General features: G+C 51.1%; 5 protein-coding genes and 1 pseudogene across 10 annotated transcripts; all 6 read right to left on the bottom strand.

The window, feature by feature from the left end:
* Window positions 1-66987: 66987 nt before the first annotated feature.
* stk40 (serine/threonine kinase 40) lies at window positions 66988-83155 on the bottom strand. The gene is made up of 11 exons (XM_079728947.1): window positions 82842-83155; window positions 79597-79726; window positions 78470-78555; window positions 75245-75388; window positions 73727-73951; window positions 73158-73210; window positions 72482-72597; window positions 70978-71122; window positions 70451-70570; window positions 69572-69656; window positions 66988-69434 (listed from the first exon to the last, which is right to left on the bottom strand). The coding sequence occupies exons 2-11, from the start codon at window positions 79715-79717 to the stop codon at window positions 69216-69218; spliced, it is 1314 nt and encodes a 437-aa protein (XP_079585073.1). The 5' UTR covers window positions 79718-79726; window positions 82842-83155; the 3' UTR covers window positions 66988-69215.
* A 904-nt stretch (window positions 83156-84059) lies between these two features.
* On the bottom strand, window positions 84060-93965 carry oscp1b (organic solute carrier partner 1b). Its single transcript, XM_079730844.1, has 11 exons — window positions 93744-93965; window positions 93318-93359; window positions 92776-92930; window positions 91040-91207; window positions 89962-90042; window positions 89708-89811; window positions 89469-89597; window positions 88125-88194; window positions 86975-87114; window positions 86815-86878; window positions 84060-84946 (listed from the first exon to the last, which is right to left on the bottom strand). Exons 1-11 carry the CDS (start codon window positions 93853-93855, stop codon window positions 84827-84829), a joined length of 1185 nt encoding a protein of 394 aa, XP_079586970.1. The 5' UTR covers window positions 93856-93965; the 3' UTR covers window positions 84060-84826.
* Window positions 93966-94177: 212 nt separating this feature from the next.
* Window positions 94178-96475, bottom strand: LOC307086423 (cornifelin-like). Of its 2 annotated transcripts, none has more exons than XM_079751630.1 (4): window positions 96194-96475; window positions 95269-95389; window positions 95035-95171; window positions 94178-94562 (listed from the first exon to the last, which is right to left on the bottom strand). In XM_079751630.1, the coding sequence occupies exons 2-4, from the start codon at window positions 95378-95380 to the stop codon at window positions 94464-94466; spliced, it is 348 nt and encodes a 115-aa protein (XP_079607756.1). In that variant the 5' UTR covers window positions 95381-95389; window positions 96194-96475; the 3' UTR covers window positions 94178-94463. The 2 variants fall into 2 exon arrangements, with proteins under 2 accessions (XP_079607756.1, XP_079607757.1); XM_079751631.1 differs by having other exon boundaries at window positions 95269-95386; window positions 96194-96474.
* Window positions 96476-96547: 72 nt separating this feature from the next.
* On the bottom strand, window positions 96548-106756 carry mrps15 (mitochondrial ribosomal protein S15). Its single transcript, XM_079751616.1, has 8 exons — window positions 106525-106756; window positions 102197-102259; window positions 100995-101070; window positions 99744-99792; window positions 99567-99651; window positions 99428-99486; window positions 97821-98012; window positions 96548-96841 (listed from the first exon to the last, which is right to left on the bottom strand). Exons 1-8 carry the CDS (start codon window positions 106643-106645, stop codon window positions 96755-96757), a joined length of 732 nt encoding a protein of 243 aa, XP_079607742.1. The 5' UTR covers window positions 106646-106756; the 3' UTR covers window positions 96548-96754.
* Window positions 106757-106990: 234 nt separating this feature from the next.
* Window positions 106991-136048, bottom strand: csf3r (colony stimulating factor 3 receptor). Of its 4 annotated transcripts, none has more exons than XM_079748043.1 (18): window positions 135980-136048; window positions 134425-134808; window positions 133971-134137; window positions 133517-133600; window positions 132846-133181; window positions 128271-128403; window positions 127332-127498; window positions 126911-127086; window positions 125766-125892; window positions 124724-124809; window positions 121528-121723; window positions 120911-121108; window positions 117110-117211; window positions 115160-115306; window positions 114106-114246; window positions 113819-113915; window positions 113485-113563; window positions 106991-107578 (listed from the first exon to the last, which is right to left on the bottom strand). In XM_079748043.1, the coding sequence occupies exons 3-18, from the start codon at window positions 133975-133977 to the stop codon at window positions 107135-107137; spliced, it is 2520 nt and encodes an 839-aa protein (XP_079604169.1). In that variant the 5' UTR covers window positions 133978-134137; window positions 134425-134808; window positions 135980-136048; the 3' UTR covers window positions 106991-107134. The 4 variants fall into 4 exon arrangements, with proteins under 4 accessions (XP_079604169.1, XP_079604168.1, XP_079604167.1 ...); XM_079748042.1 differs by having other exon boundaries at window positions 134425-134805; window positions 135980-136046; XM_079748041.1 differs by lacking the exon at window positions 135980-136048 and adding an exon at window positions 135404-135759 and having other exon boundaries at window positions 134425-135121.
* Window positions 131611-131937, bottom strand: LOC307084577 (annotated as a pseudogene). The gene is made up of 2 exons: window positions 131886-131937; window positions 131611-131707 (listed from the first exon to the last, which is right to left on the bottom strand). The product of its transcript is annotated as an uncharacterized misc_RNA (transcript).
* Window positions 136049-144179: the final 8131 nt, after the last annotated feature.

The following is a 144179-nucleotide window of genomic DNA, read 5'->3' as shown; positions in this document are numbered from 1 at the left end:
ACAAGAACCTGCAGGACATCCTGGTTAGGGCCAAGCTCCGCCCACTGTCCCGCCCCAGATCCAATAGACGCGGGGATTTCTATAAATACCAGCCCTGGGTGCGTAACCGACACAACGGTGACGTGTTCCCCACGCAGAGACAGTGTGACTCTCTCACTAAAAACTGTGTCTATCTCATCCGGTGTAAGACCTGCGACGCCCAATATGTGGGGGAAACACAAAACAATCTCCTGACCAGGTTTACACAACACCGTTTTAACATTTGTAGGCTGAAGAACACGCACCTCCCCCTGGTAAAACACTTTATCGAGCACGGTTGGTCTGCCTTGACGGCCACGGTGTTGGAGTCCAACCCCAGGTGGTCCGTCTCGATGAGACGCAGGGCGGAGCGCCTTTGGATGCGCCGTTTGGACACCATACAGCCCATGGGTTTGAACGTGGGGGTGGGCTTGGGGGCCCGGGGTAGTTAGCAGTTGACGGACTGTGCACTTGACGTCGCCGCCTTCGGCGGCGGCGTCTGCCTTTTTTTTCAATTCCTAACCCTAACCCTAACCCTAACCCTAACCCTAACCCTAACCCTAACCCTAACCCCTAACCCTAACCCTAACCCTAACCCTAACCCTAACCCTAACCCTAACCCTAACCCTACCCTAACCCTAACCCTAACCCTAACCCTAACCCTAACCCTAACCCCTAACCCTAACCCTAACCCCTAACCCTAACCCTAACCCTAACCCTAACCCTAACCCTAACCCTAACCCTAACCCTAACCTGCCAGAAAATGAAGGATTGGTCCCTTACAGCGCGGCACAAGTGGGTCATTATGGGTGATTCTACTCTTACCAGAATGCCACCTTTTACGGAGGCGGACCTACAAGTGGATGCCTTCCCGGGTGCTACTTTTCGGCACGCAGAGGCTATTATGGCCAAAACAACTGTGTCGGCTGGGGTACAAAAGGTAATTCTGGCCTTTGGCATTAACAACAGGGCACAGAAGGTCGAAGAGACCACTATCAAACAGCTACAGAAGGCCATTAAAATGGCTAAACTAGCCTTTCCGATGGCCCATGTCTATGTACCTCTGATTAACTTTTCGAAGGCTTTGCCCCATCTGGAACAGACCAATCTCTGCCGCCTTAACAAATATATCACCAATAACTGCAACTCTATTCCAGAGCTACCGAGTAGGGACTTCACCACGGACAGCGACCACATTCACTGGTCTTACAGCACAGCGAAGCACATGCTGCATCATTGGGTGCAGAGGTTAAAGTGTGTAGCCCCGTGAACACTATTTTGAAAACGGGTTCTAAGAATGTTATAATCCTTTGTAAACATTTTGAATCCTTAACCCTAACCCCTAATCCTAACCCTAACCTTAACCCCTAATCCTAACCCCGACCCCAACCCCTATCCTAACCCTAACCCCAACCCTGACCCTAGCCCTTACCCCAACCCCTACCTTAACCCCTTAACCTAACCCCGACCCCAACCCCTATCCTAACCCTAACCCCAACCCTGACCCTAGCCCTAACCCTAACCCCAACCCCGCCCCCAATCTTATTCCTAACCTTAAGAGTTTAACACTCCAATCGAACCCCAGCTGTTCTATGGTTTAAAAAGGGAAAAGAGCTGAGTGTCTATAGATGTGTTAATTTGATGCCTTATGGCCCTCTGGTTTGGTTTTGGGGTGGAGGTGACCTTGTTGCCTTTCATATCTAGGCCCGTGCATTTAGTGCCACCGCCTTCGGCGTTGGCACTCAGCTTCTCATACCTAACCCGCCAGTGCCACTTATGTTGGGCTCTTGGTCGCCTTCGCCTCCCTACAACCTAAAATAACCCAATAATGTGGATTCAGGTATATCGTTTGCAGGGCCACCACTGTACATCCATTTTTGATTGGCGTGCTTTTTGCTTGGACTCTCTTGTTGTAATTATGTTCATTATGTTCAATATGGTTCTCGTGTTACAGTCCTTCTGATATGGTCTTACTGACATAATTATGAGGATACATGTTTTGTTACACATTTGTATATACACAGATGTTTACTTGAGCGTGATGTTATATGTGCCTTGGCGACTTTCAGGTGGTGGAATTAACAGCTGGACATCTGTCCCTTGTAATATCGGATTTGACCTTGTATCTTTATGTTTATATATGTATATATATATATATATATATTATTTTATATAATTGCTTTAATATATTTTAGTCTCTTATTTTTGATTTATTATTTTTTATTTATTATATTAGAAAATTTTATTTATTTATAATTTTTTTTACCTTTTTTCCGTTTCATTGGTTCACCCGGAACCGGAAGTAGCGTCAGGGGTCATGTCCGGTCGGGATAGTACCATGTTGAAGCGTTTGTTGTCTCTTCCGCTCTCTTCCACCTGTCGTAAGCCACACGTTGCTCGGTCGTTTTAAGGTTACTTGTTATTAGCAGCTGAGGAAGGTCTTTTAAGACCGAAACGTACTGCTTTAATTTGAATAAATCTCTTATAGATAGAACATCACGACTCCGATTCTTTTACACGTTTTTTACGGGTTCTTAGTTCATTCCGTTTTTTTATTCTGGATGGACCACCACGAGTGTCCCACAGCAACCAAAATGGCGACAGACTGTTATGAGTTGGACGACCAGTGGATTACGGTGACCCGTGGACGGAACCGAGGTAGGAATTACAATGAACCTGACCCCAGGGGCCTTAGACCTGTTCCTTCTTTTCACCAACAGGACCGCGTCCAGGGTCCCCGCGACTATCGACCCCCCAGGGCCCCTAGTCCATATCCTTCGGTTCACCGCCGTGACCGTGACCAGGGTCCTCGCGGCTATCAACCACAGTGGGTAAGCCGCAGCTATGCGGATGCGCTCCGCTCCGACCGTGGGCCTCCCGGACGGGGGCCTGCCCCAAACGAGTACCCCCGCCCGTACGGCCGTGAGGCTGCGAGATACGCTTCACCACGACACGACGGGTCCCGCAACAACGACGATCGCCGCTACCAACGCACAGCACGGAGACAGGGCGTCGCCGGGCGACGTCGCCTTGTCCGCGGACCCCCTCTCCCTACCCAGCGCACGACACCTGGTACTACTGCCTCTGCTCCGGACCCAGACTTTTCGGGTAAAGTGCGTGTTTTGTTGAGAATAATTAAAGTATCTCATCATTTAATTAATGTCACTGCAGAACAGGCCCCCGTCTCCATTTTGAAACTCACAGCCAATTTGGCTTCGGCTATTAAACCGGCGGCCCCGCATCCGGCCACGATGACGTTAATAGAGGGTAATGCGAGACATTGGGAGCACACAACAATGTTGATCCTTAGAGATCACTATAATGATACGTTGAACAATGACATCCAGATTTTGTTGCAACTCTCTGCGGGCGATTGGCAACAGCCCTTTGCGGTGGCTTCCTCCTGGGCTAGCCGCCATTTTGGTAGAAGACTCAACCCACAGACATTGCAGATTGTACATGCTATGCTCTCACAAGAACTTTGTTCCGAGGTGACTCCACGACGGGAGACGGCCCCTCCCTCCACGCCACCTAGCGTCACGGTTGAGGTCCAACTCCACCCACCGCCCAGACACCAGCTGCTCCCCACACCCACGGGGGTCTCGGACTCGAGCGGCCATCCCCACAGCTCTGCAGCCGGCCCGGACCAGTCTCCTGCCTTGAGGGCCCCAGCCTCTCCCCCTCTCCCTCCCCGCCCTTGTTCTCCTCCCCCCCTCCTCCTCCCTTTTCTCGCCTTTTCTCCTCTCCCCTCTCCCCCCTCCTCCTCCCCCCCTTCTTCGCATCTGCCCTCACTCCAGGTCCCGACCCCCCCGGAGGCACCCGCTGCTCGCCCAGCGACCTGTGACCCGCCGCCGCTGGCCCCTCGCACACAAAGGACCCCGAAGACACGGACGACCACCCAGCCACCTCTCATCTCTGCCGGCTCCTCCTGGACCCCGGCTCGGACGTCAACCCCTTCGGCCGACGCTGGTGTTGCTGTGACTCCCCCACCGTTGCTGCTGGACCTGTCCACTGAGGAGATCCACATGTCACCGGTCTTTGACCCCACCGCAGCGGCGACAGACGACCCACGAGGGGGTTCCCTGCAGCAGCTTCAGGTGCCCCTGGCCCCAGCACTCATGGGCCCGACTCGTACCACGGCGCAGAGTCAACTCATCTTCACGAAACCTGCGTTGGAGACCTCCACTTCCACTCCAACCCGCAGGCCCACCCGCCACGTCAACACCTGCCAGAAAATGAAGGATTGGTCCCTTACAGCGCGGCACAAGTGGGTCATTATGGGTGATTCTACTCTTACCAGAATGCCACCTTTTACGGAGGCGGACCTACAAGTGGATGCCTTCCCGGGTGCTACTTTTCGGCACGCAGAGGCTATTATGGCCAAAACAACTGTGTCGGCTGGGGTACAAAAGGTAATTCTGGCCTTTGGCATTAACAACAGGGCACAGAAGGTCGAAGAGACCACTATCAAACAGCTACAGAAGGCCATTAAAATGGCTACACTAGCCTTTCCGATGGCCCATGTCTATGTACCTCTGATTAACTTTTCGAAGGCTTTGCCCCATCTGGAACAGACCAATCTCTGCCGCCTTAACAAATATATCACCAATAACTGCAACTCTATTCCAGAGCTACCGAGTAGGGACTTCACCACGGACAGCGACCACATTCACTGGTCTTACAGCACAGCGAAGCACATGCTGCATCATTGGGTGCAGAGGTTAAAGTGTGTAGCCCCGTGAACACTATTTTGAAAACGGGTTCTAAGAATGTTATAATCCTTTGTAAACATTTTGAATCCTTAACCCTAACCCCTAATCCTAACCCTAACCTTAACCCCTAATCCTAACCCCGACCCCAACCCCTATCCTAACCCTAACCCCAACCCTGACCCTAGCCCTTACCCCAACCCCTACCTTAACCCCTTAACCTAACCCCGACCCCAACCCCTATCCTAACCCTAACCCCAACCCTGACCCTAGCCCTAACCCTAACCCCAACCCCGCCCCCAATCTTATTCCTAACCTTAAGAGTTTAACACTCCAATCGAACCCCAGCTGTTCTATGGTTTAAAAAGGGAAAAGAGCTGAGTGTCTATAGATGTGTTAATTTGATGCCTTATGGCCCTCTGGTTTGGTTTTGGGGTGGAGGTGACCTTGTTGCCTTTCATATCTAGGCCCGTGCATTTAGTGCCACCGCCTTCGGCGTTGGCACTCAGCTTCTCATACCTAACCCTAACCCTAACCCTAACCCTAACCCTAACCCTAACCCTAACCCTAACCCTAACCCTAACCCCTAACCCTAACCCTAACCCTAACCCTAACCCTAACCCTAACCCTAACCCTAACCCCCCCCCCCCTAACCCTAACCCTAACCCTAACCCTAACCCTAACCCTAACCCTAACCCTAACCCTTACCCTAACCCTAACCCTAACCCTAACCCTAACCCTAACCCTAACCCTAACCCTAACCACATACAAACCCATGTTAAATTGAGCCACAACCCTAACCCTAACCCTAACCCTAACCCTAACCCTAACCCTAACCCTAACCCTAACCCTTAACCCCTCCTCCCCCTGCCCTGACCTTAACCCCTCCTCCCCCTGCCCTGACCTTAACCCCTCCTCCCCCTGCCCTAACCTTAACCCCTCCTCCCCCTGCCCTGACCTTAACCCCTCCTCCCCCTGCCCTGACCTTAACCCCTCCTCCCCCTGCCCTAACCTTAACCCCTCCTCCCCCTGCCCTGACCTTAACCCCTCCTCCCCCTGCCCTGACCTTAACCCCTCCTCCCCCTGCCCTAACCTCTGGCCTACGACGCTTCCACTGAACCCCTTCTGGTCTGCCACTTATGGGAACAAAACATTGTTTTGGGTCGCATAACCCAAGGTGATCCCTTACGGCCCTTGGGTCTCTTGAGTGTGTCTTGTGCTTGGGGTCGGGGTGGCCTTGCTTCCCTTCAGACCTAGGCCCGTGCATTTAGTGCCGCCGCCTTCGGCGTCGGTACTGAACTTCTCAAACCTAACCCGCCAGTGCCACTTCTGTTGGGGCCTTGGTCGCCCTCGCCCCTCTATAACGTGCAATAGCTGATGAACACCCATTCGGGTTTACCGGCTTGAGGGCCTCCGCGGTATATTCACTGTGGACTGACGTACTGTTGGGTTGGACTCTATTGCAATATTTTGTTACACATGACACATGTATATATGTAGATATTATATATATTTTCATTGGAGCGTGATGTTTCATGTGCCTGGACGACCTTCGTGTGGTGGAGTTCACAGCGGGACAGGTGTCCCCTTGTAAGGATGGATTTCGTTTTGTACGGGTTTATTTTGTATACATATGTGCGTGGGTTTGTGTGTGTGTATAAAAAAAATATATATATATTTGTGTATGTGTGTGTGTATATGTATCTGTGTATATATGTATATGTATATATGGTTATATGTATACTTCCTTTATTATATTTTAATTTATTAATTTTCTATTTTTTGTTTTTCCGGTTTTTTTTCCGTTTTTCTACTCCGGGGGTTCACCCGGAACCGGAAGTAGTTTGTGGGGTCATGTCCGGGCGGGACTACTGTCTCCGGTCGGGTTTTCTCACTGTGTATATTGACCCCTCCTCCTATATGGGTATATATATGTATTTATGGGTATATGTATACTTCCTTTATCGTATTTTAATTGATTAATTTTCTATGTTTGGGTTTTTCGGTTTTTTTTCCGTGTTTCTACTCCGGGTGTTCACCCGGAACCGGAAGTAGTTTGTGTGGTCATGTCCGGGCGGGACTACTGTCTCCGGTCAGGTTTTCTCACGGTGTATATTGACCCCTCCTCCTATATGGGTATATATATGTATTTATGGGTATATGTGTATTTTCATTTATTAATTTTTTGCTTTTCCGTTTATATGTATACTTCCTTCATTGTTATTTAATTTATAAATTTTCTATTATTTTTTTTCCGTTCTTTCTACTCCGGGTGAACCGGAAGTGGTTTCTGGGGTCATGTCTCTTCCGTGTTTTGCCACTTCGAATAAGCCGCATGGTGCAAGGTCGTTCTCTAGTCACAGTCTTAGCAGCTGAGGAAGGTCTTTTTAGACCGAAACGTTCTGCTTTAATCGCAATAAACCTTTTACGGATTATCATCACGACTCCTCTTCCCTTATACGGTGTTTTTTGTGTATAGTTTTTTGGTCTTTTTGTTAATTCTCGCTTTCCGTATGGACCACAACGTGAACCCACGTTAATCAAAATGGCTGCACACTTCCACGGCATGGACGACCATTGGATCACGGTTACCCGGGGACGTCATCGAGGTACGAACAACAATAACCCGGACCCTAGGGGCCTGAGGCCGGGTCCCTCTTTCCACCACCGCGACCGCTTCCAGAGTCCCCGCGGCTATCGACCCCCCAGTGATCCGAGGTACCACGACCAGGGCTTTAACGCCTATCAGCAGAGGGAAGGCCGTAGCTATGCAGACGTGCTCCGCTCCGACCGCGAGCCTCGCTTACGTGCTCCGGCCTTTAACGAGTACCCGCGCCCGGACTACCGTGCGGCCTGGAGGCACGCTTCACCGCGCCGAGACGAGCCTCGCGGAGGTGACGATCGCCGTCACCGCCGCGTGACGCGGAGGCCTCACCACGCGGCGGGGTATGCCGGTCGGCGCCCCCTAGTTCGGGGACCCCCTCCCCACGCCCAGGACACAGCACCTCCTGCCTCTGCCTCTGCTCAGGACCCTGGTTTTCCGGGTAAGGTTCGCGTTTTTCTGAGGGTCATTAAAGTCTATCACCACCTGATGAACGTTACCGCAGAGCAGGCCCCGGCCTCCATTTTAAAACTCACGGCCAACCTGTCGGCGGCCATTAAACCGGCGGCCCCCCATCCTGCCACGCTGTCTCTTATAGAGGGCAATGCGAGACACTGGCAATACACCACCATGTTGATCCTTAAGGATCACTATAGGGACACATTGGCCAACGACGTCGAGATCCTATCACAGCTCCCGTTGGGTGACTGGCAACAGCCCTTTGATGTGGCCTCCTCCTGGGCCAGGCGCCATTTTGGCAGGAGACTTAACCCTAAGACATTGCAGGATGTACATGCTATGCTCTCACAAGAACTTTGTTCTGAGGTGACTCCACGACGGGAGACGGCCCCTCCCTCCACGGCAACCGGGGCCTCCGTGATAGCACAGCGACACGTGCCTGCGCCCACCACAGACCCCCGCCCAGATAACCCCAGCGCCACGGTTGAGGTCCAATTCCACCCACCGCCCAGACACCAGCTGCTCCCCACACCCACGGGTGTTTCGGACCTGGGCGGCCATCCCCACAGCTCTGCGGCCGGCCCGGACCGGTCTCCTGCCTTGAGGGCCCCAGCTGCTCCACCTCCCCCTCCCCCTCCCCGCCCTTGTTCTCCTCCCCCCCTCATTCTCCTTTCTCCCGCCTTTTCTCCTCTCTCCTCTCCCCCCTCCTCCTCCCCCCCGTCTCCATTATCACCAGTTGGGCCATCCACCGATGCTGGGCCAGGAGAGGGCGGGTCCGCTGAGTCACAGCAGGGCGCGGAAGCAGACCGGTCTCCTGTCCTCCCCCTTCTCCTTCCCACTTTTACCTCTCCTTCTCCTCCCAATTTGTTCCCCCCCTTCCTAGGCTCGGAGCCCTTCCTGGACCCACCTAAGATAAAGAGGTTGGGACGGACCCCCAGACCGACTGTTGACCGGCCCGCAGATCCTCCTCATCCTTCTCCTTCCACATCGGAGGTGGGTGGGGGGGGTCCGTTGGCGGTCTCCTCGACGTGTGCGACCTTCACGCCCACGAGCCTGGGTGGGAGGATCGTCACAACACTCACCGACCAACGGGGACCGGTCCAGAGTCTGCTGAGTTTTGCTCCGATTGCAGCTACCACACCAAGCCTACCTACTAGGGCATCCACCAGGAGCATTACTGCTCTTGACAGGAGAAAGAGGTGGGCGCTCTAGCGCGAGGAGGAATCGTCCACCGGACACTTCACCTAACCCTGACCCCAACCCCTATCCTAACCCTAACCCCAACCCTGACCCTAGCCCTGACCTTAACCCCTCCTCCCCCTGCCCTGACCTTAACCCCTCCTCCCCCTGCCCTGACCTTAACCCCTCCTCCCCCTGCCCTGACCTTAACCCCTCCTCCCCCTGCCCTAACCTTAACCCCTCCTCCCCCTGCCCTAACCTTAACCCCTCCTCCCCCTGCCCTGACCTTAACCCCTCCTCCCCCTGCCCTGACCTTAACCCCTCCTCCCCCTGCCCTAACCTTAACCCCTCCTCCCCCTGCCCTGACCTTAACCCCTCCTCCCCCTGCCCTGACCTTAACCCCTCCTCCCCCTGCCCTAACCTTAACCCCTCCTCCCCCTGCCCTGACCTTAACCCCTCCTCCCCCTGCCCTGACCTTAACCCCTCCTCCCCCTGCCCTAACCTCTGGCCTACGACGCTTCCACTGAACCCCTTCTGGTCTGCCACTTATGGGAACAAAACATTGTTTTGGGTCGCATAACCCAAGGTGATCCCTTACGGCCCTTGGGTCTCTTGAGTGTGTCTTGTGCTTGGGGTCGGGGTGGCCTTGCTTCCCTTCAGACCTAGGCCCGTGCATTTAGTGCCGCCGCCTTCGGCGTCGGTACTGAACTTCTCAAACCTAACCCTAACCCTAACCCTAACCCTAACCCTAACCCTAACCCTAACCCTAACCCACTAACCCTAACCCTAACCCTAACCCTAACCCTAACCCTAACCCTACCCTAACCCTAACCCTAACCCTAACCCTAACCCTAACCCTTTTTCGCGGGAGGGAGTCCGGACTCGTGTCCCCGACGCCCCGCTGTCCACCGACCCGGACTTCAGCCTGAAAAACAGGTTAGTGTTTGGCATTATCAAGGCCTCTCACCATCTCGACAATGTGACCGGACCTGAGCCCCCGGTCACCATCTCCAGAATAACCAGAACATTAATCATGACCATCAAGCCGGCGGCCCCCAACGCAGCTACACTGTCCCTCATTGCGGGGAACGCCAAGAACTGGGCCCACACCACGGCCCTCATCCTGAGGGACCACTACCGGGACACGGTTGCGGATAAAATCCAGGTCCTGACACGGTTGCTGGAGCCCGACTGGCGCCAGAACTTTGATATCGCGGCTGCCTGGGCTAGGCGACACTTTGGCCCCAGGTTACGCCAGACGACCCTGGATGACGCACGTGCCCTGCTGGGGCGCCGTTTGGACGGCTGTGGGTCAACGGAAGGCCCGACGACGCAGCCGCCCTCCTCTGCACCGCCGACCGGGCCTTCCATCAGCGCTCATCGTGTTGCTGAGGTCCTCGAGGATCCACGCTGGGACGCGGACGCTGGCCTCTCTCCTGTGCTTCCCCCTCCTGCCTCTCTTTTTTCTCCCTGTCCTCCTCCTCCTTCCTCCCCCCTCTCCAGCCCTCCCCCCCTCCCCCTCCCCTCCGGCTCCTCTCTCCTCTCCCCTGTCCTTCCTCTCCCTCCTCCAGGCTCGCGGCCCTCTCCGGACCCGCCCAGAAGGCAGCGGGGATCGTGCCCTTCCACGCGCACTACGGGCCTGAAGGCAGCCACTCCTCTTCCCCCCGCGCCCGCGCCCTTGGGTACGACGCCCTCAGCCGGAGAGCCCTCCACGTCCGCCGACCGGGGCGGCGCTCCTCTCTCCACACCCCTGGGCCCTGTCCAGCGCTGTCTGCGCCTTCGCTCTTCGGGGGTCGTCATTCCGGACACGCCCACCCGCCGCACCACCAGGCACGTCAGCACCACAAAGAAGCTGAGTGAGTGGGGCCTCCGTGCTAGGGAGGAGTGCCTCATCTTGGGGGACTCCAACCTGGCCAGGTTCCCTCCCTTCCAGCGGCCTGGCCTTCAGGTCGACAGTTTCCCGGGGGCCACGTTTCGACACGCCGGGGCCATCTTGGCCAAGACTGCCGTCTCCCCCGATGTCCGCAAGGTAATTCTCGCCTTCGGCCTCAACGACAGGGCTTGCGTGTCGGACCAGGGCACTATTAGGCAGCTCCGGAACGCCATTAGGATGGCTAAGCTCTGCTTTCCCCTAGCAAGGGTCATGGTCCCTGAAATTAACTTCTCCAGGTCCTTGCCCCATAGAGAGCAGGATAATCTGCGCCGTCTTAATGATTACATCACCGCCCATTGCCACTTTATCCCGGCGCTTTCTAGGAAATGTTTTAGCACCGATAGAGACGGTATCCACTGGTCCCATCCTACCGCCAAGCTCTTCCTAGAGCACTGGATACAGTCGTTAAATTAGTGACCCCCGCGCACGACGATACGCAAAAGGGGAGCAAATCCGTCATTAATCTCTGTAAAAATTTCACACTGTCTGCGGCGCAATTTTCCGTCCTCGAGAGGGGCCTTGCCTTTATTCCCACCAAGGGAGGCGGCGCTGATAACATGCGACATCAAATACGATCCGACATACAGCAATACCATCGCAGGGTCAAACTGGCGGTTTACTTCGAGGGCCAGCCGGACTCGTCGCGACCCCCCTTCACACCTAGATCGCAGTGGGTTCCCCCCAAGGGCAGTCTCCCTGCGGAGGTTTCCACTTTGGTCGACTCTGACGTTAGGTTTTTTCAGGATGAGTTCCGCATAGGCCGGGTCAGGGATAACCTCGATGCGGAGGAGTTTGCCGCGCTCTTATCGTTAAAAAACAATGACGCCGTCGTCATCAAACCCGCGGATAAGGGCAGCGCTGTAGTTCTTATGGACAGAGAACAATATCTGTGGGAGGGACATAGACAGTTGAATAATCCCACCTACTATTCGAAATTAACACGTCCCATCTACCCGGACACTGTCCCCCTCGTCGTTAATATCGTGTGGGCGCTGTGGGGTAAGAAATTTATCGACCATAAGCAACGCAACTATCTCGTGGGGGATGCTGCGCCCAGGCCCAGGCTCTTCTATATGCTGCCCAAAATCCATAAGGACCCCGCGTCTTGGAGCAGGCCTCACGAGATCCCTCCCGGTAGGCCGATCGTGTCGGACTGCAGCAGCGAAACCTACTACACGGCAGAGTTCATCGACTTTCACCTTAATCCGCTCTCGACCAGACACGCCAGTTATGTTAAGGACACCTACGATTTTGTTAATAAAATTAATCACATGCACGTTCCCGCCGACTCCCTCTTGTTCACCATGGACGTTGACAGCCTCTACACGAACATTGACATCTCCGAGGGCTTACGGGCGGTTAAAAATATTTTTTGCGCGTTCCCGGACGCCACTAGGCCCGATAAGGAACTTCTGCAGCTCTTAGAAATTAATCTTACCCGTAACGATTTTGAATTCGACGGGCAATTCTTCCTTCAAATCAAGGGCACGGCCATGGGTAAGAAATTCGCGCCGGCCTACGCAAACATTTTCATGGCAGAGTGGGAGGTCGCGGCCCTGGCCTCCTGTTCCAAAAAGCCCCTCTACTACCTTAGATATTTGGATGACATCTGGGGGGTGTGGCCCCACTCGGAGGGAGATTTTAATCAGTTCCTTATCACGTTGAACGCCCACAATCCGTCCATCACGCTCAAATCTTGTCTCGACGCTTCTTCGGTCGACTTCCTCGACACGACGACGTTCAAGGGCCCCACGTTCTCCTCCCAACATAAGTTGGACGTTAAAGTTTTCTTTAAGACCACCGACACCCACGCTCTACTACACCGATCCAGCTTCCATCCGAAGCACACGTACGCCGGCCTGTTGAAATCGCAATTGCTTAGATTCCACAGAATATGCACTAACCGAGAGGACTTTATTAAAGCCACCAAAGTGCTTTTCGCCGCGTTGTCCACCAGGGGGTACTCTAGGTCCTTCCTACGGAAGGCCTTCAGGACCTTTGGGGACACTAAACCGGTCGTCGTAGGCTCGCGACTTCCCTTCGTCACCACCTACTCTCCGTCGTCTGTACGCTTAGTCAGGGCCATTAAAGTTCATTTCTCCCGTCTGTTGGACGGCACTCGGCTCTTGCGGGACTATGGCATTATCGCGGCCTACCGCAAAAACAAGAACCTGCAGGACATCCTGGTTAGGGCCAAGCTCCGCCCACTGTCCCGCCACAGATCCAATAGACGCGGGGATTTCTATAAATACCAGCCCTGGGTGCGTAACCGACACAACGGTGACGTGTTCCCCACGCAGAGACAGTGTGACTCTCTCACTAAAAACTGTGTCTATCTCATCCGGTGTAAGACCTGCGACGCCCAATATGTGGGGGAAACACAAAACAATCTCCTGACCAGGTTTACACAACACCGTTTTAACATTTGTAGGCTGAAGAACACGCACCTCCCCCTGGTAAAACACTTTATCGAGCACGGTTGGTCTGCCTTGACGGCCACGGTGTTGGAGTCCAACCCCAGGTGGTCCGTCTCGATGAGACGCAGGGCGGAGCGCCTTTGGATGCGCCGTTTGGACACCATACAGCCCATGGGTTTGAACGTGGGGGTGGGCTTGGGGGCCCGGGGTAGTTAGCAGTTGACGGACTGTGCACTTGACGTCGCCGCCTTCGGCGGCGGCGTCTGCCTTTTTTTTCAATTCCTAACCCGCCCGTGCCTCGCTGTGGACGCTCCTGGTCTCCTTGCTCGCCTCCCTCGCTGGAGGCTTCCCCTCCTGGACTCCAACACGATGGTGCCTCGGGACGACGGACCTGCAACTTCCTGTGCTCCGGACCACTTCAGGTCAACATTTGATACGTTGTTGGTTCCGGTTTATATCCATGTGTATTTTCACTGTGTCTCTGTATACGCTGTTGCGTCTGTTTTTTGCACAGGTTGGTCCTGCAGGTCACTTTCGTTCCTTTGTACATTTGATGGTTATGTATATATACTGTTGGTAACATATTCATGGTCATGTGTGTCCCCGACCGAGCCGTAGGTAATTTTTCATGTGTTGTTTGCCTCCTGGATCCCCGCCCCCACCTCACCCTGGCCCCGCCCTTACCCCCGCCCTAGCCCTGGCCCTAGCCTTAACCACTCCCTGCCCTGGCCCTTACCTTAACCACACCTTACCCTGGCCCTAACCCTAACCTTAACCCTAACCTTAACCCCATTCACCCTAACCTTAACCCTAACCTTAACCCCTTCACCCTAACCCCCGCCCTGGCCCTGGCCCTTACCTTAACCACTCCCTACCCTGGCCCTAACCTTAATCACACCTTACCCTGGCCCTAACCCCAACCTTAACCCTAACCTTAACCTCCTCACCCTTACCCCCGCCCTGGCCCTGGCCCTTACCTTAACCACTCTCTGCCCTGGTCCCTAACCTTAACCACACCCTACCCTGGCCCTTACCCGAACCATAGCCCTAACCTTCCTTCCCTCTCCCAGCCCTGTTTTGTATCGTTATTTATATATATTTTTTATTTGTGGTTGGTTTTTCTTCGGGTTTTATTTATATAAACAATTTGTTTTCTTTTATTTTTTTATTTATTATTTATTATTTATTATTTTTAATTTTTTATTTATTTATTTTACTTTCTTTTGTTTTTCTTTTTTCTTTTTCTTTATCTATGTTGTTTCCCTCCTCCTTATTACTATTGTGTTATTATCCGTGTGTTTAGGGGTTTTGTACACCCTTTTGGGTTTTGATCGCGTTTCCATATATGGAACAACTCACATGGTCCCGCACTGTCGTGTGATTGGCTGATGCACTTCCGGGTGGCCATTTGGTTTCTTGTTTTGATCGCGTTTCCATATATGGAACAACCCACATGGACCCGTACTGTCGTGTGATTGGCTGCTGCACTTCCGGGTGGCCATTTTGTTTGTTGTTGACGGTTGTTCAAGGCGAGTTAACATGAGGCCTTCTTATTGGCCCGTTTTCAGGAAGGAGGTTGAGGTCACCGAGGGTTCATGTCCCCTTGGTTCGCGCTCTCTTCAACCAGCATGTTTTTCGGACATTAACACCACGGCTCGGTCGCATAACTCTAAGGGAATATTACACACTGTTTATTCGCCTGATGAAGGTATTTTTATTACCGAAACGTAGCGAATAGTTTCTTTAAAATAAAAGAAACTTTATTTTGACCATTTGTTACCGTTTTTTCTTAACCATCAACCGTGATTCCTTCCGACCTGTTGCCATGTCCGACCGCCACGGAGACGGCCATTGGACGGTTGTCCACCGCGTTAGGGGTCGCAGGAGATCCCGGGACCCGGTCGAGGCCCTTGCACCGGTGAGTCGACCTCTTTTACGGCCGCACCACATGAGACGCACCTATGCGTCGGTGACTAGAACAGACTGCCGCGCCTGGGCCTCGCGCGACCTATCGCCGCGTGTTGCCTGGCGCGGTCTACCCGACCACGTCCGGGTCCCGCGCAGCCCATTGCCTCGGGCACCCCGTCGTCGCCGCAATGATCCCTATCGGGCCACGGGTTCCGACCTGCCGTCGCGTGGGTTCGAGCGCCGCCGTGGCGGCCCTTGGGACCGGGACTTTGACCCGACCTTCCGCCCCGTTCCGGTGGAACGGTACCGCCCGCCGTGGCGCCCCGGACGTCACCGCCGTGACCGCGGGGCCCGCGACCTCGGCCGGGGGCCTATTCCCCGCTCCGGAACCGATGACGACGCGAGGGCCCAACTTGCAGTGCCGCCGCGGGAGGGAGTCCGGACTCGTGTCCCCGACGCCCCGCTGTCCACCGACCCGGACTTCAGCCTGAAAAACAGGTTAGTGTTTGGCATTATCAAGGCCTCTCACCATCTCGACAATGTGACCGGACCTGAGCCCCCGGTCACCATCTCCAGAATAACCAGAACATTAATCATGACCATCAAGCCGGCGGCCCCCAACGCAGCTACACTGTCCCTCATTGCGGGGAACGCCAAGAACTGGGCCCACACCACGGCCCTCATCCTGAGGGACCACTACCGGGACACGGTTGCGGATAAAATCCAGGTCCTGACACGGTTGCTGGAGCCCGACTGGCGCCAGAACTTTGATATCGCGGCTGCCTGGGCTAGGCGACACTTTGGCCCCAGGTTACGCCAGACGACCCTGGATGACGCACGTGCCCTGCTGGGGCGCCGTTTGGACGGCTGTGGGTCAACGGAAGGCCCGACGACGCAGCCGCCCTCCTCTGCACCGCCGACCGGGCCTTCCATCAGCGCTCATCGTGTTGCTGAGGTCCTCGAGGATCCACGCTGGGACGCGGACGCTGGCCTCTCTCCTGTGCTTCCCCCTCCTGCCTCTCTTTTTTCTCCCTGTCCTCCTCCTCCTTCCTCCCCCCTCTCCAGCCCTCCCCCCCTCCCCCTCCCCTCCGGCTCCTCTCTCCTCTCCCCTGTCCTTCCTCTCCCTCCTCCAGGCTCGCGGCCCTCTCCGGACCCGCCCAGAAGGCAGCGGGGATCGTGCCCTTCCACGCGCACTACGGGCCTGAAGGCAGCCACTCCTCTTCCCCCCGCGCCCGCGCCCTTGGGTACGACGCCCTCAGCCGGAGAGCCCTCCACGTCCGCCGACCGGGGCGGCGCTCCTCTCTCCACACCCCTGGGCCCTGTCCAGCGCTGTCTGCGCCTTCGCTCTTCGGGGGTCGTCATTCCGGACACGCCCACCCGCCGCACCACCAGGCACGTCAGCACCACAAAGAAGCTGAGTGAGTGGGGCCTCCGTGCTAGGGAGGAGTGCCTCATCTTGGGGGACTCCAACCTGGCCAGGTTCCCTCCCTTCCAGCGGCCTGGCCTTCAGGTCGACAGTTTCCCGGGGGCCACGTTTCGACACGCCGGGGCCATCTTGGCCAAGACTGCCGTCTCCCCCGATGTCCGCAAGGTAATTCTCGCCTTCGGCCTCAACGACAGGGCTTGCGTGTCGGACCAGGGCACTATTAGGCAGCTCCGGAACGCCATTAGGATGGCTAAGCTCTGCTTTCCCCTAGCAAGGGTCATGGTCCCTGAAATTAACTTCTCCAGGTCCTTGCCCCATAGAGAGCAGGATAATCTGCGCCGTCTTAATGATTACATCACCGCCCATTGCCACTTTATCCCGGCGCTTTCTAGGAAATGTTTTAGCACCGATAGAGACGGTATCCACTGGTCCCATCCTACCGCCAAGCTCTTCCTAGAGCACTGGATACAGTCGTTAAATTAGTGACCCCCGCGCACGACGATACGCAAAAAGGGGAGCAAATCCGTCATTAATCTCTGTAAAAATTTCACACTGTCTGCGGCGCAATTTTCCGTCCTCGAGAGGGGCCTTGCCTTTATTCCCACCAAGGGAGGCGGCGCTGATAACATGCGACATCAAATACGATCCGACATACAGCAATACCATCGCAGGGTCAAACTGGCGGTTTACTTCGAGGGCCAGCCGGACTCGTCGCGACCCCCCTTCACACCTAGATCGCAGTGGGTTCCCCCCAAGGGCAGTCTCCCTGCGGAGGTTTCCACTTTGGTCGACTCTGACGTTAGGTTTTTTCAGGATGAGTTCCGCATAGGCCGGGTCAGGGATAACCTCGATGCGGAGGAGTTTGCCGCGCTCTTATCGTTAAAAAACAATGACGCCGTCGTCATCAAACCCGCGGATAAGGGCAGCGCTGTAGTTCTTATGGACAGAGAACAATATCTGTGGGAGGGACATAGACAGTTGAATAATCCCACCTACTATTCGAAATTAACACGTCCCATCTACCCGGACACTGTCCCCCTCGTCGTTAATATCGTGTGGGCGCTGTGGGGTAAGAAATTTATCGACCATAAGCAACGCAACTATCTCGTGGGGGATGCTGCGCCCAGGCCCAGGCTCTTCTATATGCTGCCCAAAATCCATAAGGACCCCGCGTCTTGGAGCAGGCCTCACGAGATCCCTCCCGGTAGGCCGATCGTGTCGGACTGCAGCAGCGAAACCTACTACACGGCAGAGTTCATCGACTTTCACCTTAATCCGCTCTCGACCAGACACGCCAGTTATGTTAAGGACACCTACGATTTTGTTAATAAAATTAATCACATGCACGTTCCCGCCGACTCCCTCTTGTTCACCATGGACGTTGACAGCCTCTACACGAACATTGACATCTCCGAGGGCTTACGGGCGGTTAAAAATATTTTTTGCGCGTTCCCGGACGCCACTAGGCCCGATAAGGAACTTCTGCAGCTCTTAGAAATTAATCTTACCCGTAACGATTTTGAATTCGACGGGCAATTCTTCCTTCAAATCAAGGGCACGGCCATGGGTAAGAAATTCGCGCCGGCCTACGCAAACATTTTCATGGCAGAGTGGGAGGTCGCGGCCCTGGCCTCCTGTTCCAAAAAGCCCCTCTACTACCTTAGATATTTGGATGACATCTGGGGGGTGTGGCCCCACTCGGAGGGAGATTTTAATCAGTTCCTTATCACGTTGAACGCCCACAATCCGTCCATCACGCTCAAATCTTGTCTCGACGCTTCTTCGGTCGACTTCCTCGACACGACGACGTTCAAGGGCCCCACGTTCTCCTCCCAACATAAGTTGGACGTTAAAGTTTTCTTTAAGACCACCGACACCCACGCTCTACTACACCGATCCAGCTTCCATCCGAAGCACACGTACGCCGGCCTGTTGAAATCGCAATTGCTTAGATTCCACAGAATATGCACTAACCGAGAGGACTTTATTAAAGCCACCAAAGTGCTTTTCGCCGCGTTGTCCACCAGGGGGTACTCTAGGTCCTTCCTACGGAAGGCCTTCAGGACCTTTGGGGACACTAAACCGGTCGTCGTAGGCTCGCGACTTCCCTTCGTCACCACCTACTCTCCGTCGTCTGTACGCTTAGTCAGGGCCATTAAAGTTCATTTCTCCCGTCTGTTGGACGGCACTCGGCTCTTGCGGGACTATGGCATTATCGCGGCCTACCGCAAAAACAAGAACCTGCAGGACATCCTGGTTAGGGCCAAGCTCCGCCCACTGTCCCGCCCCAGATCCAATAGACGCGGGGATTTCTATAAATACCAGCCCTGGGTGCGTAACCGACACAACGGTGACGTGTTCCCCACGCAGAGACAGTGTGACTCTCTCACTAAAAACTGTGTCTATCTCATCCGGTGTAAGACCTGCGACGCCCAATATGTGGGGGAAACACAAAACAATCTCCTGACCAGGTTTACACAACACCGTTTTAACATTTGTAGGCTGAAGAACACGCACCTCCCCCTGGTAAAACACTTTATCGAGCACGGTTGGTCTGCCTTGACGGCCACGGTGTTGGAGTCCAACCCCAGGTGGTCCGTCTCGATGAGACGCAGGGCGGAGCGCCTTTGGATGCGCCGTTTGGACACCATACAGCCCATGGGTTTGAACGTGGGGGTGGGCTTGGGGGCCCGGGGTAGTTAGCAGTTGACGGACTGTGCACTTGACGTCGCCGCCTTCGGCGGCGGCGTCTGCCTTTTTTTTCAATTCCTAACCCGCCCGTGCCTCGCTGTGGACGCTCCTGGTCTCCTTGCTCGCCTCCCTCGCTGGAGGCTTCCCCTCCTGGACTCCAACACGATGGTGCCTCGGGACGACGGACCTGCAACTTCCTGTGCTCCGGACCACTTCAGGTCAACATTTGATACGTTGTTGGTTCCGGTTTATATCCATGTGTATTTTCACTGTGTCTCTGTATACGCTGTTGCGTCTGTTTTTTGCACAGGTTGGTCCTGCAGGTCACTTTCGTTCCTTTGTACATTTGATGGTTATGTATATATACTGTTGGTAACATATTCATGGTCATGTGTGTCCCCGACCGAGCCGTAGGTAATTTTTCATGTGTTGTTTGCCTCCTGGATCCCCGCCCCCACCTCACCCTGGCCCCGCCCTTACCCCCGCCCTAGCCCTGGCCCTAGCCTTAACCACTCCCTGCCCTGGCCCTTACCTTAACCACACCTTACCCTGGCCCTAACCCTAACCTTAACCCTAACCTTAACCCCATTCACCCTAACCTTAACCCTAACCTTAACCCCTTCACCCTAACCCCCGCCCTGGCCCTGGCCCTTACCTTAACCACTCCCTACCCTGGCCCTAACCTTAATCACACCTTACCCTGGCCCTAACCCCAACCTTAACCCTAACCTTAACCTCCTCACCCTTACCCCCGCCCTGGCCCTGGCCCTTACCTTAACCACTCTCTGCCCTGGTCCCTAACCTTAACCACACCCTACCCTGGCCCTTACCCGAACCATAGCCCTAACCTTCCTTCCCTCTCCCAGCCCTGTTTTGTATCGTTATTTATATATATTTTTTATTTGTGGTTGGTTTTTCTTCGGGTTTTATTTATATAAACAATTTGTTTTCTTTTATTTTTTTATTTATTATTTATTATTTATTATTTTTAATTTTTTATTTATTTATTTTACTTTCTTTTGTTTTTCTTTTTTCTTTTTCTTTATCTATGTTGTTTCCCTCCTCCTTATTACTATTGTGTTATTATCCGTGTGTTTAGGGGTTTTGTACACCCTTTTGGGTTTTGATCGCGTTTCCATATATGGAACAACTCACATGGTCCCGCACTGTCGTGTGATTGGCTGATGCACTTCCGGGTGGCCATTTGGTTTCTTGTTTTGATCGCGTTTCCATATATGGAACAACCCACATGGACCCGTACTGTCGTGTGATTGGCTGCTGCACTTCCGGGTGGCCATTTTGTTTGTTGTTGACGGTTGTTCAAGGCGAGTTAACATGAGGCCTTCTTATTGGCCCGTTTTCAGGAAGGAGGTTGAGGTCACCGAGGGTTCATGTCCCCTTGGTTCGCGCTCTCTTCAACCAGCATGTTTTTCGGACATTAACACCACGGCTCGGTCGCATAACTCTAAGGGAATATTACACACTGTTTATTCGCCTGATGAAGGTATTTTTATTACCGAAACGTAGCGAATAGTTTCTTTAAAATAAAAGAAACTTTATTTTGACCATTTGTTACCGTTTTTTCTTAACCATCAACCGTGATTCCTTCCGACCTGTTGCCATGTCCGACCGCCACGGAGACGGCCATTGGACGGTTGTCCACCGCGTTAGGGGTCGCAGGAGATCCCGGGACCCGGTCGAGGCCCTTGCACCGGTGAGTCGACCTCTTTTACGGCCGCACCACATGAGACGCACCTATGCGTCGGTGACTAGAACAGACTGCCGCGCCTGGGCCTCGCGCGACCTATCGCCGCGTGTTGCCTGGCGCGGTCTACCCGACCACGTCCGGGTCCCGCGCAGCCCATTGCCTCGGGCACCCCGTCGTCGCCGCAATGATCCCTATCGGGCCACGGGTTCCGACCTGCCGTCGCGTGGGTTCGAGCGCCGCCGTGGCGGCCCTTGGGACCGGGACTTTGACCCGACCTTCCGCCCCGTTCCGGTGGAACGGTACCGCCCGCCGTGGCGCCCCGGACGTCACCGCCGTGACCGCGGGGCCCGCGACCTCGGCCGGGGGCCTATTCCCCGCTCCGGAACCGATGACGACGCGAGGGCCCAACTTGCAGTGCCGCCGCGGGAGGGAGTCCGGACTCGTGTCCCCGACGCCCCGCTGTCCACCGACCCGGACTTCAGCCTGAAAAACAGGTTAGTGTTTGGCATTATCAAGGCCTCTCACCATCTCGACAATGTGACCGGACCTGAGCCCCCGGTCACCATCTCCAGAATAACCAGAACATTAATCATGACCATCAAGCCGGCGGCCCCCAACGCAGCTACACTGTCCCTCATTGCGGGGAACGCCAAGAACTGGGCCCACACCACGGCCCTCATCCTGAGGGACCACTACCGGGACACGGTTGCGGATAAAATCCAGGTCCTGACACGGTTGCTGGAGCCCGACTGGCGCCAGAACTTTGATATCGCGGCTGCCTGGGCTAGGCGACACTTTGGCCCCAGGTTACGCCAGACGACCCTGGATGACGCACGTGCCCTGCTGGGGCGCCGTTTGGACGGCTGTGGGTCAACGGAAGGCCCGACGACGCAGCCGCCCTCCTCTGCACCGCCGACCGGGCCTTCCATCAGCGCTCATCGTGTTGCTGAGGTCCTCGAGGATCCACGCTGGGACGCGGACGCTGGCCTCTCTCCTGTGCTTCCCCCTCCTGCCTCTCTTTTTTCTCCCTGTCCTCCTCCTCCTTCCTCCCCCCTCTCCAGCCCTCCCCCCCTCCCCCTCCCCTCCGGCTCCTCTCTCCTCTCCCCTGTCCTTCCTCTCCCTCCTCCAGGCTCGCGGCCCTCTCCGGACCCGCCCAGAAGGCAGCGGGGATCGTGCCCTTCCACGCGCACTACGGGCCTGAAGGCAGCCACTCCTCTTCCCCCCGCGCCCGCGCCCTTGGGTACGACGCCCTCAGCCGGAGAGCCCTCCACGTCCGCCGACCGGGGCGGCGCTCCTCTCTCCACACCCCTGGGCCCTGTCCAGCGCTGTCTGCGCCTTCGCTCTTCGGGGGTCGTCATTCCGGACACGCCCACCCGCCGCACCACCAGGCACGTCAGCACCACAAAGAAGCTGAGTGAGTGGGGCCTCCGTGCTAGGGAGGAGTGCCTCATCTTGGGGGACTCCAACCTGGCCAGGTTCCCTCCCTTCCAGCGGCCTGGCCTTCAGGTCGACAGTTTCCCGGGGGCCACGTTTCGACACGCCGGGGCCATCTTGGCCAAGACTGCCGTCTCCCCCGATGTCCGCAAGGTAATTCTCGCCTTCGGCCTCAACGACAGGGCTTGCGTGTCGGACCAGGGCACTATTAGGCAGCTCCGGAACGCCATTAGGATGGCTAAGCTCTGCTTTCCCCTAGCAAGGGTCATGGTCCCTGAAATTAACTTCTCCAGGTCCTTGCCCCATAGAGAGCAGGATAATCTGCGCCGTCTTAATGATTACATCACCGCCCATTGCCACTTTATCCCGGCGCTTTCTAGGAAATGTTTTAGCACCGATAGAGACGGTATCCACTGGTCCCATCCTACCGCCAAGCTCTTCCTAGAGCACTGGATACAGTCGTTAAATTAGTGACCCCCGCGCACGACGATACGCAAAAAGGGGAGCAAATCCGTCATTAATCTCTGTAAAAATTTCACACTGTCTGCGGCGCAATTTTCCGTCCTCGAGAGGGGCCTTGCCTTTATTCCCACCAAGGGAGGCGGCGCTGATAACATGCGACATCAAATACGATCCGACATACAGCAATACCATCGCAGGGTCAAACTGGCGGTTTACTTCGAGGGCCAGCCGGACTCGTCGCGACCCCCCTTCACACCTAGATCGCAGTGGGTTCCCCCCAAGGGCAGTCTCCCTGCGGAGGTTTCCACTTTGGTCGACTCTGACGTTAGGTTTTTTCAGGATGAGTTCCGCATAGGCCGGGTCAGGGATAACCTCGATGCGGAGGAGTTTGCCGCGCTCTTATCGTTAAAAAACAATGACGCCGTCGTCATCAAACCCGCGGATAAGGGCAGCGCTGTAGTTCTTATGGACAGAGAACAATATCTGTGGGAGGGACATAGACAGTTGAATAATCCCACCTACTATTCGAAATTAACACGTCCCATCTACCCGGACACTGTCCCCCTCGTCGTTAATATCGTGTGGGCGCTGTGGGGTAAGAAATTTATCGACCATAAGCAACGCAACTATCTCGTGGGGGATGCTGCGCCCAGGCCCAGGCTCTTCTATATGCTGCCCAAAATCCATAAGGACCCCGCGTCTTGGAGCAGGCCTCACGAGATCCCTCCCGGTAGGCCGATCGTGTCGGACTGCAGCAGCGAAACCTACTACACGGCAGAGTTCATCGACTTTCACCTTAATCCGCTCTCGACCAGACACGCCAGTTATGTTAAGGACACCTACGATTTTGTTAATAAAATTAATCACATGCACGTTCCCGCCGACTCCCTCTTGTTCACCATGGACGTTGACAGCCTCTACACGAACATTGACATCTCCGAGGGCTTACGGGCGGTTAAAAATATTTTTTGCGCGTTCCCGGACGCCACTAGGCCCGATAAGGAACTTCTGCAGCTCTTAGAAATTAATCTTACCCGTAACGATTTTGAATTCGACGGGCAATTCTTCCTTCAAATCAAGGGCACGGCCATGGGTAAGAAATTCGCGCCGGCCTACGCAAACATTTTCATGGCAGAGTGGGAGGTCGCGGCCCTGGCCTCCTGTTCCAAAAAGCCCCTCTACTACCTTAGATATTTGGATGACATCTGGGGGGTGTGGCCCCACTCGGAGGGAGATTTTAATCAGTTCCTTATCACGTTGAACGCCCACAATCCGTCCATCACGCTCAAATCTTGTCTCGACGCTTCTTCGGTCGACTTCCTCGACACGACGACGTTCAAGGGCCCCACGTTCTCCTCCCAACATAAGTTGGACGTTAAAGTTTTCTTTAAGACCACCGACACCCACGCTCTACTACACCGATCCAGCTTCCATCCGAAGCACACGTACGCCGGCCTGTTGAAATCGCAATTGCTTAGATTCCACAGAATATGCACTAACCGAGAGGACTTTATTAAAGCCACCAAAGTGCTTTTCGCCGCGTTGTCCACCAGGGGGTACTCTAGGTCCTTCCTACGGAAGGCCTTCAGGACCTTTGGGGACACTAAACCGGTCGTCGTAGGCTCGCGACTTCCCTTCGTCACCACCTACTCTCCGTCGTCTGTACGCTTAGTCAGGGCCATTAAAGTTCATTTCTCCCGTCTGTTGGACGGCACTCGGCTCTTGCGGGACTATGGCATTATCGCGGCCTACCGCAAAAACAAGAACCTGCAGGACATCCTGGTTAGGGCCAAGCTCCGCCCACTGTCCCGCCCCAGATCCAATAGACGCGGGGATTTCTATAAATACCAGCCCTGGGTGCGTAACCGACACAACGGTGACGTGTTCCCCACGCAGAGACAGTGTGACTCTCTCACTAAAAACTGTGTCTATCTCATCCGGTGTAAGACCTGCGACGCCCAATATGTGGGGGAAACACAAAACAATCTCCTGACCAGGTTTACACAACACCGTTTTAACATTTGTAGGCTGAAGAACACGCACCTCCCCCTGGTAAAACACTTTATCGAGCACGGTTGGTCTGCCTTGACGGCCACGGTGTTGGAGTCCAACCCCAGGTGGTCCGTCTCGATGAGACGCAGGGCGGAGCGCCTTTGGATGCGCCGTTTGGACACCATACAGCCCATGGGTTTGAACGTGGGGGTGGGCTTGGGGGCCCGGGGTAGTTAGCAGTTGACGGACTGTGCACTTGACGTCGCCGCCTTCGGCGGCGGCGTCTGCCTTTTTTTTCAATTCCTAACCCGCCCGTGCCTCGCTGTGGACGCTCCTGGTCTCCTTGCTCGCCTCCCTCGCTGGAGGCTTCCCCTCCTGGACTCCAACACGATGGTGCCTCGGGACGACGGACCTGCAACTTCCTGTGCTCCGGACCACTTCAGGTCAACATTTGATACGTTGTTGGTTCCGGTTTATATCCATGTGTATTTTCACTGTGTCTCTGTATACGCTGTTGCGTCTGTTTTTTGCACAGGTTGGTCCTGCAGGTCACTTTCGTTCCTTTGTACATTTGATGGTTATGTATATATACTGTTGGTAACATATTCATGGTCATGTGTGTCCCCGACCGAGCCGTAGGTAATTTTTCATGTGTTGTTTGCCTCCTGGATCCCCGCCCCCACCTCACCCTGGCCCCGCCCTTACCCCCGCCCTAGCCCTGGCCCTAGCCTTAACCACTCCCTGCCCTGGCCCTTACCTTAACCACACCTTACCCTGGCCCTAACCCTAACCTTAACCCTAACCTTAACCCCATTCACCCTAACCTTAACCCTAACCTTAACCCCTTCACCCTAACCCCCGCCCTGGCCCTGGCCCTTACCTTAACCACTCCCTACCCTGGCCCTAACCTTAATCACACCTTACCCTGGCCCTAACCCCAACCTTAACCCTAACCTTAACCTCCTCACCCTTACCCCCGCCCTGGCCCTGGCCCTTACCTTAACCACTCTCTGCCCTGGTCCCTAACCTTAACCACACCCTACCCTGGCCCTTACCCGAACCATAGCCCTAACCTTCCTTCCCTCTCCCAGCCCTGTTTTGTATCGTTATTTATATATATTTTTTATTTGTGGTTGGTTTTTCTTCGGGTTTTATTTATATAAACAATTTGTTTTCTTTTATTTTTTTATTTATTATTTATTATTTATTATTTTTAATTTTTTATTTATTTATTTTACTTTCTTTTGTTTTTCTTTTTTCTTTTTCTTTATCTATGTTGTTTCCCTCCTCCTTATTACTATTGTGTTATTATCCGTGTGTTTAGGGGTTTTGTACACCCTTTTGGGTTTTGATCGCGTTTCCATATATGGAACAACTCACATGGTCCCGCACTGTCGTGTGATTGGCTGATGCACTTCCGGGTGGCCATTTGGTTTCTTGTTTTGATCGCGTTTCCATATATGGAACAACCCACATGGACCCGTACTGTCGTGTGATTGGCTGCTGCACTTCCGGGTGGCCATTTTGTTTGTTGTTGACGGTTGTTCAAGGCGAGTTAACATGAGGCCTTCTTATTGGCCCGTTTTCAGGAAGGAGGTTGAGGTCACCGAGGGTTCATGTCCCCTTGGTTCGCGCTCTCTTCAACCAGCATGTTTTTCGGACATTAACACCACGGCTCGGTCGCATAACTCTAAGGGAATATTACACACTGTTTATTCGCCTGATGAAGGTATTTTTATTACCGAAACGTAGCGAATAGTTTCTTTAAAATAAAAGAAACTTTATTTTGACCATTTGTTACCGTTTTTTCTTAACCATCAACCGTGATTCCTTCCGACCTGTTGCCATGTCCGACCGCCACGGAGACGGCCATTGGACGGTTGTCCACCGCGTTAGGGGTCGCAGGAGATCCCGGGACCCGGTCGAGGCCCTTGCACCGGTGAGTCGACCTCTTTTACGGCCGCACCACATGAGACGCACCTATGCGTCGGTGACTAGAACAGACTGCCGCGCCTGGGCCTCGCGCGACCTATCGCCGCGTGTTGCCTGGCGCGGTCTACCCGACCACGTCCGGGTCCCGCGCAGCCCATTGCCTCGGGCACCCCGTCGTCGCCGCAATGATCCCTATCGGGCCACGGGTTCCGACCTGCCGTCGCGTGGGTTCGAGCGCCGCCGTGGCGGCCCTTGGGACCGGGACTTTGACCCGACCTTCCGCCCCGTTCCGGTGGAACGGTACCGCCCGCCGTGGCGCCCCGGACGTCACCGCCGTGACCGCGGGGCCCGCGACCTCGGCCGGGGGCCTATTCCCCGCTCCGGAACCGATGACGACGCGAGGGCCCAACTTGCAGTGCCGCCGCGGGAGGGAGTCCGGACTCGTGTCCCCGACGCCCCGCTGTCCACCGACCCGGACTTCAGCCTGAAAAACAGGTTAGTGTTTGGCATTATCAAGGCCTCTCACCATCTCGACAATGTGACCGGACCTGAGCCCCCGGTCACCATCTCCAGAATAACCAGAACATTAATCATGACCATCAAGCCGGCGGCCCCCAACGCAGCTACACTGTCCCTCATTGCGGGGAACGCCAAGAACTGGGCCCACACCACGGCCCTCATCCTGAGGGACCACTACCGGGACACGGTTGCGGATAAAATCCAGGTCCTGACACGGTTGCTGGAGCCCGACTGGCGCCAGAACTTTGATATCGCGGCTGCCTGGGCTAGGCGACACTTTGGCCCCAGGTTACGCCAGACGACCCTGGATGACGCACGTGCCCTGCTGGGGCGCCGTTTGGACGGCTGTGGGTCAACGGAAGGCCCGACGACGCAGCCGCCCTCCTCTGCACCGCCGACCGGGCCTTCCATCAGCGCTCATCGTGTTGCTGAGGTCCTCGAGGATCCACGCTGGGACGCGGACGCTGGCCTCTCTCCTGTGCTTCCCCCTCCTGCCTCTCTTTTTTCTCCCTGTCCTCCTCCTCCTTCCTCCCCCCTCTCCAGCCCTCCCCCCCTCCCCCTCCCCTCCGGCTCCTCTCTCCTCTCCCCTGTCCTTCCTCTCCCTCCTCCAGGCTCGCGGCCCTCTCCGGACCCGCCCAGAAGGCAGCGGGGATCGTGCCCTTCCACGCGCACTACGGGCCTGAAGGCAGCCACTCCTCTTCCCCCCGCGCCCGCGCCCTTGGGTACGACGCCCTCAGCCGGAGAGCCCTCCACGTCCGCCGACCGGGGCGGCGCTCCTCTCTCCACACCCCTGGGCCCTGTCCAGCGCTGTCTGCGCCTTCGCTCTTCGGGGGTCGTCATTCCGGACACGCCCACCCGCCGCACCACCAGGCACGTCAGCACCACAAAGAAGCTGAGTGAGTGGGGCCTCCGTGCTAGGGAGGAGTGCCTCATCTTGGGGGACTCCAACCTGGCCAGGTTCCCTCCCTTCCAGCGGCCTGGCCTTCAGGTCGACAGTTTCCCGGGGGCCACGTTTCGACACGCCGGGGCCATCTTGGCCAAGACTGCCGTCTCCCCCGATGTCCGCAAGGTAATTCTCGCCTTCGGCCTCAACGACAGGGCTTGCGTGTCGGACCAGGGCACTATTAGGCAGCTCCGGAACGCCATTAGGATGGCTAAGCTCTGCTTTCCCCTAGCAAGGGTCATGGTCCCTGAAATTAACTTCTCCAGGTCCTTGCCCCATAGAGAGCAGGATAATCTGCGCCGTCTTAATGATTACATCACCGCCCATTGCCACTTTATCCCGGCGCTTTCTAGGAAATGTTTTAGCACCGATAGAGACGGTATCCACTGGTCCCATCCTACCGCCAAGCTCTTCCTAGAGCACTGGATACAGTCGTTAAATTAGTGACCCCCGCGCACGACGATACGCAAAAAGGGGAGCAAATCCGTCATTAATCTCTGTAAAAATTTCACACTGTCTGCGGCGCAATTTTCCGTCCTCGAGAGGGGCCTTGCCTTTATTCCCACCAAGGGAGGCGGCGCTGATAACATGCGACATCAAATACGATCCGACATACAGCAATACCATCGCAGGGTCAAACTGGCGGTTTACTTCGAGGGCCAGCCGGACTCGTCGCGACCCCCCTTCACACCTAGATCGCAGTGGGTTCCCCCCAAGGGCAGTCTCCCTGCGGAGGTTTCCACTTTGGTCGACTCTGACGTTAGGTTTTTTCAGGATGAGTTCCGCATAGGCCGGGTCAGGGATAACCTCGATGCGGAGGAGTTTGCCGCGCTCTTATCGTTAAAAAACAATGACGCCGTCGTCATCAAACCCGCGGATAAGGGCAGCGCTGTAGTTCTTATGGACAGAGAACAATATCTGTGGGAGGGACATAGACAGTTGAATAATCCCACCTACTATTCGAAATTAACACGTCCCATCTACCCGGACACTGTCCCCCTCGTCGTTAATATCGTGTGGGCGCTGTGGGGTAAGAAATTTATCGACCATAAGCAACGCAACTATCTCGTGGGGGATGCTGCGCCCAGGCCCAGGCTCTTCTATATGCTGCCCAAAATCCATAAGGACCCCGCGTCTTGGAGCAGGCCTCACGAGATCCCTCCCGGTAGGCCGATCGTGTCGGACTGCAGCAGCGAAACCTACTACACGGCAGAGTTCATCGACTTTCACCTTAATCCGCTCTCGACCAGACACGCCAGTTATGTTAAGGACACCTACGATTTTGTTAATAAAATTAATCACATGCACGTTCCCGCCGACTCCCTCTTGTTCACCATGGACGTTGACAGCCTCTACACGAACATTGACATCTCCGAGGGCTTACGGGCGGTTAAAAATATTTTTTGCGCGTTCCCGGACGCCACTAGGCCCGATAAGGAACTTCTGCAGCTCTTAGAAATTAATCTTACCCGTAACGATTTTGAATTCGACGGGCAATTCTTCCTTCAAATCAAGGGCACGGCCATGGGTAAGAAATTCGCGCCGGCCTACGCAAACATTTTCATGGCAGAGTGGGAGGTCGCGGCCCTGGCCTCCTGTTCCAAAAAGCCCCTCTACTACCTTAGATATTTGGATGACATCTGGGGGGTGTGGCCCCACTCGGAGGGAGATTTTAATCAGTTCCTTATCACGTTGAACGCCCACAATCCGTCCATCACGCTCAAATCTTGTCTCGACGCTTCTTCGGTCGACTTCCTCGACACGACGACGTTCAAGGGCCCCACGTTCTCCTCCCAACATAAGTTGGACGTTAAAGTTTTCTTTAAGACCACCGACACCCACGCTCTACTACACCGATCCAGCTTCCATCCGAAGCACACGTACGCCGGCCTGTTGAAATCGCAATTGCTTAGATTCCACAGAATATGCACTAACCGAGAGGACTTTATTAAAGCCACCAAAGTGCTTTTCGCCGCGTTGTCCACCAGGGGGTACTCTAGGTCCTTCCTACGGAAGGCCTTCAGGACCTTTGGGGACACTAAACCGGTCGTCGTAGGCTCGCGACTTCCCTTCGTCACCACCTACTCTCCGTCGTCTGTACGCTTAGTCAGGGCCATTAAAGTTCATTTCTCCCGTCTGTTGGACGGCACTCGGCTCTTGCGGGACTATGGCATTATCGCGGCCTACCGCAAAAACAAGAACCTGCAGGACATCCTGGTTAGGGCCAAGCTCCGCCCACTGTCCCGCCCCAGATCCAATAGACGCGGGGATTTCTATAAATACCAGCCCTGGGTGCGTAACCGACACAACGGTGACGTGTTCCCCACGCAGAGACAGTGTGACTCTCTCACTAAAAACTGTGTCTATCTCATCCGGTGTAAGACCTGCGACGCCCAATATGTGGGGGAAACACAAAACAATCTCCTGACCAGGTTTACACAACACCGTTTTAACATTTGTAGGCTGAAGAACACGCACCTCCCCCTGGTAAAACACTTTATCGAGCACGGTTGGTCTGCCTTGACGGCCACGGTGTTGGAGTCCAACCCCAGGTGGTCCGTCTCGATGAGACGCAGGGCGGAGCGCCTTTGGATGCGCCGTTTGGACACCATACAGCCCATGGGTTTGAACGTGGGGGTGGGCTTGGGGGCCCGGGGTAGTTAGCAGTTGACGGACTGTGCACTTGACGTCGCCGCCTTCGGCGGCGGCGTCTGCCTTTTTTTTCAATTCCTAACCCGCCCGTGCCTCGCTGTGGACGCTCCTGGTCTCCTTGCTCGCCTCCCTCGCTGGAGGCTTCCCCTCCTGGACTCCAACACGATGGTGCCTCGGGACGACGGACCTGCAACTTCCTGTGCTCCGGACCACTTCAGGTCAACATTTGATACGTTGTTGGTTCCGGTTTATATCCATGTGTATTTTCACTGTGTCTCTGTATACGCTGTTGCGTCTGTTTTTTGCACAGGTTGGTCCTGCAGGTCACTTTCGTTCCTTTGTACATTTGATGGTTATGTATATATACTGTTGGTAACATATTCATGGTCATGTGTGTCCCCGACCGAGCCGTAGGTAATTTTTCATGTGTTGTTTGCCTCCTGGATCCCCGCCCCCACCTCACCCTGGCCCCGCCCTTACCCCCGCCCTAGCCCTGGCCCTAGCCTTAACCACTCCCTGCCCTGGCCCTTACCTTAACCACACCTTACCCTGGCCCTAACCCTAACCTTAACCCTAACCTTAACCCCATTCACCCTAACCTTAACCCTAACCTTAACCCCTTCACCCTAACCCCCGCCCTGGCCCTGGCCCTTACCTTAACCACTCCCTACCCTGGCCCTAACCTTAATCACACCTTACCCTGGCCCTAACCCCAACCTTAACCCTAACCTTAACCTCCTCACCCTTACCCCCGCCCTGGCCCTGGCCCTTACCTTAACCACTCTCTGCCCTGGTCCCTAACCTTAACCACACCCTACCCTGGCCCTTACCCGAACCATAGCCCTAACCTTCCTTCCCTCTCCCAGCCCTGTTTTGTATCGTTATTTATATATATTTTTTATTTGTGGTTGGTTTTTCTTCGGGTTTTATTTATATAAACAATTTGTTTTCTTTTATTTTTTTATTTATTATTTATTATTTATTATTTTTAATTTTTTATTTATTTATTTTACTTTCTTTTGTTTTTCTTTTTTCTTTTTCTTTATCTATGTTGTTTCCCTCCTCCTTATTACTATTGTGTTATTATCCGTGTGTTTAGGGGTTTTGTACACCCTTTTGGGTTTTGATCGCGTTTCCATATATGGAACAACTCACATGGTCCCGCACTGTCGTGTGATTGGCTGATGCACTTCCGGGTGGCCATTTGGTTTCTTGTTTTGATCGCGTTTCCATATATGGAACAACCCACATGGACCCGTACTGTCGTGTGATTGGCTGCTGCACTTCCGGGTGGCCATTTTGTTTGTTGTTGACGGTTGTTCAAGGCGAGTTAACATGAGGCCTTCTTATTGGCCCGTTTTCAGGAAGGAGGTTGAGGTCACCGAGGGTTCATGTCCCCTTGGTTCGCGCTCTCTTCAACCAGCATGTTTTTCGGACATTAACACCACGGCTCGGTCGCATAACTCTAAGGGAATATTACACACTGTTTATTCGCCTGATGAAGGTATTTTTATTACCGAAACGTAGCGAATAGTTTCTTTAAAATAAAAGAAACTTTATTTTGACCATTTGTTACCGTTTTTTCTTAACCATCAACCGTGATTCCTTCCGACCTGTTGCCATGTCCGACCGCCACGGAGACGGCCATTGGACGGTTGTCCACCGCGTTAGGGGTCGCAGGAGATCCCGGGACCCGGTCGAGGCCCTTGCACCGGTGAGTCGACCTCTTTTACGGCCGCACCACATGAGACGCACCTATGCGTCGGTGACTAGAACAGACTGCCGCGCCTGGGCCTCGCGCGACCTATCGCCGCGTGTTGCCTGGCGCGGTCTACCCGACCACGTCCGGGTCCCGCGCAGCCCATTGCCTCGGGCACCCCGTCGTCGCCGCAATGATCCCTATCGGGCCACGGGTTCCGACCTGCCGTCGCGTGGGTTCGAGCGCCGCCGTGGCGGCCCTTGGGACCGGGACTTTGACCCGACCTTCCGCCCCGTTCCGGTGGAACGGTACCGCCCGCCGTGGCGCCCCGGACGTCACCGCCGTGACCGCGGGGCCCGCGACCTCGGCCGGGGGCCTATTCCCCGCTCCGGAACCGATGACGACGCGAGGGCCCAACTTGCAGTGCCGCCGCGGGAGGGAGTCCGGACTCGTGTCCCCGACGCCCCGCTGTCCACCGACCCGGACTTCAGCCTGAAAAACAGGTTAGTGTTTGGCATTATCAAGGCCTCTCACCATCTCGACAATGTGACCGGACCTGAGCCCCCGGTCACCATCTCCAGAATAACCAGAACATTAATCATGACCATCAAGCCGGCGGCCCCCAACGCAGCTACACTGTCCCTCATTGCGGGGAACGCCAAGAACTGGGCCCACACCACGGCCCTCATCCTGAGGGACCACTACCGGGACACGGTTGCGGATAAAATCCAGGTCCTGACACGGTTGCTGGAGCCCGACTGGCGCCAGAACTTTGATATCGCGGCTGCCTGGGCTAGGCGACACTTTGGCCCCAGGTTACGCCAGACGACCCTGGATGACGCACGTGCCCTGCTGGGGCGCCGTTTGGACGGCTGTGGGTCAACGGAAGGCCCGACGACGCAGCCGCCCTCCTCTGCACCGCCGACCGGGCCTTCCATCAGCGCTCATCGTGTTGCTGAGGTCCTCGAGGATCCACGCTGGGACGCGGACGCTGGCCTCTCTCCTGTGCTTCCCCCTCCTGCCTCTCTTTTTTCTCCCTGTCCTCCTCCTCCTTCCTCCCCCCTCTCCAGCCCTCCCCCCCTCCCCCTCCCCTCCGGCTCCTCTCTCCTCTCCCCTGTCCTTCCTCTCCCTCCTCCAGGCTCGCGGCCCTCTCCGGACCCGCCCAGAAGGCAGCGGGGATCGTGCCCTTCCACGCGCACTACGGGCCTGAAGGCAGCCACTCCTCTTCCCCCCGCGCCCGCGCCCTTGGGTACGACGCCCTCAGCCGGAGAGCCCTCCACGTCCGCCGACCGGGGCGGCGCTCCTCTCTCCACACCCCTGGGCCCTGTCCAGCGCTGTCTGCGCCTTCGCTCTTCGGGGGTCGTCATTCCGGACACGCCCACCCGCCGCACCACCAGGCACGTCAGCACCACAAAGAAGCTGAGTGAGTGGGGCCTCCGTGCTAGGGAGGAGTGCCTCATCTTGGGGGACTCCAACCTGGCCAGGTTCCCTCCCTTCCAGCGGCCTGGCCTTCAGGTCGACAGTTTCCCGGGGGCCACGTTTCGACACGCCGGGGCCATCTTGGCCAAGACTGCCGTCTCCCCCGATGTCCGCAAGGTAATTCTCGCCTTCGGCCTCAACGACAGGGCTTGCGTGTCGGACCAGGGCACTATTAGGCAGCTCCGGAACGCCATTAGGATGGCTAAGCTCTGCTTTCCCCTAGCAAGGGTCATGGTCCCTGAAATTAACTTCTCCAGGTCCTTGCCCCATAGAGAGCAGGATAATCTGCGCCGTCTTAATGATTACATCACCGCCCATTGCCACTTTATCCCGGCGCTTTCTAGGAAATGTTTTAGCACCGATAGAGACGGTATCCACTGGTCCCATCCTACCGCCAAGCTCTTCCTAGAGCACTGGATACAGTCGTTAAATTAGTGACCCCCGCGCACGACGATACGCAAAAAGGGGAGCAAATCCGTCATTAATCTCTGTAAAAATTTCACACTGTCTGCGGCGCAATTTTCCGTCCTCGAGAGGGGCCTTGCCTTTATTCCCACCAAGGGAGGCGGCGCTGATAACATGCGACATCAAATACGATCCGACATACAGCAATACCATCGCAGGGTCAAACTGGCGGTTTACTTCGAGGGCCAGCCGGACTCGTCGCGACCCCCCTTCACACCTAGATCGCAGTGGGTTCCCCCCAAGGGCAGTCTCCCTGCGGAGGTTTCCACTTTGGTCGACTCTGACGTTAGGTTTTTTCAGGATGAGTTCCGCATAGGCCGGGTCAGGGATAACCTCGATGCGGAGGAGTTTGCCGCGCTCTTATCGTTAAAAAACAATGACGCCGTCGTCATCAAACCCGCGGATAAGGGCAGCGCTGTAGTTCTTATGGACAGAGAACAATATCTGTGGGAGGGACATAGACAGTTGAATAATCCCACCTACTATTCGAAATTAACACGTCCCATCTACCCGGACACTGTCCCCCTCGTCGTTAATATCGTGTGGGCGCTGTGGGGTAAGAAATTTATCGACCATAAGCAACGCAACTATCTCGTGGGGGATGCTGCGCCCAGGCCCAGGCTCTTCTATATGCTGCCCAAAATCCATAAGGACCCCGCGTCTTGGAGCAGGCCTCACGAGATCCCTCCCGGTAGGCCGATCGTGTCGGACTGCAGCAGCGAAACCTACTACACGGCAGAGTTCATCGACTTTCACCTTAATCCGCTCTCGACCAGACACGCCAGTTATGTTAAGGACACCTACGATTTTGTTAATAAAATTAATCACATGCACGTTCCCGCCGACTCCCTCTTGTTCACCATGGACGTTGACAGCCTCTACACGAACATTGACATCTCCGAGGGCTTACGGGCGGTTAAAAATATTTTTTGCGCGTTCCCGGACGCCACTAGGCCCGATAAGGAACTTCTGCAGCTCTTAGAAATTAATCTTACCCGTAACGATTTTGAATTCGACGGGCAATTCTTCCTTCAAATCAAGGGCACGGCCATGGGTAAGAAATTCGCGCCGGCCTACGCAAACATTTTCATGGCAGAGTGGGAGGTCGCGGCCCTGGCCTCCTGTTCCAAAAAGCCCCTCTACTACCTTAGATATTTGGATGACATCTGGGGGGTGTGGCCCCACTCGGAGGGAGATTTTAATCAGTTCCTTATCACGTTGAACGCCCACAATCCGTCCATCACGCTCAAATCTTGTCTCGACGCTTCTTCGGTCGACTTCCTCGACACGACGACGTTCAAGGGCCCCACGTTCTCCTCCCAACATAAGTTGGACGTTAAAGTTTTCTTTAAGACCACCGACACCCACGCTCTACTACACCGATCCAGCTTCCATCCGAAGCACACGTACGCCGGCCTGTTGAAATCGCAATTGCTTAGATTCCACAGAATATGCACTAACCGAGAGGACTTTATTAAAGCCACCAAAGTGCTTTTCGCCGCGTTGTCCACCAGGGGGTACTCTAGGTCCTTCCTACGGAAGGCCTTCAGGACCTTTGGGGACACTAAACCGGTCGTCGTAGGCTCGCGACTTCCCTTCGTCACCACCTACTCTCCGTCGTCTGTACGCTTAGTCAGGGCCATTAAAGTTCATTTCTCCCGTCTGTTGGACGGCACTCGGCTCTTGCGGGACTATGGCATTATCGCGGCCTACCGCAAAAACAAGAACCTGCAGGACATCCTGGTTAGGGCCAAGCTCCGCCCACTGTCCCGCCCCAGATCCAATAGACGCGGGGATTTCTATAAATACCAGCCCTGGGTGCGTAACCGACACAACGGTGACGTGTTCCCCACGCAGAGACAGTGTGACTCTCTCACTAAAAACTGTGTCTATCTCATCCGGTGTAAGACCTGCGACGCCCAATATGTGGGGGAAACACAAAACAATCTCCTGACCAGGTTTACACAACACCGTTTTAACATTTGTAGGCTGAAGAACACGCACCTCCCCCTGGTAAAACACTTTATCGAGCACGGTTGGTCTGCCTTGACGGCCACGGTGTTGGAGTCCAACCCCAGGTGGTCCGTCTCGATGAGACGCAGGGCGGAGCGCCTTTGGATGCGCCGTTTGGACACCATACAGCCCATGGGTTTGAACGTGGGGGTGGGCTTGGGGGCCCGGGGTAGTTAGCAGTTGACGGACTGTGCACTTGACGTCGCCGCCTTCGGCGGCGGCGTCTGCCTTTTTTTTCAATTCCTAACCCGCCCGTGCCTCGCTGTGGACGCTCCTGGTCTCCTTGCTCGCCTCCCTCGCTGGAGGCTTCCCCTCCTGGACTCCAACACGATGGTGCCTCGGGACGACGGACCTGCAACTTCCTGTGCTCCGGACCACTTCAGGTCAACATTTGATACGTTGTTGGTTCCGGTTTATATCCATGTGTATTTTCACTGTGTCTCTGTATACGCTGTTGCGTCTGTTTTTTGCACAGGTTGGTCCTGCAGGTCACTTTCGTTCCTTTGTACATTTGATGGTTATGTATATATACTGTTGGTAACATATTCATGGTCATGTGTGTCCCCGACCGAGCCGTAGGTAATTTTTCATGTGTTGTTTGCCTCCTGGATCCCCGCCCCCACCTCACCCTGGCCCCGCCCTTACCCCCGCCCTAGCCCTGGCCCTAGCCTTAACCACTCCCTGCCCTGGCCCTTACCTTAACCACACCTTACCCTGGCCCTAACCCTAACCTTAACCCTAACCTTAACCCCATTCACCCTAACCTTAACCCTAACCTTAACCCCTTCACCCTAACCCCCGCCCTGGCCCTGGCCCTTACCTTAACCACTCCCTACCCTGGCCCTAACCTTAATCACACCTTACCCTGGCCCTAACCCCAACCTTAACCCTAACCTTAACCTCCTCACCCTTACCCCCGCCCTGGCCCTGGCCCTTACCTTAACCACTCTCTGCCCTGGTCCCTAACCTTAACCACACCCTACCCTGGCCCTTACCCGAACCATAGCCCTAACCTTCCTTCCCTCTCCCAGCCCTGTTTTGTATCGTTATTTATATATATTTTTTATTTGTGGTTGGTTTTTCTTCGGGTTTTATTTATATAAACAATTTGTTTTCTTTTATTTTTTTATTTATTATTTATTATTTATTATTTTTAATTTTTTATTTATTTATTTTACTTTCTTTTGTTTTTCTTTTTTCTTTTTCTTTATCTATGTTGTTTCCCTCCTCCTTATTACTATTGTGTTATTATCCGTGTGTTTAGGGGTTTTGTACACCCTTTTGGGTTTTGATCGCGTTTCCATATATGGAACAACTCACATGGTCCCGCACTGTCGTGTGATTGGCTGATGCACTTCCGGGTGGCCATTTGGTTTCTTGTTTTGATCGCGTTTCCATATATGGAACAACCCACATGGACCCGTACTGTCGTGTGATTGGCTGCTGCACTTCCGGGTGGCCATTTTGTTTGTTGTTGACGGTTGTTCAAGGCGAGTTAACATGAGGCCTTCTTATTGGCCCGTTTTCAGGAAGGAGGTTGAGGTCACCGAGGGTTCATGTCCCCTTGGTTCGCGCTCTCTTCAACCAGCATGTTTTTCGGACATTAACACCACGGCTCGGTCGCATAACTCTAAGGGAATATTACACACTGTTTATTCGCCTGATGAAGGTATTTTTATTACCGAAACGTAGCGAATAGTTTCTTTAAAATAAAAGAAACTTTATTTTGACCATTTGTTACCGTTTTTTCTTAACCATCAACCGTGATTCCTTCCGACCTGTTGCCATGTCCGACCGCCACGGAGACGGCCATTGGACGGTTGTCCACCGCGTTAGGGGTCGCAGGAGATCCCGGGACCCGGTCGAGGCCCTTGCACCGGTGAGTCGACCTCTTTTACGGCCGCACCACATGAGACGCACCTATGCGTCGGTGACTAGAACAGACTGCCGCGCCTGGGCCTCGCGCGACCTATCGCCGCGTGTTGCCTGGCGCGGTCTACCCGACCACGTCCGGGTCCCGCGCAGCCCATTGCCTCGGGCACCCCGTCGTCGCCGCAATGATCCCTATCGGGCCACGGGTTCCGACCTGCCGTCGCGTGGGTTCGAGCGCCGCCGTGGCGGCCCTTGGGACCGGGACTTTGACCCGACCTTCCGCCCCGTTCCGGTGGAACGGTACCGCCCGCCGTGGCGCCCCGGACGTCACCGCCGTGACCGCGGGGCCCGCGACCTCGGCCGGGGGCCTATTCCCCGCTCCGGAACCGATGACGACGCGAGGGCCCAACTTGCAGTGCCGCCGCGGGAGGGAGTCCGGACTCGTGTCCCCGACGCCCCGCTGTCCACCGACCCGGACTTCAGCCTGAAAAACAGGTTAGTGTTTGGCATTATCAAGGCCTCTCACCATCTCGACAATGTGACCGGACCTGAGCCCCCGGTCACCATCTCCAGAATAACCAGAACATTAATCATGACCATCAAGCCGGCGGCCCCCAACGCAGCTACACTGTCCCTCATTGCGGGGAACGCCAAGAACTGGGCCCACACCACGGCCCTCATCCTGAGGGACCACTACCGGGACACGGTTGCGGATAAAATCCAGGTCCTGACACGGTTGCTGGAGCCCGACTGGCGCCAGAACTTTGATATCGCGGCTGCCTGGGCTAGGCGACACTTTGGCCCCAGGTTACGCCAGACGACCCTGGATGACGCACGTGCCCTGCTGGGGCGCCGTTTGGACGGCTGTGGGTCAACGGAAGGCCCGACGACGCAGCCGCCCTCCTCTGCACCGCCGACCGGGCCTTCCATCAGCGCTCATCGTGTTGCTGAGGTCCTCGAGGATCCACGCTGGGACGCGGACGCTGGCCTCTCTCCTGTGCTTCCCCCTCCTGCCTCTCTTTTTTCTCCCTGTCCTCCTCCTCCTTCCTCCCCCCTCTCCAGCCCTCCCCCCCTCCCCCTCCCCTCCGGCTCCTCTCTCCTCTCCCCTGTCCTTCCTCTCCCTCCTCCAGGCTCGCGGCCCTCTCCGGACCCGCCCAGAAGGCAGCGGGGATCGTGCCCTTCCACGCGCACTACGGGCCTGAAGGCAGCCACTCCTCTTCCCCCCGCGCCCGCGCCCTTGGGTACGACGCCCTCAGCCGGAGAGCCCTCCACGTCCGCCGACCGGGGCGGCGCTCCTCTCTCCACACCCCTGGGCCCTGTCCAGCGCTGTCTGCGCCTTCGCTCTTCGGGGGTCGTCATTCCGGACACGCCCACCCGCCGCACCACCAGGCACGTCAGCACCACAAAGAAGCTGAGTGAGTGGGGCCTCCGTGCTAGGGAGGAGTGCCTCATCTTGGGGGACTCCAACCTGGCCAGGTTCCCTCCCTTCCAGCGGCCTGGCCTTCAGGTCGACAGTTTCCCGGGGGCCACGTTTCGACACGCCGGGGCCATCTTGGCCAAGACTGCCGTCTCCCCCGATGTCCGCAAGGTAATTCTCGCCTTCGGCCTCAACGACAGGGCTTGCGTGTCGGACCAGGGCACTATTAGGCAGCTCCGGAACGCCATTAGGATGGCTAAGCTCTGCTTTCCCCTAGCAAGGGTCATGGTCCCTGAAATTAACTTCTCCAGGTCCTTGCCCCATAGAGAGCAGGATAATCTGCGCCGTCTTAATGATTACATCACCGCCCATTGCCACTTTATCCCGGCGCTTTCTAGGAAATGTTTTAGCACCGATAGAGACGGTATCCACTGGTCCCATCCTACCGCCAAGCTCTTCCTAGAGCACTGGATACAGTCGTTAAATTAGTGACCCCCGCGCACGACGATACGCAAAAAGGGGAGCAAATCCGTCATTAATCTCTGTAAAAATTTCACACTGTCTGCGGCGCAATTTTCCGTCCTCGAGAGGGGCCTTGCCTTTATTCCCACCAAGGGAGGCGGCGCTGATAACATGCGACATCAAATACGATCCGACATACAGCAATACCATCGCAGGGTCAAACTGGCGGTTTACTTCGAGGGCCAGCCGGACTCGTCGCGACCCCCCTTCACACCTAGATCGCAGTGGGTTCCCCCCAAGGGCAGTCTCCCTGCGGAGGTTTCCACTTTGGTCGACTCTGACGTTAGGTTTTTTCAGGATGAGTTCCGCATAGGCCGGGTCAGGGATAACCTCGATGCGGAGGAGTTTGCCGCGCTCTTATCGTTAAAAAACAATGACGCCGTCGTCATCAAACCCGCGGATAAGGGCAGCGCTGTAGTTCTTATGGACAGAGAACAATATCTGTGGGAGGGACATAGACAGTTGAATAATCCCACCTACTATTCGAAATTAACACGTCCCATCTACCCGGACACTGTCCCCCTCGTCGTTAATATCGTGTGGGCGCTGTGGGGTAAGAAATTTATCGACCATAAGCAACGCAACTATCTCGTGGGGGATGCTGCGCCCAGGCCCAGGCTCTTCTATATGCTGCCCAAAATCCATAAGGACCCCGCGTCTTGGAGCAGGCCTCACGAGATCCCTCCCGGTAGGCCGATCGTGTCGGACTGCAGCAGCGAAACCTACTACACGGCAGAGTTCATCGACTTTCACCTTAATCCGCTCTCGACCAGACACGCCAGTTATGTTAAGGACACCTACGATTTTGTTAATAAAATTAATCACATGCACGTTCCCGCCGACTCCCTCTTGTTCACCATGGACGTTGACAGCCTCTACACGAACATTGACATCTCCGAGGGCTTACGGGCGGTTAAAAATATTTTTTGCGCGTTCCCGGACGCCACTAGGCCCGATAAGGAACTTCTGCAGCTCTTAGAAATTAATCTTACCCGTAACGATTTTGAATTCGACGGGCAATTCTTCCTTCAAATCAAGGGCACGGCCATGGGTAAGAAATTCGCGCCGGCCTACGCAAACATTTTCATGGCAGAGTGGGAGGTCGCGGCCCTGGCCTCCTGTTCCAAAAAGCCCCTCTACTACCTTAGATATTTGGATGACATCTGGGGGGTGTGGCCCCACTCGGAGGGAGATTTTAATCAGTTCCTTATCACGTTGAACGCCCACAATCCGTCCATCACGCTCAAATCTTGTCTCGACGCTTCTTCGGTCGACTTCCTCGACACGACGACGTTCAAGGGCCCCACGTTCTCCTCCCAACATAAGTTGGACGTTAAAGTTTTCTTTAAGACCACCGACACCCACGCTCTACTACACCGATCCAGCTTCCATCCGAAGCACACGTACGCCGGCCTGTTGAAATCGCAATTGCTTAGATTCCACAGAATATGCACTAACCGAGAGGACTTTATTAAAGCCACCAAAGTGCTTTTCGCCGCGTTGTCCACCAGGGGGTACTCTAGGTCCTTCCTACGGAAGGCCTTCAGGACCTTTGGGGACACTAAACCGGTCGTCGTAGGCTCGCGACTTCCCTTCGTCACCACCTACTCTCCGTCGTCTGTACGCTTAGTCAGGGCCATTAAAGTTCATTTCTCCCGTCTGTTGGACGGCACTCGGCTCTTGCGGGACTATGGCATTATCGCGGCCTACCGCAAAAACAAGAACCTGCAGGACATCCTGGTTAGGGCCAAGCTCCGCCCACTGTCCCGCCCCAGATCCAATAGACGCGGGGATTTCTATAAATACCAGCCCTGGGTGCGTAACCGACACAACGGTGACGTGTTCCCCACGCAGAGACAGTGTGACTCTCTCACTAAAAACTGTGTCTATCTCATCCGGTGTAAGACCTGCGACGCCCAATATGTGGGGGAAACACAAAACAATCTCCTGACCAGGTTTACACAACACCGTTTTAACATTTGTAGGCTGAAGAACACGCACCTCCCCCTGGTAAAACACTTTATCGAGCACGGTTGGTCTGCCTTGACGGCCACGGTGTTGGAGTCCAACCCCAGGTGGTCCGTCTCGATGAGACGCAGGGCGGAGCGCCTTTGGATGCGCCGTTTGGACACCATACAGCCCATGGGTTTGAACGTGGGGGTGGGCTTGGGGGCCCGGGGTAGTTAGCAGTTGACGGACTGTGCACTTGACGTCGCCGCCTTCGGCGGCGGCGTCTGCCTTTTTTTTCAATTCCTAACCCGCCCGTGCCTCGCTGTGGACGCTCCTGGTCTCCTTGCTCGCCTCCCTCGCTGGAGGCTTCCCCTCCTGGACTCCAACACGATGGTGCCTCGGGACGACGGACCTGCAACTTCCTGTGCTCCGGACCACTTCAGGTCAACATTTGATACGTTGTTGGTTCCGGTTTATATCCATGTGTATTTTCACTGTGTCTCTGTATACGCTGTTGCGTCTGTTTTTTGCACAGGTTGGTCCTGCAGGTCACTTTCGTTCCTTTGTACATTTGATGGTTATGTATATATACTGTTGGTAACATATTCATGGTCATGTGTGTCCCCGACCGAGCCGTAGGTAATTTTTCATGTGTTGTTTGCCTCCTGGATCCCCGCCCCCACCTCACCCTGGCCCCGCCCTTACCCCCGCCCTAGCCCTGGCCCTAGCCTTAACCACTCCCTGCCCTGGCCCTTACCTTAACCACACCTTACCCTGGCCCTAACCCTAACCTTAACCCTAACCTTAACCCCATTCACCCTAACCTTAACCCTAACCTTAACCCCTTCACCCTAACCCCCGCCCTGGCCCTGGCCCTTACCTTAACCACTCCCTACCCTGGCCCTAACCTTAATCACACCTTACCCTGGCCCTAACCCCAACCTTAACCCTAACCTTAACCTCCTCACCCTTACCCCCGCCCTGGCCCTGGCCCTTACCTTAACCACTCTCTGCCCTGGTCCCTAACCTTAACCACACCCTACCCTGGCCCTTACCCGAACCATAGCCCTAACCTTCCTTCCCTCTCCCAGCCCTGTTTTGTATCGTTATTTATATATATTTTTTATTTGTGGTTGGTTTTTCTTCGGGTTTTATTTATATAAACAATTTGTTTTCTTTTATTTTTTTATTTATTATTTATTATTTATTATTTTTAATTTTTTATTTATTTATTTTACTTTCTTTTGTTTTTCTTTTTTCTTTTTCTTTATCTATGTTGTTTCCCTCCTCCTTATTACTATTGTGTTATTATCCGTGTGTTTAGGGGTTTTGTACACCCTTTTGGGTTTTGATCGCGTTTCCATATATGGAACAACTCACATGGTCCCGCACTGTCGTGTGATTGGCTGATGCACTTCCGGGTGGCCATTTGGTTTCTTGTTTTGATCGCGTTTCCATATATGGAACAACCCACATGGACCCGTACTGTCGTGTGATTGGCTGCTGCACTTCCGGGTGGCCATTTTGTTTGTTGTTGACGGTTGTTCAAGGCGAGTTAACATGAGGCCTTCTTATTGGCCCGTTTTCAGGAAGGAGGTTGAGGTCACCGAGGGTTCATGTCCCCTTGGTTCGCGCTCTCTTCAACCAGCATGTTTTTCGGACATTAACACCACGGCTCGGTCGCATAACTCTAAGGGAATATTACACACTGTTTATTCGCCTGATGAAGGTATTTTTATTACCGAAACGTAGCGAATAGTTTCTTTAAAATAAAAGAAACTTTATTTTGACCATTTGTTACCGTTTTTTCTTAACCATCAACCGTGATTCCTTCCGACCTGTTGCCATGTCCGACCGCCACGGAGACGGCCATTGGACGGTTGTCCACCGCGTTAGGGGTCGCAGGAGATCCCGGGACCCGGTCGAGGCCCTTGCACCGGTGAGTCGACCTCTTTTACGGCCGCACCACATGAGACGCACCTATGCGTCGGTGACTAGAACAGACTGCCGCGCCTGGGCCTCGCGCGACCTATCGCCGCGTGTTGCCTGGCGCGGTCTACCCGACCACGTCCGGGTCCCGCGCAGCCCATTGCCTCGGGCACCCCGTCGTCGCCGCAATGATCCCTATCGGGCCACGGGTTCCGACCTGCCGTCGCGTGGGTTCGAGCGCCGCCGTGGCGGCCCTTGGGACCGGGACTTTGACCCGACCTTCCGCCCCGTTCCGGTGGAACGGTACCGCCCGCCGTGGCGCCCCGGACGTCACCGCCGTGACCGCGGGGCCCGCGACCTCGGCCGGGGGCCTATTCCCCGCTCCGGAACCGATGACGACGCGAGGGCCCAACTTGCAGTGCCGCCGCGGGAGGGAGTCCGGACTCGTGTCCCCGACGCCCCGCTGTCCACCGACCCGGACTTCAGCCTGAAAAACAGGTTAGTGTTTGGCATTATCAAGGCCTCTCACCATCTCGACAATGTGACCGGACCTGAGCCCCCGGTCACCATCTCCAGAATAACCAGAACATTAATCATGACCATCAAGCCGGCGGCCCCCAACGCAGCTACACTGTCCCTCATTGCGGGGAACGCCAAGAACTGGGCCCACACCACGGCCCTCATCCTGAGGGACCACTACCGGGACACGGTTGCGGATAAAATCCAGGTCCTGACACGGTTGCTGGAGCCCGACTGGCGCCAGAACTTTGATATCGCGGCTGCCTGGGCTAGGCGACACTTTGGCCCCAGGTTACGCCAGACGACCCTGGATGACGCACGTGCCCTGCTGGGGCGCCGTTTGGACGGCTGTGGGTCAACGGAAGGCCCGACGACGCAGCCGCCCTCCTCTGCACCGCCGACCGGGCCTTCCATCAGCGCTCATCGTGTTGCTGAGGTCCTCGAGGATCCACGCTGGGACGCGGACGCTGGCCTCTCTCCTGTGCTTCCCCCTCCTGCCTCTCTTTTTTCTCCCTGTCCTCCTCCTCCTTCCTCCCCCCTCTCCAGCCCTCCCCCCCTCCCCCTCCCCTCCGGCTCCTCTCTCCTCTCCCCTGTCCTTCCTCTCCCTCCTCCAGGCTCGCGGCCCTCTCCGGACCCGCCCAGAAGGCAGCGGGGATCGTGCCCTTCCACGCGCACTACGGGCCTGAAGGCAGCCACTCCTCTTCCCCCCGCGCCCGCGCCCTTGGGTACGACGCCCTCAGCCGGAGAGCCCTCCACGTCCGCCGACCGGGGCGGCGCTCCTCTCTCCACACCCCTGGGCCCTGTCCAGCGCTGTCTGCGCCTTCGCTCTTCGGGGGTCGTCATTCCGGACACGCCCACCCGCCGCACCACCAGGCACGTCAGCACCACAAAGAAGCTGAGTGAGTGGGGCCTCCGTGCTAGGGAGGAGTGCCTCATCTTGGGGGACTCCAACCTGGCCAGGTTCCCTCCCTTCCAGCGGCCTGGCCTTCAGGTCGACAGTTTCCCGGGGGCCACGTTTCGACACGCCGGGGCCATCTTGGCCAAGACTGCCGTCTCCCCCGATGTCCGCAAGGTAATTCTCGCCTTCGGCCTCAACGACAGGGCTTGCGTGTCGGACCAGGGCACTATTAGGCAGCTCCGGAACGCCATTAGGATGGCTAAGCTCTGCTTTCCCCTAGCAAGGGTCATGGTCCCTGAAATTAACTTCTCCAGGTCCTTGCCCCATAGAGAGCAGGATAATCTGCGCCGTCTTAATGATTACATCACCGCCCATTGCCACTTTATCCCGGCGCTTTCTAGGAAATGTTTTAGCACCGATAGAGACGGTATCCACTGGTCCCATCCTACCGCCAAGCTCTTCCTAGAGCACTGGATACAGTCGTTAAATTAGTGACCCCCGCGCACGACGATACGCAAAAAGGGGAGCAAATCCGTCATTAATCTCTGTAAAAATTTCACACTGTCTGCGGCGCAATTTTCCGTCCTCGAGAGGGGCCTTGCCTTTATTCCCACCAAGGGAGGCGGCGCTGATAACATGCGACATCAAATACGATCCGACATACAGCAATACCATCGCAGGGTCAAACTGGCGGTTTACTTCGAGGGCCAGCCGGACTCGTCGCGACCCCCCTTCACACCTAGATCGCAGTGGGTTCCCCCCAAGGGCAGTCTCCCTGCGGAGGTTTCCACTTTGGTCGACTCTGACGTTAGGTTTTTTCAGGATGAGTTCCGCATAGGCCGGGTCAGGGATAACCTCGATGCGGAGGAGTTTGCCGCGCTCTTATCGTTAAAAAACAATGACGCCGTCGTCATCAAACCCGCGGATAAGGGCAGCGCTGTAGTTCTTATGGACAGAGAACAATATCTGTGGGAGGGACATAGACAGTTGAATAATCCCACCTACTATTCGAAATTAACACGTCCCATCTACCCGGACACTGTCCCCCTCGTCGTTAATATCGTGTGGGCGCTGTGGGGTAAGAAATTTATCGACCATAAGCAACGCAACTATCTCGTGGGGGATGCTGCGCCCAGGCCCAGGCTCTTCTATATGCTGCCCAAAATCCATAAGGACCCCGCGTCTTGGAGCAGGCCTCACGAGATCCCTCCCGGTAGGCCGATCGTGTCGGACTGCAGCAGCGAAACCTACTACACGGCAGAGTTCATCGACTTTCACCTTAATCCGCTCTCGACCAGACACGCCAGTTATGTTAAGGACACCTACGATTTTGTTAATAAAATTAATCACATGCACGTTCCCGCCGACTCCCTCTTGTTCACCATGGACGTTGACAGCCTCTACACGAACATTGACATCTCCGAGGGCTTACGGGCGGTTAAAAATATTTTTTGCGCGTTCCCGGACGCCACTAGGCCCGATAAGGAACTTCTGCAGCTCTTAGAAATTAATCTTACCCGTAACGATTTTGAATTCGACGGGCAATTCTTCCTTCAAATCAAGGGCACGGCCATGGGTAAGAAATTCGCGCCGGCCTACGCAAACATTTTCATGGCAGAGTGGGAGGTCGCGGCCCTGGCCTCCTGTTCCAAAAAGCCCCTCTACTACCTTAGATATTTGGATGACATCTGGGGGGTGTGGCCCCACTCGGAGGGAGATTTTAATCAGTTCCTTATCACGTTGAACGCCCACAATCCGTCCATCACGCTCAAATCTTGTCTCGACGCTTCTTCGGTCGACTTCCTCGACACGACGACGTTCAAGGGCCCCACGTTCTCCTCCCAACATAAGTTGGACGTTAAAGTTTTCTTTAAGACCACCGACACCCACGCTCTACTACACCGATCCAGCTTCCATCCGAAGCACACGTACGCCGGCCTGTTGAAATCGCAATTGCTTAGATTCCACAGAATATGCACTAACCGAGAGGACTTTATTAAAGCCACCAAAGTGCTTTTCGCCGCGTTGTCCACCAGGGGGTACTCTAGGTCCTTCCTACGGAAGGCCTTCAGGACCTTTGGGGACACTAAACCGGTCGTCGTAGGCTCGCGACTTCCCTTCGTCACCACCTACTCTCCGTCGTCTGTACGCTTAGTCAGGGCCATTAAAGTTCATTTCTCCCGTCTGTTGGACGGCACTCGGCTCTTGCGGGACTATGGCATTATCGCGGCCTACCGCAAAAACAAGAACCTGCAGGACATCCTGGTTAGGGCCAAGCTCCGCCCACTGTCCCGCCCCAGATCCAATAGACGCGGGGATTTCTATAAATACCAGCCCTGGGTGCGTAACCGACACAACGGTGACGTGTTCCCCACGCAGAGACAGTGTGACTCTCTCACTAAAAACTGTGTCTATCTCATCCGGTGTAAGACCTGCGACGCCCAATATGTGGGGGAAACACAAAACAATCTCCTGACCAGGTTTACACAACACCGTTTTAACATTTGTAGGCTGAAGAACACGCACCTCCCCCTGGTAAAACACTTTATCGAGCACGGTTGGTCTGCCTTGACGGCCACGGTGTTGGAGTCCAACCCCAGGTGGTCCGTCTCGATGAGACGCAGGGCGGAGCGCCTTTGGATGCGCCGTTTGGACACCATACAGCCCATGGGTTTGAACGTGGGGGTGGGCTTGGGGGCCCGGGGTAGTTAGCAGTTGACGGACTGTGCACTTGACGTCGCCGCCTTCGGCGGCGGCGTCTGCCTTTTTTTTCAATTCCTAACCCGCCCGTGCCTCGCTGTGGACGCTCCTGGTCTCCTTGCTCGCCTCCCTCGCTGGAGGCTTCCCCTCCTGGACTCCAACACGATGGTGCCTCGGGACGACGGACCTGCAACTTCCTGTGCTCCGGACCACTTCAGGTCAACATTTGATACGTTGTTGGTTCCGGTTTATATCCATGTGTATTTTCACTGTGTCTCTGTATACGCTGTTGCGTCTGTTTTTTGCACAGGTTGGTCCTGCAGGTCACTTTCGTTCCTTTGTACATTTGATGGTTATGTATATATACTGTTGGTAACATATTCATGGTCATGTGTGTCCCCGACCGAGCCGTAGGTAATTTTTCATGTGTTGTTTGCCTCCTGGATCCCCGCCCCCACCTCACCCTGGCCCCGCCCTTACCCCCGCCCTAGCCCTGGCCCTAGCCTTAACCACTCCCTGCCCTGGCCCTTACCTTAACCACACCTTACCCTGGCCCTAACCCTAACCTTAACCCTAACCTTAACCCCATTCACCCTAACCTTAACCCTAACCTTAACCCCTTCACCCTAACCCCCGCCCTGGCCCTGGCCCTTACCTTAACCACTCCCTACCCTGGCCCTAACCTTAATCACACCTTACCCTGGCCCTAACCCCAACCTTAACCCTAACCTTAACCTCCTCACCCTTACCCCCGCCCTGGCCCTGGCCCTTACCTTAACCACTCTCTGCCCTGGTCCCTAACCTTAACCACACCCTACCCTGGCCCTTACCCGAACCATAGCCCTAACCTTCCTTCCCTCTCCCAGCCCTGTTTTGTATCGTTATTTATATATATTTTTTATTTGTGGTTGGTTTTTCCTCGGGTTTTATTTATATAAACAATTTGTTTTCTTTTATTTTTTTATTTATTATTTATTATTTATTATTTTTAATTTTTTATTTATTTATTTTACTTTCTTTTGTTTTTCTTTTTTCTTTTTCTTTATCTATGTTGTTTCCCTCCTCCTTATTACTATTGTGTTATTATCCGTGTGTTTAGGGGTTTTGTACACCCTTTTGGGTTTTGATCGCGTTTCCATATATGGAACAACTCACATGGTCCCGCACTGTCGTGTGATTGGCTGATGCACTTCCGGGTGGCCATTTGGTTTCTTGTTTTGATCGCGTTTCCATATATGGAACAACCCACATGGACCCGTACTGTCGTGTGATTGGCTGCTGCACTTCCGGGTGGCCATTTTGTTTGTTGTTGACGGTTGTTCAAGGCGAGTTAACATGAGGCCTTCTTATTGGCCCGTTTTCAGGAAGGAGGTTGAGGTCACCGAGGGTTCATGTCCCCTTGGTTCGCGCTCTCTTCAACCAGCATGTTTTTCGGACATTAACACCACGGCTCGGTCGCATAACTCTAAGGGAATATTACACACTGTTTATTCGCCTGATGAAGGTATTTTTATTACCGAAACGTAGCGAATAGTTTCTTTAAAATAAAAGAAACTTTATTTTGACCATTTGTTACCGTTTTTTCTTAACCATCAACCGTGATTCCTTCCGACCTGTTGCCATGTCCGACCGCCACGGAGACGGCCATTGGACGGTTGTCCACCGCGTTAGGGGTCGCAGGAGATCCCGGGACCCGGTCGAGGCCCTTGCACCGGTGAGTCGACCTCTTTTACGGCCGCACCACATGAGACGCACCTATGCGTCGGTGACTAGAACAGACTGCCGCGCCTGGGCCTCGCGCGACCTATCGCCGCGTGTTGCCTGGCGCGGTCTACCCGACCACGTCCGGGTCCCGCGCAGCCCATTGCCTCGGGCACCCCGTCGTCGCCGCAATGATCCCTATCGGGCCACGGGTTCCGACCTGCCGTCGCGTGGGTTCGAGCGCCGCCGTGGCGGCCCTTGGGACCGGGACTTTGACCCGACCTTCCGCCCCGTTCCGGTGGAACGGTACCGCCCGCCGTGGCGCCCCGGACGTCACCGCCGTGACCGCGGGGCCCGCGACCTCGGCCGGGGGCCTATTCCCCGCTCCGGAACCGATGACGACGCGAGGGCCCAACTTGCAGTGCCGCCGCGGGAGGGAGTCCGGACTCGTGTCCCCGACGCCCCGCTGTCCACCGACCCGGACTTCAGCCTGAAAAACAGGTTAGTGTTTGGCATTATCAAGGCCTCTCACCATCTCGACAATGTGACCGGACCTGAGCCCCCGGTCACCATCTCCAGAATAACCAGAACATTAATCATGACCATCAAGCCGGCGGCCCCCAACGCAGCTACACTGTCCCTCATTGCGGGGAACGCCAAGAACTGGGCCCACACCACGGCCCTCATCCTGAGGGACCACTACCGGGACACGGTTGCGGATAAAATCCAGGTCCTGACACGGTTGCTGGAGCCCGACTGGCGCCAGAACTTTGATATCGCGGCTGCCTGGGCTAGGCGACACTTTGGCCCCAGGTTACGCCAGACGACCCTGGATGACGCACGTGCCCTGCTGGGGCGCCGTTTGGACGGCTGTGGGTCAACGGAAGGCCCGACGACGCAGCCGCCCTCCTCTGCACCGCCGACCGGGCCTTCCATCAGCGCTCATCGTGTTGCTGAGGTCCTCGAGGATCCACGCTGGGACGCGGACGCTGGCCTCTCTCCTGTGCTTCCCCCTCCTGCCTCTCTTTTTTCTCCCTGTCCTCCTCCTCCTTCCTCCCCCCTCTCCAGCCCTCCCCCCCTCCCCCTCCCCTCCGGCTCCTCTCTCCTCTCCCCTGTCCTTCCTCTCCCTCCTCCAGGCTCGCGGCCCTCTCCGGACCCGCCCAGAAGGCAGCGGGGATCGTGCCCTTCCACGCGCACTACGGGCCTGAAGGCAGCCACTCCTCTTCCCCCCGCGCCCGCGCCCTTGGGTACGACGCCCTCAGCCGGAGAGCCCTCCACGTCCGCCGACCGGGGCGGCGCTCCTCTCTCCACACCCCTGGGCCCTGTCCAGCGCTGTCTGCGCCTTCGCTCTTCGGGGGTCGTCATTCCGGACACGCCCACCCGCCGCACCACCAGGCACGTCAGCACCACAAAGAAGCTGAGTGAGTGGGGCCTCCGTGCTAGGGAGGAGTGCCTCATCTTGGGGGACTCCAACCTGGCCAGGTTCCCTCCCTTCCAGCGGCCTGGCCTTCAGGTCGACAGTTTCCCGGGGGCCACGTTTCGACACGCCGGGGCCATCTTGGCCAAGACTGCCGTCTCCCCCGATGTCCGCAAGGTAATTCTCGCCTTCGGCCTCAACGACAGGGCTTGCGTGTCGGACCAGGGCACTATTAGGCAGCTCCGGAACGCCATTAGGATGGCTAAGCTCTGCTTTCCCCTAGCAAGGGTCATGGTCCCTGAAATTAACTTCTCCAGGTCCTTGCCCCATAGAGAGCAGGATAATCTGCGCCGTCTTAATGATTACATCACCGCCCATTGCCACTTTATCCCGGCGCTTTCTAGGAAATGTTTTAGCACCGATAGAGACGGTATCCACTGGTCCCATCCTACCGCCAAGCTCTTCCTAGAGCACTGGATACAGTCGTTAAATTAGTGACCCCCGCGCACGACGATACGCAAAAAGGGGAGCAAATCCGTCATTAATCTCTGTAAAAATTTCACACTGTCTGCGGCGCAATTTTCCGTCCTCGAGAGGGGCCTTGCCTTTATTCCCACCAAGGGAGGCGGCGCTGATAACATGCGACATCAAATACGATCCGACATACAGCAATACCATCGCAGGGTCAAACTGGCGGTTTACTTCGAGGGCCAGCCGGACTCGTCGCGACCCCCCTTCACACCTAGATCGCAGTGGGTTCCCCCCAAGGGCAGTCTCCCTGCGGAGGTTTCCACTTTGGTCGACTCTGACGTTAGGTTTTTTCAGGATGAGTTCCGCATAGGCCGGGTCAGGGATAACCTCGATGCGGAGGAGTTTGCCGCGCTCTTATCGTTAAAAAACAATGACGCCGTCGTCATCAAACCCGCGGATAAGGGCAGCGCTGTAGTTCTTATGGACAGAGAACAATATCTGTGGGAGGGACATAGACAGTTGAATAATCCCACCTACTATTCGAAATTAACACGTCCCATCTACCCGGACACTGTCCCCCTCGTCGTTAATATCGTGTGGGCGCTGTGGGGTAAGAAATTTATCGACCATAAGCAACGCAACTATCTCGTGGGGGATGCTGCGCCCAGGCCCAGGCTCTTCTATATGCTGCCCAAAATCCATAAGGACCCCGCGTCTTGGAGCAGGCCTCACGAGATCCCTCCCGGTAGGCCGATCGTGTCGGACTGCAGCAGCGAAACCTACTACACGGCAGAGTTCATCGACTTTCACCTTAATCCGCTCTCGACCAGACACGCCAGTTATGTTAAGGACACCTACGATTTTGTTAATAAAATTAATCACATGCACGTTCCCGCCGACTCCCTCTTGTTCACCATGGACGTTGACAGCCTCTACACGAACATTGACATCTCCGAGGGCTTACGGGCGGTTAAAAATATTTTTTGCGCGTTCCCGGACGCCACTAGGCCCGATAAGGAACTTCTGCAGCTCTTAGAAATTAATCTTACCCGTAACGATTTTGAATTCGACGGGCAATTCTTCCTTCAAATCAAGGGCACGGCCATGGGTAAGAAATTCGCGCCGGCCTACGCAAACATTTTCATGGCAGAGTGGGAGGTCGCGGCCCTGGCCTCCTGTTCCAAAAAGCCCCTCTACTACCTTAGATATTTGGATGACATCTGGGGGGTGTGGCCCCACTCGGAGGGAGATTTTAATCAGTTCCTTATCACGTTGAACGCCCACAATCCGTCCATCACGCTCAAATCTTGTCTCGACGCTTCTTCGGTCGACTTCCTCGACACGACGACGTTCAAGGGCCCCACGTTCTCCTCCCAACATAAGTTGGACGTTAAAGTTTTCTTTAAGACCACCGACACCCACGCTCTACTACACCGATCCAGCTTCCATCCGAAGCACACGTACGCCGGCCTGTTGAAATCGCAATTGCTTAGATTCCACAGAATATGCACTAACCGAGAGGACTTTATTAAAGCCACCAAAGTGCTTTTCGCCGCGTTGTCCACCAGGGGGTACTCTAGGTCCTTCCTACGGAAGGCCTTCAGGACCTTTGGGGACACTAAACCGGTCGTCGTAGGCTCGCGACTTCCCTTCGTCACCACCTACTCTCCGTCGTCTGTACGCTTAGTCAGGGCCATTAAAGTTCATTTCTCCCGTCTGTTGGACGGCACTCGGCTCTTGCGGGACTATGGCATTATCGCGGCCTACCGCAAAAACAAGAACCTGCAGGACATCCTGGTTAGGGCCAAGCTCCGCCCACTGTCCCGCCCCAGATCCAATAGACGCGGGGATTTCTATAAATACCAGCCCTGGGTGCGTAACCGACACAACGGTGACGTGTTCCCCACGCAGAGACAGTGTGACTCTCTCACTAAAAACTGTGTCTATCTCATCCGGTGTAAGACCTGCGACGCCCAATATGTGGGGGAAACACAAAACAATCTCCTGACCAGGTTTACACAACACCGTTTTAACATTTGTAGGCTGAAGAACACGCACCTCCCCCTGGTAAAACACTTTATCGAGCACGGTTGGTCTGCCTTGACGGCCACGGTGTTGGAGTCCAACCCCAGGTGGTCCGTCTCGATGAGACGCAGGGCGGAGCGCCTTTGGATGCGCCGTTTGGACACCATACAGCCCATGGGTTTGAACGTGGGGGTGGGCTTGGGGGCCCGGGGTAGTTAGCAGTTGACGGACTGTGCACTTGACGTCGCCGCCTTCGGCGGCGGCGTCTGCCTTTTTTTTCAATTCCTAACCCGCCCGTGCCTCGCTGTGGACGCTCCTGGTCTCCTTGCTCGCCTCCCTCGCTGGAGGCTTCCCCTCCTGGACTCCAACACGATGGTGCCTCGGGACGACGGACCTGCAACTTCCTGTGCTCCGGACCACTTCAGGTCAACATTTGATACGTTGTTGGTTCCGGTTTATATCCATGTGTATTTTCACTGTGTCTCTGTATACGCTGTTGCGTCTGTTTTTTGCACAGGTTGGTCCTGCAGGTCACTTTCGTTCCTTTGTACATTTGATGGTTATGTATATATACTGTTGGTAACATATTCATGGTCATGTGTGTCCCCGACCGAGCCGTAGGTAATTTTTCATGTGTTGTTTGCCTCCTGGATCCCCGCCCCCACCTCACCCTGGCCCCGCCCTTACCCCCGCCCTAGCCCTGGCCCTAGCCTTAACCACTCCCTGCCCTGGCCCTTACCTTAACCACACCTTACCCTGGCCCTAACCCTAACCTTAACCCTAACCTTAACCCCATTCACCCTAACCTTAACCCTAACCTTAACCCCTTCACCCTAACCCCCGCCCTGGCCCTGGCCCTTACCTTAACCACTCCCTACCCTGGCCCTAACCTTAATCACACCTTACCCTGGCCCTAACCCCAACCTTAACCCTAACCTTAACCTCCTCACCCTTACCCCCGCCCTGGCCCTGGCCCTTACCTTAACCACTCTCTGCCCTGGTCCCTAACCTTAACCACACCCTACCCTGGCCCTTACCCGAACCATAGCCCTAACCTTCCTTCCCTCTCCCAGCCCTGTTTTGTATCGTTATTTATATATATTTTTTATTTGTGGTTGGTTTTTCCTCGGGTTTTATTTATATAAACAATTTGTTTTCTTTTATTTTTTTATTTATTATTTATTATTTATTATTTTTAATTTTTTATTTATTTATTTTACTTTCTTTTGTTTTTCTTTTTTCTTTTTCTTTATCTATGTTGTTTCCCTCCTCCTTATTACTATTGTGTTATTATCCGTGTGTTTAGGGGTTTTGTACACCCTTTTGGGTTTTGATCGCGTTTCCATATATGGAACAACTCACATGGTCCCGCACTGTCGTGTGATTGGCTGATGCACTTCCGGGTGGCCATTTGGTTTCTTGTTTTGATCGCGTTTCCATATATGGAACAACCCACATGGACCCGTACTGTCGTGTGATTGGCTGCTGCACTTCCGGGTGGCCATTTTGTTTGTTGTTGACGGTTGTTCAAGGCGAGTTAACATGAGGCCTTCTTATTGGCCCGTTTTCAGGAAGGAGGTTGAGGTCACCGAGGGTTCATGTCCCCTTGGTTCGCGCTCTCTTCAACCAGCATGTTTTTCGGACATTAACACCACGGCTCGGTCGCATAACTCTAAGGGAATATTACACACTGTTTATTCGCCTGATGAAGGTATTTTTATTACCGAAACGTAGCGAATAGTTTCTTTAAAATAAAAGAAACTTTATTTTGACCATTTGTTACCGTTTTTTCTTAACCATCAACCGTGATTCCTTCCGACCTGTTGCCATGTCCGACCGCCACGGAGACGGCCATTGGACGGTTGTCCACCGCGTTAGGGGTCGCAGGAGATCCCGGGACCCGGTCGAGGCCCTTGCACCGGTGAGTCGACCTCTTTTACGGCCGCACCACATGAGACGCACCTATGCGTCGGTGACTAGAACAGACTGCCGCGCCTGGGCCTCGCGCGACCTATCGCCGCGTGTTGCCTGGCGCGGTCTACCTGACCACGTCCGGGTCCCGCGCAGCCCATTGCCTCGGGCACCCCGTCGTCGCCGCAATGATCCCTATCGGGCCACGGGTTCCGACCTGCCGTCGCGTGGGTTCGAGCGCCGCCGTGGCGGCCCTTGGGACCGGGACTTTGACCCGACCTTCCGCCCCGTTCCGGTGGAACGGTACCGCCCGCCGTGGCGCCCCGGACGTCACCGCCGTGACCGCGGGGCCCGCGACCTCGGCCGGGGGCCTATTCCCCGCTCCGGAACCGATGACGACGCGAGGGCCCAACTTGCAGTGCCGCCGCGGGAGGGAGTCCGGACTCGTGTCCCCGACGCCCCGCTGTCCACCGACCCGGACTTCAGCCTGAAAAACAGGTTAGTGTTTGGCATTATCAAGGCCTCTCACCATCTCGACAATGTGACCGGACCTGAGCCCCCGGTCACCATCTCCAGAATAACCAGAACATTAATCATGACCATCAAGCCGGCGGCCCCCAACGCAGCTACACTGTCCCTCATTGCGGGGAACGCCAAGAACTGGGCCCACACCACGGCCCTCATCCTGAGGGACCACTACCGGGACACGGTTGCGGATAAAATCCAGGTCCTGACACGGTTGCTGGAGCCCGACTGGCGCCAGAACTTTGATATCGCGGCTGCCTGGGCTAGGCGACACTTTGGCCCCAGGTTACGCCAGACGACCCTGGATGACGCACGTGCCCTGCTGGGGCGCCGTTTGGACGGCTGTGGGTCAACGGAAGGCCCGACGACGCAGCCGCCCTCCTCTGCACCGCCGACCGGGCCTTCCATCAGCGCTCATCGTGTTGCTGAGGTCCTCGAGGATCCACGCTGGGACGCGGACGCTGGCCTCTCTCCTGTGCTTCCCCCTCCTGCCTCTCTTTTTTCTCCCTGTCCTCCTCCTCCTTCCTCCCCCCTCTCCAGCCCTCCCCCCCTCCCCCTCCCCTCCGGCTCCTCTCTCCTCTCCCCTGTCCTTCCTCTCCCTCCTCCAGGCTCGCGGCCCTCTCCGGACCCGCCCAGAAGGCAGCGGGGATCGTGCCCTTCCACGCGCACTACGGGCCTGAAGGCAGCCACTCCTCTTCCCCCCGCGCCCGCGCCCTTGGGTACGACGCCCTCAGCCGGAGAGCCCTCCACGTCCGCCGACCGGGGCGGCGCTCCTCTCTCCACACCCCTGGGCCCTGTCCAGCGCTGTCTGCGCCTTCGCTCTTCGGGGGTCGTCATTCCGGACACGCCCACCCGCCGCACCACCAGGCACGTCAGCACCACAAAGAAGCTGAGTGAGTGGGGCCTCCGTGCTAGGGAGGAGTGCCTCATCTTGGGGGACTCCAACCTGGCCAGGTTCCCTCCCTTCCAGCGGCCTGGCCTTCAGGTCGACAGTTTCCCGGGGGCCACGTTTCGACACGCCGGGGCCATCTTGGCCAAGACTGCCGTCTCCCCCGATGTCCGCAAGGTAATTCTCGCCTTCGGCCTCAACGACAGGGCTTGCGTGTCGGACCAGGGCACTATTAGGCAGCTCCGGAACGCCATTAGGATGGCTAAGCTCTGCTTTCCCCTAGCAAGGGTCATGGTCCCTGAAATTAACTTCTCCAGGTCCTTGCCCCATAGAGAGCAGGATAATCTGCGCCGTCTTAATGATTACATCACCGCCCATTGCCACTTTATCCCGGCGCTTTCTAGGAAATGTTTTAGCACCGATAGAGACGGTATCCACTGGTCCCATCCTACCGCCAAGCTCTTCCTAGAGCACTGGATACAGTCGTTAAATTAGTGACCCCCGCGCACGACGATACGCAAAAGGGGAGCAAATCCGTCATTAATCTCTGTAAAAATTTCACACTGTCTGCGGCGCAATTTTCCGTCCTCGAGAGGGGCCTTGCCTTTATTCCCACCAAGGGAGGCGGCGCTGATAACATACGACATCAAATACGATCCGACATACAGCAATACCATCGCAGGGTCAAACTGGCGGTTTACTTCGAGGGCCAGCCGGACTCGTCGCGACCCCCCTTCACACCTAGATCGCAGTGGGTTCCCCCCAAGGGCAGTCTCCCTGCGGAGGTTTCCACTTTGGTCGACTCTGACGTTAGGTTTTTTCAGGATGAGTTCCGCATAGGCCGGGTCAGGGATAACCTCGATGCGGAGGAGTTTGCCGCGCTCTTATCGTTAAAAAACAATGACGCCGTCGTCATCAAACCCGCGGATAAGGGCAGCGCTGTAGTTCTTATGGACAGAGAACAATATCTGTGGGAGGGACATAGACAGTTGAATAATCCCACCTACTATTCGAAATTAACACGTCCCATCTACCCGGACACTGTCCCCCTCGTCGTTAATATGCTGTGGGGTAAGAAATTTATCGACCATAAGCAACGCAACTATCTCGTGGGGGATGCTGCGCCCAGGCCCAGGCTCTTCTATATGCTGCCCAAAATCCATAAGGACCCCGCGTCTTGGAGCAGGCCTCACGAGATCCCTCCCGGTAGGCCGATCGTGTCGGACTGCAGCAGCGAAACCTACTACACGGCAGAGTTCATCGACTTTCACCTTAATCCGCTCTCGACCAGACACGCCAGTTATGTTAAGGACACCTACGATTTTGTTAATAAAATTAATCACATGCACGTTCCCGCCGACTCCCTCTTGTTCACCATGGACGTCGACAGCCTCTACACGAACATTGACATCTCCGAGGGCTTACGGGCGGTTAAAAATATTTTTTGCGCGTTCCCGGACGCCACTAGGCCCGATAAGGAACTTCTGCAGCTCTTAGAAATTAATCTTACCCGTAACGATTTTGAATTCGACGGGCAATTCTTCCTTCAAATCAAGGGCACGGCCATGGGTAAGAAATTCGCGCCGGCCTACGCAAACATTTTCATGGCAGAGTGGGAGGTCGCGGCCCTGGCCTCCTGTTCCAAAAAGCCCCTCTACTACCTTAGATATTTGGATGACATCTGGGGGGTGTGGCCCCACTCGGAGGGAGATTTTAATCAGTTCCTTATCACGTTGAACGCCCACAATCCGTCCATCACGCTCAAATCTTGTCTCGACGCTTCTTCGGTCGACTTCCTCGACACGACGACGTTCAAGGGCCCCACGTTCTCCTCCCAACATAAGTTGGACGTTAAAGTTTTCTTTAAGACCACCGACACCCACGCTCTACTACACCGATCCAGCTTCCATCCGAAGCACACGTACGCCGGCCTGTTGAAATCGCAATTGCTTAGATTCCACAGAATATGCACTAACCGAGAGGACTTTATTAAAGCCACCAAAGTGCTTTTCGCCGCGTTGTCCACCAGGGGGTACTCTAGGTCCTTCCTACGGAAGGCCTTCAGGACCTTTGGGGACACTAAACCGGTCGTCGTAGGCTCGCGACTTCCCTTCGTCACAACCTACTCTCCGTCGTCTGTACGCTTAGTCAGGGCCATTAAAGTTCATTTCTCCCGTCTGTTGGACGGCACTCGGCTCTTGCGGGACTATGGCATTATCGCGGCCTACCGCAAAAACAAGAACCTGCAGGACATCCTGGTTAGGGCCAAGCTCCGCCCACTGTCCCGCCCCAGATCCAATAGACGCGGGGATTTCTATAAATACCAGCCCTGGGTGCGTAACCGACACAACGGTGACGTGTTCCCCACGCAGAGACAGTGTGACTCTCTCACTAAAAACTGTGTCTATCTCATCCGGTGTAAGACCTGCGACGCCCAATATGTGGGGGAAACACAAAACAATCTCCTGACCAGGTTTACACAACACCGTTTTAACATTTGTAGGCTGAAGAACACGCACCTCCCCCTGGTAAAACACTTTATCGAGCACGGTTGGTCTGCCTTGACGGCCACGGTGTTGGAGTCCAACCCCAGGTGGTCCGTCTCGATGAGACGCAGGGCGGAGCGCCTTTGGATGCGCCGTTTGGACACCATACAGCCCATGGGTTTGAACGTGGGGGTGGGCTTGGGGGCCCGGGGTAGTTAGCAGTTGACGGACTGTGCACTTGACGTCGCCGCCTTCGGCGGCGGCGTCTGCCTTTTTTTTCAATTCCTAACCCTAACCCTAACCCTAACCCTAACCCTTAACCCTTAACCCTAACCCTAACCCCTCCCCTAACCTTAACCCCTCCCCCTCTCCTAACCCTAACCCTAACCTCCACCCCCTCCATACACCTCACCCTAACCCACAGATTCGCCCCACCACCATCCTACCTTTCGTCACCACCTTTTCCCATAGAACCCTCACCATACACCAAAACATAAAATCCCACTTCACTACCATACAACAACAACACACACCATTACAACAATACACCATCATCTCAGCCTACAGAAAAAACAAAACCTCAAAGATCTCCTGGTCACCTCTACCTTCTCCCGCAAACCCATTAAATCACCACCATCTATCACACACTATTTTAAACCACACAAATCCATCACCAACCCACACAGCCACACTTCTCTACCCATCCTTCATTCTCCAAGTATTGACTCTCCCAACTTAGTCTACATCATCTCATGCACCTACTGTCACAAACACTATATCGGAGAAACAAAACACACTATGATCACCCGCTTAAAACAACACCTCTGCAACATTAAACAACAACACTTACAAACCACCCTGGTCACTCACTTCACACAGCACCCCGTCACCCACCTCACCATTTCCGGCTTACAGTCAGACCCCAGTTGGTCCACCGCTCAACGCAGACACATTGAACACCTCTGGATCACCCGCCTACATACACTCACACCCACAGGCCTAAATGACAAATCCTAGCATACATTCACCACAGTAAGCATACACCCATTATGCATACACATCTACAACACCTATTCACCCATTTCCTACTCACGACACACAACACCTTCATCTTACACTCACTTACATCCATCACACATCACACCCTCACCTACACCTCTCACACACTCGGTACAATAGGCCAGAGCAACAGCGACCACACAGTCCCACCCCAACCACTAACCATCTCACCATCTAACCCTAACCCCTAAACCTAACCCTAACCCAGCAGATGGCGGCAGCAGATGGCGGCAGCAGTAGTCAGAAAAAGCAGTAACCCTAACTCGCCACCAGATGGCGGCAGCAGTAGTCAGAAAAAGCAGTAACCCTAACTCGCCAACAGATGGCGGCAGCATGAAAAAGAAATAAATAAATAATAATAATAACCTAACAATAATAACCGTTTTTCCCAACCCAGCCCAATTAATTGAAGACACTTGTGCCTTTCCTCTGCCGCCAGGGGAATATCTCACATACTATTATATTGTAAACGACTGTGTAATTAATTAGGGCAATTTTTTATTCACCATTCAATATTTTTCTGCCCATATAAACAAACTCAAAATATTGTGCTCTATCGATTTATAAAGAGTGTATATGAACTAGTTCTTATTTTATTTTGAATGTCAGGTTGTTTTTTTTAGATTACATTAGAAATCTAATTGATTTACTGTTTTTGTTTTTACACTAGATGGCGCCATTGGACTTTTATATCTGAGTAAACACATATTATACAACCACACAGAAATATCATAATGAGCAAGGTGTTTCAAAGTTGCCATTGAATACAAAAATATAAAAGGGCATTAAATACACGTGCATTAAATAAAAAATGTAATACTTTGCTCAGTTGCAAGGAGCATGAGGCTAATTGCTTTAATTGTTGTTCAAATATGAGGTCAAACATTTCAAGTAAAAACTTCAACCATGTTGTATGTACTCACACAATGCAGTTCTTCACGGAGATATAGTCCTTCCATACAAATGTCAAATCGAGGTAAATCAGGCAGGCTTTTCATAGTTGGGTAAAAACTTGTAGTCCGTTCAGTCCGTCTAAGTGACATCCTTACCCTGTTACAAGTAACATGTTACCATGTTACAACAAATCAAGCATGTGTCCAATATGGTAACATATTTATTAATCACAAAATGGAATGACACTTAAAACCAACTACTTTAAAACCAACTAAAGCAACACTAGCTTAGGGAACCCCAATGGGGAATTTGCTTTCAAATTCACAAGTCTGGCCCACAGTGGCCTAAATAATGATAAGCTTGCGATGTCAAAAATAAGTAGTATTATTACTGATGTAGTGCTAATGTACTAGGCCTACTGACTGAATTATAGTAGTAGTAGCAGTAGTAGTAGCCTACGGATTAAGGCGGTCAATGACCCCGAGGGTTAGGCTCATTGGCCCTTAAACTACCATTGATGTGAGGCCCCCTTACTGATCACACCAAATAACTTCCTTTAAACGTATTCTGCTACCCATCATAAAGTGGGACACCTGGCGCTGTAACATGCACAAGCGTAAAGTCTACACGTCCGTTAAGTACTTCACGTGCACAGACATGCACGTACACTGCTTTCACTACCAATTAACGTTGTATCGCCATCGCTCAGTCGGGATGCTTACATGGTTTGGTTACACCGGGCGATAGCCCATTGGTTCAAGCAAAGCGCCAAATTAGCCTCTGGGAGGCAGCATGGCTCTAACCTTCTGGCAGAGCTGCAGTCAACACCACGTCTGTCGAATCCAAGACGAGGGCTGGTCGACACCGAGTCCACATGAGAGACAAAAATAATCCTCTTCGGGACCGAGACAGTTACCTGTTTACACTTTCTGTGTCATACGAGCGACACAGTATGCTTTTTGCTCCAAGTATAGCCTTTTCACTTCAAAGTCACAAATCATTGCAACACAGCTTGCACACGTGTTGTTACATCCGATTGGCCACCAGGAGCCAATGGCAATCCCCGTTCTATTTACAATTTATTAAAACAATGCCCGTTTTCTCAACAACCTCACTTTATCACTTAGGCTACTTATCAATGCCGCATACAATGAAATACAAAAACAACTGCAAAAAATAATGACTTTTTTTTCATTATTATTCTTTCTATGCGACCTACGGGCTGCTAGAGGATCTGCTGTTTTGCTCTTCTCGTCAATCGCCGTCTTTATCAACATCTACAATCACACCTGTCATATACACACAATATGCCTGTTGTGTGTATGGTAAAGCGCACAACACATGGGATACTTCTCAATAAACCACAAGACGGAAATCTGCCTCCCTCCGTTGTCATCTATACAACATCTTTCACTATTCTTCTTAGTTGCTCCTCCGCTCTGCATAATAATATATCTGCTAATAACTGAGCAGTACAATTCACAAGTGGATAACGGCTGCATTTCTTGCTTTACTTCTCCAATTAATATAAAACAATTAAGAATTACACATTTATACAAACAGAATATTGATTATAGCATTATTGTATAACACATTTTATATTCTCGTTTGGCATTTGTTTGCCAATGCGGGCGACAACCCGCGCGCGTCGGGAGCGCACGGGGTTAGGTGTCTTGCTCAAGGACGCTCGACGATCAGCTAGGTTCTGAGCGGGGATCGAACTGGTCACCTTGCAATTACCAGTCGACCGCGCAACCACCAGAGCTAATTTCCGCCCCGAGGTGTCACAAAAAAATTGGTAGATTCATCATCGTACTCTAACGCCAAAACTGACAAAACATGGAAAAATCCCACTCAGTTATTATTATCTTACTATTCCCGTGCCAGTGCTTGTCCTGTACCGAATTGGACAGCGTTAACAAACGGTTCCACTGAGCTGACAACAATTTGTTAAGGGAGAAGACCACTTCACCATTACGAAAGGAGGAGTCGTGATTTGTGCCGGTCCGGACACCCGACACGTCCACTCACACCGCGACCGGTCAGTGTTCAATCACAAAGTCTGGTGTCTTCTTCTGCTTCAGCCTCCGCGTTCCAATCAGCCCCCCGCTGTACACGGAGCGTCGTCCTAGTTCACGCTTTCTCCCCTGACTGTCTCGCCGCCCTCGTTTATCAATCTCCCTCTCGCGTTCAACCAGGTGTGTCGCATTATTCACAAACATTCTCCACCTCATCGTAGACTCTGTTCATCACAACACTCGCCCACCCCATCTTTTTAAATGTATTTTTATTGTGTGTTAGAAGAGATCTACAATGTCAGACAGGTTGTAATATTTCACAATGGTTGCATTTATTTTGGCGACAATGTAACAAGAATAACAGCATTTTAACAACTTACATTTTTATATTTTTATAAACCCCATCCAACCCTAACAATCCCTGTACCGATAAAAAGAAATTGGGGTGGGTTTTCCGAAAATGAAAGTGTTTGTGCCTTACGTTGAAGCTTATATACTAATGAGAGGGGAGAGTTGCAAGTTTGTCAAAATAAACCAGTAAAGGGTCCCAGACTTTGTAGAATTTTTTGGTTGATCCTCTAAGAAAGTAATTAACTTTTTCAATTTTTAAAGCCACACTGACGCCTTCTGAGGTAATTGGAATTTCCATTCCAAAAGTATTCTCCTTCGAGCAATCAGAGTTGCAAAAGCAATTACATTTTTCTTGCCAGTGGCTATCGCGCTATCATTATCTCTTACCCCAAATATAGCCATTAAAGGGCTAGGCTGTAGATCTAGACCAAAAGCAACATTCAAAATTCCAAATACCGATTTCCAAAACTCTTCCTACCTTGGAGCATGCCCAGAACATATGAGCTAAGTGTGCGTTGGTGGCTCTACAGCGATCACACGTCTCATCTATTTCAGGTTATATTTTGGCGAGTCTGACCTTGCTATAGTGAGTACGGTGAAGAACTTTAAATTTAATCAGATTGAGAGGTACACAAGAAGAGGATCCATTCACACAGCTAAGAGCTCTAACCCATGTCTCATCTGAAATGACTGTCCCTAAATCTTGATGTTGTCTGTTGATACACTACTAAACGACATAATTGAGTTATATAAATTACAGATTTGGCCCTTTAAACTTAAGGGAGTCTTTAGTATGACATCCAAGTTCGAGCTCTCAGGTATTTGAGGATACGATGGGTTGTACGTTTGAATAAAGTGGCGGATCTGAAGATATCGGAAAAAACTGGATTTAGAAATAGTCTTTTGTGGCCAAATCTGTGAAAGTAGGAAAAATATTATCTATGAAAAAATATTTACATGTAGTAAGACCCCTAGTGTCCTATTGTATGAATGTGATATCGAGTTCAGCGGCAGGAAAAAGGTGGCTATTACATACGGGACTTAGCATAGAAAGGTCAGATAGTTTAAATGTTTGCCTAAACTGTATCCAAATTCTTAGTGTTGAACACACTACCGGGATGAGGAAAACTGTGATGGGGAGAGGGGGAGTTCTGTTGTTAACAGTGCAGGAAGTGATGACAGATTACAGAGCTTTGCCTCCTCACAACAACCTGTGTCTGGGCTTGGAACCAGGAAATAATTTTCTGCAGATTCGCTGCCCAATAATAAACCCTGAAGTTTGGGAGAGAAAGCCCACCCCCTTTTCTTGGCCTTTCAAGCAGTATTTTACCAAGTCTTGAAGATTTACCTCCCCATATGAAGCTTGAGAGTAGGGCCTCAATTGAACGGAAGAAGGATTTAATTTAATTTTTATTTTCTAGAAGGATTTCACTGCCGAAAAAGTTGAACATTTTTCAACTTTTTGACGGCGCAGACGGATCCACAATGCATTGCGCGTCCGTCCCCATTCAAAGTCAATGGGGATCCGTCAACGGACGAATGCAGTGGGCAAGAGGCGTAAGGCCTTGTTCACACTACCTCCGTCCGTTGAGGGATCTCATTGACTTTGCATGGGGCGCTCGCAAAATGCATTGTGGATCTGTCCGTCCATTCGACTCTGTGGCCTGCGTCAAAAAGTTGAGAAATGCAACTTTTCAGACAGCGCTGGATCCGGCAGCCAATTAGATCGCGGTTATGCAAATGAACTCCACACGTTTCCTGGATCCATTTTGCAATAACAAGCAGGAAGAGGCAGGAACAATCAGGCCGTTATAGATTTTTAAAGAAATGTGGAATAACAGGATTGTTTTTAGTCACCTGTTTGTGTGCCCTTTTGTATTAATATCCACACATCGGCTTTGTAGAGGGAGGCGATTGATTGGCTGCAGTATGCGTCTACAAAGACTAGTCCCCTATACGTCAGACACGCCCTCGGCCATCCGCCAACGGACGCATGTAGTGTGAACAAGGCGTAAGGACCATAATCACCCCTAGATATCTCTTCAACTGCGAAGTCGTTGGACGCCGTGGGGAGATCTATGGGATCCGAAATACACCTAACCCTAAATGTTAATTTAAACGGAAATAAAATAATCGATTTACAGAAAAAAGGAAAATAATCGAAATGGTTTGTGTGTATACAATTCTGCTGACCCCAAGCAAATCAATTAATTAGGAATCATAAATAAAAGTTAGTCATACCATAAAAAATATGAATCCATCTTTTTTTGAATAGGACACTGGTATCGGATCTGGTAATTCAGGGAACCAAAACGTCTTTCACAAAGTGTGATTCTTTGTGATTTTTAAAACAGTGACCTCACGACCTTCAGATCGTGGAACCGAGGAGCTTGTGTAACGCACGTTCGTGAAGCATTCTATCTTTTAATACTTTGGTCTATTGTCAGATCATTGATATTTATCCTTGCACTGCCCCGGTCTTTTCAACATAACTGTGTGGGCTTCCCAGTCAGGCCCAGGAACAAGACTTTAGACTAGGGGGCTCCATGACCCTCTTATCTTTTAATCTGCCATTTGGACCAGACTTTGAGCGGATAGGTTTGGCCTAACCGTTTTACCGTGATGTTTAAGTCAGAAGATATGTCTTTCCTGGGACCAAGAGGGACGCCAACCCTTTCTGAATGAGGATAGATATATAGGTTATGTCATCTAAAGGCTCTGAATGAGGATGGATAGAATAGGTAATGTCTTACATATCCATACACATCTTACACAGCCAATAAAAAATACATATTGTGAATATCAAAGTTTATTGCTGACATGCATGAGAGATTTGATGTAGTACAAAAATATGTCTTTTATACAAACATGTTTTCTTCCATCTGTACAATTACTCAGTTTATTTTGTTTCTCCGTGCCAGAGTTCGGGGGGGGGGGCGATGTGTGTTCAGACTTCACAATCACCACGCCTCCATGGCAGAAGACCTCGTTCCCAAGGTCACAAAAGGTTTGAATCCTTTCATAATTCACACCGTTTGCCGTAGCCTTTCCAGATTACATGCGACAGTCACTTAGTTGGTTTTACAAAGACCTTGAAACTCACACTAATGCCATGCCTCAGAACCACAGCAAGTTCCGGTCTACCAACAAATGTGTAGAAAAAGAAATAATAAATGTGGGGTTGTGAGACAATGTCAAACACTTACTGGGCAACAGTTGAATCCTTCCCAGCAGGGAACTCTTGAGTCTTCAGAGCTTCAGTAGTCGACCGGCCAAATGAAAAACGGTGACTGACATTCCACGATAACTCAGTTAGCATTCAGGAGCTACAATGCTCGAAAAACTTTTGTTTCTACGCAACTACAATACTGCTCTATACCCACAAAATTCACATTAACAGGACACAAAAAAGGCTTTCATAAGATGAGCATTGAGTGGATGTCCATGTGGGCCTGGCAGGCCTGCGTGGTCAAGACTTTAGGATCAGCAATACTGCTGACAGTGAGAGTTGACCTCATTGACATACTGGCCAGGAGAGATGACAGCCTCAGCACAACCATTCACCCCCACTAATAATAATAAGAGGATATTATTTGCTTGTTTTCTGTAAAAAATATAACTATTTAAAGTCAGTCTCATTATTAGTGTAGCTTAAAATTCAACCACAGTGTGGCAACATGGCAAGAATAAACATTTTGGTAGGGAAAAAATTAAATTAAAACAGCGCTGTAAGCACATACTGAAAAGACTGCAAAATAGAAAAAGATTTTATGTCTCTTTAAAGACTTACTCAAATCACCACTGGGCAAAAGCAGAGAGAAAAGGTGGTAGGATCCAAATCTACAGGAGAAAGGGATTCTACAAGAATTAATAAATAATTAAACTTCGAGGAAAGTAGAAATTACATTTTGGAAACTTTGCATTCCATGGGTTGAGATCATACAGGAGACCTACAACACGCAGGCGCACTGTGACCCACAACGGGCAGTGACACTTGGTACAAACCCTTCAGTAACGCAGAGAACACCATAAACCCCTGCCTGCCAACATCAGATGAAGCTTATCTGGTGACTGTAGATCGTTTTGCTGCCTCTTCACAGCGCCTCTCCCAGATCCTGTCCCTGATGACGGGAAGCAAGATGGCTTCAACAAAGAAGACAGGAAAAAATTATCTAGATGAAGGAGGACCTGTGTCTGTTTACAGTGGGAGGCCTGACGTAGCTGAAGGACTCATCACCTCAGCTGACGTAGCTATAGGAGTCATCACCTGAAGCCGTCCGTTCTGAATGGCGACTTCACACTAAAGCGCACAACCCCTTCCATGGCTCGTGTGTCGGGTTCTTTTAAGACATGATTTTTGGCGATATATATTTATATACTTAAAAAAAGAAGAAGTAAAACCGTCTGTGCGTCTTTCTCAGTGGCGTGGAGGCGGAGCTTTGGCTGGAGAACAGAACCGCTCTGCTCCACCCGCGGCTAGCTGCCTGGATGCTCAAACAGGTTTCCATGGTAACCGCTGGGGTGAGGTGATGAGGACCCGGGGAAGCTAATGTGTGGCGTAGCTAAGGTCTTCAAAAGGGCCGTTAAAATGCTACTTATTCATAACACGGATGGGGGTAGGGAGGAGCTTATTCTGGTTGCCAGGGCAACCCAGCCTCTGCAGAACAGTAAGGCTGGCGTTCATAGAGAGGTAGATTGATTCAAAGCCTTAGTTAACAGGGAGGGGTCAGGGAGGTCTGACAGAGTACTAGAGGTAAGGAGGGATGTCTGTGATCATGTAATCCGACTTGAGGCAATATGATTGGACAGCTGGGGTAGGGAGTAAAGGGTGAGGCCGCTCGCTGCTACATCACATCCTGGACCGACCCATCTTCGGGGTCGCCAGTCTTTCCACAGGGTCTTTAGCCACGCCCACAGGTGTGCACAGCCCACCGGTTGGCTCCAGTCCGAACCCGGCCGGTCCGTCAGCGCTTGGTTGTGGTACCGCCCGGTGGGTGGAGGTGTGGTCGGAGAGGTGGGGGCTACTTCCGTAGGAAGCGCTGGGCCAGCAGGGCGGCGTCCAGAGGGCTGACCGGCTGGGCGTCCAACCCCAGCCGCCTGACGGGAGGGGTGCTGCCGTAGTGCCTCTGGGACAGGAAGCTCTTGGCCTCGTGCAGAGAGTGCTTCTCCTCGGCCAGCAGCAGCTGCTGACGCATGTAGTTCTCAAACTCGTACTGTGACGCCTCCTCAGAGACCTTGGCCTGCAGGGGGCGATGTGGAGTCAGTGTGGACACTAGGACACATTAAACAGTGATGTGGACCGTGGCCTTAACTTAAGCTAAGGTTGTCCCTAGCGTAGCAGACTTAAGTTAAGTAGAGTTAGGTAGCGGTATCTTACCTCCTGTAGGTGTTCAGGGGGGCTGACCTGGTCATCGATGTCCGGGACCACCTGGAGAGGGGCGCCCAGGGACGACACGGACTGCCTGGAAACACATGAACAAACATCCCCTTCTGATAACACCATCATCATCTAGGGTTAGATGGTGGGAGGGTCATTGAGGAGCAGGCAGGAGATCTGGCTCAGGAAGGCCTCCAGGCTGACATTGGAGATCAGGCACTCAGTCATCCTCCCTACCTTCAGCCTTCTGGGAGACCAGAGGGGTTAGAGAGTACTGACCACAAGGCTATGATGGAGCTCAGGGTTACAGAGTACTGACCACGAGGCTATGATGGAGCTCAGGGTTACAGAGTACTGACCACGAGGCTATGATGGAGCTCAGGGTTATAGAGTACTGACCACGAGGCTATGATGGAGCTCAGGGTTAGAGAGTGCTGACCACGAGGCTATGATGGAGCTCAGGGTTAGAGAGTACTGACCACAAGGCTATGATGGAGCTCAGGGTTATAGAGTACTGAACACGAGGCTATGATGGAGCTCAGGGTTACAGAGTACTGACCACGAGGCTATGATGGAGCTGAGGGTTACAGAGTACTGACCACAAGGCTATGATGGAGCTGAGGGTTACAGAGTACTGACCACGAGGCTATGATGGAGCTCAGGGTTAGAGAGTACTGACCACGAGGCTATGATGGAGCTCAGGGTTAGAGAGTACTGACCACGAGGCTATGATGGAGCTCAGGGTTAGAGAGTACTGACCACGAGGCTATGATGGAGCTCAGGGTTAGAGAGTACTGACCACGAGGCTATGATGGAGCTGAGGGTTACAGAGTACTGACCACGAGGCTATGATGGAGCTCAGGGTTAGAGAATACTGACCACGAGGCTATGATGGAGCTGAGGGCCTCCAGAACCTCTGCAGCACTCAGCCTCTGCTGGGGGTCCAGAACCAGCAGCTTCCGGATCAGACCCACCGTGTTCTCAGAGACACGCCCGTCCCTGGGATAGACAGTGGGGAGAGGAGCACAGTCAGGGGATAGACAGTGTGTGGTGATGCTTGATGGATTAGTCCCAGCCCACTAGGCTGTGGCTCTGAGTCATGAGGCCTCCTCCCCTTTAACTATCTGCTACTCCATTGGTCATAAAAAGGGTTAAGTTCATACTTATACTACATGTAATACTGCAGCAGTATACATAGTATATAGTACTAGTACTCACTCAGGGATGGTGTACTCTGCAGCAGTAGGTATAGTACTAGTACTCACTCAGGGATGGTGTACTCTGCAGCAGTAGGTATAGTACTAGTACTCACTCAGGGATGGTGTACTCTGCAGCAGTAGGTATAGTACTAGTACTCACTCAGGGATGGTGTACTCTGCAGCAGTAGGTATAGTACTAGTACTCACTCAGGGATGGTGTACTCTGCAGCCTTGATCTTCCTGAAGAGCTCCTGGGGGATGGAGTCGTAGAAGGGGAACTGTCCGTACAGCATGGTGAAGAGAACCACCCCCAGGGCCCACATGTCACTGGGCTTACCCCGGTACGGACGCCCTAGGAGAGGAGAACCCACATCAGGGTAAGACACGAAACACCACCATGAGAGTCTACAGCCCCAGGGTCAGAGGCTCTACAGCCCCAGGGTCAGAGGCTCTACAGCCCCACGGTCAGAGGCTCTACAGCCCCAGGGTCAGAGGCTCTACAGCCCCAGGGTCAGAGGCTCTACAGCCCCAGGGTCAGAGGCTCTACAGCCCCACGGTCAGAGGCCCATACAGCCCCAGGGTCAGAGGCTCTACAGCCCCTGGGTCAGAGACTCTACAGCCCCAGGGTCAGAGGCTCTACAGCCCCAGGGTCAGAGGCTCTACAGCCCCAGGGTCAGAGGCTCTACAGCCCCAGGGTCAGAGGCTCTACAGCCCCAGGGTCAGAGGCTCTACAGCCCCAGGGTCAGAGGCTCTACAGCCCCAGGGTCAGAGGCTCTACAGCCCCAGGGTCAGAGGCTCTACAGCCCCAGGGTCAGAGACTCTACACCACCAGACCATGATAGTACAGCATCTCCCCACGTTGACTCCTCCATGGTAACAGCTGTTCCAGTCATCTACGTGCTGAAGCTGCTCTAAAAGGTAAGGCTTAAAGACTCAATGGCTCAGTGGATCATTACAGGAAGTGTTCAGTGGGTCTACGTCATCACACTATTGTCTGGCCACATACAACCGGGATTGCTGAAACAGCTAGCAGTGTAGCGTTAGCATGGCTAGCTGCTACGTGAGCTAGTCATCAGGCTGTGTTGGCACAGCATAGAGTTAGCATGGCTAGCTGCTACCTGAGCTAGTCATAAGGCTGTGGTGACGCAGCATAGTGTTAGCATGGCTAGCTGCTACCTGAGCTAGTCAAAAGGCTGTGGTGACGCAGCATAGAGTTAGCGTGGCTAGCCCTGAGATAGTCACAGGACTGTGGTTAGTTAACGTGTAGTTAGTGTAGCCATACAGGGGTAAGTGTTAGTGTGCTAGTTAGCCTAGTTGTTCCATACAGGGGTTAGTGTCAGTGTGTTAGTTAGCCTACTTGTTCCATACAGGGGTTAGTGTGTTAGTTAGCCTACTTGTTCCATACAGGGGTTAGTGTGTTAGTTAGCCTAGTTGTTCCATACAGGGGTTAGTGTGTTAGTTAGCCTAGTTGTTCCATACAGGGGTTAGTGTGTTAGTTAGCCTAGTTGTTCCATACAGGGGTTAGTGTTAGTGTGCTAGTTAGCCTAGTTGTTCCATACAGGGGTTAGTGTGTTAGTTAGCCTAGTTGTTCCATACAGGCACACCTGTTCATCCACAACACGGGGTCATCCCTGGTCGGTCCATAAAACAACAGTAACAGATGAGTCAGATAACAACATAGATCTGGTGTGTGAGTGACAGTGTGCCTCACCACTGAGGACGTCGGGGCTGATGTAGGCGGGACTTCCTCTCTGGTCCTTGAGCAGGTCGTCCTCGCTAACCAGGTGTTTCCCCAGACAGAAGTTAGTGATGGTGATCCGGTGGGTTCTGCAAACACACACACAATACGCTACTGGACCAATAGGATCACAGCTACTGTACCGGACCAATAGCATCACAGCTACCGGACCAATAGCATCACAGCTACTGGACCAATAGGATCACAGCTACTGTACCGGACAAATAGGATCACAGCTACTGTACCGGACCAATAGGATCACAGCTAATGTACCGGACCAAAAGGATCACAGCTACTGGTCCAATAGGATCACAGCTACTGGACCAATAGGATCACAGCTACTGGACCAATAGGATCACAGCTACTGGACCAATAGGATCACAGCTACTGGACCAATAGGATCACAGCTACTGTACCTGACCAATAGGATCAAAGCCATATTAGTCAGTTGGCTCTTCTTTAATATAGACCAGCTAGTTAGCCCAGGCAGTGCGCTAACCGCTTGCTAGAATAAAGGACTTCCTGTTGGATGATGTCTGTCTGTGGATGCAGGCCAGGCCCAGACCCAAGCCCTGAACTACAGCACCACGATGTGTGACTCAGGCCTACGGACGGACGGACGCAAACACACACGCACAACTAAACTCACCGTTTATTCAGCACCATGTTGCCCAGCTTCAGGTCTCTGTGGACAATGTTCTTCTAAAGACAGACAGACACAGGACAGACAGAGACACAGAGGAGAGAGGGACAGAGTAAGAGACAAACAGAGAGACATGGTTGGTCATACTAGGAGTGGTATCTTCATGCCTAGCATGATGCTAATGCCCTAGCACAGGGCCAACAGCCTAGCATGATGATAATGCCCTAGCACAGGGCCAACAGCTTAGCATGATGCTAATGCCCTAGCACAGGGCCAACAGCCTAGCATGATGCTAATGCCCTAGCACAGGGCCAACAGCCTAGCATGATGCTAATGCCCTAGCACAGGGCCAACAGCCTAGCATGATGCTAATGCCCTAGCACAGGGCCAACAGCCTAGCATGATGCTAATGCCCTAGCACAGGGCCAACAGCCTAGCATGATGCTAATGCCCTAGCATGCTATCAAACTACCATTTTGCCATTTCAACCAGTATGTGACCAAAAGGGATTCACCCAGTACACTGGTAGCTTGTGTAGCGGTGAGTGTCCGATAAGTTAGGATACGTTGTCGCACCTTATGCAGGGCCTCCACCACGCGCACCACGTCGTAGAAGATGACGATGGCTTCTCGCTCGCTCAGCCTCTTCTCCTTGATGACGTAATGCTGCAGGTTGATGAGGTCGGCCGTCTTGTCGCTGAAGTCGTGGGCACAGAGACAGTCGAGCACCAGACAGATCCTCTTCTTCAGCTTACGCCCCCTGGTGGCCTCAGACTGCTCCAGGCCCTCGTACGCCCGGTCCTGAACAGACAAGCAGTCGGCCTGAGCCTGGAGACTCTAAAGCCGTCTGGGAGCATGTGGGGATCCAGGAGGCCGGCAGCGTTCTTAAGAGAGGTTATCAGCAGCCTCACTGTCCGTCTAGCTCCCCTCGCGGCTCCTCATTCCTAACCTGGTTGCCAATAAGTTAGTAATCATTTCCCTGAGGATATGAATTTGAAAACTAAACCATCAACCACCAACTAACTCATTGATTTCACAATGCAAACGTGAGTTAAGAGGCCAGGCTCCTCCCACAGGACTGGACTCCAAAAGCTACTAAAGGTGGTGGGTTTAAATCCCTTCAACCAGCACTACATCATCTTCACAGGTTGGGTTTCATCTACCAGTGCCCAGAGGAGGGTTCTCCATCATCACTATCCACTAGCGTCCCAGACCATAATGACCTGATACCTCAGCTATAAACCAGTCCACCAGAGTACATGGGTCTACGCCAGTATTTTGGGAAGAAGAGGGTGAGAGGGTGAGTCCACTCTCCAGTCAGAGGGTGAGGGTGAGAGGGTGAGTCCACTCTCCAGTCAGAGGGTGAGAGTGAGAGGGTGAGTCCACTCTCCAGTCAGAGGGTGAGAGGGTGAGTCCACTCTCCAGTCAGAGGGTGAGTCCGATCTCCAGTCAGAGGGTGAGTGTGAGAGGGTGAGTCCACTCTCCATTCAGAGGGTGAGAGTGAGAGGGTGAGTCCACTCTCCAGTCAGAGGGTGAGGGTGAGAGTGAGAGGGTGAGTCCACTCTCCAGTCAGAGGATGTGTCCACTCTCCAGTCAGAGGGTGAGAGTGAGAGGGTGAGTCCACTCTCCAGTCAGAGGGTGAAAGGGTGAGTCCACTCTCCATTCAGAGGGTGAGAGTGAGAGGGTGAGTCCACTCTCCAGTCAGAGGGTGAGAGGGTGAGTCCACTCTCCAGTCAGGGGGTGAGAGGGTGAGTCCACTCTCCAGTCAGGGGGTGAGTCCACTCTCCAGTCAGAGGGTGAGAGGGTGAGTCCACTCTCCAGTCAGAGGGTGAGAGGGTGAGTCCACTCTCCAGTCAGAGGGTAAGTCCACTCTCCAGTCAGAGGGTGAGAGGGTGAGTCCACTCTCCAGCCAGATGGTGAGCGGGTGAGTCCACTCTCCAGTCAGGGGGTGAGAGGGTGAGTTCACTCTCCAGTCAGGGGGTGAGTCCACTCTCCAGTCAGAGGGTGAGAGGGTGAGAGGGTGAGTCCACTCTCCAGTCAGAGGGTGAGAGGGTGAGTCCACTCTCCAGCCAGAGGGTGAGAGGGTGAGGGTACCTGGAAGAGGCCGTGATGGTGAACCACCCCGTCCTGGCCGTGCAGCAGCGACAGCAGGGAGTACTCTGTGTGGAGCAGCATCTTCCCCTGCCTCTCCTCCTGGTTCTCCACGGCCGGGTCGCAGCGCTCCTCCAGGGTTAGGATCTATGGGGTCAGGGGGCAACAGGTCAGAGGTCACGACCAGACTCAACACCTAAAAAGGGTGTGAAGTAATGCTGATACCCATAAACTCCTATCACACTTGTGTCGACCTGGCATCTTAAAGTATCATTCCATGAGATAACTTGAATGTCATGAGATAATCCAGATTCTGTAGAATTATGGAGGGGTCTCATTCCGACTATTTAGAATAGCGGAATACTAACAAAATAGTTTTGCGAAAAAAAAAGTTAAGACAGAGCTAGAAAGAAAGAAAGACGCACACACACACACACACACACACACACACACACACACACACACACACACACACACACACACACACACACACACACACACACACACACACACACACACACACACACACACACACACACACACACAAAAAATATCTACCTTCCTTCCTCAAATGTGAAATCAAACAAATCAGTACAAAGTATTTTTTTTTATTCAAATCTGGTTCCGTGTATGGCTTTGGCTCCGGTCAACACCAGGGGTTGACACTTAGGTTTCAAAAGCACTTGCCCATCGGGCAAGTACAGGTCATGTACAACTTGCCCGAATGTAATGTTCACTTGCCCAAATTAAAATCAGAATCATGAACGGGCCTCTTTTTGCCAGGCACTCGGCCTAGTTTTAGGGGGATCAGAAAACTCATCCTAGCTCAGACTGAAGCTGAATGTTAGCTTCCACACATGTTGTGTTTACAAAATAACAAACCTCTTTGTTTACTTATTTATCGAACGATCACATTGTGCCATGAAGTGATTTCAGTCCACCGTTGCAACCTATTAAAGCTATCGCCCAGTTATATGTAGACCTGCATGATTTTATGCAAATGTCCATAACTAAATGTCAGAGGTAGCAAAGATATGGCTTTTTTAACTTTCACGTTTATTGTAGGTCTAACTGAATAATCACAATCGCGTTTCTAGTAGTGTTGTCAGTCACGATACTGGATTTTCTAACTTCGATACTATACCTGGAAAAATATCAATATTCTATAACATTTTTGATATCAGGGGAAAACAGTTTTTTTCATAAAAGAAGGTACCCAAAGTAGATAGAGTATATCTCCACAACTGCAAGGGCTATCACGTCATCTTGGTGCCAATAGAAAGATTGTTGTGCATTTGAAATATTAAATGTGGATAATACTTGGTTAAAGTGAATAAAGCCATGGAACACGGCATAAGTGAAAGATAACATTTCCACCTAAAATAATTATCAGTTGGTAGCGCTGTTTTACTATGAGACACAAATAAAGGTAGATATCTTACAATTTTAACACCTCTATTTAAAGTTCAGGGCAAATATAATCGAATGACACCAAGCCAAACACTCGCAAATACACATGGCCACTAGATTGCCCTGAAGAACATGTGTTCTACTTTAAGGCAATTTACCTTTTTCTTAAGAAACCTTCTCTTAGTCATTGATTGTAAACACCATGTTTAGTTGCAAAACTTGGCTCAGACACTGGATTATCTGTTTATGGTGGTTTTATGCAATCAGAATCAACTTTGTGGACAAAAATCCCAAAGGTAAAACTTCATTTTTGGTTGTTAAAAGAAAAAGAGACATTCCTTCTTAAGTTGTTATTTGCGAGTTTTAGTCACAGAATGATATGGTTTGGACTGTCGGAATAAGTGGAGGCTCAGCTTTCACATAGATAGTTTGTGCAGGTCCAATTTCGTGACAAAGATCGCTATTGCTGTGCATGTGCACAGTTATGAAACCCAAAACCGTGTTCTTGCATATGACTTTCCTTGGTAATTTGCCTCAATCCAAAGTACTTCCAAACAGCACTCCTTCATCACTGCTCCATTTACCTTCTCTACCTAAACCAGTCGCGGAAATACTAACGATTAAAAATAAATTAAATCATCTTAATTTCTCTCAGATGACAGGAGATTGTTAATTTTTATTGATATTGATACCATTTTCGACTCCTTAACGATCCAAGTCTTTATTGATACCACTATTGATACTTTTCTATTATTTTGTTAAAATAGAACTTGTATTATTGCTTTAATTGCTGATAAGATGATCATAGCTCAAGATAGGACGTTAAACTGGTCATAATTCCATCCTTACTATCCATTTTATATTGCTGGGAAAACAAGTTTTCGCCAAAATCTCAAATTTCTTTTCTTTTGTGTTGCATTTGAACACGTCTATCATATTACTGAACACATCACATTTGACACTGTTTGCTCCTTTTTTTTACGCTAACTAGCTCTATATCCTGCTGATTTTAACAGATTTAAAAACTGGATTTCTATTTTTATCTGACTGGACTTTCTACACCGTCCAGTTGTGTGGTTACTACCGCTGCTTAGAATGACTGTTGATGCACTCGGTGCCGACTCCAAGCCCGTCTGCACACCGTGTGCAGCAGTGTGGATGAGTTTTTGGTTGGAATAGACGGATACTGAGTTGAAGGAGTTTTTTCATCCCAAAGACAGTGAAGGTACAACACTTTTATATAGGCCTACAGCCCAGTGTTAAGATATGACCAAAATACAAGCTGTGGTCGCTTACACTAAAGCTCGCTGTGGGCGTGCAGGAACCATGAACCAACCTGTCGGCGGCTGGCTGTAAACAGTGCCATGCCTACGAGTGACGTATTAATCGCGCGACTCAACGGAACGATGACCAAATTTGTTGCCAACGCTTTTAGTAATCAATTTTTTATCGATTTGTTGTTGCAGCCCTAACCCTAACCCAACACTACATTAAAAACATGATCCTTCATATACAGAGAAACAGTTAGGGTTAGGGTTAACCCTACATTAAAAACATGATCCTTCATAATGAGAGAAAGTTAGGGTTAGGGTTAACCCTAACCCTAACTGTTTCTCTGATAAGGGTTAGGGTAAGGGTTAACCCTAACCCTTTATAATCGGAGAAACAGTCCCTGGTCTCCCGAGCCACAGAGCCTCTAGGAGACAGGATCCTGGTTCTGTTAGTTCCTGTTACTCCTGAGCTGTAGTAGTAGCTCAGGCCTCCCTGTATCTGCTGCCCTCTCCATAGCGGTGGAGGTGGAGCTCCTGGTGGCCTTACCTTCAGCTGGTAGAAGTCGTCCGTTCCGTCCTTGCGGGCGAGGCACTGCACGATGCTGGGCACCGGGGAGTTCCCCAAGCGAGGGCCTGAAGGAGACAGCAGGTCAACCAATGCACCTAGTGCCAGTCTGCCCTGCCCCCCTCTCTCAAGATAAAGACCTTATTGACTGGATGAGTGTGTCTCTAGATAAAGACCTTATTGACTGGATGAGTGTCTCTCTAGATAAAGACCTTATTGACTGGATGAGTGTGTCTCTAGATAAAGACCTTATTGACTGGATGAGTGTCTCTGTAGATAAAGACCTTATTGACTGGATGAGTGTGTCTCTAGATAAAGACCTTATTGACTGGATGAGTGTGTCTCTAGATAAAGACCTTATTGACTGGATGAGTGTCTCTCTAGATAAAGACCTTATTGACTGGATGAGTGTGTCTCTAGATAAAGACCTTATTGACTGGATGAGTGTCTCTCTAGATAAAGACCTTATTGACTGGATGAGTGTGTCTCTAGATAAAGACCTTATTGACTGGATGAGTGTCTCTCTAGATAAAGACCTTATGGACTGGATGAGTGTCTCTCTAGATAAAGACCTTATTGATTGGATGAGTGTCTCTCTAGATAAAGACCTGGTTGACTGGATGAGTGTCTCTCTAGATAAAGACCTTATTGACTGGATGAGTGCGTCTTTCTAGAGTGTGTCTCTCTCTAGATAAAGACCTTATTGACTGGATGAGTGTCTCTCTAGATAAAGACCTTATTGACTGGATGAGTGTGTCTCTAGATAAAGACCTTATTGACTGGATGAGTGTGTCTCTAGATAAAGACCTTATTGACTGGATGAGTGTCTCTCTAGATAAAGACCTTATTGACTGGATGAGTGTCTCTCTAGATAAAGACCTTATGGACTGGATGAGTGTCTCTCTAGATAAAGACCTTATTGATTGGATGAGTGTCTCTCTAGATAAAGACCTGGTTGACTGGATGAGTGTCTCTCTAGATAAAGACCTTATTGACTGGATGAGTGCGTCTTTCTAGAGTGTGTCTCTCTCTAGATAAAGACCTTAATGACTGGATGAGAGTGTCTCTCTCCAGATAAAGGGAGATGTTCTTTGTTGGGGAGTTCTTACCGAGCACGAAGGGCCCAGCCTTCTTGGCGTTGCCACCGGCGATCCCAGAACACAGGAGTTTTCCCGCCCTGGCTGACGTCTCGCCGCCCCCCCGCTCCGATGACGACCGCCGCTTCGACATCCTGGAGCTCTGCAGGGGACCAATCAAATTAGGCCAAACCAGGATGGACAGGAACTGCTGGCCAATCACAGGGCAGACAGGATGACGTGTACAGACCAGTCAGAAGACTTTCCAATGTCTGCCCTGACTAACCCAGTGAACCATCAGAGCGGTTCGCTGGGTTAGCTAACCCTAACCCAGTGAACCAGCAGAGCGGTTCGCTGGGTTAGCTAACCCTAAACCAGCGAACCGCTCTGCTGGTTCACTGGGTTAGTTAACCCTAACCCTAACCCTAGACTAACCCCTCGTCCAGGAGGCTTTCAGGAAGGCCCGCCCCTCATTGACCATGGTGGAGGTGCGACAGTGAGCCTATAAGGGCTCCATTCAAACCAGCGGCCTAGGGAGTCCCAACAGACACCTCCCATTCAACCGATGGCGATCATGCGTACACCGGCGCCTTAATCCATCACTCCTGAAGGACGTGTACTCCTGAAGGACCTGTCCTCGGCGGACGCCACACTCATGCGTTCGTGTGTTTGTGTCAGTCAGCTCTTCTTCGGTGAAACACTTCCTAGTTCCCGTAACAGGGAAGTCCTTCTTGGCGGTGAGAGACGAGTCATGGCCAGCAGGCCCAGAGTTCTCACAACTCTAGTTCCTCTCGGTGTGACGACAGCGGCGTAAAGGAAGGCTGTAGACCATCCTACGGCAACGACAGGGCCAGATGTTTACAGAATACAGAGACCGGTCCTACAGACCCTCACTGATGTACTTCAAGACTTCACCCTTTGATTGGAGAACAACCAAGTGGTTAGGGTTCTTAACTCCCATCCCAAACGTCCAGAGTATACCTGTAAGCATCCAGATGCCCCCTAACATGCTCCTGAACAAACTCACAGCAACTCGTCAAGGAAATGAAACTATAGTAAACTGATTGGCGGAAGTGGTTTTCTTCATGTTTGGTTGGTAGGTTAGTATCGTAGACCACTCCTGTCTCGCACTACGGTTCAGAGGCAACCTGTGTGGCCGGGGGGAACCATAGAGTTGGTTCCCCCCGGGGAGAACCATAGGGCGGGTTCCTCTGGGGAGAATGTTCAATGTCCATCAATCCCTGGTGCCGTGTGCCTCTCTACTAGACCAGTAGGGCTTCAGTATACTGCTAGAGGCCTCTAGACCAGTAGGGTTTCAGTATACTGCTAGAGGCCTCTAGACCAGTAGGGTTTCAGTATACTGCTAGAGGCCTCTAGACCAGTAGGGTTTCAGTATACTGCTAGAGGCCTCTAGACCAGTAGGGTTTCAGTATACTGCTAGAGGCCTCTAGACCAGTAGGGCTTCAGTATACTGCTAGAGCCTCCAACGAAAAAGGACATTGAATGTAGGCTATTGTTTAGATGGAAAGTGTCACCTTTAGTGCTGACGTGAATAAAACCACATCAGCGTCGTGCACTAACTGTATCTTGGTGTGTTGATATTGAAATCTTAGCTTACGACGGAGGCTAGGGGGTCAGTGACTGCCAGGAGAAGGGCACCGCATCAAACCCCAAGTGTCCAGAGGTGACATGGGGGTCCCTGACAATCACTGCGGTCCACGCTGAACACATCGCTACCAGACCAGGGACGGGTGGTGAACCACAACGTGTACTGGGAAACACACGGTGTACTGGGAAACACACGGTGTACTGGGAAACAGGCGATAGCTGGGTGGTGAGCCACACGGTGTACTGGGAACAACACAGTTTACTGGTAACCAGACGACAGCTGGCTGGTGAACCACACAGTGTACTGGGAACCAGAACACGGCTGGGTGGTGAACCACAGTGTACTGGGAACCAGAACACAGCTGGGTGGTGAACCACAGTGTACTGGGAACCAGAACACAGCTGGGTGGTGAACCACAGTGTACTGGGAACCAGAACACAGCTGGGTGGTGAACCACAGTGTACTGGGAACCAGAACACAGCTGGGTGGTGAACCACAGTGTACTGGGAACCAGAACACAGCTGGGTTGTGAACCACACAGTGTACTGGGAACCAGAACACAGCTGGCTGGTGAACCACACAGAGTACTGGGAACCAGACCAGGGCTGGGTGGTGAACCACAGTGTACTGGGAACCAGACCAGCGCTGGATGGTGAACCACGCGTTGTACTGGGAACCAGACCAGCGCTGGATGTTGAACCACGCGTTGTACAGGGACCCAAACCAGGGCTGGATGTTGAACCACACAGTGAACTGGGACCCAGACCAGGGCTGGATGGTGAAACACAGTGTACTGGGAACCAGGGCTGTATGGTGAACCACGCAGTGTACTGGAAACCAGACCAGGGCTGGGTGGTGAACCACACAGTGTACTGGGAACCAGACCAGGGCTGGATGGTGAACCACAGTGTACTGGGAACCAGACCAGGGCTGGATGGTGAACCACAGTGTACTGGGAACCAGACCAGGGCTGGATGGTGAACCACGCAGTGTACTGGGAACCAGACCAGGGCTGGGTGGTGAACCACACAGTGTACTGGGAACCAGACCAGGGCTGGGTGGTGAACCACAGTGTACTGGGAACCAGACCAGGGCTGGGTGGTGAACCACACAGTGTACTGGGAACCAGACCAGGGCTGGGTGGTGAACCAGTGTACTGGGAACCAGACCAGGGCTGAGTGGTGAACTAGTCTGTAATTCAGTCGTATGAGGTTCCCTGGGTACCAGCCCTTATTGAGGCCCCTTTGTGCGGACATGGGACTACCTACTGCGTATGTGTGTAGCAATGGTTCTGGTAGTGTGTGCTCATACTCTGGAGTGTGAATAAGTAACTTATTGTGTGTGCCCGGTCCCACAAAGTTATCATCCACACACAATAAACATGTAGCATTATAGACTACTCGATAAGGAATACACCGCACTAAGACTACCATCAACACACACGCATGTATGAAGCACCAAGGCCCAGAGACATGGAGGAATCAGAAACATGTATTAAAGCCCAGACACATGGTGGAGGAATCAGAAACATGTACGAAGGCCCAGAGACATGGCTGATGAAACAGAAACATGTATGAAGGCCCAGAGACACGGTGGAGGAATCAGGCACCGGGAGGCGTAGAAGCAGAATGCTAACGGCTAAGCTAGCAGCTAGCTCGTCGTTTCTTACCTCGAGAACGAACCTCCGCTGAAGTGTCCGTCGTTCAGAGCCTGGACATGTCTTGTGTTGGTATATGGTTCTGTTATGTTGGGGTTCCACCGGTGTTGTGTTAAACCCTTGTTATTATGTTTAACCCGTGTTATTGTGACCCTTATTAGCGGAGAGCAGATCGACCAGCCTGACACCGGAAGTGACGCACGGCGGATGATTGACAGCTGGGTTTGTTCGAGAGGTTGTTCGGTTTCAGCCAATGGGCTCTAGCTTATGCTGCGATCTATTAGTATGGTACGCCCACCCGTACGAATCGTAGGGTGTAAATCTCCCATCTTTTTGCGGTATTTCACGGAGGAACACCCCCTTTTGGTTTCGTCCCACTCGGGATTCTGAGAGTATACAGACTGTTCAGCGAGGCTGAACGTACGACTCTACAACAAAAATGGCGGCGCCCGTAAAGAGAATTATTAGGGGTCCTACGAAATCCTTAGGAACCCTATTCTAATCGTTATTATTATTAGGGGTCCTTACATTGCATCCAAAACACGTAGGCTCAGCTGTCGAATATGGCTATTAAGAGGAGATTCCATAGTATACCCATGCCAAATTGTAAGAATATATCTGGAAAAAAAACAAAAAAAACATTTGTTTGAAGTTCTCCCTTCTGCTCCATTGCCTCTACAATGCAGGCGGGGCCTTAAAGCAGTATACACGTAATTTCGCTAACATCTGTTTGACAGTGGATTTTGACACAGTATACTTTTGAAACATGGTTGGCGATTGTTTCGTTTTTAAGGCATACCTATGCCATATCACCATACCGACCAAGCTCACCATACATCCACGTACGGAAGACTTATATTTCTCAAAATACACTCTAATCTGCCCTTAGCAGTCTACGGTCATACGGTCCAAGTGTTGGTCATACTGTCATACAGTCGATTATACGGTCATACGGTCGTACTGTCGGTCACAAGGTAACACGGTCATACGGTCGTACTGTCGGTCATATGGTCATACTGTCGGTCAAACAGTCATTCTGTCGGTCAAACGATCATACTGTCGGTCAAACGATACTGTCGGTCATACTGACACTCATACGGTCATACTGCCAATCATGCGGTCATACTGACAATCATACGGTCATACTGTCGGTCATAGGGTCAACGTCAATAGCAATAAAGTAGCTCTACAAATGAATATGAACCATGACACAATGTAAGGATCTATTTATTGCAATAAGTTAATTCCTCGCCAGAATAATGACGGTTATTACTTAGCTTGAGTAGTTTGTATAATACAATTTGTCAACCTTCTTTTAAAAATATTAGCGTTGCCTTTATTAAGACCACATTCACTACTAGGAAGGGCGCCCCCTAGTGAAATCTATTTTATAACACTTCAACAATGAGCTTATGACCAATGAAGAAGCATCCATTATGTTAAAAAGTGGACAAATTAAGTTTTCTGTCTGTCATTTACAAACCATATTTTTTCAGCACCCGATGTTACTGTTAGATACCTGGGACCACAAGAGGCGTACGTAAAACATATCAGGTATGGGACAAGTGGTAGGTTACCCTGGAGTTGACCCCGTTTACTGAGGATAATGATCTTAATGTAGTTAATTCTTCTGCTGGAAGGATCAATCTTTTGCATTGCTATAGCAACCCCCCTTGGGTTTCACTGACCTGGATAACCTTCCAGTCCACACTCAAAGCTATTATGGGATGTATCGTTCACCTTTGAAATGGATATCAAATATTCGCCGTCCTCAAGACCCCAATGACAACAAGACTCGCTCTATAGACAGCCAGGAGTCGACCCTGGAGGCACTGGTGGCCTCAGTGAAGAGCCTCCCTCTGGGACCCCCTGGAGCCTCCCTCTGGGACCCCCTGGTGTCTTCCTCTGGGACCCCCTGGAGCCTTCATCCGGGACCCCCTACCCTACAGGACGCCCTACAGCAGCCCGGTCCCGACCCCGTCCTCAAGCGTCCTGGGTCACATCATGTCCATCATGGCCAGCAGGTCGTCCCCCTTGCTGCAGGCTTTGGGGGTGGGGTCTCCCTGCTCAGAAAACTCCCCCATGATCCTGGAGAGAGTTGCGTCGCTCTGCTGGTCCTGCAACAGGGAGGAAGGGGGCAGGGGTCAGACTATAGACTACCTGTAGGGTTAGGGGTCAGTCTATAGACTATAGTCTACCTGTAGGGTTAGGGGTCAGTCTATAGACTACCTGTAGGGTTAGGGGGTCAGTCTATAGACTATAGTCTACCTGTAGGGTTAGGGGTCAGTCTATAGTCTACCTGTAGGGTTAGGGGTCAGTCTATAGTCTACCTGTAGGGTTAGGGGTCAGACTATAGACTACCTGTAGGGTTAGGGGTCAGTCTATAGACTATAGTCTACCTGTACGGTTAGGGGTCAGTCTATAGACTACCTGTAGGGTTAGGGGGTCAGTCTATAGACTATAGTCTACCTGTAGGGTTAGGGGTCAGTCTATAGTCTACCTGTAGGGTTAGGGGTCAGTCTATAGTCTACCTGTAGGGTTAGGGGTCAGTCTATAGTCTACCTGTAGGGTTAGTGGGTCAGTCTATAGTCTACCTGTAGGGTCAGGGGGTTAGTCTATAGACTACCTGTAGGGTTAGGGGGTCAGTCTATAGACTATAGTCTACCTGTAGGGTTAGGGGTAAGTCTATAGTCTACCTGTAGGGTTAGGGGTCAGTCTATAGACTACCTCTAGGGTTAGGGGGTCAGTCTATAGACTATAGTCTACCTGTAGGGTTAGGGGTCAGTCTATAGTCTACCTGTAGGGTTAGGGGTCAGTCGATAGTCTACCTGTAGGGTTAGGGGTCAGTCTATAGACTATAGTCTACCTGTAGGGTTAGTAGGTCAGTCTATAGACTATAGACTACCTGTAGGGTTAGTAGGTCAGTCTATAGACTACAGTCTACCTGTAGGGTTAGGGGTCAGTCTATAGTCTACCTGTAGGGTTAGGGGTCAGTCTATAGACTATAGTCTACCTGTAGGGTTAGGGGTCAGTCTATAGTCTACCTGTAGGGTTAGGGGTCAGTCTATAGTCTACCTGTAGGGTTAGTAGGTCAGTCTATAGACTATAGTCTACCTGTAGGGTTAAGGGTCAGTCTATAGTCTACCTGTAGGGATAGGGGTCAGTCTATAGTCTACCTGTAGGGTTAGGGGTCAGTCTATAGTCTACCTGTAGGGTTAGTGGGTCAGTCTATAGTCTACCGGTAGGGTCAGGGGGTTAGTCTATAGACTACCTGTAGGGTTAGGGGGTCAGTCTATAGACTATAGTCTACCTATAGGGTTAGGGGTCAGTCTATAGTCTACCTGTAGGGTTAGGGGTCAGTCTATAGACTACCTGTAGGGCTAGGGGGTCAGTCTATAGACTATAGTCTACCTGTAGGGTTAGGGGTCAGTCTATAGTCTACCTGTAGGGTTAGGGGTCAGTCTATAGACTACCTGTAGGGTTAGGGGGTCAGTGTATAGACTATAGTCTACCTGTAGGGTTAGGGGTCAGTCTATAGTCTACCTGTAGGGTTAGGGGTCAGTCTATAGTCTACCTGTAGGGTCAGGGGGTTAGTCTGTAGACTATCTGTAGGGTTAGGGGGTCAGTCTATAGACCATAGTCTACCTGTAGGGTTAGGGGTCAGTCTATAGACTATAGTCTACCTGTAGGGTTAGGGGTCAGTCTATAGTCTACCTGTAGGGTTAGGGGTCAGTCTATAGACTATAGTCTACCTGTAGGGTTAGGGGTCAGTCTATAGTCTACCTGTAGGGTTAGGGGTCAGTCTATAGTCTACCTGTAAGGTTAGGGGTCAGTCTATAGACTATAGTCTACCTGTAGGGTTAGGGGTCAGTCTATAGTCTACCTGTAGGGTTAGGGGTCAGTCTATAGTCTACCTGTAGGGTTAGGGGTTAGGGTTAGTGGGTGTGGGGGTTAGGCGGTGTGGGGAGAGGGGGTTAGGCTGTACCTTGGTAGCTTGTATGTTAAGCACTCCGTATGAAAGCTCGTCTGGTCGGGACATCAGAGCCTCCCTGGGAAGACGTGCACGTTACTAAATCACATCAAACTTTATAAAAATTGATAAGAGCCAACCAGAGACCAAGAACAACAAAAGATCTCAGTCTTACTCCTCTTCCTCGTCTGTGGCGAAGAGGTTGACCCTGAAGCCGCTGTCAGTGCTTCCTGGTTTCTGGACCTCCAGGCCTCCCATGAGCCGAGCTAGCATGTTGAGCTCCTCTTTAGCTAGCGGGTTGGGGGTCGTGTTCACCTGGAACATAGCACAGCGCTAGGCTAGTCCTTCACCTGGAACATAGCACAGCGCTAGGCTAGTCCTTCACCTGGAACATAGCACAGGGCTAGGCTAGTCCTTCACCTGGAACATAGCACAGGGCTAGGCTAGTCCTTCACCTGGAACATAGCACAGCGCTAGGCTAGTCTGTTATCCTGGAACATAGCACAGGGCTAGGCTAGTCTGTTATCCTGGAACATAGCACAGCGCTAGGCTAGTCTGTTATCCTGGAACATAGCACAGCCCTAGGCTAGTCGTTCACCTGGAACATAGCACAGCGCTAGGCTAGTCTGTTATCCTGGAACATAGCACAGCGCTAGGCAAGTCTGTTATCCTGGAACATAGCACAGGGCTAGGCTAGTCCTTCACCTGGAACATAGCACAGCGCTAGGCTAGTCCTTCACCTGGAACATAGCACAGCGCTAGGCTCGTCCTTCACCTGGAACATAGCACAGCGCTAGGCTAGTCTGTTATCCTGGAACATAGCACAGCGGTAGGCTAGTCTGTTATCCTGGAACATAGCACAGCGCTAGGCTAGTCTGTTATCCTGGAACATAGCACAGCGCTAGGCTAGTCCTTCACCTGGAACATAGCACAGCGCTAGGCTCGTCCTTCACCTGGAACATAGCACAGCACTAGGCTAGTCTGTTATCCTGGAACATAGCACAGCGGTAGGCTAGTCTGTTATTCTGGAACATAGCACAGCGGTAGGCTAGTCTGTTATCCTTGAACATAGCACAGCGCTAGGCTAGTCTGTTATCCTGGAACATAGAACAGCGCTAGGCTAGTCCTTCACCTGGAACATAGCACAGCACTAGGCTAGTCCTTCACCTGGAACATAGCACAGCGCTAGGCTAGTCTGTTATCCTGGAACATAGCACAGGGCTAGGCTAGTCTGTTATCCTGGAACATAGCACAGCGCTAGGCTAGTCTGTTGATGATAGGGCTAAGCTCAGCTTAGTGCTATCACCTAGCTCAGCATCACTGACCTTGGTGTTCTGAGCAGAGTTCTTAGAGGTTCCGGACATGTGGGTCTCCACCGGGCGACTCACACTGTACCTAACACACACACACACACACACACACACTGTCTGACAGGATGTATCCCCAGGAGGAGCTCAGCTTCAGGGGGTGAGGGGGGGAGGGGGTCATGGTGTCATGGAGTCATGGTGTGAGGGGGTGAGGGTGTCATGGTGTCCTGGTGTGAAGGGGTGAGGGTGTCCTGGTGTGAAGGGGTGAGGGTGTCCTGGTGTGAGGGGGTGAGGGTGTCATGGTGTCCTGGTGTGAGGGGGTGAGGGTGTCATGGTGTGAGGGGGTGAGGGTGTCCTGGTGTGAAGGGGTGAGGGTGTCCTGGTGTGAAGGGGTGAGGGTGTCCTGGTGTGAGGGGGTGAGGGTGTCCTGGTGTGAAGGGGTGAGGGTGTCATGGTGTGAGGGGGTGAGGGTGTCATGGTGTGAGGGGGTGAGGGTGTCATGGTGTGAAGGGGTGAGGGTGTCCTGGTGTGAGGGTGTCATGGTGTCCTGGTGTGAAGGGGTGAGGGTGTCCTGGTGTGAAGGGGTGAGGGTGTCCTGGTGTGAAGGGGTGAGGGTGTCCTGGTGTGAAGGGGTGAGGGTGTCCTGGTGTGAAGGGGTGAGGGTGTCCTGGTGTGAAGGGGTGAGGGTGTCCTGGTGTGAAGGGGTGAGGGTGTCCTGGTGTGAAGGGGTGAGGGTGTCATGGTGTGAAGGGGTGAGGGTGTCATGGTGTGAGGGGGTGAGGGTGTCATGGTGTGAGGGGGTGAGGGTGTCATGGTGTGAAGGGGTGAGGGTGTCCTGGTGTCATGGTGTGAGGGTGTCATGGTGTCATGGTGTCATGGTGTCATGGTGTCATGCTGTGAGGGGGTGAGGGTGTCTTGGTGTCATGGTGTGAGGGTGTCATGGTGTCATGGTGTGAGGGTGTCATGGTGTCATGGTGTCATGGTGTCATGGTGTCATGGTGTCATGCTGTGAGGGGGTGAGGGTGTCATGGTGTCATGGTGTCATGGTGTCATGGTGTCATGCTGTGAGGGGGTGAGGGTGTCTTGGTGTCATGGTGTCATGGTGTGATGGTGTCATGGTGTCATGGTGTCATGGTGTGAGGGTGTCATGGTGTCATGGTGTCATGGTGTCATGGTGTGAGGGTGTCATGGTGTCATGGTGTCATGGTGTCATGGTGTCATGGTGTCATGGTGTCATGGTGTCATGGTGTCATGCTGTGAGGGGGTGAGGGTGTCTTGGTGTCATGGTGTCATGCTGTGAGCGGGTGAGGGTGTCTTGGTGAGCGTTTCATGGTGACCGTGTATGGGTGGAGGAGGTCCTACATGTTGGTGCCCAGCTTGATGACACGGTCCCCAAACATCTCCAGGGAGCCCTGCCGCAGAGCGCTGCTGTAGGTTCCTCCGCTCGGGAACTGGAACCGCCTCGACTCCTCCCCGTTACAGCGGAACATCCTGGACCAATCACAGAGCAGCTCAACGTCCTGGACCAATCACAAACCTGTGTGTGTGTGTGTGTGTGTGTGTGTGTGTGTGTGTGTGTGTGTGTGTGTGTGTGTGTGTACCTGATCAGACTGGGGACCTGCGTTCCATGCGGTACGGGTCCACTGGTCGGGAGGACGAAGCGTCCGTTGGAGTTCTGGACCTTGTCCTTGAGGAAGATGGACACCTAAAGGGAAGCATGAGACATAGAGATATAGAGATATACTATAGACACAAACACACACACAGACACATACACACACACACACTATGTGTTGTAAACATAAGTCAATTAATCAAGAAATAACATACTGTATCTATAAATTCTAGATATTACCCTGATGTGCATGTCTTGGAAGAAGATGAGCAGAGTTTGTCTGATAAGCTGGAACTCTCCGCTGGAGAGGGGAGTGTAGATCTGGACAGAATGAGACAGGGACGCTGGGTCAGTATGAGAGGGTAAAGATAAGGTTAGGTACCGCTATGAGCTGCTGGTAGGGTTAAGATAAGGTTAGGTACCGCTATGAGCAGCTGGTAGGGTTAAGATAAGGTTAGGTACGGCTATGAGCAGCTGGTAGGGTTAAGATAAGGTTAGGTACCGCTATGAGCAGCTGGTAGGGTAAAGATAAGGTTAGGTACCTCTATGAGCAGCTGGTAGGGTAAAGATAAGGTTAGGTACCTCTATGAGCTGCTGGTAGGGTTAAGATAAGGTTAGGTACCTCTATGAGCTGCTGGTAGGGTTAAGATAAGGGTAGGTACCTCTATGAGGTGCTGGTAGGGTTAAGTTAAGGTAAGGTTCAGTGCCTCTATGAGCTGGCGGTAGGTCGGTAGGGTTAAGGTAAGTTAAGGTTCAGTGCCTCTATGAGCTGGCGGAAGGTCGGTAGGGTTAAGGTAAGTTAAGGTTCAGTACCTCTATGAGCTGGCGGTAGGTCGGTAGGGTTAAGTTAAGGTAAGGTTCAGTGCCTCTATGAGCTGGCGGTAGGTTGGTAGGGTTAAGTTAAGTTAAGGTTCAGTGCCTCTATGAGCTGGCGGTAGGTCGGTACGGTTAAGTTAAGTTAAGGTTCAGTGCCTCTATGAGCTGGCGGTAGGTCGGTAGGGTTAAGGTAAGGTTCAGTACCTCTATGAGCTGGCGGTAGGTCGTTAGGGTTAAGGTAAGGTTCAGTACCTCTATGAGCTGGCGGTAGGTCGGTAGGGTTAAGTTAAGGTAAGGTTCAGTACCTCTATGAGCTGGCGGTAGGTCGGTACGGTTAAGTTAAGGTTCAGTACCTCTATGAGCTGGCGGTAGGTCGGTACGGTTAAGTTAAGGTTCAGTACCTCTATGAGCTGGCGGTAGGTCGGTAGGGTTAAGTTAAGGTAAGGTTCAGTACCTCTATGAGCTGGCGGTAGGTCGGTAGGGTTAAGTTAAGGTTCAGTACCTCTATGAGCTGGCGGTAGGTGTCGTCCACCTGGCTCAGGATGGGCGGGGCCTCCTTCACCAGGTCCTTGATGGCGTCCATGTGGTTGAAGGAGACCAGCAGCAAGTCTTTGGGCCGCGGGCACAGCAGCACCTGGTACTTAAAGGCCATGGTCATCAGGTCGTACAGCTGGGGGACGGGGGGAGAGGGGGGAGAGAGGGTGAGTTAGGGGTCATCAGGTCGTACAGCTGAGGGAGGGGGGAGAGGGTGAGTTAGGGGTCATCAGGTCATACAGTTGGGGGGGGGGCGAGAGGGTACGGTGTGTTGGGTCCCTTGGGGCCCAAGAGGTTGTGTAGAGTCCCAGGCAAGCTAGCTTGTCAATGCTACCTGTATGCTAGGTGATATTTAAAGCTAAGCTAGGTACCTTGTCCATGCTACCTGCATGCTAGGTGCTATGTTAAGAGCTAGGATAGGTACCCTCTTCATGCTACCTGTATGCTAGGTGCTATGTTTAGAGCAAGGATAGGTACCCTGTCCATGCTACCTGTGTGCTACGTGCTATGTTTAGAGCTAGACTAGGAACCTTGTCCATGCTACCTGTGTGCTAGGTGCTATGTTTAGAGCTGGGCTAGGTACCTTGTCCATGCTACCTGTGTGCTAGGTGCTATTTTTAGAGCTAGGCTAGGAACATTGTCCATGCTACCTGTGTGCAAGGTGCTATGTTAAGAGCTAGGCTAGGTACCTTGTCCATGCTACCTGTGTGCTAGGTGCTATGTTTAGAGCTAGGCTAGGTACCTTGTCCATGCTACCTGTGTGCTAGGTGCTATGTATAGAGCTAGGCTAGGTACCTTGTCCATTCTACCTGTGTGCTAGGTGCTATGTTTAGAGCTAGGTACCTTGTCCATGCTACCTGTGTGCTAGGTGCTATGTTTAGAGCTAGACAAGGTACCTTGTCCATGCTACCTGTGTGCTAGGTGCTATGTTTAGAGCTAGGCTAGGTACCTTGTCCATGCTACCTGTGTGCTAGGTGCTATGTTCAGAGCTAGTATAGGAACCTTGTCCATGCTACCTGTGTGCTAGGTGCTATGTTCAGAGCTAGGCTAGGTACCTTGTCCATGCTAACTGTGTGCTAGGTGCTATGTTTAGAGCTAGGCTAGGTACCTTGTCCATGCTACCTGTGTGCTAGGTGCTATGTTCAGAGCTAGGCTAGGAACCTTGTCCATGCTACCTGTGTGCTAGGTGCTATGTTCAGAGCTAGACTAGGTAGCTTGTCCATGCTACCTGTGTGCTAGGTGCTATGTTCAGAGCTAGGCTAGGTACCTTGTCCATGCTACCTATGTGCTAGGTGCTATGTTCAGAGCTAGGCTAGGTACCTTGTCGATGCTACCTGTGTGCTAGGTGCTATGCTCAGAGCTAGGTACCTTGTCCATGCTACCTGTGTGCTAGGCGCTATGTTCAGAGCTAGGTACCTTGTCCATGCTACCTGTGTGCTAGGTGCTATGTTCAGAGCTAGGTACCTTGTCCATGCTACCTGTGTGCTAGGCGCTATGTTCAGAGCTAGGTACCTTGTCCATGCTACCTGTGTGCTAGGCGCTATGTTCAGAGCTAGGTACCTTGTCCATGCTACCTGTGTGCTAGGTGCTATGTTCAGAGCTAGGTACCTTGTCCATGCTACCTGTGTGCTAGGCGCTATGTTCAGAGCTAGGTACCTTGTCCATGCTACCTGTGTGCTAGGCGCTATGTTCAGAGCTAGGTACCTTGTCCATGCTGGCCTGGTTGAGCCTCATGATGGAGGCGTGGGCCAGCCGGTCGAACACCGTGCGCAGGGCCTTCTTGGAGTACAGCTCCTGGGGCTTGAACAGCTCTTCCAGGAACTTCTTGTTGAACATGGTGGTGATGATGTCGTTCATCACTGCACATGGAGACGGAGTTCACCACAGACAGACAGTGAGCCAGGGGTTACCCAGAAGCCCTTGCTATCGCAGTGGCTAGTAAGCAGCGATCTAAGGCCGGCCCCCCAAGCCTCTGTCCCGCGGCCCTAGGAAGCAGCAGCCCTGGAACCCCCCCCCCCCCCCCCCCCCCCCCCGGCCCCCCAAGGACGTTACACATCACCCACCATGGGGCCCCTCCACCCCTGTTACACCTCACCCACCATGGGGCCCCTCCACCCCTGTTACACCTCACCCACCATCGGGGCCACCAGGGACCTTTACACCAAACCCACCATGGTCCTTCTGGTTCTAGGCCCAAAGCAACAGCTGAGACTAGGGAGCCAGAGAAGCCAAAGGAGCCATACTACCTCTCCTTCTGTCCTTCTCTATCCAGTCAGCTTCGGACGAGACTTTATAGTCAAAGGAGACAAACGTCGTCAGGTTGTCCTGGTAACCAGGGGATGGTTAACACATGAACTGGTATGGCCCCATCATGTATGGTTCATTCATTGTGAATCAAATCCAAGGTTACAATAATTAGTTAATAATGCAACAGCAGCTTGGATAGTTGTGCTTTGAACGAATTACGACAAGACTTTAATTAATATACAATCGTCCACCTGCAGGTGAATATTATACATCTTCAAGACAGGTTAATACGTCCTACTGAAGGGAAGTGAACACGTGAACTCCATCACATGGGTACCGGGTACTGAAGAGAGGTGATCGTGATGCTGGGTACCGGGTACTGAGAAGTGAACACATGAACTACATCACGTGAGGACGTCAAGTACCTTTGCGGGCCTTGTCGGGCGGGATACTCTGCGCGCGGAGCCGCTGGTCCAGGATGTAGAGCATCTCCCCGCCGAGCCCGAGGAACAGCAACGGGAGGGTCCGCGACGACATCGAGCCCTAACTCACCTAAACCTAGTTAACTACCGACACACGGGGTGTACTACCAATACAACTACAAATACTCGGTGTGTTACTCTCAATAACCGGCGTGTTACTCTTAATACTCGGTGAGTACCGGTTGTACGGCTCAGGGGGCGGGCCGCGGTCAGCGTTTTCTTGTTGCCAGGCCACGGATCCAACAGCCAATCAGATCCATGTATATAAATACCCAGGGTAGACGGAGGGTGCCAACAGCCAATCAGATCTATGTATATACGAGGCCGGGCCAACAGCCAATCAGAGGTCATTATAAAGAGACGTGGGGTATCACCGGTTTAACGGTAAACGGTTTATCGGTTTATTGATTTCTGGTCAATAACGTAAACAGTGAACTTGTAGTTGAAACAGTTCGGTTCAATCATGTGTTTCCTCCATATATTCTTGAAAAAAAATTATCGCACACATTTTCACTACATGATCAACAGTAAACAACGTTTAATTAACAATGTTAATTCAGAATAAATTCAATGAAATGGATGAACACTCAGGATAAAGCAGACAGGAGAGATAAGAGATAACTTTATAGAAAAAACTTTATAGAGATAACTTTATAGATCAGTCTAAACGTCTCCGTTCCTGCTGCGCATCTCTCGCGCCATCCTGCACACCTCGAGCCAACCGCAGCACGACGTCATCAGCGCGTCATTCAGGATGCTACCCTGTAGGGTCACACAGCCAATTAGTCAATTGACTTAAAGGAGACATCTCATACCACCAGGTGTGAGTGTGATTAGCCATTACAAGCCGTTTTCAAAATGTGCAGCATTGTGACATCATAGGTGGGCGTGTTCATCTAGATGTGTGACGGATAGATGGACACGCCAACCTGTGATGTCACAATGCTGCACATTGTCAAACCTGCTTGTAATGGCTAATCACACTCACACCTGGTGGTATGAGATGTCCCCTTTAAAGAGAACTCAAGAACAGATATAAGCTGCGAATGGGGCTGATAGCGGATCATAGGTATGACTGAGATAAAGGGAACTTAACCTGAATTAAATTGAAATTGGACCGTAACTATCGATTACTATCAATCTATCATCATAACTATCAAAACATGTGTTGGTCGTAACTCACACAACGTGAACGCCTGTATTGGTCATGTGTTCTCAGGTGGACTGTAGTTACCTGGATACCATAGGTGAGTCTCATGTGTGTCCTCATAGCAGTCATCCCTCCGGGGACGATGCCCAGGCAGAAGCCCTCTCCGTAGCGGTGGGCGCTGTAGCAGCCCAGCGCCAGGGGGCACAGGCAGCCCAGACAGCCTGAGGAACACGGACACCTTGTACATGGTTCTCACTCCTGACACCTCTCCTACTTGACTGTCTGTGTGTCTGTGCGTGTGCGTGTGTGTGTGCTTACAGATGGGCATGTCGTTGAAACAGGAGCAGAGGCTGGAGCTCCAGGCACCGGTCTGGACGTTGGTCCCGTAGGAGCTGGCCCCTGGCTGCTGGCTCACCACCGGGTTGGACATGTTCACCTGCTTCATAAACACACATCTGATCCCACCTGGTGTACAGCTGAATCACACACACACCACAGCTTAAAGATACGACAAGGATAGAACTAGTTAGGACGTACCAACCAGTAACTACTTTTTATTTGATGATTTATCAAACATCGAACTTCATATGATGTACTAATCCGCTAGTACTCTGTAATGATTTAACAAACCCCTTCAGTAATTACTTATGATTCACCAATCCTTGTTATGATGTACCATACCTCAAATAAGTAATAAATGGAAACTAACAAAACATGTAATAATATTGATCTAGTGGTTAATCCTTTAAAAAGGATTGCTCAGTCTAGACGCTTGTGTGCAAGAAGGGACAAAGGATGTGAACTATACGAAGTGTTACCAAAAGATAACCCTAAGGCGAGCTACTTACATCCTAGTGTTAACTACTGATGAGACTATAGTAAATGGAAAATAGTGTATGATTTAACCTACCCAACTACATACCCAACCAACTACCTAACCAACCACCTACCTCAGTAACTAAAGCTGCCCTCCCAATCTTTATTTCAGAGACTTATTCATTGCTTGTGAAAGTGTTTATCCCGTGTTGCATTACACATTGAAATATTACCATTATTACTATGATTATTAAATTGTTAGCCATAGCCCATTTGAAGGTACCTTAAACATTATTATTTGAATTACTATGTTAAATCGTTGGTCAAAACTAAAACTAGTCATCATTAAGGATGATTCAAGTTTAACAACCATAACTACTATTAATAAGGCATAAATGAACACTGTTAGCTGAAAACCATAGCATACCTCAGAAAGGTGGAGTCTGAAGACGCTGGAAATGTGAAATGTTCAGAGGTGTTGACACGAGAAGAGAGGCTGAGATCAGCGAGTTAACCACAGGAAGCTGACAAACACCAGAATCACAAGCTGCTCTCCAGAGCTGTGAAAGATCACTGGTGACCAGACAACGGAGACGGCGTATTTAAGGGGAGCAACGCGTCATCAGGTGGTTTAAGGGAAACAACAGCGTTACGTTAAGGTGTTTCAACACCTCTTCTCTGCTAACTTTGTTTAATCTAGAGCGACCTCCCCTAGATACAACAGATTAGAACGAGAGCCTCAGATATTCCTCCTCATGAATAATCAGAACTCGACACTTGACTTCCTTTTAAATGCATTCTTTATTCAGTCTCATACAGGAAGTTATTTTCTGCCTGTGGAACAACGTGCAGAGACGTGGAACCAGACGTTTAAAAAGGAAAGGAGGCAGAAGGAGGAAGGAGTCAAAGGTTTAGTGGACAGTCTTCTTCTGAGGAGGAGAAGGAGAAGGATAGGGGTGGAGGAAGGATGAAGGATTGAGATGATGTTCTACTGTGAGGAGGAGGAGCTGGTCGGTACTTCCTTCCTCAGTTTCAGTCTCAGGTCAGCTTTGTGTTTCTGCACCTCCTGGTAGACCTGAGAAGAGAAGTAGAGCCTCCTCAGAAACAGTCCCCACACAGGGCCTCCTCAGAAACAGTCCCTACACAGAGCCTCCTCAGAAACAGTCCCCACACAGAGCCTCCTCAAAAACAGCCCCCACAGAGCCTCCTCAGAAACAGTCCCCACAGAGCCTCCTCAGAAACAGTCCCCACACAGAGCCTCCTCAGAAACAGTCCCCACACACACAGAGCCTCCTCAGAAACAATCCTCACACAGAGCCTCCTCAGAAACAGTCCCCACACAGAGCCTCCTCAGAAACAGTCCCCACACAGAGCCTCCTCAGAAACAGTCCCCACACAGAGCCTCCTCAGAAACAGTCCCCACACAGAGCCTCCTCAGAAACAGCCCCCACACAGAGCCTCCTCAGAAACAGTCCCCACACAGAGCCTCCTCAGAAATAGTCCCCACACAGAGCCTCCTCAGAAACAGTCCACACACAGAGCCTCCTCAGAAACAGCCCCCACACAGAGCCTCCTCAGAAACAGCCCCCACAGAGCCTCCTCAGAAACAGTCCCCACAGAGCCTCCTCAGAAACAGTCCCCACACAGAGCCTCTTCAGAAACAGTCCCCACACACACAGAGCCTCCTCAGAAACAATCCCCACACAGAGCCTCCTCAGAAACAGCCCCCACAGAGCCTCCTCAGAAACAGTCCCCACAGAGCCTCCTCAGAAACAGTCCCCACACAGAGCCTCTTCAGAAACAGTCCCCACACACACAGAGCCTCCTCAGAAACAGCCCCCACACAGAGCCTCCTCAGAAACAGTCCCCACACAGAGCCTCCTCAGAAACAGTCCCCCCACACACAGAGCCTCCTCAGAAACAGCCCCCACAGAGCGTGAGGTGGATCAGTACCAGAGGTGGCGTTAGGCAGAGTGAGCCGCGGCTGGGGGCCTGGAGGGTCTGGGGCCTGGAGGGTCTGGGGCCTGGAGGGTCTGGGGCCTGGAGGGGCGTACCTTCATGCAGAGGGCCTTCTTGGCCAGCCAGCGGCGGGTGGCGGGCCGGTAGTACTCCGGGGGGAAGCTGTAGGAGATGTCCAGCAGGGTGCAGACCCTCTGGAAGGCCTCGTGGTTCACCAGACGAAGCCTCTTCAGAAGCTTCTTCCTCTGGTCCACCGCCAGCAGCATGTGTCTCTTATTGGCCTTATCCTAGAGAAGAGGGAGGAGCCTATCAGCATGTGTCTCTTATTGGCCTTATCCTAGAGGAGAAGGAAGAGCCTATCAGCATGTGTCTCTTATTGGCCTTATCCTAGAGGAGAGGGAGGAGCCTATCAGCATGTGTCTCTTATTGGCCTTATCCTAGAGGAGAGGGAGGAGCCTATCAGCATGTGTCTCTTATTGGCCCCGAGAGAGAGACAGAGAGAGAGAGAGGGAGACAAAGACAGAGAGAGGGAGACAGAGACAGAGAGACAGAGACAGAGACAGAGACAGAGAGACAGAGACAGAGACAGAGAGACAGAGACAGAGAGAGAGACAGAGACAGAGACAGAGACAGAGCGAGAGAGAGACAGAGAGACAGAGACAGAGACAGAGACAGAGACAGAGACACAGAGACAGAGAGAGAGGGAGACAGAGAGAGAGACAGAGAGAGAGACAGAGAGACAGAGACAGAGACAGAGAGACAGAGACAGAGAGACAGAGACAGAGACAGAGACAGAGAGACAGAGACAGAGAGACAGAGACAGAGACAGAGACAGAGACAGAGACAGAGACAGAGACAGAGCGAGAGAGAGAGAGAGAGACAGAGACAGAGACAGAGACAGAGACAGAGACACAGAGACAGAGAGAGAGGGAGACAGAGAGAGAGACAGAGAGAGAGACAGAGACAGAGAGAGAGAGAGATTAGACAGGAGAAAGGGAGCAGGGGGGAGGGAGAGAGAGATAGGAGAGGAGGAGGAATGAGTGAGGTAAGGAAAGAGGAGAGAAAAGAGGCTGGGAGGTCATGTAAATCACACCCGACCGACGGAAGATCAAACCAATATTTATAATCCTATTAAACGTATCAGTACCAGAATTCATGCACAAAAAAGCAGATTACCAAACTACATGTGACAGAGAACCAGTGTGAGCGTGCTGAGTGTGTGTGAGTGTGAGTCTGTGTGTGTGAGTGTGAGTCTGTGTGTGTGTGTGTGAGTGTGAGTCTGTGTGGGTGTGTGTGAGTTTGTGTGTGTGAGTGTGTGAAATCAACCTTGTGGGCGTACAGGATATCCTGTAGAACATACAAGGGTTGCATCGCAGCCAGCAGACGAGAGGAAACAGCAGTACTACAGTAGTCATAGTAATAGTATGTTGTATAGTAGTACTTGTCTATAGTATTACATCAATGGTTCTGTAATATTAATATTAACAAATAGTGACAGTGCAGGCCAGTAGTACAATCGGGGATAGAAAGTGCATCAGTAGTAGCACCCAGTAAAGTAGTAAAGGTTAAATAAAGATAGCCAAGTACTCTTAACACGCCATTCCCAACTCCCAACAATTCCTGAATTTCCTATCTGGGAGAATAAAGTACCCTTTATCTTAAGACGTTGACCTTATCTTAAGAGGTTGAACTCATCACCGACCTTGTGGTGTTTCTGAAGGTGCTCCTTATAGTTACGGATCCTTGCTGTCAGGACGGCAACTGGAAGAGAGGAGGAAACATCAAAATGGATCCCACACATGGATTCTTTATTCTTCTTTGTTAGAAAGCAGGAGCCTGACCTTTGACCTCGACAGAGCTGCGGTCATTCTCGTCCCGTCTGACTTTCTGAACCAACTGCTCCTTCTTCAACCTCAGCTTGTCGCTCTGAGAAGGAGAGAGAGTGAGCAAGAGCGAGAGATCAGTGTACTGGAAAGCAGTTAAACATGTTATTAAATGATTATTAAATATGCACTCACGTGGCAGGCCAACTCCAACGATATTAGTCTTTTAACAAGATCATCTGTTCTGTTACCAAACAGAAAAACACAAGTACAACATTAACCTGGTGCTGCACCACCCTACTGGTGCTACACCACCACGCTACTGGTGCTGCACCACCACCCTACTGGTGCTGCACCACCACCCAACTGGTGCTGCACCACCACCCAACTGGTGCTGCACCACCCTACTGGTACTACACCACCCTACTGGTACTACACCACCACCCTACTGGTGCTGCACCACCACGCTACTGGTGCTGCACCACCATGCTACTGGTGCTACACCACCACGCTACTGGTGCTACACCACCCTACTGGTGCTACACCACCCTACTGGTAGTACACCACCCTACTGGTACTACACCACCCTACTGGTGCTGCACCACCCTACTGGTACTACACCACCACCTACTGGTGCTATACCACCACCTACTGGTGCTACACCACCCTACTGGTGCTACACCACCCTACTGGTGCTACACCACCCTACTGGTACTACACCACCACCTACTGGTGCTATACCACCACCTACTGGTGCTACACCACCCTACTGGTGCTACACCACCCTACTGGTGCTACACCACCCTACTGGTGCTACACCACCACCTACTGGTGCTACACCACCCTACTGGTACAACACCACCACCTACTGGTACTACACCACCCTACTGGTGCTACACCACCCAACTGGTACTATACCACCACCCTACTGGTCCTATACCACCACCTACTGGTCCTATACCACCACCCTACTGGTGCTATACCACCACCCTACTGGTACTATAGCACCACCCTACTGGTACTACACCACCCTACTGGTGCTACACCACCTACTGGTACTACACCACCCAACTGGTACTATACCACCACCCTACTGGTCCTATACCACCACCTACTGGTGCTATACCACCACCCTACTGGTGCTATACCACCACCCTACTGGTGCTATACCACCACCCTACTGGTACTACACCACCTACTGGTGCTACACCACCCTACTGGTACTACACCATCCTACTGGTACTACACCACCCTGCTGGTGCTACACCACCCTACTGGTCCTACACCACCAAGGTGGGGGGAGGTGATGGGAGGTGGGGAGGTGATGGGAGGTGGGGAGGTGATGGGAGGTGGGGAGGTGATGGGAGGTGGGGAGGTGATGGGAGGTGGGGGAGAGGTGGAGTTGGGGAGAGGTGGAGGTGGGGGGAGGGAGGAGGGGGTTCCTACGTCTGAGCAGCGGGGACGGCGGCGTAGTCCATCCTCAGCAGGCTGGGCTGGAGGTCACTCAGCTGGCTCTCTGGGACTGGGAGGTCAGAGGTCACGGTGAGGAACAACAGTCAGGTAGGGATAGGGTCAGAGGTCACGGTGAGGAACAACAGTCAGGTGGGGTTAGGGTCAGAGGTCACGGTGAGGAACAACAGTCAGGTAGGGATAGGGTCAGAGGTCACGGTGAGGAACAACAGTCAGGTGGGGTTAGGGTCAGAGGTCACGGTGAGGAACAACAGTCGGGTGGGGTTAGGGTCAGAGGTCACGGTGAGGAACAACAGTCAGGTGGGGTTAGGGTCAGAGGTCACGGTGAGGAACAACAGTCAGGTGGGGTTAGGGTCAGAGGTCACGGTGAGGAACAACAGTCAGGTGGGGTTAGGGTCAGAGGTCACGGTGAGGAACAACAGTCAGGTGGGGTTAGGGTCAGAGGTCACGGTGAGGAACAACAGTAAGGTAGGATACCAGTCTAGGTCACATAGGAGACCAGTTTAGGACACATAGGAGACCAGTTTAGGACACATAGGAGACTAGGTTAGGACACATAGGAGACTAGGCTAGGTCACATAGGAGACTAGGATAGAAGACTAGGATAGGTCACATAGGAGACTAGGTTAGGACACATAGGAGACTAGGTTAGGACACAGGAGACTAGGTTAGGACACATAGGAGACTAGGCTAGGTCACATGGGAGACTAGGTTAGGACACATAGGAGACCAGTTTAGGACACATAGGAGACTAGGCTAGGTCACATAGGAGACCAGTTTAGGACACATAGGAGACTAGGTTAGGTCACATAGGAGACTAGGATAGGACACATAGGAGACTAGGTTAGGTCACATAGGAGACTAGGTTAGGACACATAGGAGACCAGTTTAGGACACATAGGAGACTAGGCTAGGTCACATAGGAGACTAGGATAGGACACATAGGAGACTAGGTTAGGACACATAGGAGACTAGGATAGGACACATAGGAGACCAGGTTAGGACACATAGGAGACTAGGTTAGGTCACATAGGAGACTAGGCTAGGTCACATAGGAGACCAGTTTAGGACACATAGGAGACTAGGCTAGGTCACATAGGAGACCATGTTAGGACACATAGGAGACTAGGTTAGGTCACATAGGAGACTAGGCTAGGTCACATAGGAGACTAGGGTACCTGCTTTCCTCCTCAGTGCCCGGGCGTAGTACCTCACTGGGGGGACACGGCCAATCATCCCTCCTGAGGAGAGAGAGAGAATCACAAGGCTGTACAACAGACAGACAGACAGACAGACAGACAGACAGACAGACAGACAGACAGACAGACAGACAGACAGACAGAGACACAAGACTGTACGAGAGAGAGAGAGAGAGCGAGGGGCCCACAAACAAACCAACTTTTTGACCAATGGGAATAAATCTCTTTGAAATTGCAAACACTGAATTTTGTAAAAGTATTCTGCAGGTACACAGGACAACTACCAACAATGCCTGCAGAGCTGAATTAGGCAAGTATCCACTACTTTTAAAAATCCAAAAACGCTACATCTAAAACGACCACCACTCCTTCCAGCACAAAGCCCTGCAAAGCCAAGACATGAACAGGAGTCCCCTCACTCAGCTGGTCCTGAGGCTCTGTCCACAGACAGGTTCCCCCTCTGCTCTGCCTCAAGACCAGTCGGAGAACATATCAATTAGACTCAACCAATTATAACACATCACAAACAAACCTACCTCACCCATTGGAACACTAAAACACAAACACAGAGCAAAATGCAGTGTTATCTGGCCCTAAATAGACAGTACACTGTGGCCCCCTACCTGACCACAGTGACTGATGTTAGACACAGAGTGTTGTTAACAAAGTACAGACTGAGCGCTCACTGCCTGGCCATAGAAACAGGCCGCCATAGGAAATCATGGCTGCCCCAAGAGGAGCGGCTGTGCCAGCAGTGTGAAGAAGCTGCTGTAGAGACCGAGCAGCACTTCCTCCTACACTGCCCCAAATTCAAAAGTACGCAAAATATATTTCAGCATTTCGGCCAAAAACACCCACATTTTCTAAACTCCCATGTAGACCAACTACAAATATTAATGGGAGAGAGAAAAGAGAGCTCCGTCCTCGCAGGACAGTTTATTTCAGCTTGCCACAACATGAGAGGATGACATTCTACACCAGGCTTCACTGTTTAATTTTGTTTTATTTTAATGATTATTCGTAACCTATAATGTGTTTTATGTAGCTTTTCTTTACATCCATTTTTTTTTTTACTATTATTTCTACATGTACGTACATCTGTATGTGATGTTATATGTACATATTGTTCTAAATTTCTCTTTTGTTATTATACATAATATTTGTAATACTGTTTTGCTTTGGCAACACTGTTTGATTTACCACAATAGTGATGCCAATAAAGCTTTTTGAGAGAGAGCGAGAGAGAGAGAGCATCACAAGGAGATACATGGAGAACCAGGTCGACTCTAATCACTAGTGAGTATATAAGTGTCTCTTATAGTGATTATGCAGGGGTTCCCAAAGGGGGGGTCGTGGGACGCCGAGGGGCGGGTCGCGGAATAATTTCCATGAATCAAATAATAAAATTAATTATATATTTTTTAAAAAATAAGTAAAATAATAAAATAAATTTGGAAAAAATAAAATACAGAAAAATTCAGCCATAGTTGTCAAAATTATGAAACATGGTAGTTAAAATTAAAATAAAACTACAGATTTTCCTCCTGAGGTGATTACGACAGATTAACGATAGCATCATTTGCAGGTGTCAAGTCACTTTACGGCTCCACAGTAAACATCACAAAGCGGACCAGTAGATTTTCTCTGAAGTAGCTCATTGATGATTTTTTGATGATTTTTCAAAATGAAACGTTGGTTAATACCGAGCAAAGTAAAGATAGAGAGGCCAGCGGAGGAGGCAGAGAGGCCAGCGGAGGAGGCAGAAAAGCCAGCGGAGGAGGCAGAGAAGCTAGCGGAGAGGGCAGAGAGGTCAGCGGAGGAGGCAGCGAAACCAGCGGAGAGGGTAGCAGAGGAGAGCGGAGAATCGCCTTGGCCATCGACCTCTTGCGCGGGAAGAGGTGCCCGCCATAAGGGGGTCCATAAAGCAGTCGGATCAGCCTTCCTCCAAGTGTCGCAAGTATCGAGAGGGATATTTACAGTATGGATTCACATGCGTCGTTGTCAACGAAATACAACATCCCCAATGTGTAGTGTGTACAGAGGTGCTTGCACATGAGAGCCTAAAGCCCGTAAAAATGCTCAGACACATGAAAACTGAGCACCCCTCTCTTGCCGCTAAACAGCTAGATTTTTTCCGCAGAAAGGAGAAAGAGTTGCAAGGCCAAAAGAAAATCCTAATTAACCAAACAGCAATCCCAACCAAAGCTCATATTTAATTGCACAGGCAAAAAAGCCACACACAATCGGGGAAACACTAATAAAACCAGCTGCCATCGCTATGAGTCGCGCAATGCATGGGCATAAACTGGCCCGTGAGCTGGAATCAGTGCCGCTGTCTGACGGGACCATTTCCCGGCGCATCACCGATATGGCCCAGGACATAAAGAGTCAGCTGATTGACAGAGTGAAGAAAGGGAAATATGCTTTACAGTTAGACGAATCCACGGACGTATCAAACTGTGCCCAGCTGCTTGTTTTCGTTAGATATAGTTTTGATGGAAAACTTAACGAGGACCTGCCATTTTGCGCCCCGCTGGAGGGAACATGCACAGGCGAGGACATTTTCACAAAACTTGACAAACTGAAAGAAGAGGGACTGTCTTGGGATGAATGCATCGGTGTGTGTACAGACGGTGCTGCAGCAATGCTTGGGAAAAAGAAAGGACTTAAAGCAAGAGTCTTACAAGTGGCGCCCCACATAAAATTCACGCACTGTATTATCCACAGAGAGGCTCTGCGAGTAAAACGCTTGGCCCAGAGCTGAAAAGTGTTCTTGAGACTGCAATAAAAATTGTCAACCACATTAAATCGCGTCCACTCAACACCAGGCTGTTTGTCACTCTGCAACGAACTGGGATCGCAGCATGAGGGCCTGCTGTTCCACACAGAAGTCAGATGGCTTTCGCGGGGAAACGTTCTCAGCCGCCTGTTTGAGCTGCGGGACGAGGTATGCTTGTTTATCATGGAGCATGGGTCCGAGCTCGCTGACCACCTGACTGACCCTGACTGGTTAACAAGGCTAGCGTATCTGTCTTGCATTTTTGACAGACTGAATGGACTTAACCTGTCATTGCAAGGTGAAAACACAAGCATCATGTCAATGAGTGATACAATCTGCGCATTCAACAGAAAAGTGGATCGCTGGACTGCACGAGTTGAAATGGGCACGATTGACATGTTTAATGAGCTGGACGAATTCATGGAAGAAAATGATCTGAGTGTTCACATTGTTAAGACGTCTATAACTACCCACCTTCAAGCCCTCCTGGAACACTTTGACAAGTATTCCCCTGAGGAAACGGCTCCGGAACAATATGACTGGATAAAATCACCATTCACTGTAACCACCGCAAGTCATCTGTCAGCCGGCATGGAGGACGCACTGATTGAGCGGTCATGTGACCGCACTTTAAAAACAGATTTTAATTCCAAGACGCTTGCTGAGTTCTGGATTTCAGTCGAGAGGGAATATCCACAGCTGTCCAAGGCCGCGATGGACGTACTGACGCCGTTTGGCTCCACATACTTGTGCGAAAAAACTTTCTCTGCACTGACATATATTAAAAATAAATACAGATCACTTCTAAATGTGGAGGATGATCTCCGTGCGGCCGTCTCAACAATTAAACCGAGAATGGACTTGCTGTGTTCCGCGCATAGCGCGCATCCATCTCATTAGATGAGATTAACGCTGAAACATAGTTGCCAGCAACAATGTACATATGTCTACTACAGTTTGTGGATATTACCCTGACTGAGATATTCTTCTGTTCAAATGGAAATGAAACTAATGTTTCAAAGTTAAGTTTGCACATGACAGCAATACTGTGCACTCATGTTACATTGATATTATTTTGACTGAGGTATTCTGCTTTTTATCAAAACAGTAAATTTCTATATGTAAAATCATATCAGGCTGCTCTGTTATTTTGTGTTGGGGCTTAACGACACGGGTCGTTAAGCCCGTGTTTGGATAAGCCTAGTGCTATGGCCTGTGCGCACATTTTATTTTATTTTTTCAGTTACATCCGGGGATAGTGGGGGTCGCCAGTCTCTGGCACCGTTATTTTGGGGGTCGCGGGTTGAAAAGTTTGGGAACCCCTGATCTAATGCATCACACCATTAGATAAATTATCTTATCTTAATGTAGTGATCATTTCATCAGCGACACAATCATAGTTAAACCAGATCAGGTTCCTTTCCCTGCCTTACTTTACGCCTCCTTTCGCAAGTTAAATGTAGATGAATGGATGATGTATAGATGATGGATGATGTATAGATAATAAGCCTCCTCTTGGTGCTCTCACCGTGGGCTCCTCCTGACGTTCCTCCGGTCACAGCTGACGTCCAGTTCTTCGTCCTCTTGCTCAAAGCGCCGAACTCCCTCACAACTAAAGACGAACATCTGAATAACGTCCTCAGAGCCATCCTTTTGATAATGGAACGGATATAGAGATAGATTGATAGATTGATCGGTGTTAAAGCTATAAAGTGACAGACAGGAACACTCGTCCGCTACAAGGAGGCCGCCATCTTAGGGTAGGCCTGACCAACAGAGCACCGAGCAGCGTTGCTCCAGGATCAGTCAGAAGACATGATCATAGATTTATCGATCTGTTATCATATCCATGCCTGGAAATATTATTTTACCAACATACAAGAAGGGAAAATGATTCTATCATGGTTTCAGTTGGAAACGAGGAATTAATGTGTTACACAACAATGATTGATGATTTTATTATATTTATATTTAATCTGATATAATGATTTTCAAAGGCTTAAAATCCCGGGTAAAAGTTGACGACAGATCTCTATAAAGAGGTTTAGGGATACAATCCGTAGGAAAGGGAACAAGAGGTTAGGACCCAAAGCTTTTCTCTGTCGGTTTCCGGTCGCAGTCCTGAGTTGGTTCACACCTCACTCTGGGGGGTCGCCCAGCGCCAGCGCTCGCAGCATGGGAAACTCCTCCCACTCGGCGTCTGACCCCGCCCCCTCCCCAAAGAAGAAGGGCTGGTGGGCGATGACATCACCAGGGGCCCCCAGCTCCCCAGGGGCCCCCAGCTCCCCAGGGGCCCCCAGCTCCCCAGGGGCCAGGTTGTGGTAGCGCTCCTCCTCCAGCAGCGGCTGGCTGGACTCGGAGCGCCGGAACGCCGCGGAGCCACCGGCCCGCTGCCCGGCGTACGGAGTGCCGCAGAGCATGGTGGCGTAGGACACGGAGCCGCAGGGGCTCAGCGGAGAGCTGCACACCGAGTCCCCCAGGTCACTGGTCTCCTCCCACCAGCCCCCCGGAGGCAGCTCCGTCAGGCTGAGGCGGGACAGGCTCACCGTGGGGGGCTGCTCGTCCTCCCAGCCCCACGACTCCTGGCACACACACACGCACACACACACACAGACACACACACAGACACACACACACACACACAGACACACACACACACACAGACACACACACGCACACACACACACAGACACACACACAGACACACACACACACACACAGACACACACACACACACAGACACACACACGCACACACACACACAGACACACACACAGACACACACACACACACACAGACACACACACACGGACACACACACACGGACACACACACACACACACACGGACACACACACACACACAGACACACACACACACACACAGACACACACGGACACAGACACACACACACAGACACACACACACAGACACACACGGACACAGACACACACACACACACACACAGACACACACACAGACACAGACAGACACACAGACAGACACACACACACACACACACACACACACAGACACAGACACACACAGACACACACACACACACACACACACAGACACACACACCCCGACACACACACATACACACACACACACACACACACACAGACAGACACACACACACACACACACACACAGACACACACACACACAGACACACACACAGACACACACACAGTCACACACACACAGACACACACACAGACACACACACATAACCCTTTTCTTCTAAAAAATATGTACTCCGATGGCTCCCAAGCGGTCAGCGGATCAAGTAAAAATAAAGTACAAAAACATACAAACTGATAAGCTTTTCCCACCATCGTATTGGTATATTTTGTCAGTCCAGCATTTAAATTGTCATACCATATTTGTCACTCCTGCATTTAAATAAGCCCTTTTTTTTAAGCGTGGAAAGGCCGACAGTCGGCAGACTGGATCTGGCCCTCAAATTATCTTGACCCGGTGGAGGAGCTGGCAATAGACATAAATTCAGGGCGCCCTGGCACAGGGGGTTCCTGGAGGTACCTCCTCAGAGAGTCAGGGGCCATGTGAGGGTACCCCACTGGTTGAATGTATGTTTTTCTGTTTTTCTTGTATTTTAGATTTTGTTTGTCTTCGAAGTAACACATGCAAACCATGTCCGTGCCACAGCGCAAATGTTCCAAATGGGTTGTTTTGGTAACTGGGTAGAAATCCTAAAAGTGACAATTCATCAACTTCACAGACCAAGATGGATTAGTGCTTGTAATGGAGCCGCCGGCTACGATCGAACATTCTCCAGTGGATATAAGTCCGTTAGGACTATTTTATATTTTTTGTAAGCGCCTCTCGGCATAGTACTCAGCCAATATTGCTCTTTGTATGATAGGAGGCCGATGAAAATCTTGGTCCGGACGTGGATGGGTCATCTGAAAGGACTGAGATGTGTTCAGCTCCAACATTATAGAGAAAACTACCATTTGCAAAAAACGGAGGGCTAAGCAAATAGTCTGGAGTGAACTGAGGTCAGGTCCTCGATTAGTAGTGTGTGCTATGTAAGGCTGGAGAAGGCTATTTAAATATATTAAAGATTTGCGTGAGAATCTATATCTCTCCAGCAAAAAGTCATCCAGATATGCCAAGATGTCGAGCCGTGATCTTATTAATCACTCCCAGTGGATTGCACGAATAATTTGCGCTCCGATATCAACAGCCCTCTCATCAAAAGGGCATGCCATTGTGAACACATGAAATCTGCAGTGAACACGGGTTTAAATACCCAAAACCAGGTTATGTTCCAAACTTAACCTGCACAAAACCTGCTCCGACCAGGTTTGACTCAGAGCATATGTTTCTATAGTAGCTAACATACTTTGTTCATTTTGGAACGGAAAACCTAGGGTTACCGCAAACCCTGGGTTAACTTACTCGGTTATGTGATAAAACCGGCTTTGTGGAATACCCCTCTGTACTGGTGTTATTGTTTACCTGTAATGGTGTTAGTGTGTTTACCTGTACAGGTGTTAGCTTTTACCTGTACTGGTGTTAGTGTTTACCTGTACTGGTATTATTTTTTACCTGTTGGGTATACTACGAACCTCGCTGAACATACCCAGGCTTTCTTGGGAAAGCCTGGATCGACAGAGACGCAACTCGCGATCAGAGTTAAAGGGATGCTTCACCCATTGAGAACCGGCGTTCTATCATTATAAAATCGCTATTGTAATATAAAAAATAAGTTTTTTTTCCCTCAGTCTAACCCAGTCTTCCCTTGGCCCAGCTTTCCTGATCAAATTTTCTCCCGAGATGACACCAAATGACGTGTTTGACGTCATCTCGGGAGAACTTTGCTTGCCTGCTAGAAGGGCCGAGGACTATAAACCACTGGTTCCGCAAATTTGTGAGCCCACCAATAAGGAATGAGGGGGGGCGGGAGCTCGCGTACGAGATGTAAACACAATGTCCGCCATGTTTCTTCCCGCGAGAACAAATTTGCAATGTGAAACAGCCGAAGTGGATTTTGAAAATCTATTGTTGGATTTGGACATTCAGGGCTATTAGTACGAGCCAGAATACAACCAGGAAGAATTGACACAAATAGAGAAGGAGGCTGCTGCGGCAGCAGCTGAACGAGCCTTGCCTGTTGACGAGGACGAGGAGCCAGAGCGCCGGTTTGCTCTGTTCGCCTAGACACTAACACAGAGTCCCTGTGCTGCAGCGAATTTCAGCGATGCCAGTTTCATCTAGAATAAATGGCTGAATCTGGCGAGGACGGGGCCATGTGTGTAACCTCTCCCCCAGGGTTCACCCCTCATCTGAACAGTTGGGTATTGCATACATATTTCCGGACCCAGAAAGTGACCTGGAAACGCCAGCCAAAGCCCGCCGGGAGAAACAGACGTCTGAGCATAGAGTAAGTGTTTTTTTTTAACAACACATTGACTACAATAGTTTTGAGTCCCAGGGAACGTGACAATGAAGTTATCCAAAAGTATCCGACCTTATTGGCAGAGCATAGGCTATGTTACGTTAGCTTGAAGTCCGTGTAATGCTGTATAGGCTGATGCTAATGTTGTTCTTTCTTTCTTTGACAGTATCGGCTTCCTGTGTTGTCCAGGCCATCAGAGCTAATTACCCAGCACCAGATGGGCAGTACCGTGGCTACCAGGAGACAGTAGATGCTCAAGATGAGCTGTGACTATTTTGACTCTAGCAAACGCACCCTACACGTTTTATTTTTGTAAATAGTTCACATTTTTTCATGAATTAAACTTCAAATTCATGTTGGTTGTGATTTGTTTACTAAGCCAAGTGCTGTTATACTAGAGAAGGCCTACTGTATAAGATAAACACTTATTTCAAATGGGGAGAAAAGGTTGAGTACAAATGTTAGCAAATGTTTTTATGCTGTACAGTAATATACCAATGATGAAGTCTAAACTAGTCAACGTATCACGGGGATATGTTTTCACAAAGTTTGCTCACGCTACCACTCGCGCTAGGACCATGGGTCCTTCCCCCTCCAAACGGAAAGAGGCGGGCGGTGCAGCGAGCGCAATGCACTGTGGGAGTTTGAGGATTTCTAACATTTGAGCCAGAGAGACACTTTCTACCTTTTCTCTGGCTAGAAGGAACCGATTTTAATTTTTTTTGCACATTTATAATACATAGAATTATTTACTTCATATAACCTTCATATCTCCACCGGTGGAGTATCCCTTTAAATGGTATTGCTAAGCTAACTTAGGATTCGATTAGTCGAGCCAGGTTTTCCGCTTTAGGTTCAATGCGCGTTCACGTGAAAGGGGCGTTTATCGCATCAGTTTACTCACCTTTACAAACTGGATAGATCAAGCAGTCTATATAAAGGCGTCTAAGTGAAAAGATTCTGCATATTGTCTATAAAATAACTATGCCAAATGCAGAATTGTTCGCCATTAATCCCAATAGAATGGGAGTACATGGGAGTCGAACCCCCCGCGCAGAAATTCAAGACTGATGTGCTACCTCCACTCTACCACTCTCACTCTCTCTCTCACGGAGACACAATGCGCAACAGTAAGCATTGTCTATATACGGTCCAACAAGGACAATCAAATAGCGAATACCCTCTGATGACAACCTGTATCTCTCATGAAGAATATCAGGCAATGCCAAGGGATCGGTCCCGAAGAGCCGCTGTCGAAGAGACCCCTGTACGATAGGCTCCGAGGTCCACGGGAACACCCAGTAATGGTGACGATGTTGCCAGAGGAGGGGCTAGGAAGCTACGCACGCCGATCCAACCCGATGAAACCTGCTCCCGACCAGGTTGGGTTGACAGCATAAGTCACCATGGTGAAACAGCGCCGCTAAAAGAGAGCAACTTTCGTGTCCAAGCTAACCCAGGCTTTGAGCGCAACAGACCTGGCTAACCCACTGATCGAGGTTCGTAGTACAGGCCACTGTTGTTAGTGTTCACCAGTGCCCTGTACTACGAACCTCGTTGAACATATCCTGGCTTTCTTGGGAAAACCTGGATCGACAGAGAGGCAACTCCGGTCAGAGTTAAATAGTGCTACGAAACTCACTTAGGATTCAATTTTTCAATTCAGGTTTTCCGTTTTAGGTTCAATGCGTGTTCCCGTGAAAGGGGCGTTATTCGTGTCATTTTACTCACCATTACAAAGTGGATTGATCAAGAGTAGTATATTTCACTCAAGAGTAACAGATAGTCAGAATTAACTCCTATGAGGAGTTCAATAATCAGATAACAGCTAGGGGCAACACAGTTGCACATAATAAGGCTAGGGAGGCGTGCCGGCAAAAATAAAAATGTTGATCGTAAGTGAATTTACAATATCGGTGACTGGGGTTTTTGAACCCCAAGCCAGCGACCGGTCGAAATAAGCACAAAAATATATTTCCATAACCTTTAGTGAATAAGTATTCCATATGACATAAGAATTGGGAAATTTTAAGCTTCACATAAATGCCAGTCCCTCCAGAAAAACGTGATTATGCGATCGCATAATTCAACGCATAATCAGCCAAAGTCCGCATATTCATGCGGGGGCCATATTTTTTCAAATATGCCGCACTTTCAGCGCATAAATTGCCGATTTCCGCGCAAAATATGTGGGGCTTGCATGATATCATAATCCCTGCATTTTCGTTGCAAAAAAGTCACATATATCTTAGCAGAAAGTTGAAAAATGTTGCGTTTACTTCACACAAGAGCAGCCATTTCCCCCTGTTGCCATGGGAACGTTATGAGGTGACGTAATTACGCGACGTGAACGTCATCGAAAAGCTGCATTTTTTGCAAGTTCCCGCAATTTTTGCAAGTTCCCGCAATTTCATCGCATAAAATTGCATAAATATTGCAAAAACATATTTGATCGCATTTTTTAAGAAAACGTGCCGCATAATCAAGGATTTTTGGCCGCAACAATCACAAAAAAACGCCGCATTTTTCTGGAGGGACTGAAATGCGCATCACTTGGGAGACGAACCACTAAAACAGAAATTCAAGACTGATGTGCTACCGCCACGCTACCACTTTCTCATGGAGACTCACTGCGCAAGAGTAAGCATTGTCTATATACGGTCCAACAAGGCCGATCAAATAGCAAATACCCTCTGATGAGAACCTGTATCTCTCATGAAGAAGAGCCTCTGTCGGAGAGACCCTTTACGATACGGGGTCAAAGGTCCGCAGGAACACCCAGTAATGGTGACGACATTGTCAAAGGAGGGGATAGGAAGCTGCGCACGTCGATCTAACCCGATAGTCTTAGCTGAAAACCTGCTCCCGACCAAGTTTGGTTGACACCATGTTGTCACCAAGTCACCATGGGGATACAGCAACGCTAAAAGAGATCGAGATTTCGCGTCACAGCTAACCCAGGCTTTGAGCGCAGCATACCTCGCTAACCCAATAATCGAGGTTCATAGTACAGGGCTCTGTACTGGTGTTAATGTTTACCTGTACTGGTGTTAATGTTTACCTGTAGCGTGTCGAAGGACCAGCTCCTGATGCTGCTGTGGGCCGGGTCAGGAATCATCGGACACAACACAACTGTCACCCTGCAGAGCACACGGCGGGTCAGAACCCTCCTCAGACCTTCTCTACTCTACCTCAGATACCTTCTCTGTTCTACCTCAGATACCTTCTCTGTTCTACCTCAGATACCTTCTCTGTTCTACCTCAGATTCCTTCTGTACTCTACCTCAGATTCCTTCTGTACTCTACCTCAGATTCCTTCTGTACTCTGCCTCAGATTCCTTCTGTACTCTACCTCAGATACCGGTGAGGCTCCGGGCTGCTAGGTGGATCCTCACCGTTTCTGATACCTCAGCCAGGCTGTGAAGGCGATGAAGGCAACCAAGGACAAACCGGAGAAGGACAGCGCCAGCAGCATCCCCACATCACTGGCATCTGGAACACCAGTCACAATACTTAACGTATGGCTTCTTCAGCAAAAAACAATTAACCCAACATATATTGGGTCTCTAGGGAAACAACAGAACATAATGACTACATAATGAATATCATTAACATTTTGCTGGTTAAACATAGAAGCAAATGATGAAAAATGATTATTGAAAGGCCGGGTTAGGCTACGGACCTGCGGACAAAGTCCTGAAGGTGATCACGGAGCCGCTCCGATTCCCCCCGCCGGTGGAGACGGTGAGCTGGAAGCTGTAGGACGTCACCCTGTGGAGGCCTTTCAGCAGCACGCTGGGGTTACCTGGTTCCACCATCACCACTTCACCACAAACACGTCTTGTTAGCAACACCTCAGAATCGGTCCGATCTGACACTTTGTAACCGTGAGCTTTACTTCAGCTCAGAGTTCTGCAACGGGTCGGGTACCCGACGGGTACAAAAGTGGCTAAACGGGCGTATTGTGACGTCACTAAAATTCATGTGCGGGGATGTGGGCGGGGAAAATAACTCCTTGTCGGATAGCGGATGAGAACCAAAACAGAATTTTAGTTTGCTGAAATAAAACATAATTGAAAAAAAAAAAACGGAGCTTTTAATTGTCTAAAAAAACATTGCCACATCGCAAATATGTGTTTTAATCAACGATACGACCCTTGACCCATCATGTCACTACTGCGACTTTTGAATTCTTTGTTTGATGATACGTGCTCCAATAGTGCGAGATAGAAATAAAGCACATTCATTCAAATGATTTTAGCTTGTGTGTGATTTATCACGGTCATGGGTCGGGTAACGGGCCAAATATTAACAAGTCCGGGCAGGTGCAGATTTCATTTTGATATTATCACGGGTGACGGGGCAGATTTGGTGCTGAACTTTGCGGGTGCGGGTCTCAAAAAATGCACCGATGCAGGACTCTCTATCGGCCAAACTCTCGGGGCTGTTGAGGTCTGCATTGTTGAGCTGGAAGGCTGTCCACTCATGGAATGAACTATTTACACTATTGAGTCATTTAGCAGTTGCTTTTATCCTAGCTCATCAAAGCGTAAGTAAATAAGTCAACTCCACAAAATATTGCAGAGCACTGTTAGTAACATTAGTCATCAGTCACTAGAGTTTGGTTTGTTGAAGGCTGCTCCCCTTGCTTGTATGCTTCTGGGTCATTCGTTGGGTTTCCAGTAGAGGGCGTCAAAGCCATTTCACCTGAGTACTGTTTGTGAGGTTTCAGGTACCTGTGATGTGCTTGGGGTCTGCCCAGTAGGAGAGCTTGTAGCTGCTAATGATTCCGTTCCTCTCCTGCAGGGGGAGCTCCTCCCAGGTGAGTTCCACATATGGCCGCCACATCGACCTCACCTTCAGATCCGGGGCTGAGGACGGAGCTGGAACAGAAGAACCTCAGAACCTCAGCTCTGACCTGCAGGCTGCTGGCTCTACAGAACCAGGACAACCAGGAGAACCTCAGCTCTAACCTGCAGGCTGCTGGCTCTACAGAACCAGGAAAACCAGGAGAACCTCAGAACCTCAGATCTAACCTGCAGGCTGCTGGCTCTACAGAACCAGGACAACCAGGAGAACCTCAGAACCTCAGCTCTGACCTGCAGGCTGCTGGCTCTACTGAACCAGGACAACCAGGAGAACCTCAGAACCTCAGCTCTGACCTGCAGGCTGCTGGCTCTATAGAACCAGGAGAACCTCAGAACCTCAGCGCTGACCTGCAGGCTGCTGGCTCTACAGAACCAGGACAATCAGGAGAACCTCAGAACCTCAGCTCTGACCTGCAGGCTGCTGGCTCTACAGAACCAGGACAACCAGGAGAACCTCAGAACCTCAGCTCTGACCTGCAGGCTGCTGGCTCTACAGAACCAGGACAACCAGGAGAACCCAGATGGAAGGACGGACTGTAGACGTGATTCCTCCTCTGTGTTTATGTTTTCATGTATTCATGTGTTCATGTGTTTATGGTCCTATGTGTTTATGTGTTTATGCTCTATGTTTTAGGGTTAACCCTAACCTCTATTTGACGCCTGGTGCCGGATTGATAAGTCATTGATCAGCAGCCTGCCACTAACCTACCAGCTAGCCTAACGGATGATCTTCCATCTTCCACTTTGTTCTTGTTTCTCTTCTGGTCCGACAGCTCTCTCCCTCCCTCCCTCCCCCTCTCTCCCTCCCTCCCCCTCTCTCTCTCCCTCCCTTCCTCCCTCTCTCTCCCTCCCACCCTCCCTCCATCTCTCTCCCTCCCCCTCCCTCCCTCTCCCTCTCTCCCTCCCTCCCTCCCTCACTCTCTCTCCCTCCCTTCCTCCCTCTCTCTCCCTCCCTCCCTCTCTCTCCCTCCCCCTCCCTCCCTCTCTCTCCCTCCCCCTCTCCCCCTCCCCTTTCTCTCCCTCCCTCTCTCTCCCTCCCTCTCCCTCCCTCCCTCTCTCTCCCTCCCTCTCCCTCCCTCCCCTTTCTCTCCCTCCCCCTCCCTCCCTCCCTCTCTCTCCCTCCCCCTCTCCCCATCCCTCCCTCCCTCTCTATCCCTCCCCCTCCCTCCCTCTCTCTCTCTCCCTCCCCCTCCCTCCCCTTTCTCTCCCTCCCTCTCTCCCTCCCCCTCTCCCCATCCCTCCCTCCCTCTCTATCCCTCCCCCTCCCTCCCTCCCTCCCTCTCTCCCTCCCCCTCCCTCCCTCCCCTTTCTCTCCCTCCCTCTCTATCCCTCCCCCTATCCCCCTCTCCCCTTCCCTCCCTCCCTCTCTATCCCTCCCCCTCCCTCCCCCTCCCCCTCCCTCCCTCTCTCTCCCTCCCCCTCTCCCCCTCCCTCCCTCCCCTTTCTCTCCCTCCCTCTCTATCCCTCCCCCTCCCTCCCTCCCTCTCTCTCCCTCCCCCTCCCTCCCTCCCCTTTCTCTCCCTCCCCCTCTCCCCTTCCCTCCCCCTCCCCCTCCCTCCCTCCCTCTCTATCCCTCCCCCTCCCTCCCTCCCCTTTCTCTCCCTCCCTCTCTCTCCCTCCCCCTCTCCCCATCCCTCCCTCCCTCTCTATCCCTCCCCCTCTCCCCCTCCCCCTCTCCCCTTCCCTCCCCCTCCCTCCCTCCCTCTCTATCCCTCCCCCTCCCTCCCTCCCTCCCTCCCCTTTCTCTCCCTCCCTCTCTATCCCTCCCCCTCTCCCTCTCCCCCTCCCTCCCCCTCTCCCCCTCCCTCAGGGACTCACCCTTCTGTTTGCAGTACGCCGTGGCCGTGTTTGGCCGGCCGATGGCGCCGGTGAACCTTGGATACACGGACACCTGGTAGGGCTGGTAGGGCTCAAAGGGCCCTGAGGACACAACCATTCACTACATGTTAGCTACATGATGTACCAAGTGTGAGCAGCATGCTACCAGTTAGCTCCACACTTAACGCACCTGAGAGCTGCATGCTACCAGTTAGCTCCTGACTAAACCCACCTGTGAGAAGCATGCTACCAGTTAGCTCCTGACTAAACCCACCTGTGAGAAGCATGCTACCTGTTAGCTCCTGACTAAACCCACCTGTGAGAAGCATGCTACCAGTCAGCTCCTGACTAAACCCACCTGTGAGAAGCATGCTACCAGTCAGCTCCTGACTAAACCCACCTGTGAGAAGCATGCTACCTGTTAGCTCCTGACTAAACCCACCTGTGAGAAGCATGCTACCTGTTAGCTCCTGACTAAACCCACCTGCGAGAAGCATGCTACCAGTTAGCTCCTGACTAAACCCAGCTGTGAGCGGTTACATGCTGCCATTCCAACACGCCCCCATTCCGACATGCCCCCATTCCAACACCTTTTCGTACCGCCATTCCGACAGTCGACCAATCAGTGGCGCCATCTTCGGGTCAACATTGGGGGATCATAAATATTTTGTTTAAATGTGTTCAACCAAAAAGTAGCCATTTCAGTATTATTTATCTGTAATCTGATGATGTATGAAGTAACCCAATCCATCAATTGACAGCTGCATTTTACAAATGTGTTACGAGTTGCGGGGCATGCACATATTTAACTTGCCCTGGGAATGTATAAATATTCTATAAAACTTAAAACGGGACCTTTTATTCGTTAGAGTTGGATTTAAACTCAATGCAGGACCACTATTGGAGTGGATTGGACGAGCATTGGAGATTTTTTTATTGTTTGGAGTGCCACAAAACGAATCAACGAATGGACTCTGTTAACTTCATATCGGCCCAACGGCAATACAAATGCGCTTTCCAAAGGAGAAAGGCGAGAATATAGCCCGCCCTAGACCAGCACCTTTCCACACAAATTCTCAAAGGGGATCAATTAAAATAAACCATAGTTTTGCCTATAGAAGGCAAACCCGTTAACATAAGGCATTTTTACACTGCCAAATATGCACGTCTTATGCGCGCCTTTTTCCTGGAATGCTCCGCGTGTATACACTGCCCGAGATAAATTGGCTGCTTGAGCTAGCACCCCATTCTACCCTCCTGGACCCTACACACATTGGCGGTTTCATTTCGATGTAAATGCGATTAAACGGCTCCGCAGTTCCAGAGGGGGGGGGCTTGGGTAATGCCCAAGCCCCAACCACAGCGAGATATACCAGCATCCAATGCGGAAGTGACAAACATTGCAGTAGCACCGGGTGGCCACTACGAGGTGGTACCAAAAAGGAGCAATTCTTCGTTGACTCACATGTTAAACAGGCCGTTTTCACCGTCTTATTAAACCTATTTACAGCCTGGTCCAAAAAATCATTCTAGTCAGTATGTTTAGTTCATATCTCACTGAGGGGGATGAATCTTTTTTTAGCAGGCTAGTTTTTATTTTATTGGAGGTTAAAATGTATGAATAATTAGGGGCGCAGCCTCTTGAGTGACAGCTAGCCGCTGACCCTCACCTCGACGCCGAGGCTAGCTTCAGGATTAGCATGCTATCTCCGTCATCTTGACCTCGACTGCGTTAATTCCTATTGTTCATTCCGGTGCCAAGATGCCTTGCTCTGCGGTCAACTGTACCAACCGATGGTTTAAAAACTAATGAGCTACGAGCTAATTCGGTGTACGTCCCCTAGATGGGTGTAACTCCCTCCCCCCGACGTCACATCAATGCCCTTTTTTGGTCAGAGGAAATGAGGCGGAGTCAAACTATGACAAGATGGCGACGCTCATAAGCCAAGAGAATTGGATGCCGTTGGAATAACTGAGGTCTGCCCGGATGCTACATCCATTTTATATACTATCTATGGTAATGCCGTTCAGATTAAATCGCGCAGCATTCCATTGTGCGATTATCCCTGGTGCGTATGGCCTCACACATTGTTGAAATCATATGCTGGATGCTTTAATATTTCAATGTGTTTTTTAGTCAATGATCGAGAACACGTCGCAGACAAAAGGGGACATTTCATAGTTGATGATGGAAACCAGGACATTTTAGCAACCCGACAGGCTTTTGCTGGGACTGAGCTCAACTGCACGGAACTCAAAATCGGGACTGTCCAGGTAAAACCGAGACGTCTGGTCACCCTAATATAGCAGTATGTCTATATGTATGTGACAAATAAATCATTGTATCCTTGTATCCTTGCTATTAAAATTAAAGTTAGATAATATTTTATTCTACTCTTTCTGTATTCTATCTATACCTTCATCACACAGATATAAATTATCACACATTATCAAACAATATCCCCCGACCTCGGAGATGATCAGAACAGCTGGTCAGGTTGTTCTGACCAGCTAGAAATTGATTGAGCCACAGAATAACAGTCTTATTTGTACGTGTCATAGGCCTGCGTGCAGTTGTTAGATTGCACATAACATGTTTGCATATTTAGTCTTCTTTTTCTCGACTCTCCAGCATTCTCTCATTATTCCCTTAATTAATGGCCTCGGTGCGCAAAGACAGGCGGGGTTTCCGACGCTCCTTTTACAGTAAACCAGTTCACTTCACTTTTGGTAGAGACTGGAGTGATGGGTCAGTCGCGAACGAGCTGTTTCAAAGCGCTGGCTCCTTAAGGTGAACGATGGGAGTTGGCTCCCGACATGAGCCTTTTACTTTTTTAAGATATTTATATATAAAGTGTGCCAAGGCAGAATGGTATGAAGATCTCCGCGCTACGGGTGCTCCGTGCATGCTATGTGTGGGTGCAGTGACTGGCTGTCACGTGCATGCATGCAACCAATCAAGTGTTGATAGACAAGGATCATGCCATTCATGAATAATTTAAGTGATATGCCTACACATACGAATCATAAGTCAAAACGGGCTACATTTGGCTGAATTATAAAAGGTATAAGTGGTAATATGAAGAGCCGTTTGGGAGCCGAAAGAGCCCGCTCTTGTTGGTGAGCTGATCCAAATGATCGGCTCCCTAAAAGCAACTGAAATTCCCATGTCCACAGATCCACAGCGAATGAGGGTCGGCGACTATCCCCAATGACGAATGTCAGTGTAGGACAATACAGCACATGAAACTAAGAAATAATCATACTAATTAATTAAAGTACTTTGATATAAGTAATGCAATTTAAATTAGTGACCTCATGCTAGAGTGGTGGGACGTTTAAAATCAATGGAAGTGCCGCCACTCCGACAATTAGACCTCAAATGTCGGAGTGGGGGTATGTCAGAATGGAAGGCGGCCCCCACTGTGAGCAACATGCTACCTGTTAGCTCCACACTAAACACACCTGTGAGAAGCATGCTACCTGTTAGCTTCAGACTAAACCCACCTGTGAGCAGTATGCTACCTGTTAGCGCCGGACTAAACCCACCTGTGAGCAGCATGCTACCTGTTAGCTCCTGACTAAACCCACCTGTGAGCAGCATGCTACCTGTTAGCTTCAGACTAAACCCACCTGTGAGCAGCATGCTACCTGTTAGCTCCTGACTAAACCCACCTGTGAGCAGCATGCTACCTGTTAGCTCCTGACTAAACCCACCTGTGAGCAGCATGCTACCTGTTAGCTCCTGACTAAACCCACCTGTGAGCAGCATGCTACCTGTTAGCGCCAGACTAAACCCACCTGTGAGCAGCAGACTGGAGTGGTTCCTATTGGCCAGCTCAAAGAGCAGGGAGGAGGAGTTTGTTTTTAACAATGGCCGCCATTCCACCACAAAGTCGGAGACTCCCGGTCCGGGAGGTCCGGGTCCAGTCTTCCACTGGACCAGCAGGGCGTGGTCACCGTGGGAAACGACAGTGAGGTTGGAAACGGCCCAGCGGGCTGCGGACAGACAAACCGCTACTGTGACGAGCTAGCATAGATATTAGCATCGTTACGCTACCAGACGAGCTAGAATAGATATTAGCACCACTATGCTACCAGACGAGATAACATAGATATTAGCATCGCTATGTTACTAGACGACATAAGATAGATATTAGCATCGCTATGCTACAAGACGAGATAACATAGATATTAGCATCCCTATGCTATGCGACGAGCTAGCATAGATATTATCATCGTTATGCTACAGATGAGATAACAGATATTAGCATCGTCATGTTACCAGCAAGCTAGCTTAGATATTATCATCGTTATGCTACCAGACGAGCTGTGAGGGGACTCAGTGATTATGACGAGCATTCACCCATTCAAACTCTTTCACACAGTCATTCTCTCACAGACACACACCCACCCACCTTGGAGGGGGTGGAGAGGCACCGGGGTGGGGGCAGACTTTCCGGCTGAGTTCAGCGCCCGGAGGAACACCCTCTTCAACCGTCTGTGGAGACGCAGCTCACAGGCGGAGCCCGCCGTGGAACACAGCTGCCTGTCCCCCGTATCCGTGGTGACCACGTAGGACACCCTCCCGTTAGGGCGGAACCCCCTGGAGGGCTGCGGGAGAGAGGGGAGGAGTCACAGCAAGACCTAGACCATACCCACCAACCATAACCGCACCCACTAACCGTAACCCCACCCACTAACCATAGAGGGGAGGGGTCACACCCAGACCTTAACCACACCCACTAACCGTAACCACACCCACTTACCGTAACCCCACCCACTAACCATAGAGGGGAGGGGTCACACCCAGACCTTAACCACACCCACTAACCGTAACCACACCCACTTACCGTAACCACACCCACTAACCATAGAGGGGAGGGGTCACACCCAGACCTTAACCACACCCACTAACCGCAACCAAACCCACTTACCGTAACCACACCCACTAACCATAGAGGGGAGGGGTTAGACCCAGACCTTAACCACACCCACTAACCTTAACCACACCCACTAACCGTAACCACACCCACTAACCGTAACCACACCCACTAACCATCACCACACCCACTAACCGTAACCACACCCAGTTACCGCAACCACACCCACTAACCTTAGAGGGGAGGGGTCACACTCAGACCTTAACCACACCCACTAACCCTAACCACACCAACTACCCTTAACCACACCCACTAACTGTTACCACACCCACTAACCTTAACCACACCCACTAACCTTAACCACACCCACTAACCGTAACCACACCCACTTACCGTAACCACAACCACTAGCCTTAACCACACCCACTCACCCTAGCATGGGAACAGGCCTTTCTGTGTTCAGACCATGATATGACCATCGTGATGGCTAACTACTCTTTTCATTGACCCCGACACATATGTCGTTACGTATTCACTTGAGAAATGAATTCTGCTCTTGTTTTTTTATTAATGATATAATAATCTCAGAGTTGTGAGAAACGTTTACATGTAAAAGATTATTCTGTCCTGTTTTTTTGAATAAATAATAAATCTCAAAACGTTGTGATGTCCCCTGGAGTGAACCTGAAGCCCAACGACCTGAGATGACTAGGTCAAACTGATGTCAATACCATCAACACTGCTGATGGAGCATCAGACCCACACTTTGGCTTTACAGAGCTCCAGCTCTCAAGATAATGACCGTACTTTTTCTGTATTTTGAGATATCTCAATATTTCAGAAAAACAACAGCAGATTTGATTTTTTTAAGGAAAAACTATCTCAGAATTCTAAGATAAGAAACTTGTTAATTCAGAAAAAAAAGCGCATCATTTCTTTTCTTGAGTGAATGCATTACGCTTTCCTTATATATCCACTAGACTAACAAAATTAATAATTTAAACTGAGATGATAGAAAAGATTTGCTTGATAACCCAGATGGAGCTATAGCTATTAAATGTAAACCACATCTAATCAGTGGTACTGGTATTGCTACTGGTACCATAATATAACACTAACCATCTCCAACCTAACACCTAAACTTAGCCATCTCTTTTACGATAGCTGAACTAAACATCTCTAACATAATAACAACTTAATGTTCTCTAAAACCTAGACTTAAAAATCTCAGATATTACAGCTATATGTAACCATCCTTAAAGGGATACTTCACCCATTCAGAACCGGCGTTCTATCATCATTAAATTGCTATTGTAATACAAAAAATGTTTTTTTTCCCTCAGTCTAACCCATGGACATATTATAGAATGGACAGCGGATTCCAAAATGGCGGCCATTCATTCCTATGAAAACTGCTCAATGTCGCAGGGCAACATCAAGGAGAGATTTGCTTCCGCATCACGGGAGCCTAGCAACGCCCTAGTTCATGACGTACCGGATGCAGAAATATTCATTGTTTTCTAGCATTGTTAGCATTGTTGCAGCATAAGCGAGGTCTGAGCGATCGCAGTCGCATTGATTATCGACCATAGAAGTATAAGTTTACTTCATAAATACCCCGTTCTTTGTCTTTGGATATTTTGAATAAATGGATCAATACATGGTGAAGCGCAATGATCTCAAGCAGAGGAACGTGAGAGTCATTGAGCAGCAGCTGAACCAGTCTAAAAATCCCTTTATCACTAAAACACTTTTAGTGATAAAAAGTCACCACAGTGACTAAAAACCATCAACGTCATTCATGTTAAGTAAAAGGAAAACCTCGGACGCGAGAAGTTAACGGAGCCGTGCACTAGGCCCTCTCGAATGCCAGGCCGAAACAACATTTGTTTCACTAAGACTCCTTTCAGCCGCCCACCCCTCCTTCTCCAGCAAAAAATAATAACATAAAACGGCTAATAAAACGCTTGAGGTGGCGTTTTGAAAAGAGAAAACTTACATTTTTTTAGTTCATGGCATAAAAATAATTATGAGCCTGTGATTGATATCCAGACATTATTTGCGGAGACACATTCCTGTTCCCCACTTGTATTGGAGTGAACGGAGATATCTACTTCTGGGCCCCTTGAATCGAGGGACCCGTCCACAGCCCGCTAAACAGCTGCGATACCAGGCTTGGCCGCTTGGCCCCGGGAAGTGTTTTAAAAGTGTTTTAGTGATAAAGGGATTTTTAGACTGGTTCAGCTGCTGCTCAATGACTCTCCCGCTCCTCTGCTTGCGATCATTGCGATTCACCATTCATTGATCCATTTATTCAAAAGATCCAAAGACAAAGAACGGGTACATACGGTATCATTTTTATAATATTGTTAATAGCCCAATAGACATTTCAGTTGTGTTAGTATTTAATTTTTAATTTGCTTGTTTAGCTATGTATGACAGTTAACAATGCTGGGTCCACGACAGCGATATATTGTTTCACTTCTTATGACAAATGTAAGTCGCTTTGGATTAAAGCGTCTGCTAAATGCCCTAAATGTAAATGTAAATGAGAGACACTTTCTGCCTTTTCTCAGGCTAGGATGAACCGGTTTCAATTTTTTTTGCACATTTATTACATAGAATTATTTACTTCATATAACCTTAATTTCTCCAGCAGTGAAGTATCCCTTTAACCTAATTCCTAAACCTAAACTCCTCAACCTTAGACCTTGTGCGGTGATGTCTTTACCTTCCAGAATAGGCGGACACTATGGTAAGCTTGGCGTTTGTCTTTCTCATCCTCTTTCATCCAGTAGTCAAGACGACCGACCGGAGCTGAAAGAAAGGAACATTCAATATGAGGCAACATCGACAACATCAGTATAGCCTGAATTCACCAACAAGCACCACATGGGCCCAATGAACTCAGAGCATCACAGTTCACTAGAATACACGGGATCCACAACTGTACTGGAATAGTGCAGCAACCCCTGATGGAGAGGGCCTCAAACCACAGCTCTCTAACCCCAGCTCTCTAACCCCAGCTCTCTAACCCCAAAGGGCCTCTAACCCCAAAGGGCCTCTAACCCCAGCTCTCTAGCCCCAGCTCTCTAACCCCAGCTCTCTAACCCCAAAGGGCCTCTAACCCCAGCTCTCTAACCCCAGCTCTCTAACCCCAGCTCTCTAACCCCAAAGGGCCTCTAACCCCAAAGGGCCTCTAACCCCAGCTCTCTAACCCCAGCTCTCTAACCCCAGCTCTCTAACCCCAGCTCTCTAACCCCAGCTCTCTAGCCCCAGCTCTCTAACCCCAGCTCTCTAGCCCCAGCTCTCTAACCCCAGCTCTCTAACCCCAAAGGGCCTCTAACCCCAGCTCTCTAACCCCAGCTCTCTAACCCCAAAGGGCCTCTAACCCCAAAGGGCCTCTAACCCCAGCTCTCTAACCCCAGCTCTCTAACCCCAGCTCTCTAACCCCAGCTCTCTAACCCCAGCTCTCTAACCCCAGCTCTCTAACCCCAGCTCTCTAGCCCCAGCTCTCTAACCCCAGCTCTCTAACCCCAGCTCTCTAGCCCCAGCTCTCCTGGTGAATCATGATGATTCATGATTCTCCTCCTCATCAGCCAATCAACCGCAGCCAGGCGCACGTGAGCATGTGGGCGTGGCCAGAGCACGTCCAAGGGCTGTAGGGCAGACCAGGGGGCTGCCTCTATCCAGAGAACCCGGTTCTGTGGTTCCTCTCTCTAGAGCACCCGGTTCTGTGGTTTCACTCTCCAGAGAACTCGATTCTGTGGTACCTTTCTCCCGGGTGGACCCGGTCTGGGCGGGGCTCCAGCCGCTCCAGGGACTACCCTGATAGCAGGCCCGGACCTGGACCTGGTACTGGGTCCCGTGGAGCAGGTCACAGACCAGCTTAGACTGGACCTGGAGGCAACACAACATGAACATGACACATGTACACACACAGTAATGTACGCCTCAATCACCAGCTCTCTAACCCCTGGTGGAAAGGGCCTCTGGGTTACTACTGGGTTAGGGTTAGTCCAGGACCACTGGGTTAGGGTTAGACCAGGACTACTGGGTTAGGGTTAGTCCAGGACTACTGGGTTAGGGTTAGTCCAGGACTACTGGGTTAGGGTTAGTCCAGGACTACTGGGTTAGGGTTAGTCCAGGACCACTGGGTTAGGGTTAGACCAGGACTACTGGGTTAGGGTTAGTCCAGGACCACTGGGTTAGGGCTAGTCCAGTACTACTGGGTTAGGGTTAGTCCAGGAATAGGGGGTTAGGGTTAGACCAGGACTACTGTGTTAGGGCTAGACCAGGACTACTGGGTTAGGGTTAGACCAGGACTACTGGGTTAGGGTAAGGGTTAGACCAGTACTACTGGGTTAGGGTCAGACCAGGACTACTGGGTTAGGGTTAGTCCAGGACTACTGGGTTAGGGTTAGACCAGGACTACTGGGTTAGGGTTAGTCCAGGACTACTGGGTTAGGGTTAGACCAGGACTACTGGGTTAGGGTTAGTCCAGGACTACTGAGTTAGGGTTAGACCAGGACTACTGGGTTAGGGCTAGTCCAGTACTACTGGGCTAGGGTTAGACCAGGACTACTGGGTTAGGGTTAGACCAGGACAACTGGGTTAGGGTTAGTCCAGGACCACTGGGTTAGGGCTAGTCCAGTACTACTGGGTTAGGGTTAGTCCAGGACTAGGGGGGTACGGTTAGGGTTAGACCAGGACTACTGGGTTAGGGCTAGACCAGGACTACTGGGTTAGGGTTAGACCAGGACTACTGGGTTAGGGTAAGGGTTAGACCAGTACTACTGGGTTAGGGTCAGACCAGGACTACTGGGTTAGGGTTAGACCAGGACTACTGGGTTAGGGTAAGGGTTAGTCCAGGACTACTGGTTTAGGGTTAGGGTTAGACTAGGACTACTGGACTCACGGTAGCGAGGCTCCAGGCGGGGGTCTGGGAGGGGGTCTGGGTGTCTCGGAGCCGGGCCTCCAGGGTCATCTTGCTGTAGGACATGAACCGTTGCCTTGGTGAGAGGCTCCATTCCAGCCACAGACAGCCGCAGGGGCCCGTCTTCACACGGCATAGCAGCGGGGGCTCGAACCTCACTGCAACACAACCCAGAGGTCAAAGGCTAGATGTCAAAGGTAAGTTTAGAGGTCAGACTAAAAGCTAGGTGTCCAATGAAGGGTTAGAGGTCAAAGAAAGCGTTAGAGGTCAGATTAAAGGGTTAGAGGTCAGATTAAAGGCTAGAGGTCAAATGAAGGGTTAGAAGTCAGATGAAGGGTTAGAGGTCAGATGACTGTTCTTGCCGGCCGTAATGATGATAACGACGAAGAAGGCATGACCTCACCTGACTTCAGGGGCTCCACTGTGATGGGGTCAGAGGTCGCGTCTCCCAGGGCGTTGGAGGCGGTCACCCACAGGGTCATGTCCTGGTACAGGACGAAGGCTTTCCTGGGGAGCACCACCGTCCTGGCCCCCAGGGGGGCCACGTAGCTGCTGGTCTCCACTGACTCACTGACACACGCACACATCACACACACACACACACACACCACACACACAAACACACACACACACCACACACACACACACACAAAGCATAACTAGTACCATCGTCTATTATGTTTGTGTGTGTGCACCTCAAATGAGTGTGTGTGTGGGTAACCTAGCTGTGTCTGTGGGTGCGTGTGTGTGTGTGTGTTTGTGTGTGTGTGTGTGAGTGTGTGTGTGTTCGTTTGAGTGTGTGTACCCTAGCTGTTTATGTGTATGTGTGTGTGAGCGTGTGTGCCCTAGCTGTGTGTTTGTGTGTGTGTGTACCCTAGCTGTGTGTGTGTGTGTGTGTGTGTGCGTGTGTGTGTATGTGTGTGTGTGTGCGTGTGAGTGTGTGTACCCTATCTGTGTGTGTGTGTGTGTGTAATCTAGCTGTGTATGTGTGTGAGTGTGTGTGTGTGTTTGTGTTTGAGTGTGTGTAGCCTAGCTGTGTGTGTGTGTGTGCATGTGTTTGTGTACCCTAGGCGTGTGTGTGTGTGTGTGTGTACCCTAGGCGGGCGTGTGTGTGTGTGTGTTTGTGTTTGTGTGTGTACCCTAGGCTTGTGTGAGTGTGTGTGTGTGTACCCTAGGCGTGTGTGTGTGTGTGTGGTTGTGAGTTTTTGTGTATGTGTGTGTGTGTGTGGTTGTGTGTTTTTGTGTGCGTGTGTGTGTTTACCCTACGCATGTGTGTGTGTGTGGTTGTGTGGTTTTGTGTGTGTGTGTGGTTGTGTGTTTTTGTGTGCGTGTGTGTGTGTACCCTAGGCGTGTGTGCAGGGTGTAGCTGGTCTGCAGTAGGAGGTCCCTGGGGTCGGGCTCCCAGCTGCAGGTCATGGAGCTAGGGACGGTGAGGTCGGTCTGGCAGCGCAAAGCCCCTGGTGCGAGGGGGCGCACTGGGACACAACACAGGTACACAACACAGGAACACAACACAGTTACACAACACACAGGTACACAACACAGTTACACAACACACAGGAACACAACACAGTTACACAACACACAGGAACACAACACAGTTACACAACACAGGAACACAACACATGAACACAACACAGTTACACAACACACAGGTACACAACACAGGAAAACAACACAGTTACACGACACACAGGAACACAACACAGTTACACAACACAGGAACACAACACAGTTACACAACACAGGAACACAACACAGTTACACGACACAGGAACACAACACAGTTACACAACACAGTTACACAACACAGGAACACAACACAGGAACACAACACAGGAACACAACACAGTTACACAACACACAGGTACACAACACAGGAACACAACACAGTTACACAACACAGGAACACAACACAGGAACACAACACAGGAACACAACACAGTTACACGACACAGGAACACAACACAGGAACACAACACAGTTACACAACACAGGAACACAACACAGGAACACAACACAGGAACACAACACAGTTACACAACACACAGGAACACAACACAGGAACACAACACAGGAACACAACACAGGAACACAACACAGTTACACTACACAGGAACACAACACAGGAACACAACACAGTTACACAACACAGGAACACAACACAGTTACACAACACAGTTACACAACACACAGGTACACAACACAGGAACACAACACAGGAACACAACACAGTTACACAACACAGGAACACAACACAGGAACACAACACAGGAACACAACACAGTTACAAAACACACAGGAACACAACACAGGAACACAACACAGGAACACAACACAGGAACACAACACAGTTACACCACACAGGAACACAACACAGGAACACAACACAGTTACACGACACAGGAACACAACACAGGAACACAACACAGTTACACAACACAGGAACACAACACAGTTACACAACACAGTTACACAACTCATAGGTACACAACACAGGAACACAACACAGGAACACAACACAGGAACACAACACAGTTACACAACACACAGGAACACAACACAGGAACACAACACAGGAACACAACACAGGAACACAACACAGTTACACGACACAGGAACACAACACAGGAACACAACACAGTTACACGACACAGGAACACAACACAGGAACACAACACAGTTACACAACACAGGAACACAACACAGTTACACAACACAGTTACACAACACACAGGTACACAACACAGGAACACAACACAGGAACACAACACAGGAACACAACACAGGAACACAACACAGTTACACAACACACAGGTACACAACACAGGAACACAACACAGTTACACAACACAGGAACACAACACAGGAACACAACACAGGAACACAACACAGTTACACGACACAGGAACACAACACAGGAACACAACACAGTTACACAACACAGGAACACAACACAGGAACACAACACAGGAACACAACACAGTTACACAACACACAGGTACACAACACAGGAACACAACACAGTTACACAACACAGGAACACAACACAGGAACACAACACAGGAACACAACACAGTTACACGACACAGGAACACAACACAGGAACACAACACAGTTACACAACACAGGAACACAACACAGGAACACAACACAGGAACACAACACAGTTACACAACACACAGGAACACAACACAGGAACACAACACAGGAACACAACACAGGAACACAACACAGTTACACGACACAGGAACACAACACAGGAACACAACACAGTTACACAACACAGGAACACAACACAGTTACACAACACAGTTACACAACACACAGGTACACAACACAGGAACACAACACAGGAACACAACACAGTTACACAACACAGGAACACAACACAGGAACACAACACAGGAACACAACACAGTTACACAACACACAGGAACACAACACAGGAACACAACACAGGAACACAACACAGGAACACAACACAGTTACACGACACAGGAACACAACACAGGAACACAACACAGTTACACAACACAGGAACACAACACAGTTACACAACACAGTTACACAACACAGGAACACAACACAGGAACACAACACAGTTACACAACACAGGAACACAACACAGGTACACGACACAGCAACACAACAGAGGTACACGACACAGTTACACAACACAGGAACACAACACAGGAACACAACACAGTTACACAACACAGGAATACATCACAGTTACACAACACAGTTACACAACACAGTTACACAACACAGGAACACAACACAGGAACACAACACAGTTACACAACACAGGAACACAACACAGTTACACAACACAGGAACACAACACAGTTACACAACACAGGAAGAAAACACAGGAACACAACACAGGTACACGACACAGGAACACAACACAGGAACACAACACAGGTACACGACACAGGAACACAACACAGGAACACAACACAGTTACACAACACAGGAACACAACACAGTTACACAACACACAGGTACACAACACAGGAACACAACACAGTTACACAACACAGGAACACAACACAGGAACACAACACAGGTACACGACACAGGAACACAACACAGGAACACAACACAGGTACACGACACAGGAACACAACACAGGAACACAACACAGTTACACAACACAGGAACACAACACAGTTACACAACACAGGAAGAAAACACAGGAACACAACACAGAGTTACACAACACACAGGGACACAACACACAGGAACACAACACAGAGTTACACAACACAGTGTTACACTACACACAGGTACACAACACAGGAACACAACACAGGAACACAACACACAGGAACCCAACACAGTTACACAACACACAGGTACACAACAAAGGAACACAACACAGCAACACAACACAATGGAACACAACACAGTTACACAACACAGGAATACAACACACAGGAACACAACACACAGGAACACAACACAGAGTTACACAACACAGTGTTACACAACACACAGCTACACAACACAGGAACACAACACAGGAACACAACACAAAGGAACACATCACAGTTACACAACACAGGAATACAACACACAAGACCACAACACAGGTACACAACACACAGGAACACATCACAGGAACACAACACACAGGAACACAACACACAGGAACACAACACAGTTACACAACACACAGGAACACAACACACAGGAACACAACACAGAGTTACACAACACACAGGAACACAACACACAGGAACACAACACAGTTACACAACACAGAGTTACACAACACACAGAAACACAACACAGTTACACAACACACAGGAACACAACACAGGAACACAACACAGAGTTACACAACACACTGGAACACAACACACAGGAACACAACACACTGGAACACAACACAGTTACACAACACATAGGAACACGACACACAGGAACACAACACAGTTACACAACACACAGGAACACAACACACAGGAACACAACACGGTTACACAACACACAGGAACACAACACAGAGTTACACAACACACAGGAACACAACACACAGGTGACAACACAGAGGTACACAACACGGAGTTACACAACGCAGAGTTACACAACAGAGTTACACAACACACAGGTACACACCACAGAGTTACACAACACACAGGTACACAACACACAGGTATACCACACACAGTTACACAACACACAGGTACACAACATATTACACTGGAGCAACACACATATCACAGAGAGACACACAGGCAGCCAGACAGACTGAAAGGATGACAGACAGACAGACAGACAGACAGACAGATAGACAGACAGGATGGCAGACACACAGACAGACAGACTGACTGACTGACAGACAGACAGACAGACAGACAGACAGACAGACAGACAGACAGATAGACAGACAGGATGGCAGACAGACAGACGGACAGGATGACAGACAGACAGACAGGCAGGCAGACAGACAGACAGACAGGCAGACAGACAGACGGACAGACAGACAGACAGACAGACATACATGATGACAGACAGACAGACAGACAGACAGACAGACAGACAGACAGACAGGATGACAGACAAACAGACAGACAGACAGACAGACAGACAGACAGATAGACAGACAGGATGGCAGACACACAGACAGACAGACTGACTGACAGACAGACAGACAGACAGATAGACAGACAGGATGGCAGACAGACAGACGGACAGGATGACAGACAGACAGACAGGCAGGCAGACAGACAGACAGACAGGCAGACAGACAGACGGACAGACAGACAGACAGACATACATGATGACAGACAGACAGACAGACAGACAGACAGACAGACAGGATGACAGACAAACAGACAGACAGACAGACAGACAGACAGACAGACAGACAGACAGACAGACAGACACACAGACAGACACTCACATCCTGCCCGGACCTCCAGCCCGTCCACCAGGCGACAGACAGACAGGCAGGCAGCCAGACAGGGCTCGGTCTGGAGGCAGCAGGTCAGCAGCGCTGAGCTCTGGTTGAGCTTGACAACCGCCGTCAGGTTCCTGATGCTGCCGTCGGAGATGGACCTGTTGCCCTGGGTTACGGGGCCGCGGGCGAGGAGGTGCCGGTCGAGGCGTAGCTCCATGTTGGTGACTCCTCCCCCCAGCAGGAGGCAGTCCGGTCGGACCACACAGGAGGCCCTGACCTCCGACCCCACAGGCACCAGCTGGCTGGACGCCTGCACCTCCACACAGCGGCTCACACCTCCTTCAGGAGGAGGAGGAGGAGAAGCAGAGGGAGGAGTCAGACCTCCTTCAGGAGGAGGAGGAGAGGGAGGAGTCACACCTCCTTCAGGAGGAGGAGGAGGAGGAGAAGGAGGAGTCACAGCTCCTTCAGGAGGAGGAGGAGGGGAGGGAGGAGTCACACCTCCTTCAGGAGGAGGAGGAGGAGGAGAAGGAGGAGTCACAGCTCCTTCAGGAGGAGGAGGAGAGGGAGGAGTCTGTCAGACCTCCTCCAGGAGGAGGAGATGGAGCAGAGGGACGACTGATGGCAGACAGGATGTGATGTCATCACAGCAGGGACTATGTGACTGGTCGACTCACCTCCATCAGCTGCGGTCGCAGACGCCAGCAGCGCAGACATCAGTGTGAGCCACTCAGGCGCCATGACGCCACGCCTGTAGCGGACTGGGGACCATATTGTCATTATGCTCACATAGCATATTGTCATTATGCTAACATAGCATGGCGTCATGCTGCTAACATAGCATATTGTCATTATGCTAACATAGCATGGTGTCATTATGCTCACATAGCATATTGTCATTATGCTAACATAGCATGGCGTCATGCTGCTAACATAGCATGGTATCATTATGCTAATTAAGCAGCAATTCTGGGCAGAGATGAGGATGTCGTATGTGTAAAGTTGTATGTGTAGGTGTGTGTGTGTAATTAAGCATGTTTGTGTGTGCGTAAGGTTGTGTATATGTGTAAGGCTGCGTGTGTTTGTGTGTTATTGTGTGTTAGTGTGTGTTTCAGATGTTCATCCACTCACCAGCCATCAGAGAGTTCCTGTGAGCAGTGTCTGAAGGCTCACAGCCTCCTAACTCTGGAGTGATGACATATCCTGGGTTTTGTAACTTCCTGTGGTCTCCAACCTGCCTCGCTTTACTGGTATTGTAAATGTTTTCTACAGGCAGTTATCTGTATGGATTCATCATCCTGTCAGGATGCATTGATAAGACATAATAACATCAATGATGTATTCTACGCAAACGTCTGTGTGATAGCAATCAGTGACGCACAGTCTTCACTTATCAAAATGTAGAGTTTTAGTAATGTGTCAAGGAGTCCTCTTTTATATTATTTCCCCTGAATATTGTTTATTGCAGCCCTTTGTGATATTAAGTTGGATGAACAATTGGGTTTGTTCTCTAGTTTGGTGTGTTGAGTATTGAGGTCCTACAGACTACAGACCTGTTACTGTTAGAGACATGTTCAGCTCTCACCATATGTTTCCTGTGACGTTTCAAAACCTTGACATTTAACAATATCCTCCAGACTGCTGCTTCTCCATCGGTCTGTTTCCCTGAAGATGTTTGACTAAAACCCAACAGAAGGATATTCCCTCCCACTTTGCTCCAGCAGCCTCAGCAGACCAGACCTTAATCCCAGTAAACATCCAGTTGTTCCAAACCCCTCCCACTAAATGGAGGAAGGCAGTTGCTTTCACATCCTCTTTCTGAGGGTTGGTTAGTAGGAGATTTTCTTCTTCTTCTCTCACTCTAGTGTTCCTCTTTTCATGGATCCACTGACGGGGAAGGTTGCTTCAGACAGGAAACCAGAGAAACCTCTTGGCAAGCCAACGATTTCAAACACGATGGAAGGATCTACTGAACAGTGATTTTAAAGTTACGCTTTCTACCAACTACATGTTACTAAAAGTATCACAGTATTGCCAAACAAACAACAGTAACCTCAAACACACAACAGATCACTAAACACACAACAGTATTGCCAAACACACAACAGTAACCTCAAATAAACAACAGTATAACCAAACACACATCACCAAACACACAACAGTATCAGTAAATACACAACAGTAGAACACAACACACAACAGTATCACCAAACTCGCAACACCAAAATCACAACAGTATCACCAAACACACAACATTATCACTAAACACACAAGAGTAGAACCTAACACACAACAGTATCACAAAACACACAACACCAAAAATACAACAGTATCACTAAACACACAACAGTAGAACGCAACACACAACAGTATCACCAAGCACACAACACCCAAAACACAACAGTATCACTAAACGCACAACAGTATTGCCAAACACACAACAGTAACCTCAAACACAAAACAGTATCACTAAACACACAACAGTATTGCCAAACACACAACAGTAACCTCAAACAAACAACAGTATAACCAAACACACAGCACCAAACACACAACAGTATCACTAAATACACAACAGTATAACCCAACACACAACAGTATCACCAAACACGCAACACCAAAATCACAACAGTATCACCAAACACACAACATTATCACTAAACACACAACAGTAGAACCTAACACACAACAGTATCACAAAACACACAACACCAAAAATACAACAGTATCACTAAACACACAACAGTAGAACGCAACACACAACAGTATCACCAAGCACACAACACCCAAAACACAACAGTATCACTAAACGCACAACACCCAAAACACAACAGTATCACTAAACGCACAACACCCAAAACACAACAGTATCACTAAACACATCAGTTATATCAAACACACAAGAGTCCAGTAAAACCAAATCCACAAAACTAAGACTGAACACACAAGCCAGTAAAAACAAACACACAACGGTAAAACTAAACCATCATGGGACATACAACAGTAAAAATAAACACACAACAGTAAAATTAAACCAGCAAGGGACACACAACAGTAAAAACAAACACGCAACAGTAAAACCACACTCAGAAGAGACACACAACAGTTAAGCGGTAAAGTATTGAGAGTGTGTCACTAACCGTCCTCCGAGGGATCAGACCGGCAGGAGGAACAGACGGACGCTACACAACACCGACCTCTCTCGTCTCGGTCGTATCCTCTGGTCCAGGAAGAGATGAGTCGTCGTCATGGTAACCCCCCGACCACCCACTGGAGGAGGAAGTCCCGTGGTAATGGATGTCAACTTATTTATATATATATATATATATGCAGTATATATATGTACAGTATATATCCATTCTATATATAAAGGGCTGCTTGGTGCAGCAAGGTGAAGCTCTCATTGGGTTTTTGGTCTGTAGTCGTTTTATTTTCCATGTCTAGACCCCCAAACCCAAACGACCCCTCAGGGGATATCTCTTCTATTCTATCTGTTCTACAATCGAAACCACAATAATCAAGGTAGGACTACCAGAATAATTCAAACCATCAGACAAACGTTTTGACTGGTTACTTAGTGAACAGTTCTGTGACTGGTCCTAAAACAACCTTTCTAAATGTTTCCTTTGTCTCCCGGCTGGACTGATAAGGGTTGAAAGAAAACTGCTATTCAAATGACCTTCTTGGAGTGACCTTTCTGAGTGCCTGGTTTCGTCTCTTGGTCTGAGAGTAGGCTAACCCACAAACCAGAATGGACGGACTTGTTCAAACAAAATGTTAGAAGAGGCCGGATTATAAAACTTTGAACCATGGAGTCCATAACTGTTGAATACCATTTGCCAGTTTCTTATTTCGCCCCTATGATTGGACACACCTAGTGGGTAAGCAAGTCAATGTTGTAACAAATATTATGCTGCAACGCACTATGTTGCAAGACGAAAAAGAGAGAGAGAGAGAGAGGGAGATAGAGAGAGAGAAAGAGAGAGAGAGAGAGAGTGAGAGAGAGAGAGAGAGAGAGAGAGAGAGAGAGAGAGAGAGAGAGAGAGAGAGAGAGAGGAGAAATCATATTTTTTTACAGCAATGGTGGAGCCTCTTAATAGTTCCCCATTATTGGAGTTATTAGCTCCTAATAGAAATGCATTAGAGCTGCAGCTCAGAAGACTGTGTTATACAACAATAAGTTAAAGAAAGAGAGACTGAAACACAAATAGAAGTAAAGAGTAGTGGAACAACCTTTTCACCTCCTTAACCCCAAAAACAGTTGAATGATGAAGCTGTTAAACCAGAGAGAGATGATGTACACCTACCATCGTTCAGATATGCAAATCCATCCAAGCACATGAGACATCAAACACTAATGACAGGAGTTAATTTACTAAATATATTCATGGAAGGGTAATGCTGTACGCATGATATATTTATTAAAACAGGTCAGGATGTTTTGGTAGATAAGTATGGACCAAACGCCGGAACCGATCAGCTGAGATGAAGAATGCTTTTAAGTTATTAAAGGTAACTCAACAACATTAAAGGGTTAGAATGAGCTCAGTCTACAATTAGGAATGGGGTTAGTTGGCCTGTGCATGCTAACTGGAAATGCTCTTTGGGTGCGTAGGCTCCAGTTAAGGTGCTGTTGGTAAGATTTGAGAGCCATCATTTTGTAGGAATGCAATAACAACACGTTCTAGTGGACTGTTTGAGACAAGCTGGATTTGGTTCTCATTTGCCTCATTTCAAACTTGCAGGTCGTTACATTTCACACAAAGTGGCCATGAACACATCTCAGCGCTGGAGGAGAGGGTCATGTATAGAGGTTTATCAAAGCTCTGTCTGCCTTTACAAATCAAACCTCCATAGGTCGAGATCTGAAGCCGTTGATAGGCGGGTCAGTCCTGGGATGGGTTCCGGTGTGTCTCTGGATTCATGTGTTGATCAGTCGGTAACCTCATCTCACCAAGAACCACCAAGAACCACAGGACCCCAAGAAGAGCAAGAACCACAGGACACCAAGAACCACAGGACACCAAGAACCACAGGACACCAAGAAGAACAAGAACCACAGGACACCAAGAACCACAGGACACCAAGAACCACAGGACCCCAAAAACCACAGGACACCAAGAACCAACGGACACCAAGAACCACAGGACACCAAGAACCACAGGACACCAAGAACCACAGGACACCAAGAAGAACAAGAACCATAGGACACCAAGAACCACAGGACACCAAGAACCACAGGACACCAATAACCACAGGACACCAAGAACCACAGGACACCAAGAACCACAGGACACCAAGAACCACAGGACACCAAGAACCACAGGACAACAAGAACCACAGGACACCAAGAAGAACAAGAACCACAGGACACCAAGAACCACAGGACACCAAGAACCACAGGACAACAAGAACCACAGGACACCAAGAAGAACAAGAACCACAGGACACCAAGAACCACAGGACACCAAGAACCACAGGACCCCAAAAACCACAGGACACCAAGAACCACAGGACACCAAGAACCACAGGACACCAAGAACCACAGGACACCAAGAAGACCAAGAACCACAGGACAACAAGAACCACAGGACACCAAGAACCACAGGACACCAAGAACCACAGGACACCAAGAACCACAGGACACCAAGAACCACAGGACGACAAGAACCACAGGACACCAAGAACCACAGGACACCAAGAACCACAGGACACCAAGAACCACAGGACACCAAGAAGAACAAGAACCACAGGACACCAAGAACCACAGGACACCAAGAACCACAGGACACCAAGAACCACAGGACACCAAGAACCACAGGACACCAAGAACCACAGGACACCAAGAACCACAGGACACCAATAGTGATTGATTATTGAACATGGCAGGATCAGCACGCAGAAGCACGCCGTGGACCGTGATAGAGGGGAAGACACTCCTGTGCGTCTCAATATCTGTTTTTGTGTCGCATGGTCGCATATGTGTCGCAGTTTCGAGCGGCCCATGTTGATGAGGTACTTTCTAGATGGAAACACGACGTGCCTTAAACCAAACCAAGTCGTGGAGAGTTGAGCTGGTACCGTCGGTGGAAAGGGGGCAAAATTGGCGAGCAGAGACCCATCGGCAGTATTAATACAAAGAAAGGTTGTTTTAAGGAAGTATTACAAGAGCAATCCTTTCGGCACACCGGTACAAACAGCCCAAAACATATTCACACCACCAGAGGACGCCCTGGTAACACCCACACTATATATACCAGTTCACACTACCAGAGGGCGCCCTGGTAACACCCACACTATATATACCAGTTCACACCACCAGAGGGCGTCCTGGTAACACCCACACTATATATACCAGTTCACACCACCAGAGGACGCCCTGGTAACACCCACACTATATATACCAGTTCACACCACCAGAGGACGCCCTGGTAACACCCACACTACATATACCAGTTCACACCACCAGAGGACGCCCTGGTAACACCAAAGATGGTGGGGCAAGGCTCCATCTATTACATGGAAATTATTAGCTGTTAAATGGGTTTTAAAGCCCATATTTACACGGTGGGACCTATAATTCTTAGAACTTTAACCTTTGACCTTGCAGAAAAAGCAGGAACTGATCGTTTTAAACATTTTATTTCCTACATTCCTAGTATTGAGAATGCCACATGATACATAAGGAAGCTAGCATGAAGTTAGCATACAAGCAGGGTTGAGTCCGCGTCATGTTGGAGCGCTCTCTGGGGTTTGAGAGCAGCTCTGTGTTCGACTGTCTGTCGAGGTCCAGACTGGGGAAGGGGGTTGGTCCGGGCTCTTATTCTATTGGCTCTACCTCCACTAGTGCTTTGACCAATCACAGAGTTGGCCCTCGGTTCTTGACCCGTCTCCAGGGCTGGCTGGTACCTGCGGTCGCCATGGAGATAAGGGCTGGTTGGCCGGCCCTGGACTCCGTACGGACCGGTGTGATCCGGATCAGGAGGACTCTGGGGAAGTCTAAATCTAGCGCTGCAGTGCGGACTGGGGCAACACCAAGCAGTTAGCTCACCGCCACCACCTCCATCACCTCCTCCTCCACCTCCACCACCACCATCACCTCCTCCTCCATCACCTCCTCCTCCACCTCCACCACCACCATCACCTCCTCCTCCACCTCCACCACCACCATCACCTCCAACACCACCTCCACCTTCACCATCACCTCCACCACCACCATCACCTCCTCCTCCACCACCACCATCACCTCCTCCTCCACCTCCACCACCACCACCTCCACCACCACTATCACCTCCAACACCACCACCACCTCCAACACCAACTCCACCTCCACCACCACCATCACCTCCTCCTCCACCTCCACCTTCACCATCACCATCACCTCAAACACCGCCTCCACCATCACCTCCTCCTCCACCTTCACCATCACCTCCACCTCAACCTCAACCTCCATCATCCCCTCCACCAATCTCGGGCTAGAGCACTGAGCTACTTACATACAGCTAGACACCAAAAATACACACACCACAGATATACACACAACCACAGATGTACAGCTACACACCACAGCTACACACCCTAGCTACACACACCCCAGATATACAGCTACTACACACCACAGCTACACACCACAGATATACACACCACAGCTACACACCCCAGCTATACAGCTACACACCACAGATTTACACACCACAGCTACACACCACAGATATACAGCTAAACACCACAGATGCACGCTAGATTGTTCACTGTGTTTGCTGGCCATCAGATTGACGTGGCGGGTTAAACAGAACAAGGTACAGGAACAACTGGAAGGGCTGAAAGCATCGGAGGAGTCTGACGCTGTTCATGCAGACAGGAGGTGGACAGGTCGTGTTTGGTCAGGGGTATGGACAAGGCTGTTCGTTAATTTAGGCCAGGCGGACATCGTGTCCTTTAAGCTACGTCCCTCATGCAGACGCCACCGGCCGCTGCAGACTGCACACCACAGCACTGCAGACAGGTTGACATGGTAACCACATTGACATTAAACACAAACCACCAGCTGAAAAAAACGTAATGATATATTGGCCATTTCTGATTATTGTTAGTCACTTTTGGAAAAGCATCTATTACACCACTCAGTGTGTAAAGTACCCCAGGCAGACTGCTAGCGCAACATACATCCCAGCTGTGTTGGCTAACCAAACTAGCCTTAGCTATGTGCAACTCAGGTGCTTCTTGAACCCTTTCTGTTTACTCACTGGTCAGCCACAACTGACTTAATTTACTAATTGAAGACGGCTGGTTGCCATAGAGACCAGAGCCAGTCAGCGGAGTGGTCGGCTATTTGGTAAATTGGTTCATTAGGGCTGATGAGTGTTTCTGTGGAACATGTCAGCTGGTCTTGACAGCTCACTCAAGTTCAGTTTGGTATGGGTGGTTTCACGTAACATTTATCAAGGTTTCAGTGGTTGGTTTGATGGGCGATGGGAGCAGATGCTGCCAAGTTCTGAGTCCTTCTTTCAAAACTTTCAATTCTCCCAGACAGACAAAGGAATTGATTACACTCAGCTGATTAGGAGTTAGTGGTTCAAATTAGTCCCGTCTTATTTACCAGATGAAACGATAGAAACACAGCAAAATTAGTAAGCAACTTGAAACATTTCACCACGTCTAGGAAGAACTGAATCAATGGGATGGGGCGGAGGAAGGAAGGGAGGAAGGTAGGGAGGGAGGAAGGAAGGGAGGAAGGGAACAAGGACGGGAGGAAGGGAGGGAGGAAGAAGGGAGGGCAGTATGGAGGAAGGAAGGGAGGAAGGTAGGGAGGGAGGAATGGTGGAAGGTAGGGAGGAAGGGAGGAAGGGAGGAAGGAAGGATGGAATTGAGGAAGGGAGGGAGGAAGGGAGGGAGGGAAGAAGGAGGAGGAGGAGAAGGAATAAGAGGAGGAAGGGAGGGAGGAAGGAAGGAAGGGAGCAAGGACGGGAGGAAGGGAGGGAGGAAGGAAGGAAGGGAGCAAGGACGGGAGGAAGGGAGGGAGGAAGAAGGGAGGGCAGTATGGAGGAAGGTAGGGAGGGAGAAATGAAGGAAAGAAGGAAGGAAGGAAGGAAGGAAGGAAGGGAGGAAGGAAGGAATGAAGGAAGGAAGGAAGGAAGGGAGGAAGGGAGGGAGGAAGGGAGGGAGCATCCACAAAATCCGAAGCATCGATCGATGAACGGTAAGAGCATTAGTTAGAGACAAACAGAAGAAAGGCGTGGCCAACGACTGCGTTACCGGAGATGGAGAGGGTATTTTTTTGCTTCATTTCACATATAACAAACACTGGGACAAATGGAGTTGATTTCTGTGTTTAACTGAGAAAACCGGGAATGGAAGGATGGACCCTATAATGTTCAGCTAACTGTCAATAAGAATTAAAAAAACATTTTCTATATATGCATGCAGCTGTGAACTCATGTATTGTAATTTATTGTATGATGTGTACTTTTAGGGTGATGAAAGGACCTATCTTTTAGCGTTCAACACGAACGACTCGTAAAAGCAGTGCCAACATTTAAATATTTTTTAACCATTCAGTGAACAAAAGGAAACAGGCTGTTTATCATTTAGGGAGCCAATCAATGATTTACAGAAGCATCATCTACACGCCCACTTAAGTACTTAAGGTGTTGGTGGTGGTGGTGGAGGAGGTGGTGGTGGGGGTGAGGAAGGTTTCGGTGGTGGTGGTGGTGGTTGAGGTGCAGTTAGTAGTGGTGGAAGGGTGGTGGATGGGTGTTGGTGGTGGTGGTGGTGGTTCAGTTAGTGGTGGTGGTGGTGGTGGTGGTGGAGGTTTCAGTGGTGGTGGAGGTGGTGGTGGTGGTGGTGGAGGTGGAGGTGGTGGAGGTGGTGGTGGTGGTGGTGGTGGGGGTGGTGGTGGTGGTGGTGGTGGGGGTGGTGGTGGTGGTTGAGGTGGTGGTGGTGGTGGTGGTGGTGGTGGTGGTGGAGGTGGAGGTGGTGGAGGTGGTGGTGGTGGTGGTGGTGGTGGTGGTGGTGGAGGTGGTGGTGGTGGAGGTGGAGGTGGTAGAGGTGGTGGTGGTGGAGGTGGAGGTGGTGGTGGTGGTGGTGGTGGAGGTGGAGGTGGTGGAGGTGGAGGTGGTGGAGGTGGTGGTGGTGGTGGTGGTGGAGGTGGTGGTGGTGGAGGTGGTGGTGGTGGTGGTGGTGGTGGTGGTGGTGGAGGTGGAGGTGGAGGTGGTGGAGGTGGAGGTGGTGGTGGTGGTGGTGGTGGTGGTGGTGGTGGTGGTGTGCTGCTGGAGGTCTCTCCCCATGAAGATGAGGGGGTTATAAATGATGTCATGACATGAATGATGAACTGGTCCCAGTGACGACCTCCCAGGAGCCCCTCCATCACCCCCCACAGAACACAGCCCCCCCCCTCGTGGGGTCGGGCCCCCCGCGGTCACTCCATCACGGAGGGGGCACCTGCGGGGGACGATGCCAAGGTCATAATAACACTAATCAGAGCAACCCTATAAAAGGTACTCTGTGGAGAGCTGAGAGCAGACAAGAAGGGATTCAATCAGTCAGTGGTGTCACTGAAAATAAAGACAAATAAAATGCAACACAATTAAATAACATCAATCTGCATGGATATGTTTTTATTTCTTAAAGAGAATTAGAGAGCTGGTAAGAGAGAGCGAGAGAGAGAGAGAGAGAGAGAGAAAGACAGAGAGAGGAAGAGAGAGAGAGAGAGAGACTAAGATGAACAGAGAGAGAGACAGAGAGTGTGTGAGAGAGAGAGGGAGAGAGAGAGAGACTAAGATGAACAGAGAGAGAGAAAGTGTGAGAGAGAGAGATAGAGAGAGTGTGTGAGCGAGAGAGACAATGATGAACAGCGAGAGAGGGAGAGAGAGAGAAAGAGAGAGAGAGAGAGAGTAGACGTTTGTAAACTGCCAAATATGCCCATTTTATGCACGACTTTTTCCCGGCATGGTTCGCGCATTTACACTGCCTGAGGTCTATTGCCTGCTTGAGCTAGCATCCCATTTACCCTCCCGGATCCTTATACACATTGGCTTGGGAAGAGGTGTTGCTGCGCTGTCTCTACAACAGAGACAATGCAGCGATATCAACATGTGTAGTTCTAACTGGAGAGACGGTAAAATGGGTCGGCTTAGCTCAGGAGGTAGAGCAGTGGCCTTGTATCCGAAAGGTTGCTAGTTCGATCCCCAGCTCCTCCTAGAACGATTGTTGATGTGTCCCTGAGCGAGACACTTAACCCTAACTGCTCCTGACGAGCTGGCTGTCACCTTGCATGGTTGACTCTGCCGTCGGTGTGTCAGCGTGTGTATTAACCGATGTAAGTCCCTTTGGATTAAAGCG

This window comes from Pollachius pollachius, assembly GCF_949987615.1.
Source record: "Pollachius pollachius genome assembly, chromosome: 1".
NCBI classification, from domain to species: Eukaryota; Metazoa; Chordata; class Actinopteri; order Gadiformes; family Gadidae; genus Pollachius; species Pollachius pollachius.
Note: the sequence above shows the minus strand (reverse complement) of the source record. Positions and strands in the feature narration are given on the sequence as shown.

Excerpts from the sequence above, each read along its gene's own strand:
- mrps15 (XM_079751616.1), bottom strand. The coding sequence starts at position 106,645 with ATGGCTCTGAGGACGTTATTCAGATGTTCGTCTTTAGTTGTGAGGGAG. Across the intron at positions 102,260-106,524 it reads AACGTCAGGAGGAGCCCACG|GAGGGATGATTGGCCGTGTC; the intron begins GTGAGAGCACCA and ends CTCTCTCCTCAG. Across the intron at positions 98,013-99,427 it reads ACCTTCAGAAACACCACAAG|GATAAGGCCAATAAGAGACA; the intron begins GTCGGTGATGAG and ends CCTCTTCTCTAG.
- stk40 (XM_079728947.1), bottom strand. The coding sequence starts at position 79,717 with ATGTCGAAGCGGCGGTCGTCATCGGAGCGGGGGGGCGGCGAGACGTCA. Across the intron at positions 75,389-78,469 it reads ACGACTTCTACCAGCTGAAG|ATCCTAACCCTGGAGGAGCG; the intron begins GTAAGGCCACCA and ends CTGACCCCATAG. Across the intron at positions 73,211-73,726 it reads TGGTGGAGGCCCTGCATAAG|AAGAACATTGTCCACAGAGA; the intron begins GTGCGACAACGT and ends GTCTGTCTTTAG.
- csf3r (XM_079748043.1), bottom strand. Across the intron at positions 133,182-133,516 it reads TGCGACCGCAGCTGATGGAG|GAGGTGTGAGCCGCTGTGTG; the intron begins GTGAGTCGACCA and ends CTCCTCCTGAAG. Across the intron at positions 127,499-128,270 it reads ACCCTGCACACACGCCTAGG|TGAGTCAGTGGAGACCAGCA; the intron begins GTACACACACAC and ends TGCGTGTGTCAG.
- LOC307086423 (XM_079751630.1), bottom strand. The coding sequence starts at position 95,380 with ATGTCCAACCCGGTGGTGAGCCAGCAGCCAGGGGCCAGCTCCTACGGG. Across the intron at positions 95,172-95,268 it reads TTTCAACGACATGCCCATCT|GCTGTCTGGGCTGCCTGTGC; the intron begins GTAAGCACACAC and ends CGTGTTCCTCAG. Across the intron at positions 94,563-95,034 it reads GACTCACCTATGGTATCCAG|GGTAGCATCCTGAATGACGC; the intron begins GTAACTACAGTC and ends GTGACCCTACAG.
- oscp1b (XM_079730844.1), bottom strand. The coding sequence starts at position 93,855 with ATGTCGTCGCGGACCCTCCCGTTGCTGTTCCTCGGGCTCGGCGGGGAG. Across the intron at positions 87,115-88,124 it reads ACTCTGCTCAGAACACCAAG|GTGAACACGACCCCCAACCC; the intron begins GTCAGTGATGCT and ends GCTATGTTCCAG. Across the intron at positions 86,879-86,974 it reads GCCACAGACGAGGAAGAGGA|GGAGGCTCTGATGTCCCGAC; the intron begins GTAAGACTGAGA and ends ACGTCTTCCCAG.